We start from the raw sequence: 111669 nt of genomic DNA, 5'->3' as shown, positions 1-111669 counted from the left end.
ACGTTCAAAATAATGTACTTTTCTTTAATGATACACACATTTCTGTCTTTAAATAATTTTTAGGAATGATGAGTTAAAATGATAAATTATAGGTATTTTATTTGATCCATAAACAATTTAACATAGGCTACCTTATTAACCAAAGTGTTGATATTCTTAGACTGCACATTAGCTTTTTTCCATCTACCGGTTACAATTTATAACAAAAATTTGCTTCATATTTAGCATTGGTCTATGGCAGACAGGCTGAAAGAAAATTTAGATCCACTCCCTGACAATAGGTGGCGCTAAAGAGTTGTTTCACTGGTAACTTCCGTAAACAAAGATTGAAAGCCATTGAAACTTTTCTGAATTTTTTATTATGGTTTGTCAAACTTAACCATTTCATCCTTAGTGTTCAATGTTTTGAATTGATTTGAGAATGAAAAAATGCTTATACACGAACAAAATGCGACCCCATTGACTTTCTGTGAACGGATTGACTTTCAGCAGAAGCAAGAAAGTCAGGTTTGGAACAACATGAGGGTGAGGGAACAGAATATGTATGGGGTGTTTCTCAAGCGGAAGGCTGCATATCTCGGCTGCCACGTCATCATGCGCCACAGAAGGCCGTCTCAATGTGAAGGATCCTTGGAAAGCAGCCTTCGTTTCGTGTCCTTCATTCAATTCAATAAGAAGGATGCATCAAATGTATCCTTAGCATCCTTCAATCACTCACAATCCTTTGCACACATTCCAATTCACAAAAAATAACTGATGGAAAATGAGCCGGAACTGAGCTTGTTGTCTGAGTTTATTATGAAATGCAGGACAAAAATGATGTTTTCGGAGATTAAGGCATACCTGTTATTTTTTATTTTGGTGTAAATGAATCCCTTAACACTAAACTGCCAATAATGTAAACCACTGGAAAAACCTCAGACGGGTGTCATTCACTAAAAGCCAGTTAGCTTAATGAAGTATATTTCCAAAATTATGTTTTAATAGTATTTTTGTGTCATGACCATGGGTGCATAAACGTGTGACATAGCCATGCACACTTACTAGACCGTCTCATTCTTGCGTTCAATGCTGAGGAGGAGTCTAGCCTACAAGCCTCAGAAGGACTGGTCTGAAGGAAACAGACTCATAGGATGCAGCCTTCCGTTTGAGAAGCACCCATGAAGTACAACTCACACAGAACAGAAGTCACTTTCAAACCGTGGGAAAATCTTTCGTCCTCATGCCAAATTCCAGAACACGTGGTTTCCTATTGAAATAACTGTATTTTGCCCACGAAAGCAACGGTAAATATGACCACACCTTAAGACATGTGATCCATCTCAGATTGTGTTCAGATCTAGAACAAAAGTCTCACCAGATCTGGCAACAGAGGGTTAACTTTATACTTTTAGGTGCGTGACGAGCGCAGCAGGCTGCTTAGCTGGGGGTGTGCTAATGCCTTGCCCCTGACCCACATTCTCAGACGGAGCAGGCAGCAAATAAATATCTTCATCGCTGTCACTGGCTGTGTGTGTGAGAGCTTGATCTTTCCCATGGCTGCTGTCAGTGGGAGAGGCAGCCCGCCTCGGCTCAGTGGGAATACGACGTTTGCTGGTGAGTCATCTCAGTATGTGTTGAGCCACGAAATGTCTGGGAGAGAAGAAAGCAAACTTCTCAAAAAAACTGTATGGCAATAATTGACACTTGGGGTTATGGTCCGTAGGCTACGTGGGCCGTCACCACATCGGCCTTTAGATTAACCACGGGATACACATTTGGAGCGCAACAGCTGGAAACTTCTCCGCACCGGCTACATGTCAAATGGCACGTCAAAAGATTGCTGCGGTTCCAGAAATAATCTTTGATAAATGGCCAACATGACATTAACCAATGCAAGCATTAGTCTCATACATCACTCTCGGACAATGTCCCCCCAGGCGTGTTTTATGTTTCAGATACAAGGCAATATTTCTCAGCTGTAAATGTCATGTTTGACTGTGCAGTTTATCAGCGACCTGTTTCCTTCAGTAAGCGCTAGTTTCGATAGGATTTGGAATTGATTTGATTGAAAAGCTCGTAACTGATCTCTACCTACAGCTTTCGGCCTAGCGGAAAGCGGCATTACAATGTCTCGCTCGCTACACACAAACAGCTAAAAGAGCTGAGTCACAGGCACTGTTATCTGAGATTGACACATCCACTATTCCTGAGAGCACTGTTGTCTGAAAGTTTAACCGGCAGAATCAAATCTCACAGCACTTGTATTAACCTCATATCTTTTAGCCATCTTATTTGGTATTGTCAAAGTCTAATTGGTTTTCGAATTAATTAAGGTTTTAAAGGAAGTATACTTGTCTGCATAGGCAAAGATTGGGGTTTACCACCTATAAAGAGTCTGTTGGAGTCTGTAGTCAAACATTTTCATTGTGCAGTCGATGCAGTTTCTTCTCTTGTTTTTTCACCTAATGGGATTTACTTGATAACAGTGTTGTGGAAGCTATTTTGAAATAGATTGTCAAGCTTTAAACTACCCAGGTGAAAAGGAAAAATATTTAAATTGTGCTTTTGGACACACTTATATTTACTAAATGCATATTAAATGTATTGTTTTGAAATAATTTCAATTAAGTGTATTTCAAGGGATCAATTTAAAGCAATTTGCAATATATTTTACTTATTACAAAAATAATATACTTCAAAAACAATACACTGTACTTACATGTAATATTTTGGAGCTTAAATGTATGGAAATTGCAACTAAATGAAAATGTATTATAGTTTAAATTTATATAAAATTCATCTAGCTGAACTTTAGAGTGCTTATACTCAAGTAAAACTTAAGTATATCTTTATATGCAATTTCATAATTCTGTTGTCTTGTGATATACGGTGTATAAATGCCATTATTACTGTCATATTGTAATTTAGTAGCCTACATTTTAAACATATATAAACTTTAAATGGAATATTGAATAACACTACAGTTAAAATTCTAATCAAGTACTTTACACATGTTATATGTGCTTTAGTATTTTAATCAACACATCAAAATACTTCTTTAAAGCATGACAAAATATTATTAAAAGATGATACTTTAAAATGTATGTTAAGGTAAAATTTCTAATTTGACATTATTACAAAGAGCGCTTTTTAAATTATGTTCGGGAAATCGCGAGATGTCGAGGAAAACATTCCACTGTAATTTAAATTAATTAGATACATATAATTTGGTAGTAAAAACATGAAGTGTTGCACATTTTATTGGTGCAAAGATGAGTATGTTATGTGTAGGCCTATCATGTACAACATTTGAACAACTGTTTTTATCACTTAATTAGAAGCACCACAATTTTAAATTTGTTTCTTCTGTTAGTTACATTGCGACTAATGGACAGACATGTACGTTTATTTTAAAATGCAAAGTCCCATCGAGTAATCCAAAGTTCTACACACACTTGCGGTCTTTATGCCTACTTGAACACTTGGGCCAAATAGAGGAAATACGTCATGCAAGTAGAGAAGTGGTCAAGTGCAAAGACCGCAAGTGTGTGTATTTGGACAAGGCAAGAATAGTCATTAACATGTAAGTACACTTAAGTGGCCCTTTCTTGCATTAATATTATATTATCTGCAAGTAGTTTTTTTTTAATATACTTTTAAGATTTAAAGTATATGCTACAAGTGCACATTCAGTACAATTAACATACTTTTTTCACAAGAAATAGTTCACCCAAAAATTTAAATTCTGTCATCTTCTACTCATTTACATTACCCCTCATGTCGTTCCAGGCCATCATTTGCTCACACTCGTGGCATTCCTTACAGGTTTGGAATGACATGAAGGTTAGTAAATAACGACAGAATGTTTAGGAGAACATCCCTTTAAGTATTAAACCACATAAAAGGAGACCAAAACTGGAGCAGGGATTCAAATCGGCTAATTTGTTCATTTTTTGAATCTGTCTGATCGAGCTATTTCAGTCCGGTGAAGGGCATACGTCTGATCTAGTCTTATTAGCTACTAAGAAATCTAGTACTCTTCAGTGTCAACAGTGATATGAAAATCTGCTACTAGTCAAACAATGATTTAAAAATACTTGAAGCAATTGACATTTAATAGACGGGTCTGACATTCTGCCAATTAACAATAAGTGCTTTAGGATATTCAATGATCATGAGGGAATCGGGATTTAGGTCTTGTACATTGTAACCCATTTGCAAGTGCACTGGTGTCTTACCCCCAAGAGCTTTTGGTTTATCTCAACCCATCTTGACAGAGCAGCTCTGTGTGAAGATCGTGACTGTCCTTGATGTGACACCAAAGACTGAGCTCCACACAGTGAACACTTCCTCCAGCAGATGTTACTCCAACATCTATTGCTTCTCTATAGCTGAGTGCACAGTGATTACCGCTTTGGTCATCTTATTTCTCACTGCACATCACCTCTTCCTGCGGGCGATCACGGGACAGAAATATAGAACGCTTTATCCCCAAGAGGTCTGCTTAGATAGATGCCATCCAACATCTGTTTTGATCTGTTAGCCACTGTGGGTTTGGACAAACAGACAAGTTATTTTTATATCAGATTGGGGACTCATAAATTGAGTGTCCACTTCAGTATGATGTTTTTTGAAATGTCAACCACATGAGGTTTATAGTGTTCTTAGAATATCACTGGACTCATTGCACTGTGACCTCTGAGACTCTGAAGGTGAGTCATTTATAACAGCAACAATGGACACCGTAAGGAAGAGAGGAAGCACTTCACCTATTTTTTTAAATTTTGCAACCCTGTTTCCAACGTTTGATTTTTTTTATCTAGAAATATAAAATACAAAAGATTTATAATATTATTTAATATAAAGTTAATTGAAATAAATGTACAGTTTATTTACGTAAAACTATGGCAGAATAGGTAACAAAGTTGCGTATTAAGTCTAAATGAAACTGTCACTCAGTAGGGGCTTGGTATCTTTGGGCAATATTTTGGTTTGCATATAGTTATTTCAAATTGATTAAATAAAAATGTTGCTATTTTTTACAGTAACTTGAGTAACAGGGTTGAAGGTTGAGCTTGCAAAAAAAACAAACAATCAACGCTACAATATTTATACAAACTGAAAACTGTCAGATTGACAGATGTAAACGAGAAAACGTATTGTTGTGCCGAATACAACGGGTATATTCTCCTAAAAGAAGAAGGTACATAGGTTGAATTTCATGTTGCGTTTTTGTTAATCTTGATTTCTCACAACTTGTATGCTTTTTCTGGATGAGACGGAGTGAACTGCAGCGCTAATAGAGTAGAGTCGTGCAGCCATGCACAGAAGACCAACAGCCAAAGTCAAGAATTTCGTCAAATAATAGAATCAGTTTGTTTTTCACCGAAATCTATAATATACCAGCAGAGCACTTAAAATATATAGCATGTACACTCTAAAAAAATGCTAGGTTGTTTTAACCAAATTTTGGGTCAAATGTGCACAAACCCAAACGTTGGGTTAAAATGTAATAAAAAAATTTTAACCCAATGGCATGTGTATCACATGGGATCATTCTGTGATAGGCTACTTTTGAGTCTTTTAAAAATATTAAAAAAAACTTTTAGCTGGTTGCTACTCCAGTAGGCTACATGGCCACGGGTTTGAGATTTAGCTGCTCCACGTCAACATTTGTTGTGACAAATGACAGAAGGACTGATAATGTATAGACTCATTATTTAAATGTTGTTCATTTTTAACCAAAAAAGTTACATATAATAAATAGATAGTTTATCTAACATTTATTATGAGTAATAATAATAATAATAATGGAACACCAAAGTGCAATATGGAATATGGAAGAGTGCTGGCTAAATGGTTTAGATAGATTACATTTCTGGTAAAAACGGCCATAATTTATCCGTTATCCCTCAACCTTTTGGCATGCAGCGCTCAACCCTGGCAAACAGAGACATCAGTGGACATCTGGCTAAATGGCCGAAATGGACTGCAGCACAGAGTTATAAATATGCAGGTCTACTCTTTACCCTGTTGTATTATCACAAACTACATAAACAATGCAGATGGATGGTTTTCAGAGGTTTGTCAACTTAAATCCATTTTGATAGATCTTGATAGATTTTCACTCCTGTGTCAAGGCAAATCAGAGCCTTGCATTTGCAGCTGAGTAATTCCACCAAGGGTAAAAATGCGAATCAGAGCTCAGCTCGTCATAGATAATCAAGCCATCAGCATGCAGATGCCAAAGCCAGAGGTACAATCTCAAATGTATAATCAGGATGAAACGTGTGTGTGTGTGTGTGTGTGTGTGTGTGTGTGTGTGTGTGTGTGTGTGTGTGTGTGTGTGTGTGTGTGTGTGTGTGTGTGTGTGTGTGTGTGTGTGTGTGTGTGTGTGTGTGTGTGTGTGTGTGTGTGTGTGTGTTCAAGCAGCAACCGATCAGTGCAGACTGCCATACTACATATCTGAACTTCCCTGCTAGAACTTGCTTTTTACATGCCGTGTTTTTAGTGCCTTTTTTGAGCATCAGTGATGTTTCTCAAATAGCCCTGTTCACTTCAGACGGACTTTATTCTCTAATAGCAGCGTTTAACACTAATGAAAGAACACAGCAGCAAAGGGCAAAGGTGGGACTCTGTCTTTTTGACTGTCTGTCCGCATTGGTTTGTTCGCTTGAGGGCACATTAATAAAAGGACTATTTGAACTTTTGTGCAAGTTTTCTGATAACTGTTATTTCAGGTAAATGGATAATCATTCCGAGTGCTCTTTTATCAGTGTGAGGAATAAAACTGAAATGATTTACATGATTTCTTCTAAAAGTTCAAAACACACACTGTCCTAATTTGACCTGGCTCATTGCGGTCAAATACATCTGTGAATCTTACAAAGCAAGAACTGTTCAAGGCCCAGTTCAGCCTAAAATCAAAAGAAAAAGTTATTTTCTTTAAAGAAATGAAATTATGAATTGTCCTAAATCTTATTTTAGGAAAAGAATAGATTAAAATAACACGAAACAACGATATAAAATCAAAATATACAAAATGATATTTTAAAATAAAATATACAACGCAAATAAAAAGTTTGCGAATAAGGTGCAGAAGTTAGGAATAAATTAGATGTTTTAATGTTTTTAAAAGGATGTTCACCAACGCTTCGTCTGTTTTAATATATTTTAAAATGTAATTTATTCCTATGATGGCAAAGCTGAAATTTGGCTGATTTGGTTTAGTTATTATTCATTTTTATTGGTGCTCAATTTTTGTTGTTTTTCAGGATTCTTTGAGGATGTATAGAAAGATCAAAAGAACAGATTTGAAACAGAAAATTTGATGTGACTATAAATGTCTTTATTGTCACTTTTAACCAATTTAAGGCATTGTTGCTAAATTAAATATTAATTTCTTTAATAAAAAAGAAATGTGCATTAAGATTTCCACAAAAATATAATGATTTTATAATGTATAGAATTATTTCTGAAGGATCATGTGACACTGAGGACTGAAGTAATGATGCTGAAAAATCAGCTTTGCCATCAGAGGAATGAATTACATTTTAAAATGATTAAAATAGTAAACGTTGTTATCATATTTCACAATATTACTGTTTTACCACTTTTTTACTGTAATTATTCCAAACTTTTTGACCAGTAGTTTAATAAGTAGTTATGAGATTGCCTATCTTTCCTCATTTACTGTTTGATTCTCTCATATGTGCAAAACATTCGGTTGATTTGGTCTTGTCGCACAGACACAAGATCCTTTATTTGCCTACAGAAATAGCCAGATAAGAAGATGAAATTCAAGTTTAGGAGATTTACCAAGTAAACTTCAGCTAGCAATGTGAAACCAGCACAGAATACACAAATCCTGCTGCCATCTCAACCTTCATCTCTCAGTAGAGTGTGTTTGTGCTAACCATGACCTGAAGCATTACACAATCATCAACACATGGGAAACCGAAGCCATACATTCTCCCCATGTCCTTGATATGACAATTTTCCCCCATATAAACTTCTCAGTGCTCAATTTACTCTAACTGTTGCTGGCAGAGGGAAAACAACTTCTAAATCATCAAGTTTTCTTATGTTTTGATCATTGGGAATACATAATGAAATAATTTATGATATAAAATGAAGGGAGAGTTGACATAAAGTAAACAAGGTTCCGGCCAGATGCATGTAAATTTGGTGAGTCAAGACATTCATCACGGATAAGCACAATTAAAATTCATTTTCTGGTGGTATCTATGCAGGTTTTTCAAGTAATGAGATTAAATCTGCCCACACGCTGAATTAGAGAAAAACCTAGTATGCGTAGCCTGGTTTTAAAATAGTATTATATGATATGTACATGTTTTATGTTTTATTTAATGTCTGTCAAGCAGCTAAATTTGATTAATTTAATGCACCAGAGCATCAAATGTGAATTATTTACTATTTGGATTATAATAATGTAATGCATTTAATGATTTTGCTTCATCCAAAACCTGAAAAGGAGACAATATCTAAGGGATAGACTGATGTGTTGTTTCTTTGTTCACTGTAAGTTGATATAAAAACATTACAGGTATTCTGCAGCTCAATTATGCCAAGTTATAGTCATCAGCTGTCATCTCACAACATAAACCACACCAGAGCACTTTTTAGCCATCTTTTCCCAAGACCAATTTGCATCCAATCACCATTATTATTCAAAGGATTTTTGGTAAGGGTGGACAATTTGTCATAGTCAACAAGAGAATGAAAGGTAATGATGATTGAAGAAAAGTCATCATGTACCCTATCGCATGCTGATCACATGACCATCTAATGGTCAACTGGATAGGCCTATATTATACTGTATATACGTAAGGAACAATTTACGACGGGCTGCTGAATTATTAGAAAAATAATGCACACCTGAGGTGGTAATGTGGCAACAATGCGAAGCCCGTCTCCTGAGACACCTTCATCCGATCGATTTTTGAAGGCAGCATAGATGGATCCTTCTCTGCCATTGATATCCCAAAATCCTGTGAGTTCATTCCCTGACTGTTGAGCTAAAAAATAAAGATGGGATCTGTAATTTGAGGTTGCTGGTCAGTTTTTGTGTAAAGTGTACATTTTGACCAACTTTTCCCACTTTTGATGACATTTCTAAGATGTCTGACATGTCTGCTAAGTCATTTCCTGACAGGGCAGCGAGGCAACAAGTCAGCTGTCTAGGTTTTTGGATGCAGCCTCTGTCCCTGCGGTCGAATCACACCGAATACCACCCCAAAGTCCCTAGTTCTTGCGGTGGAAACACAGCTTATGCTGGCAAAGAGCATCGTATTTCATTATATTAAGGTATTAATAGTGCCCAATTATATTTGAATGGACCTTAAAAGTATGTAATTGGGTGAAAAATTGTGCTGCATTGTTTTGTGGAGACTCTTTCATGGTTCTGGACTATATTGTATAGCCTACTATAACGATTTACTGTATAAGCCAACATAAGCATGCCACTTAACGACAATACTCTTTTATTCAACCTAAGCGCATCCTTTAATCTGTGCTTTAGCATAATTTTCTTTCCAGACTGCGTTTGTGTTAGTTGTTGCCCCAGTATGTCCAGGCGTATGCCTGCACACAGCGCACACGGAGTACGAGAGAATGTCAGCAGGTTCTTTAGTCTAGGCATCTGCTGTTGGCTCAAAAATATCCCCAAATAGTATATTTCTGCAGCTGTTAGTGGCACTCGTATAGTGATGCTTTAGTCTTATATGGTACATTCCTCCTCCTAAATAGTGTCTTTTTAACACAACTTAGCCACTTTGACGCACAAACAACGTTACATGATTTTGAAGTATGTTGATGGTGTTTTAGCCCATGCCACACTATTACTTTAGGCTGAAAATAACAGGGGCAGAAAATAACAGACAGTGTAAGAGTTTTTTTTTTTGTGGTTTACTTAAGTTCCAATTCAAACTCTTCAGACAGAATGAAAACAAGATGATATATGATTTTACTCAACCAACTTCTGCGTAACACAACATGGTCCATTATGCGTTCCACACCATACTGCTGGTGATCTGCTTTCTTCAATTCCGAACACCTACATTATATATTATTTGGCTTCAGCCTTCAGAAGCATCAAAAATTGCAGCTAGCTACTTTCTGGATGGAAGTCTATGTTGAATTTAGAATAGATCTTGAGCTTCTCATGCAGCATTTCACTCATTACGTATGTTTTACTCCACTGTAGACCATTGCTTTTGTTTGATATGAAGCTATTACTTTAGAAACTAGTAGTTATGTAGAAGCAAAATGTGAATTAAATGCAAATGGCTATTTTAGAGCATTTTACAGCTCAAAACAGTAAGACAACTCAGTTCCTGTTCAATTCACTCTGTCTGACTGACAAAAAAAAGTGAAAACAATTAGCATCTAATAGAGCATCCGCCACACAACTCTGCAAGTCACTGCCTTTTGTTTCATTTGTCAACATCCTGACATTTCAAAACCTTAAAACCAAAATGCCTGGGATAAAGTACAATAAACGTCGTCTTGCAGAAATAATAATTGTATTGCATCAGAAACCTAGTGCCTCTGAACCTTTGATGTGCCCTCACGTTAGAGCACATGGAGGAAACTTCATCATTAGATATGTCCTCCAGTGCTGCAGTGCCCTCTGCTGTTCACAGCTCAATACCTGCAGGGACTATCAAATATAGTAACCAGTGTCATTAATATTAATGAATAATGAAACATTTATTAAAACGGACCAATAACAGGACTGTATGTAAGTAATTTAACTTCCCAACTTGAAAGAGTCAAATTAAAATGCTTTATGGTGACAGTGCTTGGTATTAAAAACTCAGCCCAATAAACCTGCTTAGAGCAACAGAAGTCTCTCCAATTTAAAAAAGCAAACTGTAATAATTCTACTATTTGCCAGGATTTTGTCAAAAGAAACAAAACATGATGATCTAAGCAATGACTACATTAGGTGCAACAAGGGTACATGTCATGATTTTGAATAAATAACTTTAATGAGAGTAAAGCAAAGTGAAAACATAAAAAGAAGTCATAAAATCAACACAAGAAAAGATAACAGAATGGTACGCTAGTTAAAAACTAAAACAGCAGTTGATCAGAACAGCATATATATTTCCATATGTAACCATGTAATGATTACTACCGTTCAACTGACCTTACGGTTTAGATGTAAACTCACTCACATCTTTTACTCAATGAAGACAATCAAAAAAGTGAAAAAGGTTAATGTCTAAAGTGCCTGTTGTTACATAACATATAGACCAACTATAAAGTGCATGGTTATAAAATTCATAGGGAAAAACATCTGTGGGGGTGGGGGAGACTATGACCTTTCATAATTATTATCTTTAAAAGTCAGATCATATATGTTGATGTCATTGACATACAGTATAACTGTGTTTGATTCCACAGTGATGGTACATCAAAAAAAAAAAAAAAACTACTCTTCACCCAAAAACACAAGGCAGTGGCTCCTATATATTGCTCCTGTGGCAAACTTTGTTAATTGTTCTCTTTATTAAAGACCACATTTTGATTATTTTTGCAACCTCTGACCTCTAGTAACAAAAGGACAAAATTAACAACACACTTCAACAAATTAAAGTAGCAATAAAGCCACTAAAACCATTACCATAATGTACGAGTGATATCCCAAATTTACGCAGTGTTTGCTTAAGCCATTTGAACTGTAATATATAGAGTATACAGTGAAAGACCCTTCAGTGAACAATTAAAGCAATTTTAATCTTTTTTAAATATTAATCTTATTAACAATAGAAAACCACTGCCCTGCAGAGGTTGTATATTTCTGGATAATTTATTATAGTTTTCTTTTCTTTCTTTTTTATCAATCATTCAGCATAAATCTGCATCTCAGGCCTGAGCTCAGTCTGGTGAAAACCTGGATGGCCCACAGCTGTGGAATACAGTCTGTTATTATGAAGCGGCATGCAGCCGTAGCTCGGGAAAACACCAGAACTTGCCCGGCTGTTCTTAGGGACTTTCGGATGTACGGATACATAACTTGCAGAATAGTCAGATGGCACAAACATGCTACGAGTTCTTGTCCTACTTTGGGATGAGAACGAAAGTCTGTGGTCCCGCTCCAGAGTCATTTTCGCTTGACTAGGTGGATGGCGAGTTTTTACACTATGCGATCTCTTAGACCTCTGAGGGTCCCTGCTCATGGCTCGAATGTACTGGTAGTCCTCTTTGGAGTTGCTGAGAGTCTTATACATCAGCCTGTCTTGGTTGCAGTGTGTTACACCGTAGCTATTGCTGGACCCAGTGTGTTTGAAGTCAGGGCAGCTGTACTCCTTATGTAGGGTCAGGTTACGTGGCAGTGCTGTGGACTCGAGCCTGTGTTGTGGATAGCTGTGCATTGATCGACTCGGCTTCATTATATGAGCTGATTTAGATCCCTGCCCACTTCCATGCCTGTCTGACTTCGAGGGCACAGGCATATCAGGCTCAGAAAGTGGGTGCTCTGGGGAGTAATGGGACACCATGGTCACCCTGTACTTCCCATCAGCACCTTCGGTTGAAATCAGCATCTCCTTACCAGAGTTTGACCTGCTCCTAGTGTGCATTGTTTCTTGGCACTGACGGTCGCCTCTTACAAGACGGGTCTGGGACAAAACTGGACCCGACAACCTCTCATTGGCTGAGTTTTCATGCCTAATGGACTGACTAAAATGTCGATCAGATAAACCTGAATTAAAAGCCCCGTAGAGAGAAGGGTTCTTCATTCTTGGCTGGAGACCGACATCTCTGGTCATGAAATCTGACTTCTTGTTCACCGGAAGGTTGCGTAGAGGCTTCTGGTACTCTGTACTGCCCATAACCTTTGATGAACGAGAAGGTAGTTTACTGAGAGTGTAAGAGAGAGTGTATCCATGACTGTTCTCTCTGCATTGATTGTATCGAGCCTCTGAATAGGGGCTGTACCTATACCGAACCTTCCCATCTTCAAAGTAAGGCCGCACTTGCTGGATGTCCGATGCCGGTGGTTTTTGGTAAGGTTTCCTCTGGCTCCCTTGATGCTGAAGGAAAAAAAACTTGTCCTCTGGTGGAGTATGCACTGAACGTACCCTGCGGATTGTGGGGTAAACGGATGCTCCATCCAATGGCGGATACCTTGGCCCTCCATGTCTATAGAGACCAACCGAGGAGTAATCTTCCCGTTGACATTTATATTTAATGGACTGGTGTAGGGATCGTGGTGCAAGGGTATTGCAGTGGTTTCTTGAGAGAACTCTGGGATGGGGACGCCCATCGTCAGGCTTATAATAAGGGGTGCTTTGCCCAACTGGACTTGACCAGTGTTCGGAGTAAGCAGAACTTTGGTCTCTGGGTTTGTACTGAAATGCTACACTAGGTGGAGTGCTTGAAGCTTGTGGAAGAACTTCGTGCACTGAAGCAGGCATGGCTGTTTCCGCCAATATGGCTCTGAAGTTGGCGGCATTAGCAGCCTGCTTGTTGTGCAGTGCATCAATGGCTGAATGACTATCCAAGGAAGAAAACCTCTCTGAAAGAGTTGGCTGTAAAATTCCACCTACCTCCATCTCAGCAAGGCTTGATCCACCTCTATCTGTACCAACTCCAACATGGCGGATGTTATCTCTCATAGTTTTCGGTCTCTCTGAAGCCAGCTGAATCTCTGGATCTCTGCGAGGAGAGTAACCCTGAGAGGGCACATGGGTGGTCTGGCCACCAGCTGGTGCATCACAACCATCAGAGAAGCTGAGTCCGCTCTCACTTCCATGGCAGGCGCAGGTGCTGCGTGGGCTGCCTGCATCGGTGTGGCTTTCAGTAGACATGGTGCTTGATGGATCTGGGAAATTCCTGCTAGACACATACCGTTCCTCTCTATCAGAGGATGTCTGTAGAGGAGGAGGAAACTGGAGTGCGAAGAGTGGGTTCTGATGATGAATTGGAGAAATAGGTGTGGGAGGTTCAGAGCTTCCACGTTTGCTGAGTCGGGTGGCCTGCTGGGCGGATTCTGCCAGCTCTAGAGCTAGCATACGGGCAGCACTTTTTACTGAAGGCTGGGGAGTTATGAGAGAGACAGACCTCACCAAAACAGGCGTACATTCAAATGTCACTGCACCTTGAAGGAAAAAAACAAACCAATACTTTAAAATGGAGGAACACAGGACCAAAATACAATTTGACAGAAAGATTCAATGTCAGATTTGCTAACTTTCTGGCTTTCTCTTGCAAATATTCTAAATATCCTGTCCTAAAAATCCTGTTTAACATATTCCATTAGGTCAAATCCTAATTTTGCTAAAATTGTTAGCTTTCTCTCATCATTATTATTATTATATATTCCTTCAAGTTAAATGCTAGTCTTACTAATATTCGCCAAACTGGAGTACTTGGAAATGTTTTTATTCAAATAAAACTTTTTTTTCATAATTAACAGCTTAACACATTCAGTTACTGTTTTAGGGAAAGTAAACAAAACAATGAGTGTAAGTGTTGGGTTCGGCAATTTCTGAGATGACACTTGTAGCAGAAATTATGTTCTTTTTTATAAATATATATGGAATGTAAGGCTGCCACTGACCCGAGTCTGTTCTTCTGTGCTCCTTGACATCTGCAGATGTATGTTCTGCTTTGCAAAAACTCGCAGAACGCTGATGGCCTTCACCACCTCTCGTGGACACACTGGGCTTTTTTACAAGAGACATAATGTCAGAAGGACAGGACACCGTACTACTCTTTGCTACTGAGCTCTTCGCTGTGCCCTCTTGGCCGGTCTTAGAGGTGCCCACACCCAGGTAAGTGGAGGTGGCCGGCACTTCATACAGTTTGTGATTTGCATCTTCTGAGTGCAGTGGGATGAGATCAGGTGGCTGAGAGGGACTTGTGACTTTGTCTAAAGGCTCTGACTCAATGAGGCTGCCTCCCGCCTTCTTTCGACTGCCTCTTTTCTTCCTTTCAGACGCTGTGGGATCAACCAGCTGCGTGGACTGAAACGCAAACGGGTCTATGTCTAAGGAGGCCATGCTTATAAACTCCACTTCTGCTGCAGGGAGGGGTGGAGATATAAGAGCTGGCACACAAGAGGAAGAGGAAACAGTGTCCTTTATGTGGTCTTTGAGACTGGACCGGGAGTCTCCAGTCAATCTGCTGTCCAGCAGTTCTTCATTAAAGGAGATTGACAAAGCATCACTCGTGGAGAGCGGCCTACGTGGGCGATATATTTTTGATCCACCTGAGACAGAACAACAGAGATCAGCCTACGGATGAATCTACAGTAACAACTGTAAAACAACTGTATTAAAGGTTCTGTAAAGGGGCCCTTTCTCCTAAACCACACCACCAAAGATATGTCAGCAAACACCAAAGACAGAGAGACATATGTGATATCTCAGGAAGAATATTTCAGTTTTATGTGTGTCAGTATTTTATAAGTGCTATAAAAAAAAGCTAAAGCACCTTCAAGTATGAAAATGGAAAAAGTGATGTGTGATTTTTACCCCCATAGTTATGTGAGGAGGACAGAGATTCTTCACTTTTAGCAGATCTTAGTGTTCCAGTGTCTCCTCTTCCACCTGTAAAAATGAACCAGAGTTCAATGACTACATTTGTTTTTTTATCCTGCTACACTACCGTTCAAAAGTATAGGGTCAGTTGTTGTTTTTTTGTTGTTTTTTAAAGACTAATACTTTTATACAGGATGCATTAAATTGATAAAATTGACAGTAAAGACATTTACAATGTTACAAAAATAAATCTTTTTCAAATAAACGCTGTTCTTTTGAACTTTCTATTCATCAAATAATTCCGGGGAAAAAACCCATCTCGGTTTCCAGAAAAAATATTAAGCATCACAACAATTTTCAACATAGTTAATTATAAGAAATGTTTCTTGAGCAGCAAATTAGCATATTAAAATGATTTACATACAGTTTCACAGTATTTTTTAAATTATCCCAATTTTAACCCCTGTATATATATATATATATATATATATATATATATATATATATATATATATATATATATATATATACATACAGTTTCACAGTATTAAAAAAAAAAAAAAATTAAATGAAGCCTTGGTGAGGATAAGACATTTCTTTCAAAAACGTAAAAGAATTACCAACCTCAAACTTTTGAACAGTAGTGTACATATGTTTAAATTTTCATTTAATGCTTTTGAGAACTGAATATAGTTTGACAGTGATGACTAAAAATGCCCTGTAGGTTAGGCAGCTCTCTAGGCTTGGGAACGGATAAAGATTTGTATTAAAAAGAGTTGCACCTGGAAGGGGTGTGGTTTTCATCTGATTAGGCTCACTGGGGTGGCGGTGCAGTTTAGGCTTGGCAGTAGCAGACGACTTTCCCATATTAAAGAAGGAAAGCCAGTTTCCCACAGGAGACTTCTTTGCCTTGGTTGAGCCCTTCTTCCTACATTTACCAGCAACAATTTCCAGTTATTACTCCACATCTGCATTTTTGCTAAATAATGAAAATACCATAAGAGTAAAACCAGAACAAACTGACATACCTCTCAGAAGGGAAGTCTATGACAGTGTGGAACTTGCCCTGCAGGGCGGCAGGCCCCTCTCCCACATCGATATACTTGCTGTCAGGAGACACGGGAGAGTTGAGCTGGGCTTGAGTCCGGGCCTGGGCTTCCTCCAGAGAAAGCAGCTTGGTGGATGGAGAGCTCACCATTAGTGACTTGGGTCGAGCTAAAGTACTGTGGCCTGTGGATTCAAGTTAGAGTTATGAGCTCATTTAAGATCCTCATTAGTAGAGTTTAATCTAAAAATCAATTCTGGTGGGAGGAGAATTGCCGAGGCTCATTTTTTACCTGTGCTGTGGCGGATCAGAGTGCTGAGTTTGGAACTGAACAGAACATCGACGTGATTAAGGATGAACTCCACAACAACCGACTGAACGCGCACCTCCATGAAAGCAGAGGTACCGCTGAAACACGATGACTCAATCTGTTTAGACCTGCAACATTTCAGGGACAGTGAATGAATTCAACTTTTTATTTGACTCAAATAACATCTTTACAGGCAATTTTACCCAAAAGCACTGTTGAAATCACCTGAGAAGATTTGGAGCCCAGACTATTGCAAGGTTTTTGCAGTGCATGTTGGTGACGGCACTGTATGTTCCCATACGGGATAAATGTCTCATGAGAAACTCGAGAGTCCTGAAAAAAAAGCATAAGATGTTCTTCAAAATATCTTCTGTTGTGTTACACAGAAAAAAGAAAGTCATACAGGTGTGGAATGACATAAGAATGAGTAAATATTGACAAAATTTCCATTTAGGGTGAAATATTGCTTTATATTTAAACAGATGCATTTATTTCTTTATTTATTATTATCATGCATCTCATATTTACCTAACAGTTAATGAGCACAAAAAAATTAGGTAATCATCTGATAGAGAGAAAACTGCACTTCTCCTTCTCATCAGCAGAGGATGCTGTGCACTCATCTAACCTGTAGTGTGGGGGAGGCAGCTGCTGTATGACGTCATGGACTTTGACCAGCCTCTCGTCATCTGTGGCTGCGGATACAGCATCCTGGGAAAATATGCCCAAACATCACCTCTGTGTTCCAATATTGGTACTACACACAAAACATCACCTCTGTGTTTCAATATTGGTACTACACAAAACATCAATGTATCTGTGTTGCGGTAATTTGAAGCTTACTGAAAATTTCTCATATAGCTGGTAGGTCAGCAGTGGGTTGGGAAGCTCGCGGAAGTAAAGTTTGCACAGCGATCCCACCGAATGAATGTCCTGGACGTAGGTTTCCCTTGTGAGATCTGGAACATGCTCCGAGTCAAACTCGTGCCTGCAGACACAGAAAGTTGATACTTTTGCTTTTATATAATTTTTAAACTTTAAGATCATCCAAGAATCCTAAAAAAATGTATCATGGTCTCCACAAAAATATTAGGTAGCACTACAGTTTTCAACATTGATAATAACAATGAGTACAAAGTCAGCATATTAGAATGATTTCTGAAGGATCATTTTACACTGAAGACTGGAGTAATGATGCTGAAAATTCAGCTTTGCCATCATGTGAATAAATCCTATAAACTGTTTATAATATTACTGTTTTCACTGCATTTTTGATCAAATAAATAAAGGCTTGGTGAGCATAAAATACTTAAAACCTTACCAACAACAAACTTTTAGTAAGTTCTGTGCACATTTTTATATACTTCAGAAAAATTACTATAGAATGTATACAGAATTTTTTAAACATACTGTAAACCTCACCTCAGTTTCTGAATGTTAGAGGAAATTCCAGACAGGCGGTAAATTCCGTCCACCACTCCATTTCTCTCAATGAACTCAGTGCAGCTTCTGATGACCTGTGGAACTGTTGAACACACATTAAATCTGCAGTTTTAATATGATTTACACAAAATTACCATTCAATGAAAGATATAGATGCAATAAACTTCCTCAAATGTCTCTCTCCTCTCACCATCATGGCCTGAGTTAAGCAAATGTTCTCCAAGGTCACAGCCGAACACACGCTCTTTCAGGATACCTCGCTGTTTCAGTTTCTGCTTGGTGGGACGCGACTTCATGAACGTGCGCAGAAATGTGATCAGCTTGCCATGCTTCTTAGACACTACAGAAAATTACAAATTTTAAAAAGCTTTTAAATTTATTTTGCCAGCTTATAACACTTCTACATATCCTAAGGCTGATATAAAATTTATTTTGAAATGTAATAAAAAGTAATGCACCTATAATAGAACACTAATATAAAGGAGATATGTTTTTATCCTTCAAAATGAATGGTCTTAGTTGTTCCTTATTATAAAAGCAATAATTATTTTGTAATGTGTTACATTCTTTTCATTTAATTATACTGATCAGCTGATGAGCGTCATCTCTCTAATAGAAGAAACTATCTCTATTTTACAATATTCTAGGCAAAAAGTTAGTACCTGGTTTGGCCAATGAGCTGGTCACGTTTGAAGGGATTTTCTCACTAATCAGTTCCACACATTCAGATGGAAAAAATCCCACCTGTGAATGGAAAGACAAAACAATGAATGCTGTGAATCCAAAATAATTCTAAATGCTTCATATCTCACTTCATTTCAACAAAGGTAAAATTGTCATAATTACTTTCTTTAAACGGTCTGAAATATCTTAAAGACACAGCTGTGAATAAGTCTGTGAATCCCTCTGTATATAACATTTACAATCTTGCTGCAGAACAATAAGAATACATTATTTATAGCCCTGTGTATCAGTAGCAATTACTTAACAACACGTTTATCACCACTAAGAGAAACAATGACTGTAATTAGTCGATGTTTTGACTCAGATGTGACAAAAAAGCTGCAAAAACATCTCAAATGTATAGTAAACCTAATTCTAAAGTGATGACAGTTTTCCAACACATAGGTCTATGGGGCTTTTTAATGACATTACACATGCAGTGGCATAAACTGTGCCATTACACACTGTAGGAGGAATATATGGTGGTTTTATTTTTTAAACAAACTGCACATTAAAAATTAAAGACAGTAAAAAACTAATAATAAAAAATAAATAAAATACCCACTTGAAAACCATGTTTGCCCCTCCACCAGCCAGTGTCTTCTTTAGGAGGCATATCAATTACTGATACTATGTCTCCAACCTTTTGAAGAGAAATTACACTTCAGTTACTTTACTCCAAAAACTTATTGTAAACCAAATCCATATACTGTATAATGATACTATAACCATACCTCAAAAGAGAGCTCATCTGCTGCTTGGGCGATGTAACGCTTTATGACATGGGCCGCAGCTACAGCGGGAACATTAATAGATGATTCATCGTGAACAAGCAGGTGGTTACCTTTGTTATCAATCTAAGAGAGTGAAGAAAGATGCATCAAAACATATGAACATTCATATAATCAGTAACCAATAAAACATCACCTTATGTAGTGATTTCATATTCCCTTTTACGATGACCTGAAAGGTGCAACGTCAGTGTGGAAATTACACAAGACGCTGGGAAAGAGCAAGCAAACAGCTTATGGACTGAGAACATTGAGACAAGTTGAGTCAGGTGTCTACTATCCTTGTTAATGACTAACTAGATATAAGAAAGTGGGTGTGAACGGTTGTATTATACACAAAGGTCTGAAGTCTGTACTAAAATGGGTTTGTGTTTTATGAGACATTGTGAGGAATTTACTGTTGTTAAAATAAAGGTGTGAAACCTCTTTTGTTAAATACACTATAGTCAATTTGCTGGCAATTGCATCTGTATTTAAGAGACAGGATTAGGGCAGGCAGCCACAGGAAGCCTTCAGGTGTAGTGTAGGTAAACAAACAGGAGTGACATTATACCTCCATCCATGTGAGTGCTGGCCCGCAGTTGATCTTGTTATCAGCGATGGCTGAGAGACGGGAAATGTACGCAGTAATCATCTGGGAAAGTGTCTACGGAGAAGAAAAAAACAGACACAGAGAAGGGATCATAAACAAAGAGACAAGTTTCAACACTCTCATTGTGATCCCTTTGAGATATAATCCATTGATCCAACACAATAACTCTGTTCCAAAGACACTTCGCTTCTATTACACTAGGCAAACAGTGTACCTTCTAATGGAGCATTCTAACTGAAATTAACCTCACAAGAGGGATTTGACACGTGCTACAAAGGCAGCAACACTATGTGACACATAAATAGAGCACTGCACAAGAAGCATAGTGAGTTTGACATTAGCATGTTGCTAAGCTAACTACACAATAGAGTGCAGCAGGCAAGCTCTGGAAGTAAAAATCCCATTCATTTCGTCCAAAACATGCCTGCTGTGAGATATGAGGCTGTTAATAGATAGTATATGCTTTTGTTGAAGCCTATATCCTGCATTATTTCAACTTATTTTTTTAATAATCGTGCCAAATTCCTGGTGAAAAACTACATTACCAATGATTCTGCAGAGAAATATCCACCAATCAGAGAATTGAAACAAGCAAATCCTGCCAAAAGAACTCTTTAGCTTCCGTCCACTCATATGAAGCTCTGTGAATGATGTAATCGAGTCACTCTTAAACTACTTAAATATCTGAAGATATGTACATTCGAAATATATATATATATGCAAAACGAAAACAAATTCTTTTTTGCTTTAAACTTGGCATGGATTTGCAACAGGATTTGCAAATGTTTTCCCTATTGTGACTTATATCCTAGTGAAACAGCTTTTCAAAAAAGAAAAAATGTAGGGCGGGACTTAATTTTGTCTACTGGAAATGTATTGGATCGTTGAATAGTTGTCCCGCCCTCACACCAGTAAATCATCATCAGAGAAGGGAATTGATGAACTGAGGTAGGGAAAGTTAATTTGATTAACGATTATTCTAACCATTCTATTGAGTACATGGTCGTTTTTAATTAGACTGAACAATTTTTAAATCAATACTTCAATATTAATTGGATCACATTAACATTACCATTTTTCATCCAACATTTTGAATTTTCACTACACAATGCAATGTATTGTCTTTACCAAGGATACATGCAGACAGTGTACTCAATTTATAAGCTGCAATTTTAAATGTGAGGTGAACCTACCTCGACTTTGTCCTTCAGGCTGTCTATTCGGGGCAGTTCAGGAAGCTGAGAGAATCTTCTATCATAGATACATAGGTGGAGGTGCTTGTCAAGAACACGAAACTCTTCATATGTACGCCTCACTGTCCACTTACGACCCTAAGACATATAAACAGGAATAAAGAAAGAACAATAATTATGAACAAAGAAAGAGTTAGACTGATCTTTAAATCTCCTTGAGAAACCATTCAAAATGGATGATCAAACAAAAGTGTTTTTCAAAAATATTTTCCAAAATAATAATAAAGTCATAATTATGGCATACAGCATATTGGTTTCAAAATTTGGAAATCATCATTCCAATTTTTCACCAAGGACGCAGAAAATTTCTATTAAACTTTCTATTAATCAAAGAATTCAGAAAAAATGTTTCACGCTTTCCACAAAAATATAAAGCAGCACAACTGTTTTCAACATTGATAATAATAAGGAATGTTTTTGTAGCACCAAATCAGCATAATAGAATGTTTTCTGAAGGATCCGTGTCTGTGGTTTGTGGACTTCATACAGCTGTAAAACAATGAGATTTGCTCCAGTGGTTTAGAAACAGCAGAGCGGGAATCTTCTAAATCCTTTCAGCTCTCACACTCACCAGCACAAAAAAAGGGCTCTGAATTTTTATATTTCTAGAAGTTCTGTGGACGAGTACAAAACCCTCCCAGAGCAAAAAACACCCCCATTGTTTCGGAATGACAAAAGAAATGCAGGACCGAGAGTATTTACATTTACAGCTTTGTCTTCCTCTTGGCCTCAAAATCCTCTTCGAAAATCCTGTCTTTTCCTAAATCTGGACGCATTCCATGAAACGGATAAATTGCTCTGCAAACTGCATGCGGTTGGCCAGCCTGTTTGATCTGAAGCTCTTAAAAGGTCTTTTTATAACTTCACCATTTTTCTTAGCATGGCAGTGGGCTTAGCTTTTGCTCTGTTGCCATAACAAATCAGTGATCCTTAGATGATATTTTTTCAGTAAAGGATACAGAGGTTCTAGTTTTTCAGATTTCCCCCCCCCTGTGAAACAAGCTTACCTGGCAACATATCTGGACCAGATACATTAACTCCTTTGAGTCCAGGCCATTGTGTGTGAGGTTGTTCCGATCCTCAGGTAACGACAGCTGTGGAGACATGCACACAGAGAGAGAGAGATTCTGAATGTAATTAATTAATACCCCTACTACAATATACTAACAAAAAATGAGTTGGTGACACAGAGGCAACAAGAGATCTACAAATACATAAAAAAATTAAATAATAAAAAAAATAGTGCCTGATTCGTTCTGGTTTCAGAAAGCCAACACATCAAGGAATATTCCTAAAACAATGGTGTATCACCAAACCTTTTCCTAAGAAGTTTCCACAGCTGCTGGCTGAGCCCAGCAAGATGTTGTGATGTTTTATAGATGTGTATTATTGTCCTCTATAAAACATCAAAGCATCTTCTCGTCCCTGCAAATGTGATTCGACCCTTGACTCCATAAGCTGCTGTGATTCAGACGTTTCAATATGCAAATGAAGCATCTAGTCTGGTAAACTCCAGACAGAAAGCAGTGTTGTCTTTGTAGTGTCTGATGTAATTTACTTCTCTGCATCATCTCAGTAATACAGACTCCCCATGCATCATTCAACACACACACACACACACACACACACAAAAGACAAGAACTGGGTTCTTTAATTGATGTTCCCTTTAATTGATAAAAAATGCCGATCCAACACTGAGCCACTTCAAAGGTGCATTAAACAAATTAAAGCATTGATTATTTATATACAAAACTAACAGAAACTTACACAAGCTTTATTGACCTACTTAGCAATTGCAGTTCAGTAAAGTAATACAAACTGCAGTATAAGCACTTGATTTACAGTAGATCCGTCACAATCTTTCCTCTAAGCACAAATGTTTTCATCAAAATAATGCACATTAATGCATTTTGTTAGAATGATATAAAATGCTGGATGACGTGTAATTTCCTGCTATTAAATTCAGATAAAACGGAGGTACTACTTATTGGTCCAAAAAACTACCCACAAAATCCCTTACAATACAACTTTAATTTAGAAGGATGTCCTGTTACTTTGTCCACTACAGTAAAAGACCTGGGTGTTATACTAGACCGCAACTTGACTTTCGAAAATCATATTTCATATATTACAAGAACAGCCTTTTTCCACCTTAGAAACATTGCTAAGCTACGCAACATGCTATCTGTTTCTGATGCAGAAAAGTTAGTTCATACTTTCATGACCTCGAGACTAGATTACTGTAATGCTTTATTAGCTGGCTGTCCTACATCCTCAATTAACAAGCTACAGTTAGTGCAAAATGCAGCTGCTAGAGTTCTTACTAGATCAAGAAAATATGATCATATAACACCTATTTTATCATCTCTACACTGGTTACCTATTAAGTTACGTATCAATTACAAAGTATTCCTACTGACCTATAAAGCCCTAAATGGTTTAGCTCCTGTGTATTTAACAGACCTTCTATCGCCATACAATCCATCGCGCTCTTTAAGATCACTAAATTCGAGGCTTCTGGTCATTCCTAGGATATCTAAGTCCACTAAAGGAGGGAGGGCGTTCTCGCATTTAGCTCCTAAACTCTGGAATAGCCTTCCTGATATTGTACGAGCCTCAGACTCGCTGTCCCAGTTTAAAACTAGATTAAAGACGCATCTCTTTAACCAAGCATTCACTTAATGCTTAACCTTTGATACTGCTGAATCGGTTCGAATGCATTAACATTATGAACATCAGCTATGCTAATTATTTCCCATCTGCCTTTCTGCTGTTATCTCGGGACGCTAGTCCCGAGGTAAATAGCGTTCGTCAGCTCCAGTTTGTATCCAGCCTCTCACGGAGACTTCAGATGCCCCAACGCCTGTGAAGAGACGACTCGACGCCTGTGAAGAGACGACTCAAAGCCGGCGATATGTTATGCCATAAATTAATACTTGATTAACTAACTGTATTTTTCTATGTACATTTCCGAAATGCAATTTCTGTAAAGCTGCTTTGAGACAATGTGTATTGTGAAAAGCGCTATACAAATAAATTTGAATTGAATTGAATTGAATTGAATGTTTTCGTCCTAATGCATCTTATTGAATTAGAAGATTTTGGATCAACAATACTGGTTACAAAAAAAACCCTGCAAATGCACTAGAAATCCAAATCCTTAACCAATAAAAGTATCTATCCATCTATCCGTCCATCCATCCAATCAATAAATAAAGCTTTAACAATGCAAATTTACTTGAAATGCAAGATTTTAAGACAATTTTAAATAATTTATTCAATTTAGAATTGTTTTAAAACTAAATCTTACATTCTTTAGTAAATCAAAATTTGCCAATGGTGTAAGAAAAAGAATAATACAAAAATAAAAACTTAATTTAAGATGGAGCCTCTGAAAATAATAATATTTTCTTTCACAATTTCTGTGATGCTATGAGGGGAAAAGACAAAAATACTGCAACTAGAGAATGCACAAAAAATGATATACAGTGTAGTGTAATATATATATATATATATATATATATATATATATATATATATATATATATATATACACACACACACACACACACACTGTATATTTAAACAATAGTAAGACCACATGACAAATGCGGCAAGGATTTTAATTTCCTCAAAGTGGTTCTAATTATCCTGAATAAAACAGATGGATACTCACTGATACGCCGTCTGACTTGCCTTATTCGGCACGCTCAGGCCCATTCTGACAGATCCAACCCAAGATTTCCCTACCGTCTCACACCTGATCTTTTCCTTATTCAGCCTCTCTCCTGATGTTCTGCATGGCTGCTGCACGCAGACGCAGTAACCCGTCACACACACCCCCACAGACCAGCAGCCTGTGCTCAGTCAGCCCACCTCATCAAAAACAAACGGATTCAGACCGGAATGAAAATCAGCAGTGTGCTGCAGTGAAAACACATCCCGTCTGAAAACACAGACCTTTTCCCATCTTCCTCTCCTGCAGTAGAGGGATGTGCATGATGCTGTGTCTAATTACAACTGAGGAATTGGACAAATATAGAAATGGAGCAACACCCCCCCCCCCCTCCTCCTCACCCCCACCCCCACCTTCTTAGCCCCTCCCTGCGCTGGATGTTAGTCCTCCCACTGGATCCATGCAGAAAGGAGCTGTACTCTCAGATACAGAGCTCAGAACAGGACAGATGCATCAATGTTTTGGGATGAATATTTCACATCAGACATCCAGTGGTGACAATTTATTTAACAAAAGTACCCTTTAAAAGAATCAAAATATAAAATAATATAATTTAAATTATACACTTTTTTTTCAAAAGTATCATAGAATGATCATAGATTTTTATATAGGTTCTTTTTTGATTATTTTGTTGTTTAGAAGAAATGTCTTTGCCAATTTCTGCCTACTTTCTGCAAGATAATACTCTCAAGAACAAAAACCTATTTCAATGACATGTAAAGACCCCATGAAATGGTTTAATTGACACCATTTTCACTTTTCAGTATTGAAATGTTTCCTATATTGAAAGAGTAAATTGGGGTGGGACATATGAAGAGAGGAATTGTCCATTTTAAAAGTCAACAGTCATCACTGCTTTTTGTGTTGGGAGTGTATCGCATTTATATTATATATATTTATATATATTAGGGATGGCCCGATACTGATACTAATAATAATAATGTAAATACTCGTACTCGTATCGGTTTGAAAAAAAATAGTATCGGGCCATCCCTAATATATATATATATATATATATATATATATATATATATATATATATATATATATATATATATATATATATATATGTATATAAATAATATTCGTCTGGATATGAAAAGCTGAAATGAAAGCTGAAAATTGCCCACCGAGCAGAGGTATAAAGAGCACCTGAAACCCATGCTTGAGTCCATTACAAGTCACAAGTCACCAATTTCAATACGACTTGGCTAACAGCCTCAGAGAATCTGATTTTAAGACTACTCAAGTATTTTACTCATAATGAATGTATGCTCAAAGATGCACTAGTCCTCAACACACCTATAAGACACATGCCAGGAAAAACAAGAATCAGCTGATTTGTAAGGAGAGCAAATCACATGTTTATTTTAACAAATAAAAATAAAACTGAACACCTCGATGTTACAATAAATCAAGGTCGACACAACAGCCTCTTAAACGTCTACAAACACTCAAGTCTCAGTTGAGCTCAAGTGCTCAAAAAGGCCATAGTAAACCAATATCCTTCAAAAAGATCGCTTTAATACAACGGATAAATAAAATAATGTTGAGTAAAATGAAATAGTTTAAGCCTGCACTGGACGTGCTGGTTTCGGGCTCATCTCATATGAAACACCGGTGATTCAGCAACTACATTAATGCACACACATTTGTGTAAAGTATAGCCTTGTTGACAAGTCTGGGTGAGTAAGGGCAAAACACAGTACTACTGTACTGTAGTAAAGAGTATACTTATTCAAAAATGTAGTCAAGAAGGGAGTAAAGTTGCTAATATCTTTGATACTCAGAAAAACTACAAAGTACAGTAACTACTGTAACTAGATTTACTACTAGACTACTGCCATTGAGTCAATGTTATTCTGACCAAAATCACTTAAATGCAACTTGTTATTTCGATATAATTATGAATTATGTAATTATGCATTAAGTAGGAACTTCCCGCGTGTCATCGATATTTTTGGCTCATATTCCCAGAAGAGAACGACTAAACATTTTAAATGAGTTGTCAAACTCAGATATAGATGGCCTAAAAAATTCTTGCTAAAAACTGAATGCTGTGGTGTAAATCTCCACTCGAGTCTTTGCAATCTTTCCATGACAGGCCCTTGTTAAAACACTGGTTTGGAAAATTCCTCTTGTAAAAACATGCCAATTTTTTGTTTTTAATCTTTGGCTGAATCTATGAAAACCTGAGATCATGTGGATCAACTCAAAACTTGTATTGAATATTGAATAAAAGACATCAACGCATTTAAGTTTGCAGAATCTGTGAAGAAAAAGGGTAAAAAGCAGACGCCAAAGGTCAACAGCCACACCGGGACTGAACTGATTGTTTACGTCACACAATCCGTGGATTAAAATTCCACTCAAGTAATAAATTGCAGCAAAAGCTTTTAGAAAAAGAGGTAGCAATAATCCAAAAGGAAATTCCTCAAGTTACATAAAAGCTAGAAAAAGTAACCCAGTGATCATGAATTGACCTTTCTCCATCTGGAGCCACAGCCCATCTACAGCACAGTGCCATCATTTACACAAGGATTGTCAGCAATACAATCACATGTCATGGATCTTCCCCTGAAGCGGAGTGCCAGGAGACCTAAAGATCAGAAATTAATCAGACTTCAAAAAATATGATAAATCATATAATCCAGCACTGACCCACTTTATAATGTACATCCTGGATCTGGATTCATCTATATCATATTCTACGAGACTTCTTGATCATGAGTTTTCAGGAAAACTGACTTGATGCATTGCTGTTTCATTACAAAATATTGATGTTGCCCACCCAGTAGTATTATCAGCCAAGCAGATTAAGCTCAGATAGCAGAAGTATCAATATTTCAAGATAGATCCACTTACTGGAAACCCTCTCCCACAGGTCAGCAGCACCGTTAGTGGAACCTGCTGAAACCTGCAGGTTTGGGTCCATTCTAATGAAATGGTGGTTAGTGAGGGCTGCAGCGCCACATGAGGCCCTACCCTCTGTCTGAGGTGATTTATAGCCGAAAACACAGAGACTTAATCAATGTCCCAACTACCTGCTCATATGGAGATGAAGGTGGCTGTTCTGAGATCAGTAAAAGCTCACTGAATTTGGCCCGGTTCTTCCTCCATCTCTCTCTGCACTAGTGAGGAAGAGGCAGGGATCCCGAAAGCTCCTCAGTAAACCTGAGCCGAGGAATGTGGAACATTCACACCACCTCTGGGAATGCATCAAAGGTGTACATGAAGACGCCACAGAACGGATGTTAACTCAATACCCTATTCTAGGACTAAACACAGACAAGGTTATTCTAGTGATCTAAATAAGTTTATGGAAGCTAAAGCTACATTTAAAAATGTATGAATGTCAATGTATTAGACAATATAATATGAAACCAGAGTCAGCTGCAAACAAATGTTGACCAAGTGTGGAGAAATACTTTTGGGGCCATTGCATTTTGTTTAGGATAGTGATTTAGGTTTCACTAAACAAAATAGAAAAAAGCTTTTACTGAAATACATAATGTGAAACCTAAAATATGAGTTTCTGTGTAGTGATATCTGATCAAATGACCTGAAGGCAAAACGTGTGTCTCTCTCATATTTCATCGCTCACATACGTGAGCAAAATGCACACGGTCAGTGTTTCCGTTTACATCAAATAAGGCAGCTTAAAAAATAAACAAATAAAAATAGTTAATTTTACACATACAAAAATGTGTGCCAATTTGGATATTTTTATGGTTTTAACCATAAACCTATATAAATAAATACAAATAATCATGTGGATATCTTAAGGATGTTAGGAGGATATTTAAAAATGTTTATTTTGCCCTGAAAAGAAAAGGCAACAAATATTGAAAAAAATATTAAAAAGTGAAAAATTCATTATGATCTTTTAGTTTTGTTCAATTGTCCTCAGCACAAAAAAGGTTTCTATCTAGAGTCCATACAAAAGGCACCATGGCATTAAAATTGCTGCTATCTGATAGGTGTTTACTGATATAGCATTATTAAACAGCTGAAATGTGCCCATGAACTTTGAAAGCAACAAAAGAGAAGCACAACATTCCTTCTGAAACAAACATCAAATGTCTTATTTAACTTGAGTATCTGTTTTCTGGTCCATGCGTGAGTCTGGACTCCTCCAGCCCCCGGCCACTGTGTGTCAGTGTGACGCAGTCAAAAGTTTGAATGTGATCTAATAGCACAGGAGTCTGTGACCTTGAGAGCTGAAACACACAAGATAATGGAGGCGAAGAGCAAAGAGCTGTGAGACATGAAGGCAAACTTCCTGTCCATCAGCTATGGCACCGTAACCGGTTCATGATGCATCGAAAACGACACCCTCAGCTCTCAGAACAGTTTACTGTACATACAGTAAAAAGACTGAGGAGGGACTCTGTGGTATTTACTGGAAACGATATCTGCTGCTCTCTGCTGGAATCCATCAGCATAGCAAAATCTGGCTGGACAAAAACGTGTTTTGGGCCTGATATGTTGAAATAAAAAAAAGAGAAGCCTAGTTTGATGTTCTAGCAGAGACAGTATGGGGGGAAGAGGGGGAGCAGACTGACCACAAATTAAATACAGTGTCAAACATCGAATGGAAATCACATCTTTTAGTTAAAAGTGCCTATTCTGATAAAGTTTGTTTACTCGAGAATGCACATAACTGGACTAGGCTAAAAAAAATGTTTTTTTGTGCTATTACAAATAAAAAATACAAAAAAAAATTTTTAGACACATGACAAGAGTTTTTAGTTGCTTGAGGGTGTAACCAAAATGGCTGCCAAGTGAATATAACTAATGAAAATCTCCATTTTAAGTCCACCACAGCTATTAATGTCATTAATCATCATAGTTATGATGACTATGAAGATATTAAACATATGACGGCCCACATTTACATATCAACACATTAACATACGCAGCATATGCAGCATCCTGGCCTGCGCTGATAAAGTGCTGATACCAGAACATTTGCATAAGAACATAAAATAAAGCGGTAACACTTTACAATATGGTTCGTTAGTTAACATTAGTTAATGTATTAACTAACATGAACAAACCATGAGCAATACATTTGTTATAGTATTTATTTATCTTTTTAACATTAGTTAATAAAAATAAAGCTCTTCATTGTTTGTTCATGTTAGTTCACGGTGGATTAACTAATGTTAACAAGATTTTAATAAAGTATTAGTAAATGTTGAAATTAACATTAACAAATATTAATAAATGCTGTATAAGTGCAGTTCATTATTAGTTAATGCTAACTAATGTAGTTAACTAATGTTTACGAACAAACCTCATTGTAAAGTGTTACCAATAAAGCTTCAAAAAAGGATTTTAAAAAAATATATATTTTCAAAATTGATGTAATGCATATTTTTGAGTCAGGAACAATGAAAAGATATTTAACAATTGAAACTTTTTTTTTTTTGACAGTTCAAAATATACCTGTACAAACAATTTTTGAATACAATTAAGAAGTTTATGATAAAATAGCATTTTCCTAGTTTTACATTGGCTGCTCCACCTGACACGGAGACATATAGAAAGAGTACAATATGGCCAAAAAAATTATATTTCCATTTAAAAGTTTGGGATCAGAATGGCTTTTTTTTTTAAGAAAGTAGTCATTTTATTCAGCAAGGACGCATTTCTACACACACACACACACACACACATGTAGTGTTTCCACGTTTTATGGGGACTTTCCATAGACATAATGATTTTTATACTGTACAAACTGTATATTCTATTCCCTTACACTAACCTTACCCATCACAGAAAACTTTCTGCATTTTTACATTTTCAAAAACCATCACTTAGTATGATTTATAAGCTGTTTTCCTCATGGGGACCAAAAAATGTCCCCACACGAACAAGGATTTCAGATATTGCCATCCTTATGAGGACATTTTGTCCCCATAAGGTAGGGATTACCAGGCCACACACACACACACACACACACACACACACACACACACACACACACACACACTGCATTTATCTGAGGAAATAGACACTTGTATATATTTAACAATTTGGGGAGGAACAATAACGTTGAAATTGAAACAGCTATTCAAGACGTTTTCCACAGTCAGCGTAGGATATCAAATAGCCAGACAGAGACCAATGTGGACTGCTTGTAACTTAAACCTCAGCCCTGATTTCAACATGATGGATAATCTGCTACCAGTGAAACCAAGAACACAGCCAAGAGTCTAATTAACACATTCCCATCAACCATGAGTGATCGTGGCCTTCATCAGTACTGCATTTACCATAAAACCCCTCACCTGCACGGAGCCAAAGTCAACAATCTCATAGTGGAAGTGGGCACAATCTGCCAGCCTGGGAAAATGGCCTTTGGTGAGGGACAGTCTGCAAAACAAAAAGAGCTCATCAGTATTCTTCTCCGTAGGTCTGAAGGAGACAACACAGAAAATGAATTCTATAGAAACCTTCCTTTTAACATATAAACACCTACTTTTTGACGTTCTTGACCTTCATGCTGGCCGTACTGGTACATGAGCGCAGAGAAGACTCTGCAGGCAGTTCATGGACCATCGGCGCTCCTCGTGCCTGCATATACGAGCACACAAACAGACTATTACAGCACTCTAAATGCTGGAAGCATGACATACAGAAATCCAGTATACAGACGCACCATAACAGCAATGGCGTCCTCCCAGCCTGCAGTCTCTGCTGGCTGCAAGCTCCTATCTTCCTCCCCCTCATCCTCCTCTGGGTGGGGCCTTAAAGAAAAGAGAATCAGAGAGGGCTATGTTGAAATAAGCTTACGCTACGACATACATACATACCACTGCATAGCATCACTCGGCACAAAGCAATAACACCAATGAAATTCCCGAACTAGGATTGTCTTAAAGGAATAGTTCACCCAAAAACAACTCAAATTTCTATTACTCTTCTGGAGAAAACAAAATAAGATGTTTTGTAAAATGTTCATGCTGCTCTTTTCCAATCCGTGAAATCATTCAGTGATCAGAGGTTGTCAACTCAACAAATCTTCTTAAAAGCCATCCATATGTCTGGTATACTATATCCCAGGTCTTCTGAATCCACACAACAGCTTTGAATGAGGAAAAGACCAAAACGTATGCTGGAATACTCTACACAACCTTTGCACCGATTTGCAACCTGGAGGATTTTAACGCTAGTTGCAGAAAGTCATAGCATTCTGCAGATTTTGGGCAGTCGGACACAGAAAATCAGTGTATTATGTGAACAAACTAGTTTTTTGCTTTAGACTTTATTCATTATTGAGATTTTAAAAGTTGTGCAGTGTCTTCCAGCCTTAAGTCGTTTTTTGTTGAAAAATGATAATCCTGCCATAATTTTCAAATCTCATTCATTGCTTACGCACATTTAATCTTGACACCACAATATGACAACCAAAAAAAGCTATCGTATGACTTCAGAAGAATAACTCAAAAATCATATTGACTTTTTTTATAATGCTTTTCAAAAGTAACTCTTTTTTGTTTTTTCAAAAGACAACAACATAAGGGTGAGTAAATGACAGGATTTTACATTCAGCATTACATGAAAATGCAACCCAATCTTCTGATGAAAAGACAAACTTCTCTCAGGTGAAATACAATAATGTAGTATGTCAAGGTATCCAAGATACAAAATAACATTTAATTTTCTTATAATACATTGCACATCACCTCATTTCTCAGAGTCTGAAAACGGTTCATTCAAAGATTTGGGCTCTCTAAACCCCCCCATTGGTCTACCACTTACAGCGAGTGTCAGAAACGAAACCCCCATTACCATATCTGAATTTCAGCTCCGGAGGCTTCCTCAGCACTTGATGCACAGCGATACGAACAATAACAATGGCGTCGGTTGTACCGTATCAATCAGAGTCCTCATCCTTTGGAAGTGCATCAAAGTGGATTTGCTTTGGCAGCGCAGAAAACAGCATCTTTATCTTCTCAACATGTCGGTAACACAAACCAAACTCTTCCGGGCCTCAGCTACAACTACAGTGTTTTGATGGCGGGGCAAAGTAGACGCTGTTCACCGCCAGCCAATGAAGAGCATAGGCTAGAGTTATGCAAATTTGTAACAAACCTACATAGATTTGTAAGAGGAAGTGAGACTGGAATTACTGGTGACTCAATTCAGGCAGTTCAGAATCGCTTCTGTCTTTGCGGACCTTTTACATTTACAAAAAGCTATATTACACGCTGCATGAAAGGTAAAATATTTGAAAAAGCATAACAGGGGCAGTTTAACTTTTTGTAGACTTAAACCCAGGTCCACACAAGCTGCCGCTCCTATATGTCCCGGACATGTGCAGAGCTGAGCCACAGCTCCGTTGGATATATTCCCTCTGACCCAGTTCCTTTCCTCACAGTTTTGTCTGCCTAATCAAGCAGGACATGCAGGCAATAAACTGACCAAGTGGAGAGGCACCACTCGTTACACTGAACTCATGACCTCTGAGTGAGGAAATAACCAAACAACTAGCTACAATTTGACCAAGGCCAAGCTCTGTCAATAACACAAGAGTAAAGCTGCTAAACAAACACATGCCAGTCCTAATGCGTTTTCAATGTGTCCATTAGGATCTTAGATATGGGAAAATTACAAAATCAGATTTGTTACTGTGGACCTTATATAAGGTCTTTAGACGGTTGGTAAAGCTGTTTGGGATGTGTAGTAGTTAAACCACTCTTGTGATCAATCAGATTATGTACAAACCTATTATATGACAGAACAGTTTATAAGCCAAGCATGATGAATTATGCTCAAAAGTTTCATTCATTTCTTGTTCCTAAAATTAAAAGCTCACTCTTCATTTCACATCTACTCTTCATGAAATGATCCACCCATTTCAGATAATCTCCAGAGCATTACCCAGATCACCCTGCAGCTGAGAACATGACCAAGAGGGTCGAAACAAGGAGACATTATAGAAGATCAGATCAGTGGTGGTAAAAAAGCACACTATTGTGTGTTGTTACACACAAGGATATCGCTTCAATCAGTCAGTCACAAATGAATCCACCCTAAGTAACAAAGAACAGGACTTGAAATATGATGCACTCCAGGGGTAAGGAAAGGTGAGCTGGAACAGCTTTAAGGATTGGGAAGCCTTTAAAAAGGGAATAAAAGGCTGGAGTTTAGGCGATTCATTCAGGAGACAAAAGACAGAGTCAGTGATTTTGTTCCAGAGCATCCTACACTCCACCTTCCTCCTGCAGATTAGACCATCGTGAGATTGAATTATAAATGCCTGATCCCGTTCATGGAAGAAAGAGGCAAAAGTTTACTGCCATTTTAAAGTCACAGGTGCAACATCATGGCAGGATAGCGAGTTTCAAATATTCCAAGCATTCAAAACAATGATTTTCTTACTCAGTATTTTTGTCTTGTTTTCCAATACAAATATCTAAACATTCTTAAATCAAGATACATTTGATTGATAAGCAAAGGACTTGGATAAGCAAGGAAAAAAATATTAAAAAAATTGGTGAATTTATGATAAAATAACGCAAGGTCTCTCGCTCGCTTACCTCTGCCGTGCGCGCGGTTTGGAGCACAATATCTTTACTCTAGATTACGGGATATTTAACTAATTTGCGGTATAACTAGTCGATCGCAAGTGGCTCAACAGGTAGATATATAGATAAACTCATCTTTCAGGCATTTTACCTACCGGGTTGACACTTAAGCGTGAGAAATCGGGGGTGTGGCGTGAGAGCGTGAGAATTGGGTCAATTGCGTGTGTCTCACGCTCAATGCGTGAGAGTTGGCAGCCCTGCGAACTCAATTTTTTTATTCAGAAAACAAGAATTAATATCTTGTGTAATTTTGCCTCAAGTGAATGCAACTTGATTTAAAGAATTTTTTAATGGAAATCAAGAAAAAAAATCATAAACATAAAAATTAAGTGAATGTATTATATGAATTGAGGGTCCACGATAATGATATTTTTTTCAGCTATTTTTTTAGTTCCTGTGTCAAATGTCTTATCATATAACTACAGCAGTAGTTATTATCATATTCAGTAAAGCGTAACCTGTTTTTGTTTTTTTGGAATTTTAGTCTAATTTTAGTCAATGAAATTTGTTGAAATTTTAGTCACATTTTAGTCACATTTAGTCATGCTGCACAATAATGGTTAATGTAATCATGGATATTTTGCTCAAAACTTATAAATTTCAATAATTAATCATGACTGTTGTCATTTGAGAAAATGCTGCTTAAGCCATCAAATTAACAGGTTATTTGTAATGTAATTTAGAAAAAAAACGAATAATATTTAGTCTCATATTTTTTTGCCAACGAAAATAAAGAGATTTTGGTAACATTTTAATTTTTTAAACTACATATTTGTCACATCTTTTTCACCAACAATATTGCATGTTGATAATTTTTCACCAAAAATTAACACTCAAAAAAGAAAACACAAGAAGGAAAAAAAAGCATAACTGGTGTGGTAATACCATGTAGTAAAAAACAACAACTTTAATATATGCAAGTAAGTGTACACATCTTATTTGTATTTTTTTTTTATTTGAGGCTTTTTAACTTTGATGAGGGTCTGCAGGAGAGTTTATTATATAGTTTTCTGTTTTGTGTTTTTCTACATGTTCGTTGCATCTGGAGAAATAAATTAAAAAATGAATGAGGTTTGTTATTTAAAAATAAAAAAGATTAACTATAGTACTTAATGTGTTATTCCTTTCAATAATTTTATTTGATCAGACGTTTACTTTATTACATGATATTAGAACAGTTAACACCTGATAACTAAATTAATTTTTTTTAAAAATAATAGTTAGAATACTGTAAATACAGTGTCACGTCATTGACTATTACATTAAACCATGCCTGCTTGCTTGGGGTGGTACAGTACAAGCGTTCATTGATGACTGTCCTTGTTATCATCTCTGTAGGGCACCAGTTGCACACAAATCACCACTATAATTTACTCCTCAGGGGACAAATTCACATCTACTGCATGCAGTGCTGCTGAAATATGCTGTCTCAGAAATAGAATAAGGTGACCAGTCACAAGACACATAAAATGCCTGTGTGTGCAAAAACCAGTACATGCATTGCACCTGATTATGCAGAGAATCAGCCAGTTGTGAAGAAAATGCCTCTTCTAACCTTGGAGACACACAGACACACACGCTATAAGGTATGTAACTAACCATAATCGAGCACCGCAGTTGCCAAAGTAGACTGAGAGGAGAAGTCTGCAGGCTGTTACTCACCCTTCACAGGGATCATGACTGCATGCGTCTTTCAGAGGTGTTGGAGCTCTGCCGTGTGTCACTGCTGCAGTCCCGCTGCACGCCTCCATGATACTGAGTCACTGCAACAGCTGCCCGTCTGTGAGGGGAGGGACCAGACCGGACTTCGCTTTAAGACAAACCTCCAACCTTGGCAAAGGATGAAGGCCCGTGGCATGCACGTGTTATGCATGCAAGTACATTGTGGATTTGTTGACTTATTTTTCATTGCCATAAAAGCATCAAAGGCTATATTCATTGCAATAAACGAATAAATAAATAAATGTTATGTATGAGGATGGATGGATGGATGGATGGATGGATGGATGGATGGATGGATGGATGGATGGATGGATGGATGGATGGATGGATGGATGGATGGATGGATGGATGGATGGATGGATGGATGGATGGATGGATGGATGGATGGATGGATGGATGCTTACAACATTACAATAACACCAAATAGCATTTTTCCATTTAATGTTTGATAGACATTCTAAACATTTACCAGGTAAACTGGTTTTAAAAACATCTATTTATACATGTTTATAAGTACAACTAGATAGTCAAACAGATAATGAATGCACTCAATTTAATTTGAGTTCAAGCTAAAATCAGTTGGTGATGGTGGACCTTGAATCTAAATGAACCTAAAGAAAATCAATAACAAGGACTGTTTGTGCCATGTTTAGTGATGCATGACCGTGATGAATAGGATTCAAACAAGACTTATACAAGCAAGGCTGCAATACGCTTCTCCATCAATAATTCAAGTGTGAAGTATAAACAAAAGGAATGCAGGAATATTGAGCCACACCCACAGTGACAGTTGAACCACCTCAAAGAGAGACACCTTGTGAAGACTGACATGCACATAATTTACGATCTGATAGAGTACCAAGATAAGAAAACGACAAAATATTCCTCTCACACTCTGGCCCTACTGTCAGAAGTGCTGACAGGGAGAACCTTTATGTTGACTCAGCAGAATGAACCTTCCCTGACAGGAAAGACAGCTCCATATGAGTATGCACCTGAGAGCGTTAACTTCACCTTCATACGCACACAGTATCTCCGGTGATTAATCCAAACCCAGTCACACTGCCTGTATGGACACTTAATGATTATTTCATTATTTGATCTCAAAATGAGCTAATTTTTATGGCCTGTCTGCTTTGATATGCAACAGAATACAAACGGGCCCAAATGTCCGAGACTACATTAAAAAATGTGGGATTTAAAATCTATTATAGATAAAATTTTTAGGTTAAATAAATATATCAGGATATTAAAAAGCAAAGGAGAGACATTCCAAATACTAATATATATATATATATATATATATATATATATATATATATATATATATATATATATATATATATATATATATATATATATACAGTATATATATATATATATATATATATACAGTATATATATATATATAAGTGATGTCAAATTGATTAATCATGTGTGTGTATATATATATATACATACATGATTAATCAATTTGACATCAATAATATATGTATATATATATATATATATATATATATATATATATATATATATATATATATATATATATATATACATAAATACATAAAAGCTTGTGTAACCTCACGTGTGTATTATTATTATTTATTTTTTTCTCACACACTTGAAGCAAGAATTCAGTGAGCAGTTGAACATGATTTAATACAATTTGAGTTTGGGATTGTGTGAAAGCTAATGTACATTGATGTGGTTGCTAAGCGACAGATTGTCTTGAAATCCTTTAGGCATCGGTCAGTCTTGGATCCTGAATATCTGATGGAGAATGTTTACAGACAGGAAATAATATCCATGCACACGTACTGTATGTGTTATTGTGACGTGACTAAGGAGGTTAAGAAATTAACCGTAGTGATGTTAAAATATTGTTTTGGCTGGTAATAAATTGCGCACTGTTGTCATGGGCAACATCATGTGACTTTACTCGTTGTGTGTGTGTGTGTGTGTCTATGTTGCGTAACACTGGACTAAACAGTTTTAGGGTGCTTGTAGGCTACTCAACCAGGGGAAGTGAATAAAATTGAGTTTTTTTAAGGAATTTAATACGGCGCATATTAGACACGATGTTTACGCACGGATACAATCTCATTAAAAATAAGTATATACTTAGTATTATAATATTTACAAGTGCAGATGCTTCCTAAATCGTCAGAAAAAAAGGAAAGATCAACACGAGTCACTCACCTGTCTGTCTCTGATTGTTTCAGCGTTACTCCCCCAAATGAGATCCAAGAGAATCCCTCTATCCTTTAGTGTGAATGCGTGTGAAAAGGGGTAAAAAAAAAAAAGCATCCTTCATCGTGTGTGAATCAATGTGGGATATGTGGGGTGGGAGAGTGAGTAAATGAGCTCGGTCTCGGAAGGACACATGTAAAGTTCTTTCTCACGCACCACCTGATAAACTGAGTGCGCGTGTTTGGGGGCGTGGCCATGAGCAAGGTGGATATCAGTTAGGACTCACTTAACTCTTCTTTGTCACGTTATTGAGAACATCCACCTGAGATTTGAACATTTAAAACCTTCAATTCATGAATATGGTATAATAAGTCTAGAGACTTCCCTTAAGTGTATTATGATTATTTTCTCCCCCATTGAATGATGAAATAATGATTTGAGTTCAAATAAATAGTAAACCTTTTTGGGTTACAACTTTAGACATTTAGTGTTTTAAGAGAAAATTGCATACATGTGTTCGCCCTCATGTCTTTTGGTGCCTACTCAATGGTGCCTCACAACTGTTTGGTAACAAACATTCTTCAAAATCTCTTTGTGTTTAGCAGAAGAAAGAAACAGGTTTGGAACAAGTAAATAATGACTGAATTTTCATTTTTGGGTGAACTATCAGTTTAATATTTTCTCTTCTTGCATGGAATATCATATAAACAAAGATATTTAAAATATATTATATTATATTATATTATATTATATTATACACAATACTATAAAAAAATCAAGTAAATGGTAACCAAAAGAGTTTTGATTATCAACATTCTTCAAAATATCTTTGTTTTGTTTTCCACAGATGAAAGTAATACGGGTTTGGAACAATATGAAGGTGAGTATAGCCTAAATTATACAAATTTCCATTTTTGGGTGAACTATCCTTTTAAATGAAACCAAACTATCATTGAGAACAGTTTGTGAAATATATGCTGTGCTGTGCATATCATGTCAGGTCAAATTTGATTCTTAGATTTCTATCTCCAGCTGCATAGCTGAATGGTCAAATGTCATAACTGGTTCATTAAGGCAAAAATGGCCAAAAGACAATAGAACTGAGCAGAGTCAGTCACAACTTCTTCTTGAGAAATCATCATCATCATCATCATCATCATCATGATAATTGTTAAGTCATCTGGCCAATGGCAAGGCGTTGGCCACGAGACCTGTGCCAGTGACACAGTGTATGTGTTAGTCACTCACTTCAGATAAATAGGTGTGTGAGAGGGAGTTGAGTTGGTTTAGGACTTTACACCTGGATGAGTTTTACACATGACAGCAGTATCAGTCATGGTGGCAGACTTTAGAAAAACACCTTCCCTCTAAGGGATTTTGCTTAATGTAGAAACATAAGTTTTAAAATCAGCCATTCAGATTTAACATTATGCATTAGTAGCCTCTAGTGGTCACTTAAGGTACTAACAGTCAAAAGATCACTCTTACACTCTTATATATATTTTTTTATTATATCAAAATACAAAAAAGTTTTACGGGGTTATTACATGGACCAAAGCGTTGAAAAATGTCAACCTAATAGAGCTTGCCAAAATGTGCATATCTGGGCATCTGGTGATGTAAACAATGCAAATTGAACGGCTCCACTAATACATAACTTCAGTTGGGCTGTTAAAGACAGCACACGCGCACACTCACACGCAATTATTTAACACTCCATATGTTTCATTCCCAGATCTGGTATTGACGTAACTCTCGAAGGACAGTTCATTTGTCAGGATAGCATATTCTTTTTGATTGGGGTCTTATTCTAGAGCAAGACTTATTAATAAATGTAAAAAAAATAATAATAATAATAATAATAATTAAAGCAATATAGAATAAAAATAACAATGGGATTTCCTTTATTCTCTAAAAATGCCATTGCTTACTGCAGGGTTGTTCCCTTTTAATATCAAGATGCTGAATAAAAGTGTCCAGCTGAGTTATTGTGGAGGTCAATGTCATATTTCAGAAGTTGGTAGTACAGATACGAAACATCTTTAACATTTACTCCTAGCAGCATGAAGACACACCAGGCACCATATCTTAACATCTGAGTATGTGGAGACACCAAATGCCCATGAAAAATACTATGAAGTAGGCCTAGGCCTACTAATCAAAGACGAGAAGAAAGAGGCACACTGCATCTTGTTTTATAATCAGAGTTGTAGCAATTTGTTGGAGAATTCCTTAGCAGTGGCAGAAGAATCAAACAATACATCATAATAATATTGTACATAAGGCTTTGGTACAGCACCATACTGTTTTAAGAATAATACCTGAAATAAATGAGATTACTTAACAAGAAGCCTCTGACCCAGTCATTCAGTCAGTCAATCAAATAAATCTGTCAATTTATCATTTTTTTCTTAACATAACAACAGTCTCTTATACATTTGCATGTAGGGTAATCGGGATGAAAAACATGTTTGCCCAGAACACCTTCAGATAATATAATCTTTAAACATTGTAGCCTACAACACAAATTCAAAAGCAGTTAAAAAGCACAAAAAATGCAATTTGAAATATGCATCCAATAAGTAAGCTCTAAGTATGAGGTTTAATGTTAAAACAGTCATAAATTAGTGCATAATGCAGTATTACATTCTAAGTTTTCAGTGCTGGTTAATATTAACAGCAAAAGAATCAAGAACAAAAAGATGTAGTCTACATTATCTGAAACGAGACAGACAGTTTCCGAACGAGTGAAATATCTTGATTATGTAAGGTTAGTTCTGTTCAATCATAAACAAAAAAAGGGAAATAAAGTGAGTTTCACGAAGCACCATAAGAAGTAAGCACAAAACTGAATACAGGCAATCAAAGAGTTGATACACTTCCTGCAAATGAGCCCTCTTACAGAAGCAAAAAGGGGGCGTGTCTACATGTACAGTAGGATATCATATATATTCAACAAGAGAAATGTTTCAGTCGGGTTCTCCCTACAAAGACCACAGAGGAGCTGAATAAAATGCCGTCAATCACCATCCACAGATATACAGCGACACTGCACCTGCATCTTAAATCAGCGTGGCAGCTTTATTCGAGGATGCATCGCTCCACCGTGTCCATGAAAAACACTATAAAACATCTGTTGACGCATCTGACCTCCACCTCCTTGAGTTACCAGGTATTTCCATGCTAAATGAAAAAAATACTATCATACCGTAGGTACATTTCATGGATTATACATTTGATATGCTGCCTCCACAAGACTGGCAAGTCCGTCTTCATAAACCCTTCTAAATACGCAGGTTTTTATTCATGGTGACAGCGAACGTTCACGCGATAACGTAAGCACATACTGAATGTCAAAGCCGATCTTTATTGAACACCTTGAAGTTTCCATACTGCAAGATAGTGAGCGCACAGGACCTGCCCTGTGAGAGAGGTTTTATTGCTTGCGGCCCTACTCACCAGAAGAACTCGACAACGGAAATCACGACGGAGCTAGTTTAGTTAAAGACAGAGGACTGTGCGTGAGTTTGTGTGTTAACCTCTGAACCACAGCACCACGAGTTCAAAAAGACATAGCACCAAGTCATAATGTGTACAATGTGCCTACATCCTTGCACGTTATATTTCTAGATCATGTAAACATTATGTGGTTGTTGTAGGACTTATTAGCAATGAGTTCTTGACGGAACTTGACAAAACACATAGCGAAAAAACAGTTTAGTCTAACTTTAACTCTTTTCTCCCGACAGCTAAAGGCAGGTATTCAAGAATAGCTATCTAACAAAAATTTGAACACTGCCCTCTCCTCTCAGAGACTACACGATTAAAGCAGCATTAAATTGCACCTCATGGAAAAGCTACACTGTAAAAAAAGAAAAAGAAAAAAGTTGCTGCCTTAATTTTTTAAGTACAATCAACTTAGATGTTTAAGTCATTTCAACTTAAATTACATACAAAAGTGAGTTGAATCTTGTATAACTTATAAAAAATTTGAAAATTGCTTAACTTATTTTGAGGAGTTAAAGCAATGTAAAAACAGGGTGAATTCAGGTTGATTGGGACAATTTTTCCAAGTCATCTCAATGGCAAAAAGTGTCCCAATCACCCTGAACTTTGCGCCACGTGTTGTCATAACTTATTGATCATATAATTTTTTACAGTGTAGTATGAAGACATAGAAATAAGCAACAGAATATACTGACCTAATAATGAATAGCTCAAATATACATCACTGCAGTGAGATGTTTGAGCATTCGTTTTCATGTCGAGTAAAATAGCTGTGTTAAAAGAAAGAGAAATAAAAGACAAAGTAAACCCTTTGGGCACTTAAGTCAAATCTTCTAAACTCAAAAAGGCTACTACGAATCTCTACACAAAGAAATTCATCCCAGCGTTTCCTGCTTGTATATTCAGCCTTATTCAAGTACTGCATGAGATTTCATTAAATTTCCTCATTATTAAATTCCATTCACAGAAGAAGATTCATTTTGGAGTAATCGCATTGGCGCGTAAACGAGCTAAAAGAGAGAAAACATCACATTGAAAATATTCAGATAAATCTGATCTTCTAAGAGCAAATCATACATTCACCATCGGTTAAACTAAACTAGCATATGCTCAATTAGCTTTCACTGTACTGTAGGTAGCAAATCAGCAGCTGTTAGTGAACTCTAGAGACAATAAACATCCTTCTAAACTCATCATTAATTCAAATAACACAAACTTTGCTATGCCATCAGATGAGTCGTGATGGATGACAAATATTAAAGATTACAATACAATTACTGAAATTGTTTTCAAAAAGAGTCAAGCTACTTTTGGATGTTCACTTTTGTAGGTAGAAGGTAACCCAAGAACATCTTTTTTTTTCACTGATCCGAGTAAGGACTATTTCACTTTTCTATTTTATATTGATGTCTTCATTAATCTGCACAATATCTACTGTACTTCCTTTTTTTGTACTTGTCCAAAGCAACATATAACAAATTATTTACTTCAAGGAAGTTACGGAAAGATTAATAATGCATTTCACCACTTCTAACTACATTTGTGCAAGACAAGGACCAAGTAATTGTACTTCAGTTTAAATATTACATTTCCACTTATGTCATCTGAACATGTCAAAAAGCATATTTCTAAAATTGAACGTGTACCTGAATCATTTTTTTAGCAGGGGGCTATATTAATCTACCTCCAACCAGAGATTAAAAAGTGCCTTAAAGCTGTCCAATTTTTATTTTTTTTTGTCAAAAATAATGTAAATTATACAAAAAATAAATACGAAGCATGTTTTCAGTTTCACCTGCCTTTGCATGGAATAAAAAAGTGTGAATATCTGTTTAAATATTGTCACAGGACAAGTCTACTACTACAGCCGTTCTTTTCAAGCTTACAATTTCAATGATATTCTGTGCTTTATATTTTATGTTTAATATGTTATAAACCAATTTAAAAAAAATGTAATTTCTGGGTTTAAATTAATCCATCAATTCTGTCAAGCTTTGCCACAAACAGACAACATATGTCAACCAAAATTAAATATGATAGCTTGCACAAAATATGGTAGAAGTGCTGAAATATGTTCCAGATTATTTATTTTTCTCTCTTTTGATGTATATTTTGTAGAAGGAAGAGAAGAAACCCTGTAGTAACTATCACGTCTTGAGAGACATATTTGTACAGAGCATTTAACTATCCTTCACAATATACACAGTTCTGACGACGTTATGGCCGGCAAGATTTTTCCTAGCATGTAATGGAATGCTATTTTTTTTTTTATTATTATCAAAAGAAAAGCTTTTGTCCTGTCCCAGTTTTCTGTTTCTTCTAAAAGAGCACCCCTGTATGTGTTTCCTTAGTGTAAATTTACAGAAAATACAGATATGTGTAGTATATTGTGCCAACCGAAGAACATAATAAATTGTATCTAGTTTAGACTGATTACAAAACAGTACTGAGAGCTTGTCCATTATACGTTTTTGCTAATGGACAAGAAGATGATCCGCCCCACAGGATAAGTTTTAGCGAGTTTTTTGGGGAGGCTCTCAGAGCAGAGAACCATAGTTTGAAGGGGCAGGGTCCATACTGGCCAGCAGGGATTTTCTGTCTTCTCTGGGGTGAAGCCAGCGCAGAAGAGAGGACAGATGGAGACAGGGGGTCTTTCTAAGTGTACTTTTCCACTTTTTCTTTGAGGGAGAGCTGAGATGTTCTCTTTGCACAGAGGCCTGAGATGCATGCGGCTGCTGGGTCTGAGAGGTGGACACATCTGAAGAAAGCAGAGAAGATGAGACACAGCAACAGAAAATATTTTCTACATTTTCAGAAGAAAATGTGAGAGTTGTCTGTGCATGCAAACCTCGCTGCCACGATGTTAAGGTGTCAGGGCTGATAACATGTCCATTTCTCCCATTATGTAATGTACGGGTGAAACTGACCTGTCCTTTTCTTGAATCTGGAGTTGTTGTTCTTGTTGGCTGATGATTTCTTGGCTTTATTAATACAATAATATATCAGTGCTTCAAAGCTCTCAGACCCTGCAGGGACTCTCAATGCACCTAGATGCTCCCTGTGAGAGACAGACACAGTTATGCATTACTTCACACCGCCACCAGGGTGCACTATGCTTTGACGAACTACGCCTGATCAAACTGAGATTTAGCCTTTGGCTGCCCAATGCCAAATGCGCTGTTAAAGCCTTCATGACAAAAGTACCATTCATCAACATCATGTATTGTGCAATTTAGCAATTGATCAACTTTTGGCGAATTGCAAGAAAAGCCTTGTTAGATATTATTTTGAAAATACTGTTTATCATTGGACTTTTTTTTTTACACTTTTCATTGGTCATCAGCATAAATATTAAATATCAAATCACATTTATTTTTTGAAAAACAAAACACTTCTTCATTAGTTGGGTATCTGCAAATTAAAAGCACATTGTATTAGTTCAGTTAGTCTGGTGAGTTCAATTTAGCAGTTCCCCTCCCCCACTCATTTACAATACACCTAAATTAACATGAATAAACCTTTTACCTCATGTTGTACACTGCTGCCATTCTGCCAGCACTGTCCAATCAAATTACAATTAGCCAAAAGCTCCTGTTTCCCAGTAAGCTCACTGGTTTCCTATTAAACTGACCACAGGGGTTACATTTCCTGTAAAGTGTTGTCTTTTATCGCAAATGCCATTCCTCTATCATGGCAGAGATCATGACATTCAAACGTCCATACTGAAGAGTCAGGCAACAACTCATGGGTTCACAAGGCACAGAAACACAAAGCGTTTACAGACAGTCTCCCCTGCTGCTGAGGCTGTGGAAAGAGAAAGTGAAAGTGATTAATAGAGGGGGAGGTAGACATGACTGAGCACTAAAAGTTCGCCACATCAAACACACTCTGGTTACCATGAATACACTGTACAGTGGCTTCACCATGCTGACAGGAGAAGAGATGGCAGGGAGGGGAGAATGGCCAGTAAAGAACAGTCACATAAAAGAAAGGAACCAAACCACTAGGACGACAAAATGTGATAAGAAATTTTAGTTTGAGAACTGCTGTTACTGATTCGGCATCGAGAAAGAGTATTTAGAAAAGGCATGCATGATATTTTTGTACATGGAAACAAATTTTTAAAGGGGAATATCCAAGCGGGCCTCTCAAAGGGCGCAAATGCAACATTTCCTGGAATCTTTATTTTTAATGATCACAGAGATGCTTTGAAAAGCAGTGCTGAAAAAAGGCTAAAAAATATGGCATTGTTTATATACCAGCAATAAAAAAAATCAGGATATTTACAAAAAAAGATAGTGTATAATTGTTATCATGTAATGAAAAAAATCTTCAAAAAAAAAGTCATTCCCCTTTAAATGAGAATGATTTAAGATCCCCGCCTGCAAACCCCTCCCCTTTCAGACATGGATTCGACCCTTACCTATTGTGGTGTAGAGGACCTGGTCACAACAATGCTGCCCAGATAGCTGAGATCAATCAAAAACAGAGAGGGTAAGACTACCAGTGTCTCCAGAGAAAAGCGCCGTCTCTACTCTATTATGAGGATGAGCGTTGCAAGAGATGAGAGCACACTCATCCCTGGCAACAAAGGCCGCCTAAGAAGGCCACCGTGATGGTCAAAGCCCTGAGTTAGAGGAAGTGAGAGAAATGGAAGGAAATGAGTTGGAGAGGGTGAGTGATGTGATCAGCCCACAAAAGAGGACAAAGAAGGAAGAGCCATGGGATCATCATGGATGCACTAGAAAATCCTTAACCATGAGAAATGTTAAACACTACAATCATTTCTAATATCAAGATTACACTGTTAAAGGTTAAAGGAGAATAGGATTTGAAGAAAATAAAAAATGAATGGAAATTTATCCTGTGAACCCAATAAGGAGTTATACTGGAGGACATGGACATTTGTGCATATGTAAATAGTTTATAGTAAGATGTATATGTAAAAATATTTTTATCAAAAAACGCAAAAGCATGGTAGCTTTGCTTTTGCGGCACAGATGATGAATAACAAACTCCTTTGTCATTTCGGAGCCTCCAATGGTACGGTTCACCTACCCTGGAGAGGGTTCTGAGGGGAGCATCTCCTCATCTGTCCTTCTCTGAGATGGCATCTGGCCGAAAGCATCACTGCTCTCCGTGGGGGGTGAAGGGGACTGGGAGGGGTAGCTGGCCGCGGCTGTGGCAAAGGCCATGTGGGCACGATAGCTGAGGCTGGGCCGCTGGCCACTCTGGCTTTGGGTAGGTGAAGTGGCAGGGGAAGAGGAGAGAGACCTTCGGGAAAAGGAGACACTGGCAGGGTGACGGGCACTCTCGGGCATCTCTTGAGAGCGGGAAGACCGCAGGATGCTGGGACGGGGAGGAGGGCGGACGAGAATGTCTGGAGAGCCGGCATGTGAGCTTGGAGGGGTCTGGGTCAGTGGGGAGAGTCGTGACGGCTGCAGGACCACCTGCTGCAGGCCGAGATCCATCCTTCGTGCTGCCCTGGGGCTCAGCCAAGGCTGGGCCTCGGACCTCCAGCCGTCCGAGCTCTCACTGTGCAGTGTGCTTGGGCTCCCCATGCGAGCCGTGGCGCCTAAGTAAGGCAACACTGGTACGCCCATACCGTGGGCAGTGTGTCTCAACTGCCCCAGAGTCTGGGCCTGTTGCATAGTTATATGCTTGGCTGAAGGGCCCTGAGGCGGGAACCTGCCGGGAGATCTGCTCAGTTGGGCTCTAGGGGCCTCCAGCTGGAGGAAAGCAGAGCTTGAAGGGAGCTGAGAGGTGGTGCTAAGAGTGCGACTATGGGAGGGGTATGGCGGGGGCTCGGGGAGGTCCCGGTGGAGATATGAGGAATGACGTGGTGGAAGAGTGAGACGGGGACCCTCCTGACCCAGAAAGGGGAAGTCAGGAGGCTGCCAGATCTCGGTTGAGCGAGAGGAGGGAGGGCTATGCACCAGTGGGAGGGCGTGGCCGGAGGCACCGTACTGATGGATCCTCAGCTCCTCCCTCTCCTCTGGGATGGTGGGATGGCGAAACGGCCCCTCGGGGGGGTATGAAGGTGAGGAGGACATGGCAGAGCTACGTGGACTAACATCAGGCATGTAAAACGGAGGGTGAAGCTCCACCTCAGCACCACTACCTAGATAGCCATAGAAGGGGCCTGGAGGGAAGACCCTGTGAAAATGGGAGACCCGGCTCTGCCCTGTGGCCTGTAGCCGACTACCCTCCGAGATGCTCATACCTTCCATGGGTCTCTGGAACCGGGGGCTGTAGGCTGGGGGCTGCATGTAGGATTCCTGGCTGGAGGACACAGGGGATATCTGGGGCCTGAGGGTGGCCATGACTGGGGGTAGGGGCCCTGGGTCATCGTTCTCCTCATCTGATTGGCGGAACTCAGGATACAAGTCTGATTCCTCCACAAAGGGAAAACCCTCAATGCGTCTGGGCTTGAGGGACGTGTCGATGCCACTGGGGTCCATGATGAATCTTCCATCAGGTCCGCGGCTGATCAGCTCGATGGGCGTGGTAACCTCAGACTCGTGCTTGGACACGCTGTACTTCTTACTGGTTATTGCTCTCTTGGTTTTCTTATAGAGGGAAAGCTCTTTCTCTTTCCTGGGACTTGGCAACTGCTTAACGTATAGACTGTGGCCACCCACGCTGGCCAGAGATGGGGGCCGGGAGGATGCAATGCTCTCAGGACTGATCTTCCCTGAGGACAGCCTATCAATCAAAAAAGACATGGGGCTTAGGACCGAACCCTGTGGAATACCAGAACTTAAAATCAGCACTATCAAAACAAGAACCACTCCATATTTAGACATGTGGAATATAATCAAAAGGAGATGGCATGATATTACACTTTCTATTGTATGCTTTTTACTTCTTTTGTAAATTAAAAAAAGAGAAATTAGCCTTTATCCATGCAGCTGTTTTCGTAATAGTAATTACATGAAACATTGACCTTTATTTATAGGCCATCTTGTCTAATAAAACTGAAAGACGATGTCAGGATGAGACATAATGGAGAACAACAGAATGGGGACAGGACACAGAAACACATACATTTATACAGGCACCAGGGGGGCCAATAAAATATCAGCTAAACTATATCTTCACCCAAATCTTCAATAATAATCCATCTTCCTGACTTTAAATGGTCAAATAAGTGTCAAAATTAGGAGCAGCTGTGGGCTGAAGTTGTCTATTCCCCCACAGAAGCATTTTAGCTCTGCACCACTAACTGAAAACATGCAGCTAAGGCAGACAGGCGCATGTTAGCGCCTGCTGCAGAGAGAGATACAGGTGCAAGCACTCACTGAGGGCTGGTAGATGGGGGCCTGTAGCTGCTCCTGTCTGGCTCTTCCCAGTAGGGCTCAATGCCAGGCAAGGGGGTAAGAGGAGGCCTGCGGTGACAAAAACACAATAGAGACGGGGCAGAGTCGGCCGTCAACCAGACTATGGTTCCACACTGCTATGTGGAAATGGGTGGGATGGGAGCATGAGACTGCAGCTCTATTAAGACCACAATGGAATCAGATAAGAGCGTGAATCCCAGTTTCAACTGGGTTGGAGGTGCTACCCTTAATGTTCCCCTTCCTTTATCTCTGGTTAAATGTAGAGTGACATGCTGCCATGCCTGCACTGATCGATTCAGAGAAGCTGGGGGGTAAGCATCATGTTCATAAATTTGTTCTTGCACTATTGAAAGGTTCTATCACAACCTGACTGGACGGCAAAAAAAGAAAAAGCTTGAGAAGATTGTTTGAAATGGTAAATCAATGCATCTCACTGCTGAAAAGCAGGGGTAAGCACAGATGCATTTATAGCAGCCACTTTAGTGACCACTCAAATCCTCCTCCATGCATCCCTCACGTTAACACAGCAGCTGCTAGGGTCAGCTGTTTGATTTCCCAAACCGTACATGCTCTCTCTCTCTCTTTCTCTCTCTCAAGCCATGTGCCTGGTAGTCAACAGATTTGCAGAAGTGCCAAGTATAATGGATACCATGCACTGATACTTACGGAGATTCAATGCTTTTCCTTGTGTGTGTAATCGATAGTGGAGGGTCTAAGGACAAATCAAACAATGCCACATCAGCATGACAATATGCTTCATATCTTTATCTAAACCATTGCAATGCTGAAGCTGGTAAAATGTAAAAATTGCACTAAAGAAATCCCAAATCCAATAAATTTGTTATACGCAACAACAATTTTGCAGAAATTATACATTTCAGCTTTAAACCAGGAATGCAACAGAGAGACAGTGTCTTGGAGTTTTGAAGGATTCACCTCGCTTGCGTTTGAGCTTGCGACGATGCTGTTTGTTGACGAAACACGCAGCGAGAGTGCTGAAGAGGATGGCAGCCGCCAAGAAACAAATGGTGGCCACGATTCCGGCCACCACTGGCCTAGCCAGCCCCTCATCAGAGATCTCTGTGGGAGGGAAGGGGTCTGAGAGAGGAGAAAGACTCCGGAACATGAAATTTAGGATGGAAGAATGCAGCAAGCGTGTATTCACAAAGCAGGTTAACATGCTTGCTGACTGTGATTCAGTAAGTATGCATTACAAAGCAAACTATAGCATAGTGTTAACATAACTGCAGCCTATCCGATTGCCTATATTTAGATCGAGAGGGCATGTGGCAATGTTCACATTTTTTAACCTAAGTGGATTTTGAATGCAGCTTCCAAAAACAAATCAGTATCTTTAATTAATAATTGAGTTGGAGTTGATCTAAAACACTGTGGCAGAAATCAAATCTAAATTGAGTCAGTCCAATAGACTACAATGCAATTCCATTTCAGCTTTTTAATTTCAATGAAAATGCATGGTGATCTATTAAAATGTATTCGCCTAATCAGTAAGTAACTTTAGCTTTGTTAAAAAGTGTTTTTGTTCAAATCTTAAATGAGCCAGGACTACCATTGTTGCCCCCTCCAAAAAAATAGATGCATGATTACTCTGTATCACATCTACATAGAAAAAAACAAGGGAAAAAAGGCATATAGTAGGGCACTAACTACAATGAGCAGCAGGGGGCAGTGAAGCTCTAGGTGGCTAAAGCAATGAATTGGAGCATTTTAGCTATACCCCTTATTCTCACCTGTACTTGACACTCCCACCACATTACTGCTCTCACTGACAAGATCATCCATCACAGCTAGCGCTCGGAATTCATACCAAGAGTCCTGGGAGACAGAGAAACAGGTCAGTGGGTCACAAATCCTGTGAGGCCAACAGGTTGAAGTGTCAGATCTACCAACAGATTTGTAACAAGAACATTTGTAGCAGACTCCACTGTATGTCAGACTGAATTAAAATGACATCCTTTGAGCTTTTCAGCTGATATGCATTCCCTGACTGCAGTTCTCTCAATAATCACAGAGCTGCCATGCTCTGACACAAACTTATGGAAATCACAAATTTTAACTTGAAATTAGATATAATTTTTTTCAATACAATTTTCACATTACAGAAGTAGGGTTACAGAAGTAGGGTTTCAAATTGCAAATAACCTTACATTTAACTCCACATCTATTATTGATGAGTTACTGAAAGAGTATACTGTACATACACACACAAACACACACAGATACTATATTTAAAAAAATAAATAAATATGTTTTCCTGTGATGGCAAAGCAAAATTTTCATCCATTATTCCTTTATCACATTATCCTTTAGAAATCATTCTAATATGCTGATTTCTTAATATCAATGTTGGAAACAGTTGTGCTTAATATTTTTGTAGAAACCATGATGCATTTTTTTCAAGATTGATGAATAGAAAGTTAAAAAAACAGCATGTATTAGAAAAAGATATATTTTGTAACTTTTTAAATGCAATACAATGCATCCTTGCTGAATAAAAGTATTAACTAAAAAAACTTTTAAATGTTATTGTATACTATAAATATAAATGTATTTGATTTTATTTTCATTGCCTGTTTGATTTATTTGATTGCCTATTTTTTATTCTAATTACCATAAAAATCTTGCAAAAAAGGATTTCCGTGGATATTAGTAGTGAAATTAACACAATAAGTGTTACCTGAATGAGGTCTCTTGCTATGATCTCAGTCTCAGTGGCAGGAATCAAGTCATCCAGAACCTCCCACCTTTCACCCAGACGAAACTCAATGATGTAACGGTCGATTGGTGAAGAGTGATTGGCCGGAGGAAGCCATGTCAACAATACACCCTGCTGTGTCCGGTTGGCTGTGAGGCACCGTGGTGGAGTTAGAAGCACCAGTGGTTCAGGGGTACTTATGGGATACCCTAGGAAAGATAAAAGGATGTTGTAAGTGCATCTCATGTGGAGGGTCATTCAGAGGTCCATTACACAACACAGTTTGTAATGAAGTGTCGCCCACCTCCTGTAGTCACAGTGACTACCTCACTGAAGGGGCCAGTGCCCAGCTTGTTCTGGGCCAGCACACTGAATTGATAGGCAGTCTTTAACTCCAACCCCTGGACCATCAACCACGTCTGAGAGCCGGGCACGGGTATGGACAGCCAATCATGTGGCCCTAAATCATTCTTCACCTTCCTATTGGATTATAACAAAGGGTTGCATTAATAATGCATTTTACCTTAAAAATCTGAGTTTAAAAACAAGAACATATATTGCATATCACATACAGTATTTCTTGAAATACAGTGAAATGTAAATGAATTGAGCTTTAACTGTCCCACTGACTCATTGCATTTGCAATTCATAATTAGTGATTTAACACAATGGGAAAAATAGACTAGACTTTGTCTCAAGTATATGTAGAAAAAAGTGAGGAAGGAACTATATTTAGTGGGCATTTATTTCTTGCATGACTTACACCGGGCCATACCAGACCGAGAACGTCTGTTCAAAGCCTCCGTCATATCCAGGTTCCCAGGAAACGTTAGCGAAGCTTGTGGATGCTGACACGTGGACATTAGTTGGCGCATGTGGACTAGTGCCTGAAATAGGGTCATTTTTAATTAGCAGTGATTTCAACCGTTATATTCATAGGTGTAAAGAGTACCTGAAAACCATTCTTGAGTAAAAAGTACTTTACAGCGAAAATGATTCCATTAAAAGTTGCAAGTAACTAATTCCAATACAACTCGAGTAAAAGTCTTAGGCCTGGTTTCACAGACAGGGCTTAACTTAAACCAGGATTAGGGCTTAGTTCAATTAGGACATTTAAGTAGCTTTTATAAACATTACTGGTGTGCATCTTGAGACAAAACAATGACGCTGACATATTTAGAGATATGTTAATGCAAGTTTCTTTCAGTTAAAACAGCGCAAACATGCATTTTAGTCTGGGACTAGGCGTAAGCCTTGTCTTTGAAACCAGGGGCAAGACTATCTGATTTTAACAGTACTTAAGTATTTCACTCTTATGCCGTGGTCTTTCTGAATACTCGACTCTGATTGGCTGGAAGGTATACAATAAAACAGTTTAATGCACAGGTACTTCGAAGTCAGTATAATCACAGTTCTATATTAATGTGCTGTTTTCATGGAAGCACACACACGCATACGTCACTCGGAGATCATGCACACACAGAAACATTCAGGAGCACAGAAATCAGCGTTGACTTATCAATGATGCCCATAACTATTTATTTTTATAAAATAGCTTTGGTACTGAAACACTACAATATATTTCTCAGCAACGGGGCTAACATCGCTGGTTTTGAAGTTACTAAATTCACAGCTTCATTATAAATAGAAAGAGATGCTGAACAGACGCTGGTAATTCGCACACACATCTTTCATCTCTCTCTCTCTCTCTCTCTCTCTCTCTCTCTCTCTCTCTCTCTCTCTCTCTCTCTCTCTCTCTCTCTAATGAATTCAAATGAATGTTATATGACATTAATTAAATTAAATGTAATCTTACGGTATACTTTATCTCTGTGTCTGATTCAAAGTGGACAGAATGCTAGATCTAACAAGTTATAACTGATGAAAAAAAATTTAAATTTTACCCGTCTGGTCTAATATTGCACAGCAAACACAATAACAGCTTTAATGCTGGCAAATGACCATGGTATAAGCAGGATAATCTACAGCTAGCAATGCAACGTGCATTAAACAATTTGAATGCACTCCTCTTCTAAACTACATGTTTATTTTCAAAACTGTTGATGTGTTGAAATATACATATTTCATATTGCAATCGACACAACAGCTTTTTAAACGTCTACAAACACTCAGTTAACACTCTACAAACACTCAGTCTCAGTTAAGTTTAAGTGCTCAAAAGGGCATAAGTAAACCAATGTCCTTCTAAAAAGGTCTCTTCAATATAATGGATAAACACACAAAACATAGTATCATTAATTCCCAGTAGATGGAAATATCACTTCCATGCTGAATGTAATGAGCAATTGCATTACTCATCACAAATCTATTGGAGTAAAAAATACATTTACCTATTCAAAAATGTAGTTAGGTAGAGATTAAAAGTTGCCAGAAAAACTACAAAGTAGCCAAAAAGATACTTAAGTACAGTAATTAAATATATTTATTCAAATACTTTACACCACTGTTAATAATGATTATACTTGCAATGTTATGGATTTGAATAAACAACCACTAACACAAGTATTCAACTTTATTTTCCCTCTCACTGTTTGTGCTATAGATAAATGACACATCAAATCATGTTTTTGAGCTGAGCTATTTCTTGCTAAATTATTGTACTTAGGGCTGGGCTATTTTGCCTTGGGCCAATAAACAATCAACCAAATAAGCTTAGCAACCACACAGAAACAGGTTGCATAGGAAAGCACCTTCTTTATCTTTTATCTTACTTTATTTAATGGTACCACTCAGGCAGAAACTCTTAATTACATTTTAATATATTTTGAAATGTAATTTATTCCTGTGATGTTAAAGCTGAATTTTAAGCATCATTACTCCAAGTCTTCAGTGTCACATGATCCTTCAGAAATCTTTCTAATATGCTGATTTGGTGGTCAAGATTTTTTTTTTTATAATTACTTTTAATATATTTGAGGAAACCCCGATACATTTTTTCACAATTCTTTGATGAATAGAAAGTTCAAAAGAACAGCATAAGCATAAGGTCTAAAACAGGCTGCATGTCCCAAAACTACTTTCCAAGATTGAATTCAGCTTTGTCAGATACCGCTAGAGAGATTCATGCGGAACTGAAAAACAGGAGATCCGTTTGTCTGACCTGAGCCTCCTCTCACTTATGTTTTCTGACCAGACAATACACAAACTCCAAGCACAGACTGACCCAGTCTGATAATAGCAGCAGAGCCGGAGGCACTGAAGACGATGAAGACTCTGAAGAGGAGAATAGATTCAGGAATTCCATCACATCTCTTATCGGCACCTAGCAGCTGCAGAGAATCTGTTAATTGCTCCTTCACTAAGCATAGTCTTTAGACTGTCATGACACAAGTCCATCACCAAACAAATAAAGTGTGTGTGGGGCTGTGTGCCTGCTGACACATCACTTGTCATCCGTGGGCGAACTCACAGACGCAGCTGAGTTAGAGCCTCCACGAGCTACACAGCCCCACTACTGTAATGACTCACTTGTGCAGTTTGGCTGGGAATTGCAATGTCCTAGCCTACACTTCCTGTCTGGCACATGATGAGAAATCACATATGTGACGTGTTTAGTGTCCTTAAAAAAAAAAATCAAAAACGTGCAGTAAAAAACTGTAATTAAATAATTTTATAAAAATATTGTATTATGAAATTATTTAGATAGATAGACAGACAGACAGACAGACAGACAGACAGACAGACAGACAGACAGACAGACAGACAGACAGACAGACAGATAGATAGATAGATAGATAGATAGATAGATAGATAGATAGATAGATAGATAGATAGATAGATAGATAGATAGATAGATAGATAGATAGATAGATAGATAGATAGATAGATAGATAGTCATTTACCTATTACAAAAAGGCGTGTGCTGGCAGTGATGCTTGTTACTACGTTGGTGGCAACACATTCCCACTCTCCGTGATCCTCTTTGCTCAGAGACATGAATTGCAAGCTACCACTTGATAAGATGTTATGTTTACTTCTGCTGGGCTTCCCGACCTTGACAGAGGACAAAACAATAAAGTGTTTATGATTGTCTATCCATGGCAAGTGGGATATATATATTATAGGTAACTCAGTGTCCTGGTGGGTCATGGCACCTTTCTCCATACGATGGTTGGAATCTCAGGGTCTCCAGAAGCAGCGCAGGGGATGACCAGCTCTCTCCCCGCCTCCTGACGGTACTCCCCCCCGGGCCTCACGTTGAAGTAAGGGGGGTCCTGGGGTCACATGATCATGTTCAACACACAAACCTTCAAGGAAAAGGTGATTCCTCCCGTTATGACCCTTTTAATTAAGATGCACTGACTCACCTTTAGCACCAAAGTGGCTGGAGGGGACTGTCCCATGGTACCTAGGACATTGTAAGGCACACAGGTGTAGGTGCCAAGGGAGTCTTCAGTGACCTCTGCCACCCGAATGCTTCCATCTGCCATTTGGCTCCATCCAGGATACTGTGAGAGGAGCAGAGGAGGACAATCAGTGATCTGAAGTGTTGTCACCCCTTCGAGAGTCTCGACATTTCAGACGTCAGAAGTCTACCCATTACAGACCTTCTCGATTCTGAGAGGGTAGCCATCTTTCTCCCATCGGACTGAAATAACTGGAGGGTTGGCATCCACTGGGCACCTAATGATTCCCGGCAACTTTCTTGGGGCGTATATGACAGGTGGCATGTTCACAACACGGGCAGGGTCTGTGGAGAGGATACAGTGAAAATGTTAGTTAGTTACAGCAGATTAGAAAACATGTGAAAAAAAGGAAAAATTTTAAGTCAACATGAAATGGCAATTGCAAATCAATTTTCTTGCATAATGAGAAAAAAAAATTGCAGGGAAGGACTTGAACTTTTTATCCACTGAGATTTCCCTGGATTGTGAAAAGTGGGTCTTGTCTCTATACTATAAAGGTCCAGTCGCATAAGCAAAATGTCTGCAAATTATTCACAGACAAAAAAGTTCCACTGTGTCTATTGTCAATACTGTGGCGATGAATGAAGCAGCACTCACACAGAAGTCATTTTCAAACCAAGCACCTTTCTGTTGGTCAACGTGGCATAGCCAGGTGAGCAACTTGATAGTGTGGATTCTTATTGAAATTACTGGATTTCGCCCAAGAATATTCACTGAATGCTAAATGTGGTCCTACATTTTTTTTTAATAAATCCAATGTTGATTGCAAGATGACTTTTTAAATTTTACAACAAATCCAGTTAAAAACAGCCATCACAATATGATTCATACAAGTTATAGATATAAAATTTTGAATCTTCACTGCAAAATCACAGTGTTCACAGTGTAAGTGATGTGTCGTAACAGAACATGTAAGTGTTATTTAAAGCCCCTTCCTGTGAAGTTCTCTCACCTGCGGTAGCCCTGGGGTGTTGCTGACTGATGTAGCACAACCCCAGCGGCACAGAGAAGCGGGCTGCTAATGAGACAGTCAGCCACTGCTCTGCATATGACACAATATAATGTGCTTTTCCACCACTAATCTCTTCTCTCTTCAAACTGTCGTGCTATATTTCCCCTTCGGTTAATTCATTAAGGCCCCCTTGTCACCCCTGCCCTGACCTCTTTTCTGCTGTGATGATATAGTGGGTCATGGTGATATACAGTGTGGTAAATTGAGAGAGAAAAAGCAATCTTTCATATTTATACACCCTTTCCTCCCAGAAAGTTCACATTCAAGACAATACACATTTTCTCTACACATTGCATTTTCTTCCCTTTGTAACAATCAGTATTGACTTTAGATATTTTTATAGAAACAAAGAATATGCATCAGGTATGTTTTCCTTTTATATGTTTTAACTAAATTAAAAACTCAATGTAAATTTTATAGTTATATATTATATTGTTATTATAATGCTATCATATTTTGTGCAGGCAATAAGCTTGTTTTCTTAGGGGGGTACGTCACAGCAAGTAGGTCCCCGGTTCAAGCCCCAGCTGAGCCAGGAGTCATTTCTGTGTGGAGTTTGCATGATCTCCTCATGTCAGTGTTGGTTTCATCCGGGTGCTCTGGTTTCCCCCACACAGTCCAAAGACATGCAGGTGTATTAGACAAGCCAAATTGGCATTAGGAGTGTGTGAGTGTGTCCCAGTACTCTCATATCTGGGTTGCGTCAGGAAGAGTATCCGGTGTAAAACCTGTGCCAAATCCAATGTGTGTGTGCAGATAATTTCGATGAAGCGAAGACTGCAAATGAGCAGGACTAACGCAGGAAAATCTAATTAGCTTATTTTGTTGTAAATAACACAAGCCTGACAATGTCACTGTTAAATACCTAAAAGTATTGTGGTACCATGACATTTTTCTCACTGACACGCCCCCAACTCGTAAAGATTGGGGCTCAAAGAAAATCCCGCACTTCTGAGTGGTATGTTTGAATTGGTGGTGGCTATCATGTGCATTCAACTCATAAATACAACCTTCTGACATAGCTTGAACGCACCATGATGTGCCGTCACAACGTGCCTCATCCAATCAGATTTCAGAGTTGGAACTATTTGTTTTATAATAATGAAGTGAAGTTGCTGAAGTGAGAACTCTTGGCTGTCATTTATAACTGTCATGATTCCAAATTTTCATGATGACCACAGGAAGTAAGACTCTTACAATCTGTCTTCTCCAATCAAGAGAGAGAACGATATAGAGACAGACAGACAGACAGACACAAAGATGCAGCTCAGACTCTGGGTGTATCCGCCACTTCCTCAAGAGTCCTGGTGCAGATGGAAACAAACTCTCAAACCCTCCAGAGAGAGGCAGCAACTAGAACATCTCAAATGCCTGGCAGCCACCACGGCATCTCAAAGGGTGTAAATAGCTCTGTCCCTCTACGTGACAGACACCACTTACATAAAACACCTCAAAGGCACACAAGACATTGACTGAGATTGCAAATGCAGGCCTGGTGCTGCAGGCTGTTTAAGAGGTTGAAGGTGAAACTCACATTGCACGGTCAGGTAAGCTGAAGCAGAGGGGGATATGCCCAGGCTGTTACTAGGGCTGCAGGTGTATTTCCCAGCATCCTCTGGCTTCACTCTGTAGATAATGAGGGTTCCATCAATAAAGATGCGCACACGGAGCTTCAGATCACTAAAGGGAAGAGAAGAGAAATTATCTGTTTGAAAAAATATTATTAAAAGCGTTCAAACAAAGAATAATTGAAGCTGATATGATGTCTCATTTTTATGGAAGCCTGTTTCTGACTAGAGCACATAATACAGAAGATGATTCTGAAAAAGAAAAAAAAAAAGAAAAAAACATATACCTACTTTTTGTGAAAAATACAATTTGTTAGATAAAGTCAAAATTTTGATAAAAAGCCGGAATTATGAGATATGAAGTCACAGTTATGAGAAAGACACTACTGTGAGATATAAAATCACAATTATGAGAAATAGACACATTTGTAAGAAATAATTACATAATGTGGTTGCAATTATGGGAACTAGATACATTTGTGAGATAATAATTTACAATTATGAGACAGACACATTTGTGAGATATGTCACAATTAAGAAATATAAAGACATTTTTGAGATATAAATATAAGATAACCTTTTTATTTTTTACTCAAAGGCAGAAACAGCATTTTATGGAAGCTTGTTTCCGCCACAGAATGGAAAATAAAAAAGGTAATTGCGACTTTTTATCTCACAATTCTGACTTTATTTCTCAGAATTGCGATATATAAAGTCAGAATTGCGTGAAATAAAGTCGCAATTGCGTGTTATAAAGTCAGAACTGCGAGATATAAAGTCAGAATTGTGTGATATAAAGTAGCAATTGCGTGTTATAAAGTCAGAATTGTGAGATATAAACTATTCTGAGAGGAAAAAAGTCAGTCTTATTTCCCCCCCCCCATAGAATTGGACTTTATAACTCGCAAATGCGAGTTTATATCTCACAATTCTGACTTTATAAAACGCAATTCTGACTTTATAACACGTAATTGCGACTTTATATCACGCAATTGTGACTTTATATCTCGCAATTCTGACTTTATAACACGCAATTGCGACTTTATATCACGCAATTCTGACTTTATATCTCGCAATTCTGACTTTATAACAAGCAATTGCAACTTTATTTCACGCAATTCTGACTTTATATCTTGCAATTCTGAGAAATAAAGTCAGAATTGCGAGATGTAAACTCGCAATTGTGAGAAAAAAAGTCAGAATTGTGAGATAAAAAGTCGCAATTATTGACACAATTATTTATTTAGTGGCGGAGACAAGCTTCCATAGCATTTCATACATTATACAATTCTAACTAACTGGCATTCAGCTGAATTTTAGCTTCTTAACCTAACTAGCTTTGGTTGATTTTACATTACATTTTATCTTTAACAAGCTTTTGTTCCACACACAAAAAATTTAATGAGATCAAATAATATTTGGCAGACCCCCTGCAGTATTGCTTCGGGCCCACTGAAGACTCTTTCTTTATAGATGTGTATGCCTCAGAAAAAATGCTTCTGAGCAAATAAAATGTTTCTTTTTGAGGTTAATTTTACAAATATCAATGTCGACTAGTGTTTTTACACAGAGCGGTGCAGTATGTTGAATGTTTTCGTGAACATCCGTACACCCCTCACACTATTCTGGCCTGTTACCACAGAGAGGAACAGACTACAGCCCTGCGTACAGAGGGTCAATACGGCCACGCTTGGGGGAGTCAGAACAGCTCCTGGCTCGGCTTCAGATGATCAGCATGTTTTTTAGGCATGTGATGACACAAGCACAGTGTCACAAGATGTTCCCATCCCGGCATAAAAACCTGCTGTGTGCGCCTCCACGTCACTGCGCTAGAATTTGCCTTAATGCAGCTGTAGAGGGCTTGAGATTCAGGGATTCTGGGTCTAAAAATATATGTGGCTCTAATCTAAAACCGTATGAATGTGGCAGGTTTCTGTATTTCAAGACTCTGAGACTTGGCACAGAAGTGAACTCGATCATAACTTTACTTCTTGAAGTAGACGTTGTCTTCCTCCCAGAACCAAGTGTAGGTCAGGTTGCCAGGATACGCCTCTGCTTGGCACGTAAATTGGGCATTCTGGGAAATGTTAACAGTGATGTTCTCAGGTGGTGACACGATGTATGGAGGACCTGGTGGAGGCAATCAGTGACAGGGGTTATAGACAGACATACAGGGAAAAACCAAAACTGAAAAATGAAGGTGATTATTTAGACTACCATGAGCTGTAAGTAAAGTTGCAATTGTGAGCTATAAAGTTGCAACTAAAAGAGACAAAATTGCACTTGTGAGATATAAAATTAAAATGATGAGAAAGTCGCAAGTGTAAAGTCTCAGTTGCAGTGTGTGAAATAGACACATTTGTAAGATACAAAAAGTTGCAATTATGAGAATCTTGCCAAACAAAGATAACAAGACTAATCAAGAACAACCAAATGCAACACAAGACTTAATTAAAGTGGCACTATGCAGGATTTCTGTTTTTGTCAAACAGCGATCCCTAGAGTCGCTGTAGAGTACTTGTATTTAACGTTACTGCCGTAAACACCACTCACGCAGAGCGTATCTGCACCTTTCTTTTACTGTCTATGATCTGCACTCACGGCCTCTGCACTTCATAATAATAAAGTAGCCTACCGCGTTAGGCTTACCTGAGCCTACATGCCAGATGACACCAATAAAGTGTATCATGTACGTCGCATTATTTCGCAGGGCTCTCAAGTTTTGAAGACAGGCAAGAGTGACATCCAGCGGACAGATACATTTTTGTCATTGGTTGTTGCGTTAAATCTTACCCAGATACAATAGTGTTATTTTCTGATTGGCTATTGTGTAGCTCGACGAACAACATCAGAGGAGACGCGCTTGATTCCTGCCGGTTCCACAGTGAGAGCGGCGCGGCCAGAGTTTTGGGCGCTGCGGCATATTAAATATATTACAAATAGTTTTTCAGCGTGAGAAATACAATGTGTGGCGGGAGAGCGTGACAAAAGCCCGAAATGAGTGTCTGTCACGCTCAAAGCGTGACACTTGAGAGCCCTGATTTCGTAACAATGTCCGTTATGATGTTGTTAGACATGATTATTGCAATTTATCATAATAGTTTGTAAATTGCGCTCATTTACACTATTTACAACATGTAGGCTTATTTATGTCCTGATAATTATGTGAGATATTGACAACTGTTCTCATGATAATCGCAGGAATCAATTTTAACAGTGAAAGACTGAGCGAGTGGGACTCTTGTCCGGTTCCTCGTGCTGTCAGATTCTCGTTACCTTTTTCTAGACTCTTCCGACCGCGCTTTCTTCGGGGTTTTTCGCCATTCTGAAAACGCAGGTCCGATGTTTACTCGTGTCTGACTCCTCCCTCGGTCAGTCTGCCATTTCCTCTTAATCTGTTCCTCCGACAATGCTTTTCTAGCTTTCTGATTCTTATATGCCAGCTTTGCCATGGGACGATAGTTGTTCTTATAGCTAGCCGTATCCTGGAAGGGGGGGTGTACCAGGGGCGATTACAGGATTTTATAAATGGGGGGGCACAGGGGGGACCAAGATCCAGTCAGGGGGGGGCCCATGGGAAATCAGAAAATTCCAATGGAAATAAATACGTGTTTAGAAAATATTAAGCACGATTTAAAAAAAATCTTTGCAATGCTCAGTGACCTATTATAGATGGTATTAAATGTGGCACTGAACAAGAGCCTGAAAATCATTTTTGTATTATACATGGATTGGACCACACAGTTTTGTTCTAATAAATAAAAAACATCACCTAGGCATTATTTAGTCATTTAACATGCTTTATTCTCAACACAAACACTGAATGTGTGTGTGTGTGTGTGTGTGTGTCTGTGTGTGTGTGTGTGTGTGTGTGTGAACGTTCTCTGCATGAAATCTGCATGTCTCTGACATGGTTTCTTCTTAAAGAAACCTTGGATGTCCTGTTGCGGTGTAAAAATAAACAAAAACCCATTCAGTATAAATTACACAGAGTTGTAATTATAGTGCCTTTAGTCTTTAAAACAAAAGATAAAGTAATATGTGGGTCATTCCTGGTAAGCGGTGACATTTTGGCTTCATAAATGTTGGGAAAAAAAGGGCATGATTTTCATGTTTTTAGCATTCTATCAAAATAGTGACATGTTTAACATATAGGTTTGATGTTTGACATATAGGTCAAGCTCAGGGACTCTATAATAATAATTATTGGTAGATTGTTCAGACACTGTCCATAAAAATATTCCACCCCGTTAGGGACATATACGTATATCACAACATGTTAATAATGTAAATGTTAAACAATAATGAGCTTTTCTTGGATAGTATATGTCCCTTATGCCATCTTAGATTTTTTCTTCTTCTTGAAACAAGCAAAACAATTTTTGATGAATCGAATATGTTTAACATTCCACCCTTAGGTTTATAGATCTAACAGGGTGGAAAATTCTGCGCTAAGTTAGCCATAGCTCTTTGAGTGATCAACATTTAGCTAGCTAACCTTCTACAGATGAACAGAACTTTTATAACTATGTCAGATTTGTTTTTACATTTTTTTGATAGGACAAACATTCTCCATAACATAGCCTAACAGGGTGGAACTTTAAGGGTGGGACAAGGAGGATAACATTTCAAAAACTAAAAAAAAAAGTTAGGAGTGAGAGCTGAAGCATACCTCAGTTTATACAGTTGAATTCCAGCAGGTAAAAGAAAAGAAATTTCACTTCTTGAAAATGGTCTCAAGGAAATTGCAGTTGGATTTGGAAGGCAAAAAAGTACATACTAACAGGGTGGAAGATGACTTCAGGGACGCAGTAATTGAAGAAAATTTTAAGGAAAAAAAACGTCTCAGGTTACTATTGTAACCATAGTTCCCTGAGAACAGGGAACGAGACGATGCGTCCATCGACGCCATGGGAACGCCCCCAGCGTGACTGCGTCTGAAGCATCTATGTCAACTAGTCCAATGGAAAGAATGAGAGTCACGGGCGGGTGACATGACCAGGATATGATAAAGCACATCCGGTGCAAACCGGCATTAGCTTCGAAAATTGCCGAAGCAAGCCGATCACAGGGATGCAGGAAGTATGGCAGGGTGACGCATCGTCTCGTTCCCTGTTCTCAGGGAACTATGGTTACAATAGTAACCTGAGACGTTCCCTTACGAAGGGAACTCAACGATGCGTCCATCGACGCCATGGGAACGAGAATACCCAAAGCGCCAGACTTTCAAATGCCTGAGTGTCAGCCTGTTGTCACACTGCACCAAGCACCTGGGATCCTGGGGCAGCATCCAGGTCCAAGCTGTAAAACCTCATGAATGTGAGCGGTGAGGACCAGCCCGCCGCATCACAAACGTCTTGGAGAGAACTCCAGATAATACGCTTAGAAGCCATACTCCTAGTGGAATGAGCCCTGACCACCAAATGGTTGGCCAGAAGACTCACAAGCAAGAAGAATAGTCTCGACTATCTATATGCTCAATAGGTTGGATTTTCTCGAAGAGAAGTCCGATGAACATAAGTGTCCAGTGCTCGCACTGGCACAAGAGGTTCAGCTTTTCCTGGTCCGAAAAATGGGGGAGGACAGAAACCTGCAGCACAATAGGCCTCGGAATAATGGTAGGCACCTTTGGAACATATCCATGTTTCGGGTAAGATTGCCTTGGCCATCCCGGTGCACTCAAGGCAGGTGGGGACCGAAAGGGCCTGAAGGTCTGACTCTTATAGGGACGAAATAGCTAGCAGAAAATAGTCTTAAAAGAAAGGAACTTCTCTGAGACCAAATCTAAGGGCTCGAAGGGAGCCCCAGATAGGCCTTCTAGAACTATTGCAAGGTCCCAAGCCAGCACCTTAGTGCAAGTTGCATGCCTCAGCCTCAAAGTGCCACGAAGGAAACGAGTGATCAGGGGGTCTCGACCCAAAAATGTACTACCCACCAGGGCGTGGAAAGCCGCAATGGCCGCCACACATATTATACCTTAAGCGTGGAAGGACATAGACCTGATACAAAGCGTTCTTGCAGAAACTCGAATACTGTGTTTACTGAACAGTTAACCGGATCCCACTGACGCTGGTAACACCAAGAAGTGAAAAACTCTCGAAATAGTGAATATAGTTTCCTCGTAGCGGGAGCTCTGGAGCTTAGAATGGTCTAAACAACCTCGGTTGAGAGACCACTCTCTATGAGTTGGGCCCCCTCAGAGGCCAAACCCACAGTTCCCAAATCCCCTGCCGGGGGTGCAATATTGCATCCCCTGCCTGAGACAGAAGGTCTCTCCTGATCGGGACCTCCAAGGGAGGTCCGTCGAGGAGAAAAATTAGGTCCGCAAACCAAATTCAGCTCGGCCAGGGTGGTGCTACTAAATAGGCTTATTCCATCCTGGCGGATTCACTCCAGAACTCCTGGGAGCAGAGCAACGGAGGGAAATGCGTACAGACGTAGCCTCGGCCACGTCTGCACCATAGCATCCAGCCCCGAGGGGACTGGTTGAGTGAGGGATAACCAGAGTGGACAGTGCGTCGTATGCTGAGACGAGAACAAATCCACTTCTGCCTGGCCGTAAAACTCCCATATTTGCTCCACCGCCTCGGGGTGGAGTCCCCTGGCCTCAGCCCCTGCCTCGACAGGGTGTCTGCTCCAATATTCTGGCCCCCCCCCGGAATATACACTGCCCTCAGACAGCGTAATTTCTTGAGGGACCAAAATAAGAGGCCACCAACGTGTTGTCTGTGGGTCAAGAACCAGAGTTTCCTCCATATAACCAAGGCGCGGGGATACTGCCGCGTGATCTTGATCGTAAGGAGTGGGTTTCCCCTCAGGGAGAACCCTCTGGTCCTGAGCCACCTCTGTAAAGGTCTCACGTACAGCAGGTCAAAGGGTATCACATTGGACGCTGCTGCCCTGAGGCCTAACAGTCACCAGAACAACACATGATGGCCCCTCAGGTCTGGGAGGAGATGTCTCAACGCATTGAAGACGACCATCATCTCTAGGCAATTCATGTGCCAAGAGAGATGATGACTCCTCCACAAGCCCTGAGCTGAGCGGCCTTCCAATACCGCTCCCCAGCCGGTGAGGGAAGCATCTGTCGAGATCACAACTCGATGGCAAAGAGCTCCCAACACCGGACCCTGGGTTAAGAACCAGTGTTTCCTCCATATAACCAAGTTGCGGAGACACCGCCGCGTGATCTTGATCATACGAAGTGGGTTTCCCCTCGGGGAGAACCCTCTGGTCCTGAGCCACCACTGTAAAGGTCTCATGTACAGCAGGCCAAAAGTTATCCCGTTGAACGCTGCTGTCACAAGACCCAACAGTCTCTCTAACTGTTTTACAGTGCGTGACTGGCCTAGCCTCAGCTCTTTTGTGGCTGTTAGGATAGCAGCTACACGAACGGGCGACAGAGTGGCCCGCATCGTCACTGAATCCCATACCACACCAAGGAAAGTGGTTCTCTGTACTGGAGAAAGCACACTCTTCTTGGCATTGAGCCTCAACCCCAACATCTGCATAGGAGCGAGAACGACACCTCGGTGCCGAACCGCTAACTGTTCTGATTCCGCTAGAATCAGCCAGTCATCTATGCAATTCAGAATGCATATGCACTGCAGCCTGGCGGGGCCAGAGCTGCGTCTACACGGTTCGTGAATGTGCGGGGTGATAGAGCTAGACAGAAAGGAAGTGCCTGATACTGGTGTTCTTTGCCCCAAAGAAAACCTCAGGAACCTCCTGTGCTGAGGGAGGATGGAGATATGGAAGTATGCGTCTTTTAGATCTATCGTGACAAACCAGTCCTCGGATCTGATTTGAGTCACGATCTGTTTGAGTGTCAGCATTTTGGAATTGAGTTCCAGCACCAAACACTCCAACAGACGAAGATCTAGTATGTGACGCAGCTCTCCATCCTTTTTTGGAACAATGAGATAACGACTGTAAAGACCCGACGCAATGTCGGGTGAGTACACCTGCTCTATAGCTTCCTTTGCTAACAGGGCCTTTACCTCTTGCTCCATTACCAGAGCCTGCTCGGGATGCACCACTGTGGGCAGCACCCCGTTGTAACGAGGAGGACGAGAACCAAACTGGATTCTGTATCCTTTCTCTACAATCTGCAGGACCCAATGAGAAATATTCGGCAGAAGCTTCCACGCTGCCAGAAAATTTACTAAGGGAACCAGCCTCTCGAGGCTGGTCTCTGGTGTTATCGAGACAGCCAATAGCATACAACAGCATAGCATCAGCGACTCGCTGGAGACCGCTGCGCCCTGAAGCACCGAGGGTGGCAGGGTTGGCAGAACGGTCTCGTGAGGACCCCGAAATGGAACGGGCACCGTAAAATGAGGTGTACACCGCTCCACTTCGGTCGGGGCTGTCCTCACAGGCCTGATGCGTGAACATCAGGACCTTTTTTTCTTTTGAGCCGCAGCCTTCTCAGCGTGAAGAACGGTCCTCGGATCCGGCTTCTGCTTTGAAGGCTTTGGCTGCTGTGTTGTGTATGAGAAACTAGACGGCTGGAGCTGCTCACGCCCAGCAGCCCCAGGGGGTTGGACATAGCGAGGGAGAGATTATCTTGTATCTTTCTCTATGATTCCCATCAAATTGAGCCAGAGGTGTCTCTCAGTGACCACAAGGGCTGCCATCCCTGAGAGATAAATCTGTGGCCCGACGGAGTTCTCAAACCCCATCGGGCCAAACTCCCTCACTTCTGTCCAAATACCGCAGCAGGTCAGCCTGATATGCTTGTAGCACTGCTATGGTGTGCAAGCAGGCCCCTGCTAGACCCACTGCCATATATGCTTTTCCCACTAGATTAAAAAATAGTTTTCTTTAATGGTTTAGTGAGAGAAGCCGACGCCTTCAGGTACAATACTGAACCGGGAGACAGATAGCTCGCAAGCGTCTGTTCTACCCGGGGTATTGCCCCATAGCCATACCCTCTTAACCCCCAAATATCTGAATATACATGAATGTGGGGGCTAAAAGACAAGAGGAGTAAGGCTTTTTCCATGATCTAGACAGCTCGCTGTGCAGATCGGGAAAAATGGAAGGCCCCGTGATGGAGGTGGAAAAACAGAGGGAAGGAAACTCGTTTAATCTATTTTATTTTTAGGACGAGTGCCCCCTTATTTCTGCTGGCCATAAATATTTAATTTATCTACAGCCTTAGTAAACACTTCCACCAGCTTATTATTTTTATATATATTTTTTATATATATTCACTTTATTTTATATATAATATATAAACTATCATATATATATATATATATAGGCTATATATATTTCTCATACGCTGGGGAAAGAGATGGCAAATTCACTTCCCCCATGATTGTGTCACTTTCAATGCCCAGCACATCTACCTCCTCGGAGGTAGAGCACTGAAGCATTGATTTCTCTCTCTCCCCGGGCGGAAGAGACCGCAGCGCGGGCTTCCGAGACCGGCGAGAGAGCACTGGATCCCTCGTGGAAAGGGAGGAGATAAGATCCGCGGACCCGTCTCCAACCCCGTAAAGAGATCCTATTCGCGATCCACAGGAATGCATTCTCCGCGCTGCCTCGGCAGACGCGGGACCTGTCACCCTGAGAATTGCGAGCCCGGCCACTTTCCTCGAAAAGTGACAGGCGGGAGCGGAGCATGCGAAGCGAAAGCTTCTCACAATGTTGGCAATCAGCCCCCTCGGAGGCTGATACCGCATGCTCTACTCCCAAACCCATCACACAAAGCTCGTGTGTGTCCCTACTCGTTAAATAGCGCGAGCAGGGAGAACACAGAGTTTGTGCAATTGTTTAGTTTCCATAAATATATATATCAGACAGACAACAGTAAATATAACAGACAGTTTGACACAGATCGCTTGCTGAGGCAACAGAAGCTAATGCCGGTTTGCACCGGATGTGCTTTATCATATCCTGGTCATGACGTCACCCGCCCGTGACGCTCATTCTTTCCATTGGACTAGTTGACATAGATGCTTCAGACGCAGTCACGCTGGGGGCGTTCCCATGGCGTCGATGGACGCATCGTTGAGTTCCCTTCGTAAGGGAACTATATTTCCACATGATTTATATGTATGATTAGAGGCAATTTAGCCTAGTCTATAAAATAATTTAAAAATATTTTGAGTTTTTTGTCATTTCATGGTTTATATTTCTTGCAGAAGTTGATTACTGTGCACTGAGGACATGATATAATTGAATGCATACATCAATTAAAATTGTGTAAAATACAAAATAGTATTTTTAATGTAGGCCTATATTATCTCTGAATCTACAATTTAAGTCATTTATTATAAATATGTGACTCATTTGAGAGAAAATATGAGTAAATAAATCATTGGGACAGGAAAGTCACCGCATACCAGGAATGACCCATGTATCTATTTTGTAGACGCACTGCCGCAGAATAACACTGACAAGTCATCTGCCGAAATTACGTTAGCTAATCTAACGTTACTGGCTTGATCAGTCACATGAAAGTAATCAGACCAACATATGGTGCGATATTTCAAAATATATACTGTTATTGAGTGTGTATATACCATAAACAGTGACGTGTCGAGGTGTCTCTCTCTCTCTCTCCTAGGCTACTGTTTGAAAAACGCGGACCTGTGATTCCGCTTTGCGAATCGCAAATCAAGCAGTGATTGACAGCGCACTGATCCAATGGCGTTGGGCATTGTCAGGTTGACAGTAAATCTAGCCCAATGATGTTGGGGGGGCACCAGGGGGGGCCAATCATATTACAGGGGGGGCCAGTGCCACCCCGTGCCCCCCTTCTAGACACGCCCCTGGGGTGTACGCGTGCAGTCGTTACCTCGCGAGACCTGATATCACACGATACTTCCTAACACTGAGGCCGGCGGCCCGCCGGCCCAAAGTTACAAGGGTGGTTTTGCGGCTCACAGGCACCAGGGGGGTGCGAGATGTCCACCATTAAACACGAAATCAGTAATATAAACATTACAATGACTCCAAAGCTGTTCGGTTAAGGTAAAAAAGTTACTTAGTTCTGCTTTAACACACCAATGAATCAGTGACAGGACCAAACAGAATAATAGGACTAACTATGAAAAGGCATTACCAAGTAAAAGCCGTGAAAAAAAACCCAAAACTGCTACTAGTATCTTATTTTATTTTTCTTTAGAATTATAATTCTTATTCACAAACCGAGAAACAAGTTGTCTAAATGAGAGTAAACTCCCCGCTAACATGCTATTTGAGTGCACATTCAAAACAAATTTAGAGGTGCTAGCTTTTTGCCCGCTAACTTTCTTTTTCTTAGCGTATTTACTGCAAATTCACATTTCGGAATTATTGTCTGAGTTAATTCCACAGATGTGGTATTCCTTCCAATTATCCTAATTCTCCTCCATGTTTATCTGTGTATATAAACCTGTCTAATAAAGACAGCAAAGACACTACTGTCAGACCTTCCCACAGAGAATATTATCCTTCCCACATGAGGCTGTCACTGAAATTGCCAATAGACTCTTAATTAGACGTGTGGGTAGGCAGGAATACTGTCGTGACACTCAGACCGCTGTGAGATTTGTGAGTGCTCTGCAGAAAGGTTCAGCGTGAACATTGCTTTTAGCACAAACGAACCTATGACTAGCTGTGAAATATCTTCTAATTTTAATGTGTAGACTATGCTCAGCTTCCTGGATGTGTCCTTAATGTGCAGTAAATGACACTGCATCTAAGGGGATTATTGACAGTAGCGTAGCTTTGCTTATTAATGAAATCGCGAAAGGCATCACTTGAAAGCGTCTAAAAATATCCCCGGCGTTGCTCATGCTCGTGTTATTGAAGCAGGTTTTAACTAGAGTGCCTCTCCGGAGGCTTCATGAGAATATTGCTTTTTGTAAAAACAATATTGCTAGTTTACTAAACAAAACAGCCCATGGCCAAGGCAATTTTGGCTCAGCACAGTTCATATGTGTCTCCATCTGACTCACTGGTGCTTAGACAACAGCAGACGATTCCCTTCTAAATCACTCCAACTAAAGCTCTAAATTCCAGGTAGGGCAGACGATCTAGCTCTCAAATATGTCAGATGATCAAATATTATATTCGACGTTTATGTACTTTCTCAGGGGTGCGTTTCCCGTACATCTCGCTGATTAACAATCGTAGTACGATGCCTCGTTGGAGAAACTAGTAAACAAGTCACTAGTGTTTCCCGAAACATGGTTGCACCTCGGCCGTTTGAACCACATTTGTTCAACAATATCTGTCGTTAACATCGTCACATTAACTTCTGATGAATCTATTCCCCGAGATGCTGCTGTAATGAACATGGCCTCTAATGACTACTTCACTCTTTGTGTTCCATGTCATTTTGTTTTATATTTTGTTTAATTCATCGCCGGTTCCCTCATATTTCATACTCCGAAGTTCCCTTGTATAATTTAACACATAATAAAATGACTCACGGTGACAGTTACAATGTTCACGGAAATAACTGAAATTATCATTTTTCTGATTATTCTTATTACAACATCTCACAGCAAAAGATCACAAAATAAGTCTCATGTATAATGCCTTTTAAGAAACTCAATGTCCAAATAAAAATGCATTAAAATGTATTTTCAAACTGGGATGTGTTTTAGGGTTATTAAAGCTAAATATTTTTAAAAGTGTTCTTTTGACAGCCTTGTTTTATATATTAACAAAAACAGATTTATAGATATCATAACTTTAATAATACGCAGAAAAAAGATGCCAACGTAATGCAGAGTATAGTCTATAGATTTTTGAATAATTAGCTTCGCCATTAATACTGTGACCAAAGCCAATTATTTTGGAAACAACATATTGTCTTTATCATTTCAAGCTTAATATTTTTCACACACAGCATAAATGGGTCTTTAATACATGAAATTACATAGATGTCACTATTTTTTGTGAAATTATTTTGGGCTCCTTGGAAACAAAAAGTTTGAAAACCATTCATTAAAAATTATTTAAATATATTATAATTATATAATATTTATTATAAATCAGACAGCTATTAGCAGGAAATGTAGGGAGTATGGATAAGAGGCTTAGATATCCTGCACATGTCCTGGTGCTCTATTATCACATATGTCCTCTAAATTCTCTGTTTCCCAGCGAAGGATGTGTTAGCGTGCAGCTCTGTATTCACAGCCATGCTCCACTGCCATAAATCTGACTGCAGTGAAAGCCACAAAGCCAATGACAGGCAGCTTGCTCATGTTTGCTGTCATACTGTACACGGTCGACGGATAATAAACTGAACCACTTCATCATTCTGTACTAATGCTAAGGCCATATGGCGGGAGACTGTGGTACCAGTACCAGGTGCTGACTCGAATTGAAAAGTCATAATATGACAAAAAGTTTAATCTTTTACTTTTTGTCAACTTTAATGTTTTAAAAAAGGCCTTCTGAAGCGAAGCCATACTCAGTACTCTTTCCACCACTGAAATCCTGATTAGTTTTTTAACTTAAATCTGGCCCTTAGTATCTCATAATTTCTATCTCATATTTATAACTTAGTATCTCAATTTCCACTTTTTGTGAATTTATGACTGGTGGATGTCATTGTAACAATGTTTAAGATTCAGGGAAGAAGGAGGCGGGAACTGGCGAACATTTAACATTTTTAATAATAAAGTAAAACAAATACAAAAACAAAAGTATACACCAGCAGCCTCTCGCAGACGACTGCTGGCTACACAATACAGAAACAAAACACAACATAAAATCAGGCCTGTTCTCTCACGTCCCTCGGCCTCGTCCTGCTCACCACAGTCATAACTATAGTTTACTAGGGATCGGAACTGACGCAAATTTCACGATTCAATTTCGATTTCAATTCAAATTCAATTTGATTTGATATTGATTCATTTGTATACATATCAAGCACAGTACATGGCAAATTTTCTCAAGGAAAGAAAATCTCTCAAATAATGCTGTAGACTTTACAGGGAGTCAGTTGGTACTACATTACTGTAAAATTAGGGTTTAAATTAACTGATCTGTATACACAAAGTTAAATTACACACAAGGAAGTTTTTATAATAATAAAGTTAATATTAACTTTATAATTACATAATTCTGTTTCTAGTCCAATTCATTGTTTGAAATATAAACATCAAACATACATTAAATATTGAAGAACAGTAAAATATATAATACTTTTGTAATATAGGGCATAGTATATTTAGCGAAATGCTCCTCTCTAGAGTTCATTTAGCTGACTAACAAGCTTGTGGTCACTGAATGGCTTTTCTGAGGAAAATGTAACATTACATGACATTCTTTACAAGCTGTTTTATTGAAGTCTTTCTGTGGTTGAAGCACTGCAATTACATGAGACATGATAAGGATTTCGGTAAATTGTACTGTATCCTTCAACATACCTTCTGATATTCATTAATGTTTATTTCGTGCTGTAACAAGTAGTAAAGATGATCCGTTCACGTGCGCTTGATCTGGGGGTCTTGATCTTAGACAGAGGGTCTTAAATATCCGAGATATTAAAGAGATCTCCACTCCATTTTCCTTTCATATGGACCACCAACTAGACCAGCACAAGTCCAGCACAAACTAGTCTGACCACCAAGCATCGAAATTCAGTAAGGAAGTAAGGAATATCAGCAGTTATGATGAAGATATATAACATCCTCATGTGAACTACAGGCAAATAAATAAACAAGCCACTCTGAAGGTGAGGGAGAGTGTATACAAGGCACAAGTGGTAACCGTAAACCTACAGTATATCAAGTCCATCGCTCTGAGCAGGGCTGTAAACAGCTTCTACTGGAAGGCTTCATTAGGAGCTGAGTGACAGGAAGTGATCTATGCAGATGGAGCAGACTGAACGTATTGACTGCGGCAGATGTGCTTAGAGTGACGAGACGTAAAGGCCAGACTTTGACAACACTAATGTGTCCATATGCAGATTCACTAAAAGAGACTAATTAACCAGGGAGCACAGAGGGATTCGCATCTTTGCAGCTAGTATTGACGGGACGGGATGACCACAGTAGCAAGTAAAAGGACAAACATTGACTGTGAAGGACGTTTTCTGGCTTCTCCCGACTATCGGTACCGGAAATTTCCTTTTTGTGTATTAGATGCTCCTGTTTATTGTATATGTATCTAATTTCTGAAGAAGGAAAGTCAACGGATATGTGTTGCACCACAGATATTGCAGACCTCACCTTGCACCAGCAGGCGGGTTGTGTGTAGCGCCTCCCCCTGGTCACTGTGGGCACGGCAGCTGTAAGCCCCCCGGTCCTCCCGCGTGATGGCCTGCACTGTCAGACTCCCGTCAGTCACCTACAGAAAGATTACAAGCAAAAACATGGGTTCAAAACACAAATATAATATAATTATAAATATAATATAATATACACATCATATTCAATTTTCATTTAATACTAAAAAGTATGGCTATAAAAGTGTTCACAATAATGTTAATTTCAACATTTACTACTACATTTGTTATAGTATCTTTGTTAATGTTAGTTAATGCATTAACTAATGTTTACAAATAAGACCTTACTGTAAAGAGTTAACAAATGATCAAAATCACATTTATAAAATAGTTTAAAAATAATATTATAATATAATATTAATACAATAATATTATAATATAATAATTTTTAGATTATAAATATTGAATCAAATTGTTTTACATTTTACAACTAAATTCAAGGCCTTATTCCATTAGATGTTGCATTTCAATAGTCATATTTCATGCAACGTTGAAGTGTATAAAGAGATTATGCATTCTTTAGCTTGTGCGCTTTTTGTAACAAACCAATTAAAATATATCAGTCTCCCCATCTGAGCCTGAGAGTGCAGTTGCGTCTTCCCGAACAGCACGCGGGTGACATGAATTATTGCGTAGGTTCTTGACAGGAGGTTCTAGAAGAAGAGTGGGTCGTGTCTTATTCCCTGCACGTCAATTGCTTTAGCCAGAGGAGACTGGCCTTATTGTTCCTCCCACACAATATCCCAAGGTGTGTCAAGTCCTGCTGGACGGTTGACACAATGCTCCCGGCCTGTTCCATCACAATCCTGTCGCTGACCGACACATCACACTGATGACCCAGACGAGAGGAGGTAATAAACTCTCTCAAACACTGTGTGTGTGCAGAGAGATCTAATTTAAACACACACTGCTGTGGAGGAGGGCAGGGTGAGAAACAAGCTATGTGCATCGAGACAAGACATCTGTGCCTCTTGCTCTGTAATGTGTGTGTTCCTTCATCACATTCCTCCATTTCTCTAACTTCTAGCCATGGAAGCAGGGAAAAGAATGGAGGACCACCGGCCTCCTCACACTGTTCTTAAAGGTGAGGTCACGACACATTTCTTTTGAGTAAATGTCTGGGACTGTGGCTGAATAGCAGTGGAAACAGCTTTTAAAAGTAAGAGCCAAGAAGGTGAAGCAGAGTGCTTTCTCCTCACAGAAGAAATAATTAAATATAGATTTGATACAATATAATTGCAGCCGAATCAAGATTAATCACAGCGTACAGGGCAATTTACTATGTGACATAGAATTGCTTAGGCTGCTGCCAGCATTTACATTCACTAACATAGAAGTCAAGTGGGATTGTTTACTTGGAGTTTTGGGATTAAGGATATACGGCTCTTTTCTCAGAGCTACTTTTTTAATCAATTCTAATAATTATTTTTTCATTCAAATAAAAATTGCATAAAAAAGTAGCTGGTGTTCTATTAAAATAAATGCCACTTTGTTTGAAATTTTGTTTTATAATGCAAAGACATTAATGCATAATAATTGTAATACATTTATGTTAAAACAATAATTGTAATATTAAAAATAACTAATTACATGCAATTCTATTATACTATTTACATGTGTGTGTATATATATATATATATATATATATATATATATATAATGCCAAACACATAATTAATAATAATTTAAATATAACATTAATTAGTTTAATATTAATAAACCATAATGTTTTATGTTTTGTGTGAAAGTTTTAATGCTATAATAAATGCCATTCGATTTGATATTTTATTATATCATGCAAAGACATGCTAATTAATAATAATTTTAATAACATTTCAATTAAAACAATTATAAATTATAAAGCATTATATGTAACAAAATGTTACTTAAATTCACATTTGTTTGAAAAGTTAGCTTTTTAAAATAATTATATATATAAAACAATATGTTAATTGAATAATTCATTCTGCTAAAGACATGATAGTCTTTAAAACTAATTTAATAATAAAAAATTGTAATTTAGTTAATAGTAAGATTCAATAACTAATAAATAGATACACATATTTGTAATATTTAATTTAAAGTTTGCAGCAATAATAAAAATACCACTGTGTTTGATATTTTGTTATATAATGCAAAGACGTGATCAAGTGTCCAAATGTGGGAGTTCACGCCTCACCCCCCAAACAGCTTATAAGACATCACAAAGGTGGCCTTTTGGGAATACGCTCCACTGCTGTGAAGCGATGCCACTGGGTAGGAGAGTAACCTTGCTAAGAGCATTCACGAAAGAAAAACAGCAGCCAGCCATCACTTCCTGTTCATCATCAGTCGCCAGTGAGTAAGAGTGGCAGGCAGAATACGGCAAATGGCATTCAAACACGCCTCGTGTAAATGCTAGCTGTGACCAAAAAAACGCTGGGCAATGCAGAACAAGACGAATGCGGTGCAGGTGGCTGTAGTCTAGAACAGATGAAATCGAACATTCAGATGTAAGACAGACGCAGCTACACTGTCTCTCTTGTCTTTTATTTGTCTGTTTCCTCAGGGATATCTCCTCAGATGTGCTGAGAGGCAATGCCTACTGGAGCCAGACTGACTGCCTGTTCTTTCAAATCCTGCGCCGCCTCCTCCCCTGCAGCCTGCATGCAGTGTAAGTTGGAAGCACACTTGTCAGTTTTTCTCCATTCCCACAGCAGGCGTGTGCTCTTCAACTGTCAGACCCTCGACGCGGGCCCTGACTGACAGAGCCTTTCCTTACAAATAGCTTGTGATGATTCACGCTTCCATTTCCAAAAGAAAAATGAGACAGTACGATTCACTGCAGATCAAATTAATGGCTAGACTAAATTCATACGGGCTATATTTGGAGACAAAAGTACATTGTCAATGTGCCTCTTTATCAAGGCAGCAGCTAACCACAATGAAATGCAATAATCTGAAACTGTTCACACACAATGAGTTTTGACCATCTAAACAAATTTAAAACAAGATAAATCTACTTAATCTATAAAATAATATTATAAAACAATATCTATTTAAATACATTTTAAAATGTCATTTATTCCTAAATTTTCTGCATCATTACTTCAGTCTTCAGTCACATGAACCTTCAGAAATCATTCAAAAATGCTGATCTGGGGCCAGTTGCATAAACATTATGTTAAGACTGTGTCTTAAGAACCAGTATGACCAACTAGCAGTTAGTTAGGTTTTAATCAGTCTGACTTTTCAGGTATCAAATTAGACCAATCTACATCTATATGTAACTTGAAAAAATAATGAACAGTCTTAAAGAAAAAAATGTCATGACTAACTTGTAAGATTAGTCTTAGCAGCAGGGACTGAAGTTAACTTTTTTGACCACCTGCCACAGTAACTTTTTACCAGCCATTTTTTTTTTTTTTTTGCCTCATAAAGGTGGAAAATAGAAATCACACAAACATTGTTCTTTAACTTGTAAGAATACACATTTAAGTGCTGTCAAGTTATTAACGAAATCATTATAAGGAATAATAACTCTTAAAGGGTAAGTTCGGCGTTTTACAAGTAAAGTCCTGTTTTAAGATCTGCTAACACAAAAACCTAAAATTCTCGGGACAGCAGCATTTGTCCAAATATTAATCTTAACCGTTCGATTTCATCAGAAACGATCTTAAATCAGGTCTTTACTTGTAAAACGCAGAACTTACCCTTTAAGGCGGTCGCACACCGGATGCGCGGCGCCGCGTGGCGCAGAACCACGTCTTTAAAATTCTAACACATTACTTTCTATCAGTGTACCCACACCAGCGGCACCATTCGGCGTCTGTCCGCGGCGCCCAGCAACAGCTCAGGACCTTGTTCAAAATCCTGCCGCACCACAGAGCGCCGTTTATATAGTTTTACATTAAATGTACATTTATTTGTCTCAAATCGTCGTTAATGTAAATACTGACTTCACCCTGTGCTGCAATATACATTTAATTTTACATGCATTCACAGAAATCAGCTGCTTGAATGAAAATTGTTGATGTTTTCGGACAGACGCAAATAAAACCAAAAAACTAATGAATCACTCAATTCTCATTGGCTACCCGCCAACATGGCAGGTAGATTAACAGTTTTACCCGCCAATTGCAAAATTCACCCGCATTTGGCGCATGGTCAGGTGTTAATTTCAGGCCCTGCTTAGCAGTTTATGCAACTGGCCCCTGGTGCTCAAGAAATGTCTCGGTTACTAATGTAACCCTCGTTCCCTGAAGGAGGGAATGGGAGACGTAAAGTCGACGTGACAACGTAATTGGATCACTTCAAGGAGCCCTATCATCTTCGAGTGTCTACAGAACAAGCTGATGAACGCTGGCGTGCGTGAATCGCACCACGTGCCCCGCTCCGCAGCGCGGGTATAAACAGGAAGCGGGCGCACGCACGCACGCACTCATTGTTTTTCGCTAAGGAGCCGAGATCGTGACGCCGTACAGCGATGGTCAGCAACCGTGGCAACAGGATGTTACGTCTCCCGTTCCCTCCTTCAGGGAACGAGGGTTACATTAGTAACCGAGACTGGGATCCCTATGGAAAATGGCACGGTTGCTGCCACATCCAGCGCCCTACGCAAGACTCTCAGACAGAAGGGGCTGGGACGGAAGGCCTGCATAAAGGGAGTTCAAACTGCTGTTTCGTTATACCCCACACAGTGAAACTCTTGGATAACACTGGGAATGTGTGCCTTTCCAGATGAGAATACGCTGCAGAAGCCACATCCTGCCCGAAGGGAGGTAACATGTGGAGAATACACATATAGACTGGCCGGTTAGGGGCAGTGAAACATATGAAATGTCGGGAAACTCAGGGAGCTGGTCGTGGAAGAATACGCATATGGGATCCCCTCAGGGATCACCACATATGGAACCCAGCCTAGCACAAGTTACACAAGCATAAGAGCACTAGGCCTGGCATCAGACCCTCCGCAACGTCCGACTGCCGAAGGGGTGCGGAGGAACTCTACAGGGTTCGTCTGAGTGGGGAACTCAACTGGAGCGAAAAGCACATGCATCCGCTCCATTTGGAGGGGAAAGGCGCAGCAAGCCAACACTAGATCGGGAACTTCGGTGTTACCGGCTGGTTGAAGCGAGCACACAGGAAGAAACCGGCTCAATACGTAGGCTATAAAACCCTAGCAAACGTTTTAGGTGTCGCCCAGCCCACAGCTCTACAGATATCTGTCAGCGAGGCGTCGTGTGCCAGTGTCCAAGACGAAGCGACACTCCTAGTGGAGTGGGCTCACAACCCGGGCGGACAAGGCACACCTTGGGCTTTGTAAACCAAGGCGAAAGCATCCACTATCCAGTGGGCCATCCTCTGCCTGGAGACAGCCTTTCCCTTCTGCTGGCCTCCGTAACAGATGAAGAGCTGATCTGAGTTCCTGAGGCTTTGCGTTCTGTCCACATATAGGCGCAGAGCGCGAACGGGACAGAGAAAAACCAGGGCTGGGTCTGCCTCCTCCGAAGGCAGCGCTTGCAGGTTCACCACCTGGTCCCGGAAGGGAGTGGTGGGAACCTTGGGCACGTATCCAAGCCGGGGTCTCAGGATCACGTGAGAATTAGCCGGGCCAAAAATGCATGCAGATCCCCTACCCTATTAATGGAGGCCAATGCAACCAGGAGTACTGTTTTACAGGACAACATTTTTAACCGCCCTCAGGAACCTGATGATTAGGTCGTGCTTTCCCTGCGACTTACCTTCAACTGGATCGTGTTGTGTGCGGCAATACGCGATTCATGCATGCCAACATTCATTGGCTCGTTCTGTAGACACTCGAAAATGATAGGCCTCCCTGAAGTGATCCCAATTACATTGTCACGTCGATGTTACGTCGAACATGAGCGACTGATAGGGAACATTTCTTATTATCAATGTTTTAATTCCTTTCTTGCTTCTTAAATAAATTAATCTAGTTTTAGGGATACTCAGTTATTTTTTACTGGAAAAAAAGACCAAAACACTGAAAAAAACCAAGAGCAGTTACCATGTATTTCTTGTTGCTGGTCAGCTGATCCCCCTCTCTCAGCCAGGTGACCACCGGCTTGGGGTTTCCAAAGGCAGTGCAGGTCAGAGTAATGCTGCCACCCTCCCTCGCCTCCACGTACTGCGGTGGCGTGTCCGCGAACGTAGGGGGTGCTGGGAGAGAAACAAAGGACAGATTTAGTACAGATTCTTATATATTTAATACTCTCACGTGTTCAGGAACCCATAGAGAATGTGTAAAGCTCTCTGTTAAGTTCTGCAGCCACAGAGAACAACTACTAGGTACCAGTATTATAGTCTCGCGTAGCCAGACCTTCAGACTGATGGCAGAAGGTCTGGACTCTATCGCAGCTTTTCTTGGCCAATGGCCAAGAGGACGTTTGACTGACATGCAACGCAACCAATCACAGTTAGTTTTGTTCCGCGTCATGTTTAAAGGCGTGGCAATATAATGTCGATGTCCCTTCAATAACATCCAAGCATGCATCTAATAAATTATTCATTCAAGAATGTTGTGCAAGTTTACTACAAAAATGGAGACGCGAACTTCACATACTTTTGAAAATCCAGCGTTTAGTTGATCTTGGTAAGTGCTTATTGTCACAGTTGTAAACACAACGGCTTTCTTCTTCCATGAGGGGATTTGGCGTCATGGCATTTGTTGCCAGGCGGACCGATAAAGAACGCGTCACACACGTCTCACGGACATCCTGTAGAATTCAACCAATTAGATTGCGACTTCGAAATTCCAGAAGTGATTACAGAAAAGTGTGCCTTATGCATCAGACATTCAGCCAACGGTCCGTGGGCGTGGCATCTGAGGCTGAGACTACCAGTATCATCCAGAACGTCAATGTAACATCTCAATGCAATCTGCAGTAGTAGCTAAAGGTGTTATGAAAGTAGACCACAACGCGAGCACCGCCTCGACTGCACAAACTACTCCCACTACAAGTGAAAGTGAACGTTTTGTGTAAAAGGGTCTTAAGTGATTGATAGGTGTTTGTTTACTCACCCAACCCCAAGTCTCTATTATGTGATTCAGGCCCCTTTTTTATTGAAAGTCTTTGGGGTTGTATCATTGTTTTGCCACCGCAATGAAATCATAACTTCCTCTGCATCTGGGTCACTGTTAGCCTATAGCAATTTTGCTTTCAACAGCGCAAACACCTGATGAAAAACAAACAAAGCAATTAATGCCTCTGAACATCTGTACATCTGTGCCTACCATGAGCTTTTTCAGCTACCGGGATCTTTTACAATCTGTTGCAGGCTAAACACAAGGGAGAAGAATTTTTAGGCCAAAACATCTTGCTCATCCAATCTCTAAAAACATACATATATATTCCCTATGTATAACAATGGTTGACTAATCCAGCACAAAACTAGTCCATTATTGACATTATTCTCCTCTTAGGAAATCTCTTTGATAAACACTTGAAGGTACTTTAAGGGACAAGCAAACTCCATCACACACCTGCCCTACTTTCTGGACTTGTGTCACCATGTGTTTACTGGAAATCTTGGGCTCACAAAGCGAATGACAAACAGAAGACATATTTCAAAAGGCACTTTTCTTAAGGTCTTTCCGCACAAACAGATGGTCTGGACAGAGCTCACTGACTAGACACCCAACACCTCAAATTCATTTTTCTCTTACTCCAGACTTTAACTTCTGGAAAACAAACAAGCTTAGCTTTCAAATACTGATTAAGGTCTAATAAACAATACCTAAATAAAATTATTCGAGAAGACAGATCATATACTGAGATATATTAAGCTAAAAAAATTTGCTTTTGTAAATTAACCCTTCCAAAAATCTTCAATGAACCTGTAATGCAGCTTATTTGAGGACACTGATGTAGATATTCAGCAGTGAGGTTAAATGTTTCACTTTATAATGCTTTTCACATTGATGCTGACCTCCATACACTGTAAGAAAAAATCTGGGAAATTTACGCTAAAAAACCGCAGCTGTGGTTTTACCGTAAAAAATATGGTGGAAAAATTCTATGTTTTACGGATTTAACTTAAATTTACAGTAATAAAAAAAAAAAATTAATTAGCTGATATAAATGTTAATATACCAAGCTATTACCAATAGGTATCTAAGTCCTAAGTACTAATATATGGAAGTAAAGTGATGCCAAATTTTTTTGAAACAAAAAAGCTTATTGAATTGCTCTAATTGAAAACAATATTCATTGCATTAGCCTTGCTTACAAATCTGAAAGGTGAATATGGATTATTGCATTTTTTATTATGAAAATGTGTGTGAAATGTTTTGAATTGAAATGTTCACAGCTAAAATATTCAACCATGTTGAATTTCAGCCCATAAAAATACATTGCATTAAAAAAATCATTTTTTTTTCAAGTACAATTCTTTTTTGTTTCGAAAACATTTGGCATTATTTTACTTCCATACTAATATCTGTATTGAACCATTGTAATACACTGACAACCACCAAAAACTGGTGGTGATGAGAAAGTCAGATGATGAATCAAAGCTCATGACAGACAGCTTTTCCACGAGCTGAGAAAGTATAAAAGGTGCAGTTTCATTCACACCATCATTGTAACAAATCAGACACTAAAGTAATGCAATAAACATTAATTTAACAACATTTACAGTAATGTAACATAAACCAATAATGTACATAACTGATAAGAAAAAAAATATGAAGAAACAGCCATTTCAATGAAAACATACCAAATGTGAAGTGTCACACAGGGAATTCTGGGAATGTCAATTAACGTTTTGCTTTCACTGTAAATTATACGACTTGTTCTTTTGAACTTCCAAAAACTGTAAAATTTAACAGTACATTAAATGTAAAGTTAGATCTATTACAGGTATTTACTGCATATAATAAGGAAACTTAATGTTAAAGGTTTTTACCGTAGCATTTTTACAGTCCGTAAAAAAAAACAATCAACTTTTACAGAGTAGAAGAAAACTGACATTATTTACATATTGCTAATTGAGAAGATGATTTTTTTGCAGCATTCATACCAAAGTTCTCCATTCATCCCACTGACATCCATTGTATGGACAAAAAAACACGACAGTCTTTTGTGTTCAAAGTCATCAAGGTTAAAACAATATGAGAGGAGTAAATGATGATAGAACTGTCATTAACTTAAGTTTAGCGTCCAATTCTCAGTATTAACTAGTTGCTTATTAGCACTCATATTTGTAGGATATTTGCTGTTTATTAATACTTATAAAGGACATGTGAATGCCTTATTCTGCATGACCTTATTCTACATCCCTAAATCCTACCCAATATCTAAACTTAACAACTACCTTATAACTATTAATAAGCAATAACTAGGAGTTGATTGAGGCAAAAGTCGCAGTTAATAGTTTGTTAATAGTGAGAACTGGACCCTAATCTAAAGTGTGACCGAACTTTCATCTTTTGGGTGAATTATTCCTTGCTTAAGTGAACAGTGATGATATCTGATCAATTGTGGATTCAAACCTGCAACCTTCAGGTTACCAGCTCAGATCTTTAACCGCTAGGCGTCACCATAGTGGCTTAGATTGGCACTTAGTATCAGAAGCTAATGATCTGTGCCCGCTATGGGGTTGGGTAGGATGTTCTGAGAGAGACAAGTGTGATGGCCACACTGATGAAGGGCAGCTGTGTGATGACCTGAGCGTCTCCACAGAGCCACTACTGTTTTCTTAGCGGGTACATCTGCCTGGCTGACACCTGCTGGGTACACGCGGGCAGCCGGCCACCCTCTCACCCGTCCTGGCAGGAAGAACCGCCACTGTCCACACAGGATCCATACACAAGTGGATGCTAATATCGCCGGCTACAGGAAACCAGTGCTGTCAGGCTTTTCTGCCCTTGTGAGGCCAGACAGCACCTGCTCCAACAAAGACGCTTTTGGACAAGATGGGCAGTCGGAATACCAATGAACACCAGTGTTTCATACAAAACTTTTAAGATAAGCTTATGCAGAGGATGAGTGTGAAAAAGTGTTCATACCTGTGATGCAACTACTTAAATGCACATTAAATGCTAAGTATTGATTATAATATGCTGTCCTTTCCAAAAATAATAATGTGACAAATAAGTGATGAACAGTAACTGGGGAAAAAACTAGGCTGCACAAAACAAAACTCATATTGTGCTAAACAAAGCTATGTGCAAAACAAAACTATATTTTCAGAACATAACTACATTGTGTAACAGACGTAAGCCAGTAAGTGCTGTGCATGTAAACCTCACTCCCCTGGTCTCAAGAAGCACACAAGCGACTACGGTATTGTGCGAACGTGCTCAACCACGTAAGAACAAGCCTATTATGGAATCTGTAAATAGAGCAAAATATCTGAGAAAAATTAGAAATAGTCCTCAGATGCCATGTCCGTAATTTATAGCAAAACATCTAGCATTAATTCGATCTCAACAGATTCATTAAAAGAAGTTACTACACCACCTGCGTGACATTATTAACCAAAGTGGTTGAACGACCAATTTTGCGACAATATGGTTTCGGGAAACAGTCGTGACTAGCTAGTTGATTTCTTCAACGATGCAACGTACTATGGTAGTTAAGCAGCGAGTTACGTCGTTGTATAAACAAATAAAATAAAACAAATACAAAATATTTTATTTACAAATATTACATGTGTGTGTGAGAATTGAAAACTATATTGTTTGCATCTTTACAAGTTAAGAAGCTATCGTTATCGTTCAATCAGCAAAAATTCAGGCCCACACCATTTTGGTGGAAAAGGCATACCAAACCACAAGAGCAAGCAAAAGGTTTGTGATTATTAAACTGATTTTAGAGTTATTTTCTTATTACGTCCCACTTAAAACTTTGAAGTAGCCTATCCACATAATAAATGCACATAAAGCATTTCATCTCAAACTAACCACATCAGCTAATGGACTACTCCTGAGAGGATCATCTTCAAAGGCATGACAATGCATGCTTATTAAAAGTCATAAAATGGTTACATCTCATAAGAACCTCATGGCAAAATCTATTGGGAGGAGCAATATCTGCCTCTAACTTTTTTCATTTCAGTCAAAGACTCTGCCATGGCCTCAGGTCAATCAAAGCAAATGTAGTGAATTTCAAGCAGGCATTATGTCGTTTAGATTCAAAGCTGCATTACTTGAAAATCCAACCATGAGCCATTTAGCCAAAAGGCTATTATACGAACCTTATTGTAAAATGCCCTGACGACATATAAAAACCACACACCATCTACACGCCGCAATCACTGATATCGACATTTCGGAGAGCAGAGCCAGGAGAGTGTGTGTGAGGGGACGTGACTGAGTGAACCGGCGAACTGACCATGAATGCAAACGAGGGAGGGCATGAATGGCCGCTGCGGCAGTAGAGAGGAAATAGGAAGCCATGAAATAAACCCTCACAGATGTTCACACTAGCGCCGCCTGCCACAGCTGCACAGGTGACATTTCTCCGGCTGAAAAAAGATGAGGCAGACACTGAACTCATTCACCCTGGGCCAAAAACACACACATACACAAACACGCAACCCGCATGCAATAATACACCCTTCGCTTGCGCCTCTCGCTCGCTCGCTCTCCCACCGCAGCTCTGAATTGGAGAAACAGCCACTGTGTGCACTTTCCAAATAAGTCACAGTGATTTCTGCAAGTGAACGGCTGTGGACTTTTAACATGGACGCGAGGCGCAGCAGACAGTTACCCTTGCTGGTGTCATTGTTTGAGGTTTGGAATATGCATGAGTCTCACCTCACAAGCATATGTTAAATATACAAATAGCATGCACTTACAGAGAGCTGACAGGACTAATTACACTGTTCCTGTGGATGACACCTCAATGTCTGACAGCAGACAAATAAATATCAGGTGCTGCTTCATTTCACAATGAAAATCAACTGAGATACAAATAAGCAAACTGTATCACTGCATGCCTATCGAAAAAAACCTATATCAAAATGAATTTATTTCATACTAAGTACACAACAAATTCATTTACATATTTACTGGCATATTGCTTGAGACTTACTGATACATTATAATTAAACTTTATTTTGAATAGGCCTTCTTCTTTATTGCACAATTCACATTTCTGAATACAGCCTAAAATGTTTTTTAAAATTACTATTAGTAAGGACATTATGATCGCTGTATAATATCAGTCTGTAAATGCAAGATATTTAAAGTGTACCTAAAGTATACTTGCAATAGTTTCATTTTAGCACAATCAAATATAATTATATCTTTAGTTGGACCTCAGCACTACTTCCGGATACTAAAGTGCATTAAGTACAAAATTAGTTGTTCCAATTTAGCAGACTATAAGTATATCAGTTTAGTATACCAAAAGTACAATTGTAGGGTATTTATATTAAGTAAAATAATATGTAAATGTATTATACTTAGCATAAAATACATGTATTTCAAATACATTTTAGTCCATTTATTTTTCACTAGGGAAGTGCTCATAGCCATAGTGCTCATACTATGTAACAGTGAAAACAGCTAGCACTACTCTACTCGTAACTTCTATTATTTTTCATTGTAGATACACTTGGTTTACCTCAAACAGTACTAAAGGAAATGACTTATTGGTCAGGTATAAATATTCCTTGCAAAGTAAAAACATGTTAGGGATGCAAAAGAGTGCTGCAAGGTCTATGGAAAAGTTTAGCAAACAAAACAAATTAAAACTAAAATGCCAACAATAATGCAAGTTAAAATGCACCGTATTTACTCAATCCCTCATGTGCAACTTAAATCAGATGACCACGTCATTGACTGCACACTTTCATCACTTCCTCTCTGCTGCTGTCCACTGAACGCGCATATCTCACTTGGGGATGTAATTCAATAAGTACACTATAAAGGGCCAACAAAGTTGCTTATCACCAACATATCAACACGGCAAACCCTAACGATTTCTCACCAACATGAGAAGAGACCGTGTTTCTTTAATGACACCTTCTGCCCCTGCAGCTCATACATGTAAAATTATGTACAGTAAGAATCAGTATGCAGTGCAGCTAAATACAAAAGGCTCCAGTATTGGAATTAATCTGCCATGTCAGCACTTGATTTAAGCCTACAGCGGCGTTGTGATACTATTAATATGCGACCGAGGGCCTTTTGGATATTGACCCCCAGGCAATGATTACTGAGCTGTGAATCATGATAGTTTACATATTGTTTTAATGGATCGTATTAAATTCATCATCTAATAAAATGCAAACACTCATCATGGAGGAGATAATATATTTCCAGCGATGCTGAACCATGCCCATAAATAATAAATCAGGCAAAATGTGATGTTCAAACAGAATGAGAGAGAGGAACATGACATGACTAAAGCCTTGAGCTACCCCAAATTTGCCTCTGTAGTTTGCACCATGGAAGACATCTCCATTAAAGTAATAGAAATTATGGTGGTGCCTGGTGAAGTATTACTCTGTTTATTAGACACAGGGCTCAAAGGCTCATAATATTGAGTGTAAGCTTTCCTTTATTACTGTATTTTAAACACTCTTATGAAATCGCTCGACAAGCACAGTTTTGTCCTGTCTTCCTAATGAAACGGGAAGTTTTGGAGGGACATATCGATTGATAGTCCCTTTCATTTGTAAATAGCTTTTTATCAAAATAGCAAAACAAAGGCTTTTGATAATCACAGCCATGAACTACAATTTGCTACTTGACTGTTGCAGGTGGGATTGGGTGCAGGACATAGCCTACTGTATGTATTCTGGAGAGAATTTGATTGGACAAAAATCTGCATGATGAGTCATCAATATTTCTCATCCATTTTTGGTGGAAGACCATTTTACGTAAATATTTTGTCAACTTGTAGGAATAAACTAGTATATGGATGACCTTAAAGATTACAGACATGGATTAAATGGCACTCTCATTTTGATTTCGTATGTAATAGTTTGATAGACACAGTAACATACTAACCAAAAATCAAATCATGGCCCATTATTGTCCAATGTACGAGAAGAACAAAATGTCGTCTCTAACAAAGAGGATGGCAATAACATTTTCTAATGGAAACAAGGGCAACAGACCAAGATCGAAATCACAAGGGATTACATTGCTCATTTCTGCAGCTTGAGCATAAAGGCTGTATTTGTTGGGTCTACCACACGTATTACTCACAGCAGCATGCAGTCATGAGTGGAAAGAGACAGTCACATCCTCCTCCACTCCTCACAGATCTGATTTACTGCTGATATTAGAAATGAATATGAAATCAAGCCACAATTAGTCCTACTCCACCCCCAAAAACAGACATCCATTATAAGCGAGGAGGAGGGGAAGAGAGCACACTGAGAGAGATCTATCTATCTATCTATCTATCTATCTATCTATCTATCTACTGATTTATTTATTTATTTACAGACAGACAAACAGACAGACAGACAGACAGACAGACAGACAGACAGATAGATAGATAGATAGATAGATAGATAGATAGATAGATAGATAGATAGATAGATAGATAGATAGATAGATAGATAGATAGATAGATAGATAGATAGATAGATAGATAGATAGATAGATAGATAGATAGATAGATAGATGTCTCACCGTTGACTGTGAGGTGAACCCAGCTGCCGTTATGGAAGGTGTCATATTGTTGTTCCAGCATGAGGACCCTGCACTCATACCAGCCCTGGTCTTCTGAGCGCACCTGGTCGATCTGCAGAGACGCTTTGCCATGCAGGCTGGTTCTACCTGAAAGCGCACAGGAACAGAGGAGGAGAGCTTTTAGGTAAAAAATAGACTTTTTTCACAATTTTTTTTTTTTTTTGATTACGGAACAGTATTATTATTGTTGAATAAAATTATTCAAAATATTGCTAAAAACTAAATACTCAGGGGCGTCATAAGGCCCTTTTTAGGTGGGCCTCAGCCCTAAATAAACTGTACAAAAATTCATGATAGCCTAAATCTCGTAAAAATCGTAAAAAAGACAGCAGGCTTCGGCTCCTCCCCGTCTTTTTGTCTGCGTGTCTGCGTGTTCTTCAATCCGCAGCGCCAACGTTAGAAACAGAGGACAAGGTGTGTGCATTTATTGATAGATTGTTATGATATCAGCACCTGTGCAGTTCTTTGTCATGAATGCAGTGTTTACAACATTTTTATTTTAATCGTTTTATTAATTATTTAAAAAAAAATATTGGTTTTAGTTCTAGTTTCATTTAACTAAAATAACCCTTACATGTTGTGAATAAGTCCTAAAGTCTTTCAAAATCAAAAATAAAAAGCAGCATCAACAAAAAGCCTCATTTATTAAAGCATGAGGAGAATTTCAGGGTAAACTGTTCATAAAACAAATTTTTGCATAAACTACTGTTTTCAATTCAAAGTTAAATGGTTTTATGAACATTTTACACCGACATTCATTCTTGTGTTGCATGAAAAAGCCCTTTGTAATGTGTCGCACTCGTAATAACGTGAAGCATGTTGCATCTGAAAAAACCTGACATAACAGACCGGCACCAGTTAATGACAATTTAACAAATGCACTGACGTTAACAAACAACGTAAATGAATTTCAAGGTCTATAGTCTGTCTTTTTTAAAACGCTTCTTACTCTGCTGTCAATGCATTCTGCACACACTGCTGAAACAGGAAATTTATGTTTTAATCTTTTACAGTCTATGGTTTTAATTAGCTGTCTGAGTAATATTGTTTGGTGGAGATTATATGTTATCTCCATGAAATACAGCCCAGTACTGCCATTGTGTTTACAGTTAATCACTACAGCATGTAAAAAGAAAAAACGTTGAGCTTAATATAAAAAATTGTAACTCTATGAAAGCTATAAAGCTAGCTTAAAGTCACATCATATAGCAACTTTATGTAGTATTTTCAAGGTTTCACTAATAGCTGTTTTGCTATTCACAAAATTATTATAAGCAGCAAGCCAACATGTGGAGCAATGTATAACATTACTAGTAAAGCGATATTTGCTTGATTTCAGCCCCTCAAATGAAAAGTGTAATGTACTTTAAATAACTTAAAACTTAAATTAACTTAAATTAAAACTTAAATTACTTAAATTACTTTAAAGAACAAAGTATCACAGCTCACATCTGAGTGTTACACTTTCTGTACTAAGAGGCTTAGCAACACTGACAATACAAATAGCCACGGAAAGTGAGAGAAATATAGGCAGTCAAGCATCTCTCTGACTGAACTAAGCCATTACAGAGCTTTCCAATAGGGAGATAAAATCTCTCATTTGTCTATTTGAGAACTTTAGCAGGGATTTCATGTTTTTGAAAGTTCAGGGCACTGTTCACTAGGCCGATATTGCCTGAGTGTCTCAGACTCACATATTTACGTTTCCGGCTGGCCTTCATACTTCATACTGCTGTGTACTGAGCAGTAGATATCATAGCCCTGGGATCGCAGCTGCACCTGAGAGAGGAGACAGCAGGTTTCCAGAGCAGAAAATCAATTCGGCATGGAGCAGAGGAGGCTGCGGTCTTGCCATAAAAAAAATAAGGCCTTCAAAATCACAGCTATTTTCGTGTAGAGTGATAAAGCACTGATGGGATCGGAAGTTAGGGAGCATCTTCACACTGAATGTAATAGCAAATAAAAGGCCTTCCTTTCCTAGAAGGCATGCATTATCTTTCTCACTATAGACGTAAATGCAGTGTTCTATGCAAGTCTACTTAAACTTCATATGCTCTCTACTGATCAGATAACTCTTCGATAGTTATATAGACTCATCTGACGGTTGTTCAGGCCACATACATAAACTTTTATCCTCACAAATGGATCTGTGTTCGCATATGGAAATTTGGGAACCCCAATATAAAATAGAGCACATAACTGCTGCTGCCGCTACATTTAAAGCAATTTTAGCTATTTCAACCATCTTTGGTTTTTAGCTATCTTTTAGTTTTTTAGCATAGCACATGTAGCCTAATATTAATGCACCCCTTCATTAACACTAAACCAGAAATGTGTTTCTTTTCATAAATTTTTTTATACTGAATAATTAGAATTTAGCATTATCTTAACAATAATAAAAGTATTAGCATTCCTAAAACATAAACAATTATATAGCATGGTTTCCACAAAAATATTAAGCACCCCAACTGTTTTCAACATTGAAAATAATAAGAAATGTTTCTTGAGCAGCATATACGCATATTTGAATTATTTCTGAAGGATCATGTGACACTGAAGACTGGATTAATGACAAAGCCATTAGAAGACAAGCCTGCAACCTTTAGCAAAAAAAGTGTAACGGATAATGCTAATGCTGGGACGCAGGAAAGGAGAGCAGAGGCTGTTTTTTATGAATGGATCTCAATGGAGAGGAGGCTTCACTACACTGAATAAACCGCTTTTGTGAGGAAACACCTGATCATTTAAATAGCCTGTTCGCTAATCTTCAACATGTTTTAAGATAAACAATACATTTGTTGTGAACGATATGTAGATTTTACTGTGTTAAAAAGGTTATTTTATAAGGGAAGGCAGAGAAGGTAATGTCGCGACAGGCAGGACTCATTTACGGCATTGACATAGTATTTAATAGTAACACTGAGTGATATTGTATATTGTCTAAAGTAAAAAAATACCGATGTTTTTTTTTTCTTTGGCTTTCAGGTTTTACCGGTTATGATAAGACTTGAATTGTAATGACTATTATAACCGCATGTATGCATATGATATGACGCTGATATTATGCACTTTAATGAATAAAGACAAAATGATTAATTTAATTATAAATATTATGCACTGACGTCACAGCGATCCAAGTTAGCCGTTACGCTTTCTCCAATGGTAAGAAATACAGACCCTCTCATCTCCCTAATATAAGACAATCTCTTTTAAAGATGCTGAAAAAAAATCTTAGTGGCAGCATTGGTTTTAGGCTTGAATGCAGCAAAAACTCACAAAAAACATCTAAAATGGGAACGACCAGTACAAATCCAGGCAGAGAAACGTGGATTTGGAGATATGTTGAATTTTGTAGTCAAATCATACACTAGGTCAAATATTGTATTGACAACCATCCTATATTCCATGTAACTGTAAAGTTTTTTTTGTCAGCATTTATTAAAAAACATCCATTATGATGATCCTTGTGTTCTACAAAGAGGGATGGTTAGATAGTGTTAGACAAACCTATTTTTTCTTTACAAAGCAAGTTTAGATAGATAGATTGTTTCCAGGCAGCTTCACAGAAAGTCATAATGTTATTTCTATAATGCCTAACAAGTTTTAGGTCTGGGCGATATGACAATATATAAAACAATGATCATGATTTTAGATCTACCTATGTTTTAGATCTACCTATATTGTATTTATTGGTTGTCTAGCAGATAAAGCATTCACAGGCTTTGCTTTATTTTTTTCCCTGGCGTCGAAATCAGATACATAAAACCCGATTCCTGGCCACACGTCAATGTCCATGAACAACTGGGTCTTTGGTGAGTTGTAAGGAACACTGTCGAGTCCAATTGCCTTTAATTTAAGAAGATAATTGTTTGTTTTACTCCCATAAATGCAAATTCCCCTACTAAAGCCAGTCATGTAGCAGGATGTTTTGTTAGGCTGAGGGGGCGTTCTTTCGGGTAAGTGATACCAATGCATACCTTCTATTTAAGATACATATACAAGCTCACCTCAGGAGATCCCATTTTATAAATTTCACTCTATGCTCAGAGCGCACAGGGGTGTTCATTAAGCAAACTTGTTAGGCGCTTAATTACCAAAATCTTCCTGCAGGCCTCTTGCCAGCGATGAGTGCACTGCGTTTTAGGGGCCCGTAAACAGGCCCGTCCTGAATGAATTCAATCTGCCTCTAGCTAAGAATCACTTTAGGAGAGCCTGTGTAAATCACATCTAAACTGCTGCAATGATTGCTGCATAGATTGTCCGTCTGCAAGACAATGAGGACTCTAATACGGTAAATTGGTTGAGGAATCAGACCCGGAGCTCTGGCAGTAGCCAGCAGGGAGAGAGTTTGGGAATTTCTGCAGCAGAAAATTGCATTGTGAGTTACAGTAATAGCCTTTTGGAGTTCAGTGGTAATTGTTTGCGGGTCCAGCCAAACTGTGAAACTAAAGCCTTGTGGCGTAGAGGAACAATACGAAATGAGCTGCCATGGCGACTCTATAGTACCCACAGGAGACAATAATATACGGTGGAACTGAACATTAGATCTCATCTAATTTAAAATGGAATGAGGCCACAACCAAATAGTGGAAGGATAGTTAATTCACTTCCCCCTTCCTCTCCCTTACAAAAATCAATTATTTATTTTATGGGTGGGAAGGATTTATGAGAAATTGTAATATAAAGATGTGAATTACAAATTAGTTCTTTTGGGGCATCTTTTTGAGCATTGACTTCTCATTCATAGAGAGGGATATAGAGAGGGTTTAAAACAGGGTTGCCCAATCCTGGAGATCTACTTTCCTGCATAGTTCAGCCCCAACCTTGATCAAACACACTTCAACCAGCTAATAGGCGAACGTCACATGAACAAAAAGGAAAATAGGACTTGTTTTATCCACTTGTCAGAAAAAGTGTTAATGGCTGTACGAACTGGTGATATCTATGGACTTATAAGGCAATCAGCTAACTTAGCTAGTTATTTTTATTGTTTCCGTTTTATTCGATTCAAATATCTAAATGTTATTGAGAAGAAGAAAAATAAAAAACTTTTAGATATCAATTTGCATAAGCGATGGACATCGGTTGCTCACTCCTTTGAAGGTATCTTGAGTAAAGATTTATATTACCGAATAAATATTAACGAATATATTTAACGAAGCACATACAAAAGACCTGTTTTACAGAATGAGAAAGTTAGTTGCGCATAACCCCCATTAGGAGTCCGAAAATCGCCCCCTATACCCTCAAAAAGGGCATTATTTGAGGGGACAGCCATTTGTAGTGGTGTCCGAAACTAGTGCACTTATTCAATCCCTCAATACACCGCAATAACGAGTGTACAACCTATGTACCTACAATCCCATTGGCTCAAATTGGATAGGATAATCATTAACTGACAGTTTGGGGAGACCCGATTTTGCAGGGGGACCCGATTTGTCATGACACCGTCAGTTTAGAACTCAATGAGCAATCCAGTCATTATACAGATAAGTGAATAAAACACATCAAATCTATATATTTTAAAGATGCAGTAAGTACTTATTGACAGCCAGCTGTTGAAATGGGCACTGAAGTCTAAATTTAAAATACTGGAGAGGGTTCTTTCCCCCACCCCTTCCTTCTCAGACTCGACACTCACGCGGGTTGCCAGATTGAGGACACACAACATGAACGAGTGCAAATAACAATGGAAGGCGACAAGCCTTCCAATTGATCAGTTCATTTAACCACATTTTAATATCCCTCTGGTCATAGAGCTTTTTGGATGGATGGCAAGGCTTTTTAGGTCGGGTACAATCTGCGATCTCTGAACCAGTTCGTTTGCTGGCTTCTATGGCTGCAATACGCTGTGTTTTCTGCCAAATAGGTTTGATTATACAGACCAAAAAAAAACAGACATTCACACACGGAATATTTTAAAGTAGAACTGTCTGTAGCATTGTTTTTCGGAGAAACAATTATGTGAACTATGATATGTTTAAATATGCAGTTTAACATGATGGCTACTTTACTTAATATTCGAATTTATTTTAAGTAAAGTTTTACTTTACTAAATATTTTAATGCTAATTACAGAGTATCATCACATCGTAGCAACTTGAGTCTCCCGTGCGCTAGTATGAGGAGCGTTTTGTGTAGCTGTCCATAACCAGCGTTCCAAATCATTAAACTAATGAGATTCCAGTGAAGTTAGGATGCTCCCTTAGAAGGTAGCTGCCTATGCAGGCCATTAAATATGTTTTAAAACAGAGCTTTCTTAATGTAGAAAGCAACCGAAGTTTCCAATTTAATAGGGTGTGACATCGCAGTTAAGTGATCCAATAATCTCAAACAATCACAGAAATGTCTCACGCACCTCTGTGCCCAGTGTCGCGGAGAGTGTGTGCTTTGAGAAGTGCTGACAATAGGTGATTTTTCACCCAGAAGGCCAGCAGCAGATCTGCGGTAATTAAGGTTCTGTAATGCACCTTGAAAGTGAATGAGTGCCATGCTAGCAGGCAGCCAGTAGTAAAGCGTTCGCAATCCATGTCAAGTGCTGCTCACACTCTCTTTTTCTCTGGGTCGGACAAAAGGCTTGTTTTCACGTTAAGTAGTAAACATAGAAAAACTGTGCTTTCACTCAACCTCACACAAAATCAGCACATTAGATCAGATTCAACTATTTTGGCTTCACTTATGGTGTGACTAGAACTTTTAATGGTTTGTTTTCAGTTAACACCTTCTTTTAAAGCCATCGCGAGCAAGTATATTTAATCAAACCTAAGTCCCAATTCACATACTATCCCTAATGCAAAGGCCACCTTGAATTTTCATCCTGGTTCAGACTGGTTTATACAGGTTCATGGTGGTTTTGATGCTGGTGCACCTAAAATGTACTATTAAATTGAAATTACTGGCTGCATAGAAGGTCCACAAGTCTGAAAACACATGGAAAATCTATTTCAACCTGAAAATAACCTGAAATGAATCTTAATTCTTAATCTTTTGATTCAAATCGTGATGCTGATAATATAATTTGTACTGGATTTTTTTTTATTTTTTTACTGCACAACAGAAATATTTTCACAAGTTGTCTCAGACCAATGTTATTTTAACTTTATTTATATAATATTTGTCACGGGTGGCTGTACAAAGCACACAAAGACAATCAGTTTTTAATCCAGTAAATCCAACAGGCAAGAAAAATTCAGGAAATAGGATAATACAACCACGTTATATATATATATATATATATATATATATATATATATATATATATATATATATATATATATATATATATATATATATATATATATATATATATATATATATATATATATATATATATATATATATATATATATATATATATATATATACAGTATTTATTTTTATTTCAGTTTTACCTTTAGTAATTTTTTATTTCAGTTAGTTGCCAGGGCACCATTTCTAATTTATTTTTTTTAAGTTTAGGTTAATAATATTTACATTTTATTAAAAAAAATTTCAGCCTTATCGAAAACTATTTTTTAGTTACCAATAACAACACTTAAGAGTATCATTTACTATTGGAAGCACAGTATACACTCAGATGACAGAATTAATTGTGTACATAGTAATTAACCAGTATTAAACACTGGACTTTACAAAAATGCTTGTGCTTACCGGCGTACTCAGGGTCCACATGAGGAGGATAGAAACGGAAGTTGATGAAGAAGGGAATAGGCACACCGAATTTGAACCACTCCACCACATAGGGAGTCTGCTGACCGTTTAGGGGGTGGCTCACGTCACATCCCAAAACAACGCTCTCTCCTGCACGGGCCGTCACAAACTGGGGCTCCTCTCTCACTCCGTAGGCACCTGGACACAAAAAACACACACATTCATTCAGCACAATAAGTATATTTGTCACTAAAAACTATACCCAAACTGAGGTGTCAAACAGCTCATTATCCTATTAATTAAGCAAACATTTTTTTTGTGAAGACTTGGATAGTTTCCCAAATGCTGGTGAAAGTTCTTTGGTAATTATTAGTTAAAAGGAACGGCCAAGCACATAATGAGATGACAAGAGGCTTATCCACGTACCTCATTGATCTCAACTAATTCACACTTGGATGGGTTTTACAATAGAGGGGCCAGAGTTTTAGCAATCAATGCACAAGCACGTCACATGCCCAGGGGTGACCTATCGGAACGGTAAAGGTCATTGTACCTGCCTCAGCAGAAAATATATCGGGGGAATGGATTTTCTTCAGCTAGCTCCACCACAGCCATTGAGCACTCTCTCCTCTATCAGAGTTAGCATGGCTTCAGCGCCTCAATGAAGGAGAAAATCACCTCCGGGATCAGAGGACCTGCTGACGGTGCATTCTCCACCATGGAGACACTGTGTGGAAAACTAAGTGATTCAGTAACAGTAAAATTTAAGAAAAAGTAGGTTACAAAAACACAGCTCTCTGACTTTCAGAACATGCTTTAACTACATACTGAATAACCAGTCAGCAACCAATTTTGCTCTCACACTCACTCTCACAGTACTCCTAGCACAGTGACAGTTCTCGCCTTCATTTAGAGTTTAACCTGACTTAATTAATGTCTTGCAGTTCAATGAGTAAGTGAAAAACTGATCGCACTTACTCTACCATTCAAAATTTTTGGAGTCATGAAGGTAATAATACTTTTATTCAGCAAGGATGCATTACATTGATCTCAAGTGACCGTAAAGACGTGTATAACATTACAAAAGATTTCTATTTCAAATAAATGCTTTTGAATTTTATATAAAAGTAAATGAATTACGGTTTCCACAAAAATATTAAGCAGCACAACACTGATTCTTTTTCAACACTGATTTTAAGTAGAAATGTTTCTTAAGCAGCAAATCAGCATATTACAATGATTTATGAAGGATCATGTGACACTGAAGACTAGAGAAATGATGCAGAAAATTCATGAATAAATTACATTTAAAATATATTCAAAATATGATTTTTTTTTAATATTTCACAATACAGATGTTTTTACTGTATTTTGATCAAACAGCCTTTTTGAGCATAAGAGACATCTTTCAAACACACCCCAAACTTTTGAACCGTAGTGTAGATCTGAAGGCATAGAAATAACTCTTCATTTTACCCTTAAAAATTAGTGGTTAACAAAACCAAGTGTTATCGCCTACAATAAACTACAGCTCCAGTATGATGCACTGTTGACTGTATCATCATGACTGAGCAAAACATTAAAACAATTCAAACCAATAGCTCATGACACTGATTTGTGAATCGTTCATTCATGAATCAGACTACATTTGTGCGTACATTAGTTATTGCATACCATACGAACAGCAAGGGCAAATAAAGATGAGCTGCCCAACTACTTTGTATAATTTCAAATTGTCCAGTCTTCGGTAAAAGCACAGATTCGGTATTCAATCAAAAAGAGCAGCGCAAGAAAGACTTTTTTTTTTGTTCGGTCAACATCTGCAAAAAAATGCAGATGTTCCAAAACTGTATATACAACTAAATGTTGTTAAAGGGGTCATATAATGCCATTTTCATACAAGTAATTTGATTCTTTAGGGTCTAAATGAAAAGTTTGTAATATACTTTAATTAAAAATTTTCATTAGTATTGTAAGAAAACACTAATTTTACCTGGTCAAAAACAGCTCTGTTTTTAGCACAGTGTTCTTCAGTGCAGTTATGCCTTTAAATGATAATGAGCTTCGCTCACTCCGCCCCTCTGTTCTGCGGGCGTTCATAACAGCGTTATGACCACACCGCACTTGGAGTGTTTCCTTGACAACAGTTGAGGGAAAAATGGCAGCGGGAGTCTCTGAGGAGGACACATCTGTGCAACCGTATCATTTTGAACCGGAGTCGGAACAAGATGACGGCCCGAAGAAGTTCGACAATTAAGGCTCGAACATGAATGGTTGTTTCTGAATGGTCGGTTATTATATTGTCACTTTGATCTATCTTTGTGTACTGGCAGGGTAGAGTAACTTAGTGAGATGTACGAACGCTATGTGTTTACTGATGTAAGTTATACGTACTCAGTTTGTAATAATACAATAACCATAACGCGTTGTTCATTATAAACGTGGGATTATGAATTATATTGAGAACGTGGTACATATAAAACATGCCGTATGTACCCTGAGTGTAAATCTTAGCCGCATTCACCGTGAAGCGATTTGCAAAGATTAATATAAAGGTTAATAAAATTTCACACTTACTTTTTTCTGGAGGTTCAGCAGAGAGACATAAATAGTTGGTAACGATTCTTTTTTCAGGAGCAGCTTCTTATCAAAATCAGCTTTATAAGTTACTTCCTTTGTTAATAAAGCAGTCTGGTGAGAAAAGATTTGCGAATCGCGCAAACATGAAAGCATTGATGTTGCTCGTGGGGAAAATTACCTTCGAAAACAAAACTCAGCCACTGTGTCTTCAGCGATTTGGATTTAGGAATATCAATATTACTGCTGTGTTCGTTATTACACCCAAGAACAGAACACCACAATCGCTTAGACACCATTCTGCTCCAGTGTATCAACAATGACGGACTATGATGACTGACAGCTCGCTCAGGGCAGGGATCTGTTGAAACGCTGCTGTCAATCAACAATCGTGGGAGGGGCGTCCGATTTAGTGACATCACAAAATCGAATGGCTCAATTTGAGGCAGGGGAAAACTTTTAAGGAGATTAAAACAAAAACACTGGATAGATTTTTATCATTATATGATGGTTGTGTACAGGCACTGCCAACACACATTTCAGTACAATCAACTTGAAAAAGTGCATGTACCATTATATGACCCCTTTAAATCACTAATTTCCAGTATTTAAAAAAATTCTCGATTTTCAACCAAACTCATATGCAGCAGTGATTTTATTTACCAGTTAAATCAGCTTTATCCAGTGGAATAGTTAATCCACTTTGTTTGATTTAGCTCACACAGCTTTCGGACTGAAACAGTGCAGATTTAATCAAATTACTCCTAAAGTAGAGCTGGACCCTCCAGTCACGGACCTTGGCCCTGGAATCCGCTCTACTATTGTGAGTGCCGAAGACTGCAAATCACCACAAAGAGAGCAGCTTAGCTTTAATGAGAGACCAACAGGGTGCATGCATACCCATAAACTCACTACAATCTGCACATGACCAGCCCAGAGCAGGCTCACAAAGAGAATTTCAGCAAGCCATAAATTTGGGTCAGGGAGTCCCATGTTTAGCCTTGTTAGAATGGCCTAATTGCCATCTTGTAACACTTCTGCCCAGTCAGACTGTACATATAGGCTATGTTGCAAGATCAAGAGTTGTTTATTGGACATTCGTATCCCACATAATTAACACTGGATCCATTGAATCAGAATTAGACAACTGTTCTACTTTTATTTTTAGTGGTCTAAATATTTATCACTGCGGGGCACCAGTCTTACATTTGTATTCTACAGATAATGTCATGGCACCAATTGGGGAGATGAAAAATGTAAGGACAGAAACCAATAACAATGGTAATATATTGTATTTAACAAATAGTTCACATCCGCGATTAAACGCCCCTCCACTGAGCTCTCAGCTTGACCTTGATTGATTAGTCCATTCTAACAATTGGCCCGTGCTGCGCAGTTGATGCTGTTTCATTCCGTATTTGGACTGGAGCGTTTGTCATTTCATGTTTCAAATAGTAGGCTACGCAACTGAAATGGCTGCGTTAATCAAAGAGAGTTTTGGTGCATTCACGCCATGTCGGGAATACCATAATTACGAGATTCTGACTTGTAAAAAGCGTTTAAGTCCTCGTAGAACTCGTAATTACAACTTGTAATTTACCGAGAACAACTACAGTTTCCGAGAGCTACGACTTGTACCACGTGATCGGTGTACCGCCACTTGCGGATTCATTTTGGAGTTGATACCTGTAGTGTAGGCTACTAGTGTTGCCATAAGAATGAGTATTTTCAAGTCCAAGGACGTAAAAGTGTGTGTGTGTGTGTGTGTGTGTGTGTGTGTGTGTGTGTGTGTGTGTGTGTGTGTGTGTGTGTGTGTGTGTGTGTGTGTGTGTGTGTGTGTGTGTGTGTGTGTGTGTGTGTGTGTGTGTGTGTGTGTGTGTGTGTGTGTGTTGCAACTTATAACAGAATTTAGCAGGATTTTGAAAATAATAATTAGTCGTAAAACAATTATTCAAACCGTACTAAAATTCAGGTTTCATGATTATGTTTGCATCATTTAGTAAAACATCCCTAACCCCAATAAAACGAATGAGAATGTCATGTCGAATGTCATGACATCTCAAATGTTTTTACACCCTACTTCTATGAATTACACATTATAGGTTATGGTTTGTTAAGAAATCTCCAGTTATGTAGCTCAAAGCAGGGCTTACAACAGCCTGCAAATGACTGTATGGTAAGCAGGAAACATGAGGATTAAAGATGCTGGACCCTAGTATCAGCTCAACTCATGTGACCACTCTCCCCTTAATCCACTTGTGTCTGCTTTCACTCCCAAAGGCACAACAAAGACACATGACCCTTTCAGCGCATATAAACACACCCATCACTCACACCACACATTTACACTGCATTATATGGGTCCTTGGTGATCCGAATGGGGCGAATATATGTGTTATATATCAGTGGTTGAACTCTTAACTCAACTGTTACTTTTCAGAAAACCTTTAAAGAAGAAAATTAAATAAATTACTACAAAACAATATATATATATATATATAACATTAATTTAAAAAATGGAACTAAATAAAATGCTTTAGCAGTCTATGCTTATAATAGTCTTACCAGGAAATCAAGGACGAAACTCCAGCAGCATCCCTCCAAGGATCCCTATTCAAATGAGGGAATGACTTGTCCCTGGTAAATTATTCATTGTTGGAAATGCAACATTTGTACAGAAGACAGTCTAATTACATCAAATATGTACAGAGATAAAAAATTATCCTGATTTCAAAGATTCCAAATTAGACATTTGCGACGTTTAGTCCATGTCTGTTTTGTTTGAGGCCTTTTCAATAAAATATAAAATAGTCCCTATTTAGGCTATATATCCTGTCTTATATCTTGAACATCGCTGATTTGTTTTTGAATAAATGTTCATAAAAAAAGACATTTTGAGAATTTTATTTTTTGTCATAGCCTACCAAGGAAGTCAATGGTAATCAAATTTGATTACAAACATTCTTCAAAATATCCTATATGTTTCGCAGAAAGGAAGAAAAAAGACAAACAGATATGGACCAACTGATTAAGGGTGATTAAGTGATTACAGACATAAAACAAATTCCAGTGAACTATCCCTTTAAAGGGTTAGTCACCCAAAAATAAAATTCTGTCATTATTTACTCACCCTCATGTCGTTTAAAGATGTTGATCAAAGACATTTGTTCATCTTTGAAACACAAATGAAGATCATTTTAATAAAATCTGAGAGCTTTCTGTCCCTCGATTGACAGCCTATGCATCTACCACTTTCAAAGCCTAGAAAGGTAGTAAAGATATCATTAAAGTATTCCATGTGACTCCAGTGGTTTAACTTAAGTTTTATGAAGAGACGCAAGTGCTTTGTTTGTGTAAAAGACATAATTTACCACTTTATTTACAAAATATTAATCTCCTGAAGCGCATTCACGTAACAACATCTGCTCTCGTGTCAACACAACATGCATGCGTCGTGGTGCTCTCATGAATGCGTGTTGTAAGTAACAAGATGTAAAATAAGTCTCTGATTTCCCGAGAGTATGTATGGGAAGTTTAAGCTCAAAATATCCCACAGATAATTTTGTATAGCATGTTAAAATTGTCCCTTTTTGAGGGTGAGCAAAAATGTGTCGTTTTGTGTGTCCATTTAAATGCAAATGAGCTGCTGCTCCCGGCATAGAGGGCGGAGCTAACACAACAGCTCGTGTGTGTTAGCAGCTCCGATTACCTCACGCAGACATGCACAAAAATGTCAGAAACTGTTCTGCCTTTTATATTCAAACCAAGTCGGACAATGATGGAAAGGTTCAAGAAGAAGTGACAACATGTATAATGCAATAGGATGTTTCTAAATGGTTAGTTGATGAATGTATGTTGCTGATGTGGAGTTAACTATCTTCAAAGTCATTGATTAGCATATTCTTTCATTAGGCTATAATCTATAAATCGCTAGTGTGGGAACTGTTGTATGATGTCTACAGAGTGGCATGTTATTGCATTTGTGTTACGTACTGGATTGCAATAAATGTGAAAAGACGGATGCGACAGCTTGAGCAGACACACAAATGTGCTCTACTACAACAACCTTTCCTCTTCTCAACACTGCCTCACCCCCTTTGTTGCTTGAGTGTTCCTGGAGGCGGGGTTTAAGTAAATTTTAGGGTTTGTGATGTCACTATCCCAGGAGGAAGCTTGTGTAGTCCCTACCAGCCGTTTGTTGTAGTCCTTAAAAAGCGATTTCTGTCAAAGAAAATATCTCCCTTTGCTGTGAACTATGAGCATCGTAACTTTCCAGGTGTTGTTTATGCTCAAACAGCAACATTACACACCAAGTAAAGTTAGAAAAGTGAAATCATAATCAACCACCCCTTTAAGCCCAGTGCACACTATATGATTTATAATAGACCTTTACGATTGTTGCTTGTCATATAGATAGAAATGGTGTCTAGCAAACAAAATAATCTCTAATTTTAATTTTGATCATGGCTTCATTTGAAAATAAAACTGGGGGGGAAATACGAAGACGATTTGCGTAGAGCAAGTTGTGGTTGGTTGTTGTCTCACTAATTGCGTCTTCAAGTTCTGAGCTCCAATTGGTTTTTGATTTGATGATTGTCATAGGAGAAGCCACACTACAAGCCAGAATTTCGTTGAAGGTAAAATTTTATCGCAATGGTCATTAATTGACCGTTGTTGAACTTGTCAAACTAACAACGACTTTTGATTGATGCCTAGGATCTGAGGAATCTTTTAGGTTTCTCAAAATTTATCTCAGACGGGCAAATCTGGGCAAAATCAGGAACGACGTGAGGGTGAGTAATTAATGACAAACATTTTTGGGTAAACTAACCCTTTAAGAAATACCATTCATTATGAATTTTTCACAGCTAATTGCATCTGATCTTATTCACTCAATGCTGGTTTCACATAAAACATTGATATCAAACATTACAGAATCAGACTATAAACCGACTATAAACCTCGAAAATCCATGAATCGACTGAAAGGGGAGCTCTCAGCAGTGTGAATCCCTCCCTTTCTAAGACACAAACAGCAAGCTGAACGGTAACTAAAGCTCAGACAGTCCTGAACTTAAAACCCTTTTCACCAGCAGATGGAATTATCCATTATCAGGATGAATAAACTAATGCCAAAATGTCGGAAGCAGATGAGTAAATTTGTTTATATTCATCATAATTAGATGCAGTTATACAGATTACATCGTGCTCACTGATGGCATAAACTAATACTATATGATAGCAATTACTCGGCACATCAGCAGCAAAACCGTCCATCCCTGGGATCAAGCGTAATCTGTGCACCAAGAGGAAGCGTTAGTCTCCCTGCCAACAGGGACATTGGGACACATCATGAATAGGCAATCGAATGTAGAACAGAGCAGAGGTGGGATCTCAAGGACACTAACCCACTCGGCTGCACAGGCCACTGACAATTTTGTAATTGAATGCCAGCCTGTACATGATGAAGGTCACTTCTCAGAGAGCAATGTGTCAGAGCTGGCCAAAGAAAGCAACACATGTCGTGAGGATGAGTGACCTGGGTGAAAAACGTTAAAGCAAGTGAGTGTGGTGGACATATATTTTCTAACTGAAAGGTTTTAGGTTTGAAAAAGAGCAACTTCTTGAGACCATGTTCTTCCAGCATCTACTGGAAAGCCTTTTCACATGTGCAGAAGCTGTTGAAGAGTAACTCTCTAATAATGCAATGTGGCTCATATAAGTGAATCAGGCGAACTCTAAACATTAAGGGAATATTTAATAGTCAAGAGCATTCTGAGGTGACTTTATGGTTGAATTGAAGCAAATAGACGCATGATAAAAGTAATAGTGCCCTCTCCATGACTCTAGCACAAAAGAAAAAGTTAGCAGTTGAAATAAGAGACCTCTGGGACACCAGATGGCTGCTTTGCTCAATGGAAACACAAGCCGTCTTCACTGTAACAGGGTCGTAGGTGCCTATCTGACGGAGCGCATAGCAAACTCAACTTGGTGGCCCATCTGGAGCATGGTGTCTCTGAATTTACCAATCTGTTCCTAGCCTTAACTTGGAGTTGATGGCAACGTTTTGTAAAGATCTCCAACTAGGTACTGGTTTAGAAATCTTTGATCATGAATAACAATGCTTGAGTATGCAAAATTTGATAAAGGAATTTGCTCAACAGTAAGTTTTTTTCCTACTGGCCCAGTCACTTGCCCTGATAACATTTTTTTAAATTAATATATATTAAATTAAATGATTAAAAAGCATGCACAAGATGTGTAACACAATAATTGCCCAAGTAACAGTTCCTTTAACTGGGCAAAAATTCCCTAAAACTGTACCCAAAGCCACCAGGCCATCTTTACTTTATTTACATACAATCTCAGTAAATCAATAAAGCTAATAAAGAGCTCAAATACAGGAGGAACGCAGGCATAGGCAGGTACACAGAGTTTAAGGACGTACAGTTTACTGCACCAGACGTGAAGATGCCCTGGAATGTTGAAATGGCATTTGATTACAGTTATGCTTAAAACTGATGACAGCAGAGGAAGAAATGCACATTCTCAGCAGGAAATCTTGAGGAAAACAAAAGCAAAGCATCAGCATCTTTTTCCACATTACACTGAGGTACGATAAGATCAGAAAGCATGACGACACACCCACCACACGGTACAATGCGAGAGGTATCTTAATAAGACGTCATCTAAAATATGATGAATAATGAAGCCGGCCGATTCGGCGCACAATACAGCACCTCCACTGTGGAGTTCTCCGCTATAAAGTAGCTACGCCTGAGGGAAAGGGAGAGCCAAAGATAGTAAAGTGTCCCTGAGGGAGGAACGGAGATTTTTGTGCTTGCTATCTCCTAAACACAAAGCCATCAGAGTAATATTTCACAGGAACAATTCGAAGAGATATGTGGTGGAAAATCATCCCAATGCATATCGCTACAGAGTGCAACAAATATCTAGCTAATGCATCAGTATATGAGAGCTCATTTTAATGAGGAGATTCTCCATAGCAGTGCGCAGTCGAGTACAAAAGGGCTCTTCTAATATAGTGCATTGTGAAGTCCAGTATGTCTGAGCGGACTGTTGAATATTTCATGGCGGTGAAGGAAAGGGCACGAGCCGTACCGACGGAGCCCCAGCTGATGGAGGACTGGAAGGAGACAGACTGTACAGACTGTAAGGTGAAACTGGGAGAGGATGTAGGCAGTGCCGTGGCAGTGTGCCCAACTTTAGCAGGAGCTACTGTCTCAGCTCGGCCTAAAACACCACTACATCTCACAAGGGCTGACAGCAGCACTGTGCCTTTACTGATTGAACCGTACAGGCTGAGAGTGGACGCCTATAGATATTTCACTGCTTTTTCAACATTGTAAAAAACATCTGCAACTAAAAACAATGTTTAGTCATCGGTTGCATATATATATATATATATATATATATATATATATGAACGGCCTTAAAAGAGGAAATTATGTCATAGAGGACCCCTGCTGCAGACCCTCATGACTGTCAAGGTCCATAAGTCTCTTAAAATATAAGATAATTTTACTTATTTTCTGATACAGCAAGGTTAGTTCAGGTTGTAAAATGTCATGTATTGTGAATCCCTAAAAAACATAATGATATTTGAAGAAAAAAAAAGTATATTATACTAAATAAAAATAAAGATGTCACCATACATCCTCTTGAGCCACTCCAGGCCATGTTATCCTCCCTAGAATCACTGATACACAGTAGGCGTGTGAAGACGCAACCCAGGATCTCAGTAAGTCGTCAGTTTTCATTCTCCCTGAACTGGGACAAGTGGTTGCACTCAACGGTCAGAAGGCTGCAGGTCAGACAAATACTGCTTGGCAAGGTAAGGGGGAAGGGAGCTTTGCCAGAGGTGTCCATTACCGACAATCTGCAAACTGTGCCAAGAGCTGCTCTTCACAGCTTTATTAAGACGGAGAGTGTCGCTGGCCCTGCTTATTGTAATTCTCTGTGGCTTCAATGCAGAGGATGATGCTTGGTGGGGAAAACATACTCTTTGCTCACCACCATTACTCCCCTTTTCTGATAAACTGTTCAAACTGAGTTGAGAATCCAGCTGAATGGCATGAGTTGGCTTTTTTTTTTTTTACCATTATATGACCATAAATGGACACTTATCTGATATTTCTAGTTTAAAGTGCCCCATTATGCATTTTCGAATATTACCTTTAATGCAGTGTGTAATATAGCTGTTTGTGAATGTAAAAGCTCTGCAAAGTTTTAAAGATCAGAGTGCTCAACAAATAAAGTTATTATCTCCTAAAAGAAGGAATCAATTCTGAACTGCTGAAATGAGTCGTCAGATATTCCAGTCTCACTTTCTGTTACATATCTACGTAACAATCTAACAAATTTGCCTAATGCCAGTATATGGTCTTCATTGGCTTCCCGCGAACAATGTCTACTTTAACCCCCCCTCAAACACTTGTAGCTGAGGCCTGGAAGAGTTTGGTTCGTGTTATCAACATGTTGAAGATGCTGTATTCAACACTATAATCCATTTTGCATGGCACTTTTCAGGCACTTCAAAAGGATAAGGATTCATGCTGCAATTGATACAGAAAAACCTTATTCATATCACACACTGTGTATCAAGTGATGTGGAAGCTTCCGGAGCTGAAATTCAGATAATAGGTGCTTCGCTTCCGAACACACGCTGTAATTAATAATAATTAGTTACATTTATATAGCGCTTTTTCTGGGACCTCAAAGCGCTTTACATAGAAGGGGGAACCTCCTCAACCACCACCAATGTGCAGCACCACCTGGATGATGCGACGGCAGCCATATTGCGCCAGAACGCCCACCACACACCAGCTTACTGGTGGAAAGGAGACAGTGATGAAGCCAATCAGTACATGGGGATGATTAGGAGGCCATGATGGACAGAGGCCAAGGGGAAAATTTGGCCAGGTTTTTTGTGACCACAGAGAGTCACGACATCGGTTTAACGTCTCATCCGAAGGACGGTGCTTTTTGACAGTATAGTGTCCCCATCACTATACTGAGGCGTTAGGACCCACACAGTCCCCCTGCTGGCCTAACTAACACCTCTTCCAGCAGCAACCTGATTTTCTCAGGAGGTCTCCCATCCAGTTACTAACCAGGCTCAGCCCTGCTTAGATTCAGTGGGCAACCAGTCTTGGGCTATAGGGTGATATGGCTGCTGGTTGCTGGCTGCTGTAAGTGGTAGACCAATAACAACAGACTGGGCCATTTGACCAATCAGAGCAAAGTAGGCTTACAGGAAGAAGGGGTTTAGAGAGACTGAACTAATGGTTTTCAGATTCTTTGAGTAATGAGGTGATGTGCAATGTATATTATGAGGAAATTAAAGTGTTTTTTATTTTATTTATTTTTTCACCTTGGATGCATATAAACCTATAGTTGGAGACCTCCAAAACAAAACTAGGAAATTTCAAAATAGCATAGTAGGGGCACTTTAAATGTATAATTACCTTTTTTATGGTTTAACACTCTTCTAAAGGTTCTAAAGATGTTTAAATTACTCACAGAAATATTTTAGGATCACTAGGCTGACTTGTAAATTCAGATACTGGGAGGTTTAGTTTAGTACCTAGTGTTTAGTACTACAGTACTGTGTATTTATGTTATTGTTCAGATAGCCAAAATTGATGATACTATAACTTTTGTCATTACATTTCCTCACAGGAACCTCAAGAACTTCATTGGTCTGATTAGATCATTTCTTCCTTGACTGCCTAAGCTTTTGTTGAAGCACATAATCTCTTCCAACATCTGATGAGTCTCGAATGGGTTTCTCGCTCTCTCAAATAAACCTTTGTCTTTGACTTTTTGTGACTCAGTCTCAAATATGAAACTGATTTTGTTTTTTTGTCTTGAAGCTAATAAAGCAATTCGGCCGACTTTTCTAGATCAGGCCTATGTTTAGGCAGCAGTATAATTTTGACAATCAGAGAAACTCAAAGCAATGAGTTGTGCTTTTCTCAAGCCCTAATTTATGCCAGTTGTAAGCTAACATTTGTCTCATTACAGTGTGCATGACGCTCCCTAAATGAAGGCTTCAAAATGGCTGAATGTTGGATTTGGGAGACAGGAAACAGACTATGACTACTATTTCATAGAGTACATGAAATTGCAGACAGAAAGCTCTCAAACATGCATCAAGGCCTCGGGGTTTTCCCAGTTATTTTTCATGTTGCAACCCACAATAACTAATAACTGATTTTATTCACTGCACTTTCCAAGTGGTGGCACTGAACTGTATACATATTTGCCCAAAAGGTTTTTATAACTTCATTTAATACTTTATTATAATAATGTATTATAAACGTTATACATTTGACTCTAAGACATAGTTATATGTTAGACTTTTATTTTTTAAATGTTGTTGTGTGAAAGGCTAAAGATATGCATTTTAATTTTGCTTTTCCAAATGTCAATTGTAAATTTAACTTCATAATTTAAATTACTGTATGTTTAATTAGTCAATCACTGTAGCTCACCAGTTTCCCCTTCAATTAAAGGAGGAAATAGCCCCTCCCATTGGCCAAAGATAGAAATGCAAGGTTAAGTCAGTCCATTCGTCAACAAATAAGGGCTTCAAATATAAGAAATAGCCTATATACTTGAAATGTAATAATAATCTATCATTGAAAAAGGCGATACAAGCTAACGAAAAGATTACGGACATCGTTTCTTCCAAAATATACACGCATATGTTTTGAGTCTATACGATTGAGCTTTTATTATCATAATACACAAAACTGAGCATACATGTATACATCCCTGTGTAAACAGGCACGACACACTGTAGTAGCCCAGACAATCGCAGCATGTCTCCATTCAGTTCTGCTGCACGCCCCTTTTCAACACTAACTGCAATTCTGAACCGCATTTTGGGATATTGTGTATTAACGTCTCGAATCTAACAATAAATCATGGATGATCAATGCACAAACGCTCTTTATGGTACACACACACACACACACACACACACACACACACACAAAAGCATTTCTAACCATAGGAGCATCAATCGATTGAAACAGCGACCTACACGCCTTCAATTGTCTCGCGCATTGCCCTAATATGAAATTATGCAAATAGCTACTATAAGAAATCATGAGCGGTTGAATAGCAAGTTTTATCCCAATTGAATTGATATATTTGATTATTTAAAAAAATGTATTAATTGTCATACATGTAGCTCAGGCTGGTAGAGCATGGCACTAGTAACGGGTTCCATCCCAGAAAACGCACATAGCCTATTCCGATCAAATATATAGCTTGATATAGGCTACAAAAGCATAAATAAAGGTGCAATTAACGCATCTGTCAAAATCAAACGCCTATGTGCATTTCCTTAAATGATGCAGAATAAAAAATACTGCACTTCAACTCACCTTGAGCTGCCGTTCCTCGGGTGCTGAAAACACTTGCTATCAAAGTGGCCACATACCAAATCATAGTACTATTGCCGACCAGGTATAATAGCTCAAAGTGCCCCTTTCAATAAATCTTTCATATTCAGTTTCCTCCGTTTCCAGTCTGATACCCTGCTTAACATATCCTGTTCTCTCCTCTCTCAGCTTTTTCCTTCATTTTTTCCCCTACCCGTCCTTCCTATGGCATCCTCCCCCGAAGAGACAGAGCACCTGCACCAGCGCCTTTATGGAAGACGGAGATGTTCTTAAGTGCAAAGTGAAACCAAGTGTGGGAATGTAGCCATTGGGTCCGCCCCCGCTGCACTCTGATTGGCCAGTGCCAGGCGCTCTGGGGCGTGTATTGGTTAATCATCCGCCCCCTGGTAGTAAAATGGCATGGCAGATGCTCTTATTCAAGGTGAGTTGGAGTGTGCTGGTGTAGTACAACTGCTGCAGTATCATGCGCATTAACAGAAACCAAAGTCCGCACCTCTTTGGATCTTCTCTATTGTGTGTCTTTTTGAATGGCACATACAGTATGTTTTCCTGGGTCTATGCGGATATGGACGAGACTGTATAGTGCGTGTGGGTTTTATTGAGCTTTGACCCGTGTAGTTTTAAATTCAGCCTCT

At 38.8% G+C, this 111669-nt stretch overlaps 2 protein-coding genes across 12 annotated transcripts; both read right to left on the bottom strand.

Moving 5' to 3' along the window:
• Window positions 1-10972: 10972 nt before the first annotated feature.
• arhgap32a (Rho GTPase activating protein 32a) lies at window positions 10973-39138 on the bottom strand. Of its 3 annotated transcripts, none has more exons than XM_077208677.1 (22): window positions 38911-39138; window positions 36649-36816; window positions 32055-32142; window positions 31875-31969; window positions 31684-31768; window positions 22659-22745; window positions 21592-21729; window positions 20360-20452; window positions 19750-19872; window positions 19581-19658; window positions 18955-19036; window positions 18483-18632; window positions 18272-18374; window positions 17693-17837; window positions 17478-17560; window positions 17075-17182; window positions 16832-16977; window positions 16523-16724; window positions 16277-16422; window positions 15489-15563; window positions 14573-15223; window positions 10973-14110 (listed from the first exon to the last, which is right to left on the bottom strand). In XM_077208677.1, the coding sequence occupies exons 2-22, from the start codon at window positions 36735-36737 to the stop codon at window positions 11853-11855; spliced, it is 5025 nt and encodes a 1674-aa protein (XP_077064792.1). In that variant the 5' UTR covers window positions 36738-36816; window positions 38911-39138; the 3' UTR covers window positions 10973-11852. The 3 variants fall into 3 exon arrangements, with proteins under 3 accessions (XP_077064792.1, XP_077064791.1, XP_077064793.1); XM_077208676.1 differs by having other exon boundaries at window positions 36649-36766; window positions 38911-39136; XM_077208678.1 differs by lacking the exons at window positions 31684-31768; window positions 31875-31969; window positions 32055-32142; window positions 36649-36816; window positions 38911-39138 and adding an exon at window positions 25328-25636.
• A 1942-nt stretch (window positions 39139-41080) lies between these two features.
• igsf9ba (immunoglobulin superfamily, member 9Ba) lies at window positions 41081-111309 on the bottom strand. 9 transcript variants are annotated; one of them, XR_013195971.1, is made up of 22 exons: window positions 111017-111296; window positions 97024-97221; window positions 89315-89461; window positions 80726-80877; window positions 74660-74777; window positions 61460-61601; window positions 59438-59583; window positions 57033-57175; window positions 56793-56933; window positions 56580-56699; window positions 56328-56478; window positions 53228-53351; window positions 52769-52944; window positions 52447-52673; window positions 51500-51584; window positions 50685-50846; window positions 50415-50460; window positions 49710-49796; window positions 47467-49113; window positions 46832-46877; window positions 45257-45466; window positions 44668-45166 (listed from the first exon to the last, which is right to left on the bottom strand). XR_013195971.1 is itself a non-coding variant. In XM_077208670.1 (21 exons), exons 1-21 carry the CDS (start codon window positions 111078-111080, stop codon window positions 44946-44948), a joined length of 4428 nt encoding a protein of 1475 aa, XP_077064785.1. In that variant the 5' UTR covers window positions 111081-111296; the 3' UTR covers window positions 41081-44945. The 9 variants fall into 9 exon arrangements, 5 of the variants coding, with proteins under 5 accessions (XP_077064785.1, XP_077064786.1, XP_077064787.1 ...); XM_077208670.1 differs by lacking the exon at window positions 46832-46877 and having other exon boundaries at window positions 41081-45166; window positions 45336-45466; XM_077208671.1 differs by lacking the exon at window positions 46832-46877 and having other exon boundaries at window positions 41081-45166; window positions 45336-45466; window positions 50685-50828.
• Window positions 111310-111669: the final 360 nt, after the last annotated feature.

Source organism: Siphateles boraxobius, unplaced genomic scaffold (assembly GCF_051911475.1).
Source record: "Siphateles boraxobius isolate OS27281-9 unplaced genomic scaffold, OSU_SipBor_1 6, whole genome shotgun sequence".
NCBI lineage: Eukaryota > Metazoa > Chordata > Actinopteri > Cypriniformes > Leuciscidae > Siphateles > Siphateles boraxobius.
Note: the sequence above shows the minus strand (reverse complement) of the source record. Positions and strands in the feature narration are given on the sequence as shown.

Bases quoted from the DNA above. Each gene is read 5' to 3' on its own strand.
- arhgap32a (XM_077208677.1), bottom strand. From the start codon at position 36,737: ATGGAGGCGTGCAGCGGGACTGCAGCAGTGACACACGGCAGAGCTCCA. The intron at 31,970-32,054 runs GTGCGTCTGTAT...TCGTATATGCAG, and splicing joins AGGACGCCATTGCTGTTATG to GCACGAGGAGCGCCGATGGT. The intron at 18,375-18,482 runs GTGAGAGGAGAG...TGTGTTCAACAG, and splicing joins GCTTAACTCAGGCCATGATG to TTCCACAGGTCATCAGAAGC.
- igsf9ba (XM_077208670.1), bottom strand. From the start codon at position 111,080: ATGATTTGGTATGTGGCCACTTTGATAGCAAGTGTTTTCAGCACCCGA. The intron at 61,602-74,659 runs GTGAGGTCTGCA...TGCCTCCACCAG, and splicing joins AACCCGCCTGCTGGTGCAAG to GTCCTCCATACATCGTGTCA. The intron at 52,945-53,227 runs GTAAGTCATGCA...ATAATCCAATAG, and splicing joins TCGGTCTGGTATGGCCCGGT to GAAGGTGAAGAATGATTTAG.